Source organism: Spermophilus citellus (assembly GCF_964194105.1).
Source record: "Spermophilus citellus genome assembly, chromosome: 1".
Taxonomy (NCBI): domain Eukaryota; kingdom Metazoa; phylum Chordata; class Mammalia; order Rodentia; family Sciuridae; genus Spermophilus; species Spermophilus citellus.
The window spans coordinates 188,192,741-188,336,919 of record NC_138182.1 but is presented as its reverse complement, the minus strand read 5'-3'; the positions used below and the strand labels follow the sequence as shown (position 1 = coordinate 188,336,919).

General features: G+C 44.0%; 1 protein-coding gene across 7 annotated transcripts; it reads right to left on the bottom strand.

Moving 5' to 3' along the window:
• Positions 1–26,144: 26,144 nt before the first annotated feature.
• Positions 26,145–120,379, bottom strand: FGF1 (fibroblast growth factor 1). 7 transcript variants are annotated; one of them, XR_014022080.1, is made up of 6 exons: positions 119,994–120,379; positions 109,094–109,248; positions 46,387–46,589; positions 44,579–44,732; positions 34,516–34,619; positions 29,394–29,408 (listed from the first exon to the last, which is right to left on the bottom strand). XR_014022080.1 is itself a non-coding variant. In XM_081295101.1 (5 exons), exons 3-5 carry the CDS (start codon positions 46,553–46,555, stop codon positions 29,214–29,216), a joined length of 468 nt encoding a protein of 155 aa, XP_081151227.1. In that variant the 5' UTR covers positions 46,556–46,589; positions 109,094–109,248; positions 119,994–120,379; the 3' UTR covers positions 26,145–29,213. The 7 variants fall into 7 exon arrangements, 6 of the variants coding, with proteins under 6 accessions (XP_081151227.1, XP_081151231.1, XP_081151228.1 ...); XM_081295101.1 differs by lacking the exon at positions 44,579–44,732 and having other exon boundaries at positions 26,145–29,408; XM_081295105.1 differs by lacking the exon at positions 44,579–44,732 and having other exon boundaries at positions 26,145–29,405.
• Between the last annotated feature and the right edge of the window lie 23,800 nt (positions 120,380–144,179).

The following is a 144,179-nucleotide window of genomic DNA, read 5'->3' as shown; positions in this document are numbered from 1 at the left end:
TGTGTTTCACCCATGGTCCCTACTAAGGAGCAGGGGTAGGAATGTGTCAGCTTTTCCAATTCAGGAGTTGTCATGTGCCTAAGAGCTACTCCCCACAACCTAGAGTGCTCAGCCTGAGAAAATCATGGCACCCTGTTTCCTTTTCCAAATCTTTTCACAGATCTTTGCAGCTAGGGGACTGTATTAGTTTGCTAGGACTTCTATAACAAAATAACAGACTGGTGGCTTACCTGCTAGAAATTTGTTTTCTTATAGTTCTTGGAGGCTGCATCTCCAAGATCAAGATGTCAGTAGACTTGGTTTCTCATAAGATGTCTCTCCTTGGCTTTCAGACAACTGCTTTCTTGTTATGTCCTCACACAGTTTTCCTCTGTGTATAAATATCCCTGTTCTCTGTGTGTCCAAAAATTTTTTTTTTTTGGTACTGGGGATTGAACCCCCAGCATCACTCTACTACTGAGCTACATCCCCAGCCCTTTTTACTTACTTTTTGTTTTAGTTGAACATGGATAGCATGCCTTTATTTTATTTGCTTATTTTTATGCAATGATAAGGATCAAATCCAGTGCCTCACATGTACTAGGCAAACACTCTGCCACTGAGCTATAGCCCCAGTCCCTATTTACTTTCTTTGTTTGTTTACTATTTGAGTCTAACTTGCCAAAGCTGGCCTTGAGTTTGTGATTCTCCTGCCTCAACCTCCTGACTAGCTGGGATACATACATACATACACACACACACACACACACACACACACACACACACACACACACACAGTATATGCTATACTGCATATACTACATGGGGTGAATGTTGGGAATTGAACCCAAGGCTTCATGCATGCTAGACAAGCACTCTACCACTGAGATATACCCCCAGTCCCTTTACTAACTCACTCTTTCTCTTTCCCCAACCCCCTCCTGCCAGGATTGAACCCAGGGCCTCACACGTGCTGAGAGGGTGCTCTACCACTGAGCTACACCCTCAGCCCATGAACTGTCATTTTTATGGACCCTAAAATCCTTTCTTACTCTAAATATTAGAACTAGAGGCTGGGTCTATTGGGAAGATTTTGGTTTTCATTTTAGATCTTTCTCTAGTTTTACCATGTTCAATTATTACTTTTATTATTTAAATTATGAATGCAATTTTGAAAAAAATTATGAACAAAATTTTGATAATCTGGAGTGTGGCAGGCCAAATAGAACCTCTTTCTCAGCTTTCCTCTTTCTAAATGAGTGTTCTGGGTAAAAAGAATGTAGAATCAGAACTCATCAGAATGAAAAAACCAAGCGATATTAGTACATTATCATTAACTCAACTCCAGAATCCGGTTCAGGAAACCACATTGCTTTTAGCTATCAGGCCTCCGCAGGCGCCTCTGGCCTGCAAGTTGCTCAGTCTTTTCTTGTTTTTCCTGACCTTAGGAGTCTTAAGGAGTGAGTCCTGGACTCTGGGTGGAAGTGGAAAGTCTATGCTCCTTCCCCTCTAGCCTATGTCTCTTTTTTGTTGTTGTTCCAGAGACTTCCAAATTCACAGACAAGAGCAGCAAATTGATCAAAGGAGGTGAACTGCATCTCTAAACATTGAACTCTCTCACAGCTCTGTGGCCTGGTTGCCAGTTGCAGGCCCATGGCTTTGACAAGAGCACTGACCCATGGAGACTTTAGCTCACTTCCCCTCGGAGGGGCTGTTAGGGTTGGACTGTCCCCCAAACTCTCATGTGTTAAAAGCATGGTCCCAAGTACAGCGTTCAGAGGTTGGGCTGTTATGCAGTGATTGGATCATGAGGGCTCAATCCACTTGATGGATTGACCGCCGGTTGAACTAATGGGAAGTAGGACCTACTTGGAGGAAGTGAGTCACTATGGGGAGGAGAGTCCTGGGAGGGTTTATCTTCTTCCTAGCATCTTCCTTTCTCTTTCTCCCTTTTTGGTACCTGGATGCCATGAGCTGACAGCTTTTCTCTGCGACACACTCCTGCCACCATGATGTTCTGCATCACCTCAGGCCCACAACAATGGAGCTGAATGACCATGGACTGAAATCTCTGTAACCGTGAGCTAAAATAAATATTTCCTCCTCTAAGTTGTTTTTCTCGGGTGTTTTGTCACAGCAACAACAAGCTGACAGACACAGTGGCTCATCTGCCTTCAGAGGAGATTCTATTAGATGACCTTTTGCAAATGAAGTCTGTCATAGAGGATGGAATGGGATATGAGGACAGAGTGCCATACCATGGTGGAAACTTTGATGTATTTCAGGTAATCCTGGCAGCTGGGGCATCAGGAGTTCTCCTCATCAGCTTCATCCTGAACATTCCCCCTCCATTCCAGTTGGGTAGCTCTACGACTACTGCTTTGAGTTCCATATGCTGGGGGAAAAGAATTCATCTCTAAATGAAGAAAAATGTCTCCAGTTAGCAGATCTATAACCATGCACACTAATACCTTCTGGGACTTAGGACTTTTCAATGCATGGTCAAGTTCAGACAGCCCCCAAAGACATCTGAGGTCCATTAAGTTCAGATTTACATTCTTACCCAACAAATGGCAGTACTTCAGAAAGTTTGTTTATTTAACATAAAACACAATTTAAAAAAAGTTTTGGCCCCTAGAGTACAGAGTTTATGTGACTTCATGCCCCTCTTTCTGGGGTAGAATAAACAAAACAGGGAAATGGCAAAATCTATAGGGGTTTTCCTGCCTTCTCATAAATGCCTAGTCTTTGTTTGTAATATTGGAAGGTAACACTCACATGTAGGAAGGAAGAAAGATTGTTTTCTCTTAAACAGAGTTGTTTGTGTTCATATTTCTGGAAGCTGATTAGTTTGGGAAAAATCTTACTCCCATCTTATAATTTTTCAGTTAACTTTATTATTCTTCAGGTTGGGAAGAACCTTGGATTTGGTGAAACTGAAGAATCTGTTGCTGGTCCTTGGTGTGTGTGTGTGTGTGTGTGTGTGTGTGTGTGTGTGTAGCATGGGGGAGGAGGTGGGAGAGCAGAGGGTTGTTACTGAATTTTCTTCCTTAAGGCTTTGTCTCAACCTGCAGATTGAGTGGTTCCAGCCCCTCTTTGCTACTTTGCCACCTAGGGGTAGAGTAAGCATCCAGATAGAGGGATAAGGCAGGGAAGGGATGGAGGATGAGAGCTGGGGAGCAGAGAAATTATTATCCCAAATGATGATTAAGAATTTGCTTTAGGTTTTATTTTGGGTACTGGGGAGTGAAGCTAGGGGTGCTTTATTTACCATTTGAGCTTCATCTCAGCCCTTTTCTTTTGAGCATGGTCTTGCTAAATTGCCCAGGCTGACCTCAAACTTCTGATCCTCTTGCCTCAGCCTCCCTGGTAGCTGGGATTACAGGTGTGTGCAACCATACCTGACAAGATTTTTTTATTTTTTAATGTATGACTAGGTCAACTTCAATATAAAAATTTTTCAAGAGTTTATTGGACTTTTTTGATTGTACTGGAGTTAATGATATTAAATATTGCTAGAAATAAGTGGACCTTGCTAGGACTTTGAGATTATTATTTTTTTTGTCACAATTATATTCACTGTAATAGAATTTGGTTTTCCTGGAACTAAAAGTTCCTACCAAGAGCTTTATTAAAATCCACACATCTAGCAAAGATTTGAACTCCTGCTTCAAGTTATTCTTGGAACTAAGGTAAAGAATTGCCCAGTTCACATTTCAGAGGCGAGAGACACAAAAAGGTGAGAGGCTTGTCATGAAGTCCTACAGCCAGGAGTCCTGGAGGATGAGCAGTGATTGCTCTTGAAACAGTCTCAGAGCAGACAAGGTGTGCAGAGGTAATGCCAGGTCCTAGTGCAAAAGTGGTCAGCCTGGAGGCGGGGCTTGATGTTGACTGACCCCTCGCCACCCACATCTCCCGCCCCAGGATGCCAGGAAGGCACCTAAGAGAGGCCCTGTCCTCTGACTTCCCCCGACCCCAGACTGGCAGTCTTTCTTTCCTGCCGCTTTCTACAGTGTCTCTCATCCTGATTGTAACACCCATCATGTCAACACAGTATCTGTGAGAGCTGTTGAAAAGGTACCGCTTTTGGAGACTGCCAGTGGAGAACCAGGCTGGCTCCACATCCTACCCCACTCTCGGTGGCTCCTTTCCTTAAATGAGCCTATTTAATGAGTCTAGAATATTCCATTAACCAATTGAGTACAGCTGCCAACAGGAATGTTCCAAAGAAAATAAATGAAAACTTGTCTACTTTGCACTGTTTTGATGGGCAGCCTCCTTTTAAAATCATGGTGCCTGGTCTGTCTCCTCTCGGGGTGTAGTGCATTAGAACAAAGTGACCCTGAGAGGCCTAAGAAATGGTTTCATGCAATGATACTTCACAGCTTCCTTTTTCTCCTACTCTCTACTCCTCCCTCCTGGGTGCCTAAGGCTCTGTGTGGGAAGAAGCTCCACATTTAAAAGGTACATTAACTCTTTGGAGCCACTGGCTTGCAAATCTAAACACCGAACTTTATTATTTAAAGATCAAACCTATTGAGCCCAACCTCTGAAAAATGCTCTCGCACTGCTTCGGATAACAAGTCTGTGTCGGTGAGTTTGAAAAGTGAAGAAAACTCTAGCCACATGAAATAACCCATATCAATCTTTTTCTCCATGTTAACAAGTGTGGAGTTTTCTTAGTAGAAACTGAGCATGGTGGAGGTCAGAAACCTGACCTACAGCTGGCTCCCCTGTTCTGCCTTCCCAGGCCCGAATCAAGGGGCTGGCGGGCTGAGCTCTTTTCTGAGGGCTCAGGGGAAGAATCTACTTCCCAGCTCATTCAGGTTTTTGGCAGAATCCAGGTCCTTGTGGTTGCAGGACTGAGGTCCCATTTCCTTGCTGGCTGTCATCTGGGAGCTGTGCTCAGCTCTTAGAGGCTTCTCCTGACACACCCTTGCCAAAAAAAAAAAAAAAAGGTCAGGACTTGAAAAAGGGAATTTAACCCTTGTGAGCCCTGAAGACTAAACTCTGAGGGACGCTCAAGACATACCAGGCTCAAGCATTTTTCAATGCAGTGTCTCTTTTGGTTAGTTATTGAGTATTTAAGGGTTCTCCAACTTTGGTCTAATTATTTTTTGCTGTTCCCAAGACTCCTGTATGACCACATCAGAGAATACTTGGTGTTAGAAGTGAGTTTTCATCTGGGTGATCCTAGCCTTTGAGGTCTACTGTCCCACTGAATGTTTTACTTTTGTAAAGATTAGAGTTCACATTGAACAAGCCTAATTTCAGATGAAAAACAAACCAATTTTATTTAGCCATAGTTTGCATGAAATGACATTTACTCATTTTAAATTCGTTTGGACAAGTTTTTAAGAAGCAATACTTGCATGTAACCACCACCACCATTATCATCAAGATAGATATTTCTATCACCCTACAAAGTCTCCTTGGACTCTGTCCCAGATACCCTCGCCCCTCATTCCTTTTCCCTTCTACCCCAAGCAAACACTGAACCATTTTTTCTCTCTGTACATTTTATTTGTTTTTTTTTTTTTTCAGGAGTTTTATATAATTGGAATCATGCACACCTACATCTATTTTGACACACATGCGTGCACATGCACACACACACACACACACACACACAATAAACACTTTGGTTTCTTTTACATAGTATAATGTTTTAGAGTTTCATCCATCTTGGGCTTATTTTTTGAGGGGAGGGAAGGGTGTTGGGGATTGAACCCAGGGCCTTGTGCATGTGAGGCAAGCACTCTACCAACTGAACTATATCCCCAGCCATCCTTCTTGTTTTGAATCCCAGTAGTTTGTTCCCCTTAATTACTGAGTCATTTTTTACTATGTGAATGTAGCACAATCATCCCTTTTCTGTATTGCTAGAATAAATCTGCTAAGATTTTGTCTAGAATTTTTGCAAGTGTGTTCATGAAGGATATTTGGTCTGTAGTTTTCCTACAATGTCTTTGCCTGGTTATGGTATCAGAGTAATACTGGCCACATAAATGGAGTTGGGAAGTATTGGGGGGGGGAGATATTTATTGCTATTTGCAGGTGGTTTTTCTTGGCCATCTATTGGGCACTACTGCCCCAAGAGGCCCAGAGACATCCTTCAAAGAGCTTTTCTTACAGGCCTAGGGAGGGTGCAGAAGTCCCTGGCACTGCTGTCAGGGTTTTGTGGCTTAGCAGCTATTCTCCATTCCTGTTCGGTACATGGCATGCCAATAGGGCACAGATGTTCAAACACTCTACACAGAAACTCCTAAACCCTGACCTTGCAGAGAATTTCATCCACGCTCTTGAGTCTGGCTGCTTCTACTTCAGCACAAAGCAGTGACCTCCATCCTTTCCCTGGGATGATCTAGTAAAATCCTCCTCAACCCAAAGTGCATTTTGCTTCTAAGAGCAAGAGTGGGGGTAGTGGGGAGAGGCAGCAGTGAGAGAGGCGGGGTGCTCAGACCTTCAAAAAACAAATTCAGCTCTTGCCAGAGTATGGAATGGGGAAAGGAGACACTTTAATGTCCCCTAGTAAGTATCCAGAAGTAAAATAATCAAAAAAAGAAAAAAAAAAAGTTTTCTCCTCAAACACACTCTATAAGGCAAACCAAGGAAAATTTAGATTCATACGTAAACTTTCAGAAAAGGAATCTTACAGATCATATAATGTCCTCCCTCAAGCAGTTTTCTTTTACAAGTGTGGGGACTGTCCCTCAGCCCTATCCATCCCTGAGAGATAGTCAAGATGCTTGAAAACCACTGTTTTATGAGGTTCGGGAGGGCCTCAGGCAAATAAAATTCCTGCTGATTGAGGCTGATCCCCAGTTATCCTGAGTTGGCATGCAGATGAGGCTCTCAGAGTTCTGGCAAAATCAGAACAAAGAACACATTATGATGACTTCCAGCCCAGGACGGAGGCTGCTGCATGATGCTATATAAGCTCCCACGCTCTTCAGGTGCCCTTTTTGTTTGTGTTGAGCTAAATTTCAAACATCAAGAGATACCATTATCAATAGATACATTGTAATTCTCACTGTGTGTGTGCATGCACACGTGTGCATATACAGACATAACCTCGACATGATGAAGGCATTAGCATAATGAGAATGTAATGCACCTGCTTCTGTATGCAGCTTGAGACTCGCCTACAAAGAGAGTTACCTGAGCCGCAGCCATTCATGGAGAGCCAAGGATGTCAGTGCTCATGGCCAGCTAACTTCATTGTGAACCGGGCATATTGCTTTGGTGGGAAATAAGACTGAGTTCAGGGGACAGCAAAAAGGAGGTTCTGTCTTTGGGGTGTTGGACACAGCAAAATACTTTGATAGACTGTTTCCCAGGGCCAGGGAGCCAAGATGGTGCTGGGAGGCCGTATAATACAGAGCCACAGAGGAGCAAACCTCAGGGTGGAGGGAAGCCATCAAGACCTGGCTGTTGCTGTTTGCAGTGCTAGGCTTGAAACCCAGGCCACCCTCCATGCTGCACAAATGCTCCACCTCCAAGCTTCAGCCCAACCCAAGGCCATGCTTTTAAGAGTTGTAGCTGGAGAAAGCCAAAAGGACAGGAGAAGGCACTGAAGTCACCACATTCATAGTTTGGCTTCTGACACAAAATTGTTTTATGACCTTCACCTACTCTCTCTGGACCCCCCTCCACCCCCAACTATAAGAGGGTCTCATCATCTATAAGAGAAAAAGAGGCTAATGATTAAAGTATGTCTAGATTTCAAGTCCTAAAACTGAATGTGAGGAAATAGTTGTTCTTTATTTTTGTTTGCTGGTTTTATAATGTTCTCTATAAAATTGCCAGCTGGTCTGAGACATTATAAATGGGAGGAGAGAAAGGGGATTTTTGTCTATGCTTCAATTGGAGTTGGTAGTTAGATGTAGCTGAAGACCTTCCAAGAAGGGAGTAGAAAGTCAGGGAGAGACTCAGAGACGGCTGGACATTCAGTTCTTCCATAAGATTGTTCTATCATGCTCTAGAAGATTCTAAGTCTTATTTCACTACATAGTGATTTTGATATCCTGAATTATTATTATTATTTTTTTGTAACCGGGAATTGAACTCAGGGGCACTTAACCACTGAGCCACATCCCCAGTCCTTTTTTATATTTTATTTAGAGACAGGGTCTTGCTGAGTTGGTTAGAGCCTTGCTAAGTTGCTGAGGCTGGCTTTGAACTCGTGATCCTCCTGCCTCAGCCTTCCATGCCACTGGGATTACAAGTGTGCACCACCATACCTGGTGATATCCTGAATTCTTAAGCAAGCTGCATGTATGTTTTATAATGCCCAAAATCTTGTAAACAATAAGATAGCCCTTATAAACAGTCACAGTGAGCATAAATACTGAAAGCTTTTAGAGTCCACAGAAAGATTCTACCTTTTTGGAGAACCATTTTCTGTCTTCTGGAAGATATTCCTATACCCCACCCCCACACCTGTCCACCCAGCCCTGAAGCAAGCAGGCACTTTCATACAACATGGTTACCCTCTGGCCTCCTGGCTGGAGATCTGTTCATTTTGAGACAGAGAAAGCATCGGGAATTTAGGGGGAATAATATTTGCTTTGGAGTGATGCAGGAAGAGGAACAGATTAGGACTGAAGGGACAGCAGATGACTTTTAGAGTGTTTGTAGATCATCGACATTTCCACAGGGGAAAGTTGAACATACTGATCCACAGCTCCCCAAAACAGTTGCTGACACAGGTTTGGAGATAGCCTTAAAGTCTCCTTGAAGACATGAGAGCAGCTGTAGTTACCCCAAGAATATGGAAGAGGCCAAGGACAAACCCTGTGCAAAAGAACAGGGGAAAGACAAGCCAAAATGATTGTAAAAGAGGTGAGGCCGTGGTCAGGGCCTGTGTTGGCCCTCTGCTCTCTGAAGAGGCAGCCTCTGGTCCATCATGCATGTGTCTTCTGTCTGCTCCACAAATCACTGGTGTTCAGCCTTTTGTTGTCTAGGATGTCAATGTTTCCAGGATGCATCAGTGTTCCTGCTTGTTAGCAATCTGACCATACACACTGTCAGTTCCTAACTAGGTGAGTTAAAATATCTGGCTTTGTGTGTTTGCCATGTTTGGCATCCCTTCCATGCTCTTCAGACTGCATAGGGACCTGTTAGATCCTTCTGGAGAGATCCAAGTGAAGGGGCAGCAGGTTGTAGCCCTTCTACTTGTTGTAGGCCAAACCAAATAGGTAAGAGATGGAACCTACGTTTTGGCTTGTTGGTTTCTTATTTGGGCTTTTAAAAAACGGTTTTATGGGCTGGGGTTGTGGCTCAGGAGTAGAGTACTCACCTAGCATGTGTGAGGCCCTGGGTTCGATCCTCAGCACCACATAAAAATCAATCAATCAATCAATCAATAAAAATATTTTTTTAAAAAAAATGATTTTATAATTTCCTTCTTGTAGGGGACCAGCAAGGGAAGGGGCTCTGGTTCTTGTGGACAAATTAAAACATCACAGATTCAGGTAAAACCCAGTTTGGAATCTTGCCCCTGGGCTTTGCAAGGCTGCTTGGGCCCAACTCCTTTTCCAAGTCTCACCACATTCTCACCAGGAGTGAGATGGAGTTGGACCCCTTGCTCAGTAGAGCCTAATTTCTTTCTGTTATTTCCATGATACCAGAGACAGACTTAAAAAAATGGAATATAAGTTTAGTCGAGTGAATAGTGAATATTTTTTTGTGCTTCAGTTCACTAGTCATGGAAAATAAATGAATCTGGCTCAGTGTGAACTGTATTTCTAAAGTTTATTTATGTATTTAAAACATAAGTTTGGTTTTGCAGCTGAGTAAAAAAGAATACTTGGGCTCAGTTCAAAATTCACAAAATGTGCAGCTTTTGGTTCGCAGTCTAGCTCAAAACCCTAGCTATTTATTCTTAGCTGTCTTCTGCACAGAGAAGTTGGGAAATCATCTTCCCCCTTACTAAGGGCCTCTGAAAAATGGGTTACTTGTGATTCCTCCCTTCTCCTCTGAGTACGGGCAGATATGCCTAAATTCAGGAAAGGCTAAGAACATCTTTGCCCCTTGTCACGTCCTTCCCATTTGGTTTGTGACCTGATGCAACTCTCCCGGTCACATGGGGGGTCCTTGTTTAGGCAGAGTGGTGCTGTTTCTTTTTCTACTCCAGCATGAGGATGGATCCTACCAAGTAGTCCCTGAGCCTCAGCCCTCAACAGAAGACCAGTGATGAGGTTAATGAGGTGTCGGAAGATGGCAAAAGCAGCTCCAATGTTCGGCCTTCCAACTTTTTAATTAGGAGTCCTGATGAATGGCTTGCTTGTAAAATACTCTTTCACTGGTGACACCCCCGCCTAGCACCAAGAGGTGAGGAAGTACGGGGTGAGATAAAGCAGGGCACTTAGTCTCTGCTTTCTCCCAAGTCTGTCCAGCTCACATCCAGGGACTGTAGCTGCCATAAATAATGTCCCAGGGCTTCCAGAGGCTTCCAGAGGCCAGAGCTACCAATGCAGCATGAATTACCCCAGAAACAGGAGCTTGCTGGGAGATTTCTCTTACTATTTTTCTCCTGCAGGCCATTGGTGTGATCCAGAGTCTCTGGCAGCTTTGTGCATGGGTTTGCTCCATAGAGCCTGTTAGGGCTCTTGTGGGACCTGCTTCTTCCAGGTCCTCAGAGTCACACACCTGAAGGTTTCCAGAGGCCATTGTCATTAAACAACCCAGGAGGCTCACTCTGTGAGTCTATGCATTTCCCCGAGGTTGTACCTCAGGAGGACTCTGAGTGCTCCTTGTCACGGCATGACGGATGTGTGTTGTGGCGTTTCCCAGGGCTCTGTGGACGTCATCCCTGGGACCCAGCCACATTTCTCTTTCCCAAGTGAAAAAAGTTTGTTCCGGGAAAAGCATCAAGTGTAGAAAGCTAAAGAGCGTGGCTTTTGATGGATGGACAAGTGCAAAGAAAAGGACCCTTCCTAGAACAGCAGTGTGCACCCTTTGTTATAATTACAAGAGAAATGTTTCCAGATAGCGCTCTCTGAGCGATATTAAGAGAGAGAGGTTCCAGGGGAAATCAGGGTCTTGAGAGAGGAAGCAGTTATCAGTGGTGACAGGAGCAGTGACAGCGATTGTTGACATTTCTCCTACCCCTCCTTTTTTTTTTTTAAACAGCTTGACTTGTAAAATTTCAATAAATAGTTCTATGACTTTTAACATCTGCATAAATTCACGTAGCCACCGCCTCAATCAGGGTTCAGAACGGTTCCATCTCCTGCCCCCAAAACTCTCCTGTGCCGCCACTTTGACTCGACTCTTCCCCACCAGCGCCCCACTGATGTGCTTTCTATTCCATTGTGAGGATGTGGTAAACACAGAATCACACAGTAGGTGTCATTTTGAGACTAGCTTCTTTCACTCAGCATAATACCCTTGCAAGTAATCAAAGTTGTTGTATGTATCCATGGTTAGTTTCATTTTATTCTAACATATGAATGTACCACAATTTACGTACGGATTCGTTCGTCTATTGGAGGGCACTTGGATTGTTTCCAGTGGAGTCCCTCATTCAAAAAAAAAATTGTGGTTACATATTATATATTTATATATATGATATATAATACATTATATATAGAGATAAATTATTATATATATTACATGTAATATATAAATAATATATATAATACATTATATGTAATACATTATATCTCATATATAATATATATCATCAAATTTGCTCCTTTAACCATTTTTAAATGTACAATTCTATGGTATTGATTTCATTTGCTTTGTTGTACAACCATCACTATTTTATGTTTCCTGAACTTTTTCATCAGCCCAAACAGAAACTGTGTGTAACCACTAAGCAATAATTATCCTTTCCCTTTAGCTCCCGGCAACCTCTAATCTATTTCCTGTCTCTGTGAATTTATCCATTCAAGTAATCGCTTATAAATTGATTCATACAATATTTGATCTTTTATGTCTAGCTTATTTTACCTAACATACTGTTTTCAAAGCTCACCCAGGGTCGTAACATGTGTCAGCACCTTCATTTCTTTCTTTTCTTTTTTTTTTTTTTTGGTACTAGAGATTGAACCCAGGGGGTGCTTAACCACTGAGCCAAATCCTCAGACCTTTTTTTTAAAAAAAATATTTTATTAGAGACAGGGTCTTGCTGAGTTGCTAAGTGCCCTGCTAAGTTGCTGAGGCTGGTCTTGAACTCGCAAGCCTCCTGCCTCAGCCTCCTGAGCTGCTGGGATTATAAGTGTGCGCCACCAGGCCTGGCTCATTGACATGAATTTTTGTTTGGATTCCTGCTTCCAACACTTTTGCCACCTCTACTTTTTAATTTGAAATGACAGGGGATGGAAGAGTCTAGTTTCTAAGAATCCAGTATTTTTTCTGAATCTATTCATCGTTCTTTGTATTCTTAAAGGATCTGAGGAATTCCATCGTTTTTTTTGTTCACTAGCTACCTTAGTATCTTGACGGAGGCAGGCAGTCAGTGGATTATGGGGAAAGTAGACTTGTGGTAAAGGGCTGGAGACTGTCGGCCTCTCTGTGTGTACTTTCTCAGGCCCTGGTGTGGCGGTTTGTTTGGACCTGGAGATCTTTGATAAGTACCTCACAATTTTTCTTTTTTCTTTTTTGGTGTTTAAGGGAAAAAATATAGATAAAATCGTTTGAGACAGGGTCTTGCTACATTGCCCAGGCTGGCCTCAAACTTGTGATCCTCCTTCCTGAGCCTCAGGAGTAGCTGGGATTACAAATATGCACCATTCCTGGCTTGAGTGTCAATGATCATTTTTTTGCCGCCGCTAAAGTGTGACATATCTTTCCTTTTATCAACAGCTTGCCAGAGCCTTCCACCATCTGAGATTCTTACCCCAAGTGATTCTCTTGCCTTAAAATTCTTCATTTTCAGGATAAAAATGAGGTTGTTAAATATGCAAGCGGTGTGTGTGTGTGTGTGTGTGTGTGTGTGGACACACGTGCGTGCAGCTTTCATAAGGACTGTGAACTCATTCTGAATCTTTGTGTCAGTCTGGCCACCCTCCTTCAGTTCCTAGGTTTGTGTTCATATGGGGATCAGGGGAACAATAGGTGATGTCCCACTGCAACGTAGACTGAGAAGACCCCAAGGTGTGAGGATCAAGGGGTCCAGACTCATGCTAACCGGCTTTGCAGAGTCAGCCAAACCTGCTTCATGGTCCCCTCTTCATCAACAGGTTCCCTTGAATGGAAGCTTTTTGGTATTGTATTTTTAGGTTCCTCATGAAAATAATTCACCTTTTAAAATCGTGAAACAGGGCCAGGAATGCAGCTCAGTAGTAAAGCGCTGGCCTAGCAGGTCCTGGGTTTCATCCCAGCTTTGCAAAACAAAACAAAACAAACAGAAACAGAAGTTAAAATGAGCTTATCTTAAAAAGGACAAATTACAATCAGGACAACAATAACTCACAAAGCCTCTGATTTCAGGCTCATCATTCAGAGCGACTATGCTTAGCCTCTCACAGCAAAAAAGAAAATGCACAACTACATGATATGCTTCTGGTCTTTAAGAATTTAGCAATTATTCTGTGGCAACCACCCAAGTGTCCATCAACAGATGAATAGCACAGTCTGTCACATTTATGTCAATATTTTGGATTTCATTGACATTTTGTTTTTAATCTATGAATAAGTCCTATGCCTTTATCTATACATTTTGGGCTTAGTAATTGTGTGAGAATTATCAGCATATGAGCATTAGACCTAGTTTTATATATTTGTGCATAGTTTAGTAATATAATAAAAATGGCTTAGGTCAACACTGGCAGTCCACAGTCTTATGTCATTAACACCCTGAGCATATTAACACTGTTGACTTTAAATAAAATCCCTTCAAAGCCTAAGAGACTGGACATATTTGATGGACTGGAAGTGAAGAGGTAAAATGAAAGCTCAAAACAGAAGTTCAGAAATGACTTGATGTTGGTCACAGGGAACCAGCCGGTTAACGATTATTTTCTCTCAGCCCTTTGAAGACAGAGTCTCCTCTCTCCTGGCTGCTATTGTTGTGTTGCTGCTGCTATAAATGCCACTGTACAGGGAACCACCCTTTCCTTCAGTTCTTTTAAAGATATTCTCTATGATGTTTTTCTATTTGTATTCTCTTCAGTATTTACCAATATCAATTTTTTTTATCAATTCACGAATGTTCATTTCTCATACTATTACAAATGTGAAGTACACACAGAAAGCCAATTAGAAGATGCAGTCCAATATAACATTATTATAAAGCGAACACCCAAGTTGAGAAGTACTAACACTTAGTACTTCCTTCCTAATCAGAAATAATTTTCCCTTGCAACTAATAAGCTTTTGGTGGAGAGGTACTTTGCAACCCTGCCAATACTCTGTCTTTTCATCATGGTTTTGCTATTATGACTTTATTTTTATTATTTTTGCACATTTTTTTATTGGTGCATTATAGTTGTACATAATGATGAGATTTTGTTGTTACATATTTGTACATGTGCACAATATAATTTGGCCAATTATGACTTTTGTGATAGATTTTTTTTGCTTTCCTTTGTACTTTTACTACCCATTTATACATCTTTACACAATAGTTTCACACATTAGTAACTTTATATGATAAAGTCATACACCTGTATTTTCAAGTCTCTCAGTCTATGATAGTCTAAACTCAGACAGGCCTAGACAAAAACTATCTTCCAAACATTTTGTTGGAATTACCGTCGTGATTTCAGGAAACTTTTCCTACTATACTGTAGAGGACATTTTGCATTCCAGACTTTAGCTGTTCAGGACCAGGCCAACCCAAGTGTAGCATGTCAGTGATAAAATCTAGGTGGTTTTGGTATATGGGTTTTACTGTAAAATCCTTTCAGTTTTGCTTCGTGTTTGAAAATATCCATCATAGTGTTGGAAAAATTCTATATCTTGAGTTTGAGCCAAAATGGAGGAGCCCCAATCTTCCCAGGTTGTCTTTCTTGTAATTTAAAAACCCCTGACATGACACAATAAAGGAGCCTAAGAAGACTTGGAAATGTGGAAAGAAGTTGGCCAACTGGGGACTTTGGGACTGAGGAGAAGCTTAATGGAAATTTCCTTTATTTTCCTCATCATCTCCCAAATCTCCCAACTAAAGAGTATAGAAGCTGTAGAAAGGCAGTTTGTGTCACCCAAAATTCATGTATTGAATCCTAACACCTAAGAGATGGGGCCTTTGCAAGGGAATTAAGTCATGAGATTGGAATCCTTATGAATTGGATCATTGCCCTTGAATAAAAAGACATGAGGTCTTGCTTTTCCCTACCTCTCCACCAAGTAGGACACAGCAAGAAGTTGGCCATCTGCAAGTCAGCAAGTGGGTCACCAGATACTGGACCTTCAGATACCTTGTTCTTGAATTCCTTAGCCTCCAAAACTGTGAGAAATTGGTGTTGGTTGTTTAAGCCATTCAATCTATGATAGTCTAAGACAGGCACAGACAAAAATAAAATGTTCTAAGAAAAGCTGTTCCCTTAGCCAAAGGACCATTTGGTGGCCTCTACCCTACATAATCCAAACACCAGCAAAACAACAACATCAAAATCCCTCATACCTCCTCACTTCTCTGAACCCATGGAGGAAAGAAATAGCACATTTTTCTCAAATTAAAAAAGCAAAAAACAAAAAACTCAACCATGAATCCTATATCTGGTAAAAATATTTAGCAATGAATGGGAAATAAAAATATTTTCAAACAAAAGATAACCAAGAGTATTTATGGGAACAAGCCTACTCTTAACATGTAATTAAAGGAAATACTCTAAGCAAACAATAAATAAAAGATTGGGAAGTGCAAACATCACCAATATAATATTTAACTCATACATTAGGATGTTTTAATGGGGGAGATGAGCATATTTCATCATTTTTTAAAACAGAGTATTAGATACTGATTGATATACATCATTTATAGTATACAACTAAGTGAGTTTTGATGAATGTATACACCACCTCTGTGCTCAAAGCACCCACTACCATCCTTAAAAGTTTCCTTGTGCCCCTTTGGGAAATTTTTAATAAAGAGTTCTTCTGTTACCTTTTCTTCCTATTCTTTCTCCTATTCCTCTGGAATTCCAATGACATGTATACCAACATCTAGAACATCTGGATATCTATCCGCCAGGTCCTGAGGTCTTCTTCCTTTCTCTTCAGTTCTTATTCTTTCAGTTGTGTGAAATCTGGCATTACACTGTCTTCAGGTTCACTGATTCTTTGTTTTACCATCCCAAATTTTTGTTGAGCCTGTGTCATGATCTTTTTAAATTTAAATTAAATTTTGTATTTTTCAGACCTAGATCTTCCTGGCTCTGCTTATTTGTTGTTGTTGGTGGTGGTGGTTTTGTTTTTCAGTTCTCATTTCTCCACTGAGAGTTCCTAGCTGTTCATTGAATGTGCTATAATAATTTCCTTTAATTTTTTTGAACATTCTTATAATAACTGCTTCAAAGATTTTGCCCATGAAGTCCAACATCTGGGGTCACTCAGAGTCAGTTTCTATTGGCTGCCTTTTCCTGGGAGAATAGAGACCACTTTCATGTTTCTGTGCTTGTCTAGGAATTTCTGGTTGAAAGTTGGGCCTTGTAGATAACCCACTCTGGCAACTCCAGATTCTGTTGCATTCTTTTGAGTTTTGTTGGGTTTTGACCTGGCAAGCAGTTAACTTGTCTGGACTCCCCTGCAAACTTTGTCACCTTGTGAGGCTCAGTAGCTGATTTCTCTGTTCCTATGGCTTCCCATTGCTGTGCTTCTCTTCTGGCCCTTTGGGAGTTTCCCCTGTTTCTGTCATTTGGTGGTTAGCCAAGGATTTCAACAGAGATGGAATTGCTCTCTTTGTGATTTTCTTGCTTCTAGGGGTTCCCTCTCCCTGTTTTCTAGCTATTTGGCCGATTTTGAGCACTCTCTCTAACATTTCAGGCCTGTAAGATTCAATTTTCCACCACTTGACTTGGGCACAGTTGAGAAATTTACTCAGTTTAAAAGAAAATTTTTAAAAAGGCAGTGACTGCACACAGCTCTGTTCAAGAGCAGATTTCTTTCTGGTTTCTGTCCACTTTTTCACCACGTCCCTTAGGGTCTCCTACCACATCTGCGTAGTTTAGTTTCTGGCCAAGGGTTTGGGCAGAGTTTATACTCACAGTTTTATACTCCTTCTGTGGTTTTTCTACTGCCAGTACTTTTCCTGTAGATTTCTAGCTACTTTTCCAGCCTTGAACTCTGATCTCTGGCACCTTCAGCTGGTAAAACTGTGGTTTTCCACTGCTATTTTTCACAGTTGTAGCTGTGAAGGTTGGGTATCACCCTCAAGCCAGGAAGACAGAAACTCAAAATTCTTACTTCTTCCTGTGGCAGTTTTTGAGATTAAATTCTTCTGCTTCTGTCTTTCAGTAGTTGTGTGTGTGTGTGTGTGTTTTTAATTGTCTTTATCCTATTTTTTTTATCATTGTTATCATGACCACTTTAATCATCTGCCATTTCTAGGAGTTCCGCCCATTGGGTTTTAAATTCCAGTATCTTTTTCATTTGAAGTTCTGTTTGGCTCCTTTCTGAATTAAATTTGCCTCAGATTTGTGAGAACCTTTATATTTCTTCACGTCCCTTTGAAAAGCATATTTGATCATTTTACAGACACGTATTCTATGGTGAGGACACCCGTTCAGCACCGATGTTTCCACCCTCTGAAGTTCGCGGACATTTAGCATTGTTGTTCGGCATGTCTGCCGACTGTCTCATTCAACTTTTTGCAAGTAAGTTTTGAATTATGAACTAGGGATTAGAGATTCAATAAACATGGAAAAACCATGTGTCCTGATTTGGGAAGTTGAATCTGCAGAGAGAGTTCTGTTTCCTTTGACTTGGTGTCCCAGAAATACCATGGGCCATTTCTTATGTTTATTTCTAAGGCTGGGGTTCCTCAACCAGACAGGTAGTATAAATTTGTAGCCCAGATCTTCTTAAGGATAGATGATGATTATAAATCCTTGGAGAGTGACCTCTGTTCCTCAGGATACAGGGTCCATGGCAGCCATATCTCTGGGCCAATAAATAGACTACTTTTCTGACCACAGCTTGGCTGTTTGAACCTGTGTCATGTGTCTGCTCATGGTGGAAAAGATAAAGCAGTCTCTGGGGTCTATTTTTTTATTGTTATTATTTTTAAATAAGAGCACTGATCCCCTTCATGAGGATAGAGCCCACTTCACTTAGTCACCTCCCAACCCCATCACAATGGTGACTGGGTTTCAACATGTGCGTGCATTTCGGGGCCACACAGACATTCCAATCATAATATCTGCTCCTCTGTTCTGACTTAGCTCAAATGTTGCTTCTCTGGGAAGTTTTACTAACACCCCTAGGAAGATTTTATTTCCTCCTACCTGTGTTCCCAAAGCATCCTGTACATATTTCTTTTAGTGCTTTTCTTGTTGCTTTTAAATGATTTGTTTATGTCACATTCTCCCGCTAAGTTTTGAAGCCCCTCAATAGCATCCTTTTTTTTTTTTTTAAATTCATAATTCTCTGGTCTCTGTTACAGTCTCTCCCCCATAGGAGGGATTCAGGGACTCTCTTTTTTGCTTGGTTGTCAGGAAAGCAGATCTCTATCCTTTTAGAAAAACAAATGAGGTCAACTCATAGAGGTTATTGCGAAGAATCAGTCATTTCTTACAGAATCTAGAGTACCAAAATTTTTCTATCTCTACTCATTTCTACTCATTTTCTGTCTCTTTGATTTCTTTGTTCTTTCTGTAGGGTCACTATTTTACCTTAGGACCTTAGGAAGCTAGTTCCTGAAGGGTAATATGGGCGGTGGAGTTTTTCTCTTTAGATCTGTGTAAATAAGCTTCTTATGTTATTTATTTTCAAACCCAGATTAAGACATCCCCAGACAGCCAGTTCCTTCCTGAGCTCTGAAACTGGCACCATCTCTGAAGAGTTTTCCAGTTGCCTTTTCTCCCTTGTGAAGAATGTAAGGTTTGGCTGTGTGATTCTTTTTAAGCTAATCATTTGTTTTTGGACTGATTAATAACGTAGCTATCCAAACTTGGGCAGAAACACCAAATTCAGAATCTCCGGAAGCAAAACAGTAAGAAGCTAATTCCTTTGTGTTTTCAGATGAATGAGACGCCAATACATAATCACGGTTCCCTTGTGCTAACTCACACCCTTGACTATGCTGGCAAATCTTGCTTTTCCTTCTGGGTCCCAGGGAATTCATTGGGGCGGGGGGGGGGGGGGGTGGGGTGGGGGGGGCGGGGGGAAGCATTTTCCTGTACTCCACCTGCTGGATGGAATGAATAAAAGCCTCAGTGAAAGATCTAAATATTTAGCAAATGTAACCTCAGCCTCCAGAGTTTCAGGTCTGGAATACATTTCACAGGCTCTCAGATCTGAACCCAGGCCAGACACATGCATGCTGATACTGATTATTTGTGTTCTTTGGCAGAGGCACTAGAGAAGTGTTATAATTCAGCTGTGCGTGGAGAGAGAACGATTATGCATATGTAACTTCCACTTGGTTATCTACAGATGTTGGAGAATGCAGTCCACCCAACTTTTCTGTTTCTGGCATCCGCCTCTCTGGTGGGCCTCAGGTCCTACTCTGTTCCTGCCCCCCTTGCTTTCCACACTGAGCCTCCCTGGCATATGCTCTCTCCTGTCACAGGCATTTGGCACATGCTGCTACTTCTATCTGGAATGTTCTTCACAGGTCCTGCCCATACCTCTTGACCTAGTCAGCTTTGCTCTTCCTTCAGATGTCAGGTTACTTCTCAGGGAAGCTCTTGAGGGAGTTTAACCCCCTCCCACAGGATGCCTGCTACTTCTCCTTTGTAAGTACCTGTGACAGTTGCAATTATACGTTTCTCTGTGTGATCTTTTATAAAAATTGCTTCCTGAAGTGTGGTGTAGGTATGTGTGCCAGCTTATCGATATGTGGATATTTGTTTTATTATGAGTTATGTGTTTATTTTAATGTGAATTTTTTAAAAAAAGTCTACATAGTACTGGTAGTAATGAGCAACATTTTGTGAACATTTTAGGCCACCTTACGATGGGTCTAAAGTAGATAAAACTATGAATCCACCTATGCAAACCATGTGAATCAGGAGCACTATGGTCCGGAAACAGGCATATGTAGCAAACATTTTGGAAACAGAATGAAAATGACTGAAATTTGGGAAAGAATGCATTCGTCAGTATGTTTCCCCTCACAAAAATGTAAGCTCCAGAGGTGATTTTTGTTCTTGTGTGTGTGTGTGTGTGTGTGTGTGTGTGCCATTGTATCCACCAGGCTTGATGCATATTTGGGCCTTAGTAAATATTGTCCACAGAGGAGACAAGTTGTAACTTTGAAGACCAGTCACCTTCAGATGCCCAGAGACTCTGTAGAGTCACAGAGCTGTAGGGATCTTTACCATTACCTTACTCAAAGTAGTATCAATAGCATCCTAGAAGGGTGCTGTCACAGACTGGAGTCCCTGAGAAGCAGTCTCTGAGAGGGAGATCAGTGGCAGGGAGTTTATAGAGTGCTCTTAGAAGACCTGTGGAAAGGAAGGAAGCAGGAGAGGGCAGAGGGAGAAATTAAGGCCATCTCAGTGTGGGCTTCAGTTGGTTCCATGAGAAGTTCTAAACCTGGAATGACCTTTAGAGCTGCCCAAAGAATTATACACCCTTGTAGGCCACTTCAAGAAGAGGACTCCCTTGGGGACAGCAACTCTCTTCATCAGGGCCATCCCTGCAGGTGTTATAGGCTAGGGTCTGCCTGCAGGTAGGGCATATCAGAAGGGAGATAGGGTGACACATCACTGGATTTGCCATAGACTATGAAAATCTCCAGGAGTAGCAGGTGTCAGTCATTGGCTGTGGATGTACCTTCTTTGATGGGAATGGCTTTGCTATTTTAATTTTTTCCCTTTTATTAAACCCAAATCACTTTCTTGTTAAGTCCCAAATACTAAACTATACCTGAGTAAGAAAAGCAAAAGGTACTCAAACTATCTGAAGAGAGCTTTTATCTTTATCTCTTCTCTTAACTACTGTTATTCTCCACTTAACTTTTTTTTTTATTTATAAAACATCACTTACCATGCAGCATCTAGAATCAGATACAATGGCCTAGATGTGCACTGACCAGCTCAGACTACTGTAGAAAAATTACTGTAATCTGGACCTCATTAACTTGGGGTCAACTAAGATTCTTATATCTTCTTCATGTGGATTGTATGGAGTAAGATCTCTTTAAATATAGACTCATGAAATCATTCTTTCCTAAATGGGGAGTCTTAAAAGATCATTTTCAGCCCTTTCTTATTTTATAATATGTTTGATTATACATATTATAAAGACAATACCAAATGTTTACTGAATCCTTGTCATATGCCAGAGGTTGTGTTTCACAGTTCTTGCGTGTCTCCTTCTTATTAGATTCTCCTGATGACACTGTGAGGTTCATACTGTTTGTATTTACCCAAGAAGAGATGGAGGCACAGACAGAGTAAGTAGCTTGCCCAAAGTTCTGATGTCAGTAAATGGAGAACTGGGATTCCCACTCTCCAGTCTGGCTTCAAAACTGCCTTCTTCTGTACATGTATGTTATGTTGGTTTAAGTTGATTTAAACTAATCACATGTAAAGACAGTGCTATGAAATACAAGGTACTCATCCGAGTGGCTCAGAGGGCTTAGAGAGACTGTTATATTCTTTAAAAGGAACAAAGCCAAAAAAAAAAAAAAAAAAGAAAGAAAGAAATAAAGAAAGAAAGAAAGAAAGAAAAGAAAAGAAAAGAAAAGAAAAGAAAAGAAAAGAAAAGAAAAAACAGAACCCTAACACTTTCATTTCGGGATTTTTTTCCACTACTATGATAAACATTTTGTTTTTCTCTTGAGTGAGGGGATAGATTTTGAACCCAGGACCTCACGTGTGCTAGGCAAGTGCTCTACCACTGAGCTACATCCCCTGCCTTTTTTATTTTTTTGAGGGTCTTGGTAAGTTGCTCAGTCTGGACTTGAACTTGTGATTCTCCTGCTTCAGCCTACTGAATCATTGGATTACAAATGTGAGCTGTCATACCTGACTTATGATAAGATTTTTAAGAGAAAGGACCACAGCTGGATTCAATCCCCAGTACCAATAAATGAACAAACAAGTAAAAACCAAGAGAAAGGATCACAGTTTCTCATTTTAAAATACTGTGTGTAGTAAAGTATGTGAAGCATGGTTATGCCAGTTAACTGTCTATTGCTTTCTTTCCTCATCGACTCTTCTTTGTCTTGTTTTGAGATACTGGAACTGGACCCTTTAAACATTTCTTCTATACCAGCAGATGCAATGCAAGATTTGTCAATAGAGGGCGCTGGCGGGACGCTGTAAGAAGAAGGGGCTTTTCTTTGGGGTTCTTGTGATTTCCTCCTGTTCCTAGGGCACAGGGCCCAGTGGGTACCTTCCTGTGGGAGACCTAGTGGAGTACACCTCTGTTGATTTTGCTAGCACCCCAGGAAGTCACACCTAGAGACTTTCACCATCCCTCTGGGAGAGAACTCCCTGAAGCACCTTAGGGAAATTTGTTGCCATCCCGTGGGTCACAGCCTCAGCTTTACTAAATCTGCATCTCACCCTCTTTCAAGTTTGTCCCCTCCTGGAGTACTCTCTTCAGCCTTGCAGATGGTAGCTGCTTCTTGCATCTGCTTTTTTTTTTTTTTTTTTTTTGAGATCTCCTTATCCCTCTTAGTAGTGAATCCCCTTTTTAAAATTTTTAAAATTTCCCTGTTAAAATCATTGTTGTGGTTACTATCTCCTGCATGAATTTTGACTGATAGAATGGTAGACAATGAATGATGAATGAATAGATGAGTGAGTGAGGAATTGAAGCAAAATGCTTCATTTTTCAATTTATTGCTGCCCTTTGTTTTGAAGCACTGGACTAGGTGGCCTCTGTCCTATCAAATTCTTCCCAGATGTTCAAGATATTTGAGAGTTGCATGTTTTCAAGCGATCTTCAAACCCATCTCTTTTCTTCACCTCAGTTAAATAACAGGACACACTGTAGTAACACCAAAGAGATAGAAGCAAATTTCCCTCCATACACCCATCCACGATTGCAGCTTTGTACCAGAAATAACCTGGCCAGTCTTAGAGTCTGCACTGTGTCCTGGGGTCAGCAGCACCATGGCTAATGCAGGTGCTCTATTTTGAGAACGCCATAGATTTTTCTGTTCATTTCCACAGGAAATTACTAAACTCTTAACATAGTTGATATTCCCAGGCTCTGAAGGGTCCTTTTTTTCCAGCCCACACAAAAGATGTTAGTTTACAGTAACATTCCTATGACCTGTTCTGGAGGATAATGACTTCTGGCCAAGGTATATCAGCAAGACAATCTAACATCTTACTCTATGTATCTCCGGGTCAGACTAAAATACATCTTTTTTCCCCCTACGACAGGAAAACATGAAATGTGAAACTTTCAATGAGGTATATTTCTGTGATGATTTGCGCAAATTGCCCATCTACATCTACATCCCTAAACACTTCGGCCAAGGGAACCAAATCCTTAAATTGAATGCAGTTCCAAACAAGAGTGCCCAACCCTTCATTAAGGCCACAGAAAAGCACATCAAGGACAGGGTGAGGTTTTGCTTGTTTACGTAATAAAACAGACACCAATGTTTAGCTGCCAAATGTGTAAATTTAGCCTGTGTGATAGTGAGAGCTAAGAGGGAAGGAAGCAGTTTGGGAGATACCTCCTCCCCACATCACAAACCCTCTCAGACTCATCAGAAGACCCCAAAACTGGGCCTACAATATGTGCATTTTATACAGCAAACCTACCCTCTGGCTTCAAGCTGTGTGTGACCTCGTTTCTTCTCCTTTTAATTTTATAACTAGGGTGGAAAGCTAGCGGTGTAGGATGTCATGGTCAATATGTCAACTGCAAAGTAAGTCCAATGTTGCAGAAAGACTCCAAGAGTCATTTAGTACTTTTCCCCTGACACCAGAGATAATGTTGGAGAAATCTTGGGGTCTGGAGTACCTGATGTAAAATCCCCATGCCTCTGGTACTCTGACTGGGTTTGGGAGTAAATTTTATGCACAGTGACAAAGGGAGTTTCTTTCTGGTGGTGGAGAGCGTTTTAGGAGTGGATGAGGAAGGTGGGGGTGCCACTTCTACTAGCCATTATTTCATTTTAACAGTTGTTAGACACATCATCCTACTACTTCTGAAATAGGAAACCTACAGATCCCCCAGCTCTGTTGGGCTTAAATATCCCTACAGTATCACTATTACCCCTAAAAAATATATATTTTTTTATAATTTGTGAAACTACAGTTGAAGTCACGTTTTTGCTTCATGTGCCGCTGTTACCTTACTAGCAATATAACAACTACCTGCTAGGGCTTAGGACTTGAGATTGCCCGCCCTGCCTGCCCCATGATAAGCAAGCCCTCAAGCCCATAAACATGAAAAGTGATAACTTCATTCGTAGTTTTCTCTTTGGTGTCAAGTTCATCCCCATGAGGCCCCTTCTCAGCCACCCTACCCCCTCAAACATCCAGGGAACAGAAGTACTTTTTAAAAGTTGGTTCAGCAAAAAACAGGAATTTAAAAGCTTCCTTCCAACAGCAGTGGCGTTTATCTGAGGTCTTAGAGTGGTATTCCGTTTTTCCTAGAGGTAGGTGAGAGGCCAGAGGGTAATTTCCAGAAAGTGCTGGTGGCTGGGGAGGATACTCAGAGGTCCTAGGTTTATGGCCTTTTCCTGGCTCAGTCTTTTTATACCTTTCTTAGAAATGGTTATGATTCCTGCTTCATCTCTCCTGGGGTGGGGGCAGGAGGGGTGAATGAAGACCGTGGGAGTTAAGGAGGGGATGACCTCAAGACCCAAAGTGGTGAGCATTCATTCCAAAGGAAAAGGGAGTGGGCCAGAGTCTCCAGGGCTTCCAAGAGCAGAAATCTGCTAGACCAGCACTGGCGGCTGTGGGTGGGTACCGTGGAATCTGCATGGTCGCATTCATTTTGCCTGATTAGTGGCAAACCAGGCTAAGACAACCGCTGAGCTTCAGAACAGATGGTGCCTGGATGACAGGATGTCCCTTGTCTTATTTATTCAAGAACAAATCATGCCATTGAAAACAGTAAAGTCAGACTGGGGGTGTAAATCAGAGGTAAAGCTCTTGTCCAGCTAGTGCTGGCTTCCATTCCCGGTACTGGGGTGGGTGTGCAGTGAGAACACTGAAGTCAACACAGGATCCTAATTGGGTCTCTCCATCTTTGGGAAGGAGGACAATTGCTTTTTTAAAACTGTGGTTGTGACCCAATAATGTTGGGACCTAATTTAACTATTGGATCAGTATTTTTAGTGAAATATCATAGAAAGATTAAAAGTGTGTCTCATACTGTTTTATGAATTTTTCTTGTTTCAGCTGTGTATGTATAAGGATATGTATGTGGCTGGGTTAGAATGGAACATGTAATTCTTTTTGTGAGCAAGCTCCAAAAAATAGAAAAAAATTACTGCCCAAGGCAACTTTAAAAGAAAAAGAAAGATATGTAATTACTACAGTGGGCACACACGGCCCAGGTATTTTTGTACAGGTGTGCATGTGTGTGTGTGTGTGTGTGTGTATAATCTAATTAGCCATGTTGTGCTAGACCATGTTGTGTCTCCAAGAACAAGAGATCATGAGATTTGGAGGTTCAAATAAGGAAACATCCTTAATTACAATAATTTTGAAAAGCTGGTGGGCTTTTAGGATGAAAATATGCAGCTTTTTGACATTGCTATAAAGTTGTTCTCTTTTTTTTCTTTTTTCAGTTTACCATATCTTTGCCTAAGCAGAAGCCTATTAGCCCAGCGATAGTACCACAATTTCACAAGGTTTATATTACGAAGCAAAAGATTTAACTGAGTTATTAGTGGAGCCTGGCTCCTGAGGGGACACATTTCCTGAATATCTTTCCCTAGCAAAAGCCTTCTATTTCTAAACAAAACAAAACAAAAAATGCTTCTGCTACAGCTTTTCCTGTCAACCATTAAAGTCTCATATCTGGGAGCAAGATAAGTAGAAAACAGTGTCCACACCCTAGGCTTGCCAAGAGAAGTCTTTTGATAGAAAAGACACCATGACGTTCAGACACTCAGAGACACAATCACCAGTTAATGGAACATTTATTGTTACTTGTAAGGCATAACTGTAATAACAAAAGAGAGAGAGAGAGAGAGAGAGAGAGAGAGAGAGATGCGAAATGACAGGTGGTGTCCTCATTGACCTGCTCTGCAGCCGTGGGCCTGGCTGTTTTAGGCAGCACACTCTGCCAGGCTAAGGACCTGGGCTCTGTTGCCTCCAGCACAAAGTAAGGGCCTCCTCTGCAGTGGCAGCTGGTACACCCATCTGGTTCTTGTATATCCACCCTGTTGGCCACTGGAGGAGATGAGAGCCACCTCCACTCACACCTCACTGCCAACCTGCTGAAGCCTCTGTGGTCCTGACAATAGAGTGTTGGACCCTTTGTGACAGTCATTCTGAACATGGATGCACGGGAGAGGCACAGGATGGGCAGATGGCGGCAAGAATCACTGAAGGAAGAGAGGGCACAATGGGAGTGTTTGCCCGCTCAAAACCACACAGGGAACTGCTCACCACTCCCTTCTGCCAAGAGCTCATGGGCTCTCTTCCTAATTTGCAAGCAGTTCCCCTGAAGCAGACGCAGGTCTACAGTTAAAAATGTTAGATTCACTTTGCTATGCTGTCTGTCACTCTGTTAGGGATTTGTCTTATGTTGGGAGGAGCCAATTCTTCCAAATCCTGGGTTTCTGGGACTTGCTATTTACTCAGCAGTAACATGCAAAGTCTATGTTTTTCACTTGATTGAAAGAAATGAATCCACAGCATCTTTCATCATAAATATAATGCCCTGGGAGAGGATACAGCAGCAAACCAGACAGACAAAGTCCCCAGGGACCCCAGTTCCCAGTACAGTGCCTGGCACACAGGCACAGGGTCTCCATTGAGCAAACATGCAAATGATGCCTGGGCTGATTGTTAAGTCACAATCTACTTCAATGCTTTGGGTCTCTGGAATCGCCAACTTCCATTTCGTATGTTAGCAACGGTATTTCGTTTTTCTTGGCCAGTGTTATACTTGAATTTGATTCACACAATAAAAATTATGGACCATCATAAATATCTTAGATTTCCTCTCTGGATGCCTTTTACTGGCCAAATCTTCATACAAAAGAGATGTTAAGCCACAATGCATTATCCCCAACTTGCCTGCAAAGATTGACTAAAATAAAATAGAATCATCCAAGTTATAAAAACAAAAAGTTATGAAATCATTTTTCTGTACAAAAGCAGGTCACTATTATTAACCATAATGCCAACTTAGTTCCTCAGATGTGCTCTCACATTGAACTTTCAAATTGTTGTTCTTCTTTCATCCTAAGGATGACAGTTCAATGAGTGAGAAATTATGCTTCAGTTAAAAATTACTGCAATTCGTTGTAAAACGTGAGCTAACACTCTCATCCGTTTTTTATATACAACGATCATCTCATTGGTTAAGAGTCCCCATTTTCAAGAGAAAATGTGGGACAGCACAGTGGAAGACAAAGAAAAATCTTATGAGTAAACATGGTGAAGTGTTAGTTAACTGAGTACCTTATATATCGTATCCTATTATTACCATTCTCAAAGGCTGAATGCTAATCAGTTTAACTGCCTTCCAGCTATATATTTCAAAATGTGATTAAAACGTATAGTCTCACAGTAAATTTAAATGGCTTATTAAAGGCCTCAGCATTGGTATCATATGTCAGAGATGAATGGTGTTACTAATATGCTAGCCACTTGGGCCAAGTTCACTTTAAGCAGGAAGCATATTTATACAAGGAAGGGTAACAGAAATGGTCTCTTGGGGGAAGCTGTGTGTGAGGGTTTAACACTTTTTTGTATGCTTTTGTATATCTTCAAATGGGCATTTTGCCAACATTGGGTCTTTAAAATCCTTCCTTGATACAGGCCTAACTATCGTCAATGTTGCCTGAATGTTCAGGGAAGGGGGAGGGGTGCATGTTTCGAGGTGAGGCAGAGGTGGGTGAGGGTCAGGGCTTCCAGCCACCTTTATTTGAATGACATTTTTTTTTTTTTTTTTCTGATCTGCTCCTTCAAGTGCACTGGGGAAAGGCAGCAGCATCTGCAGGACCTGGGAGCCCCTTGGCAATGTAGAAGCTCCCAGCCCCACCCAACCAGAAACTACTTCAAAGCAGATCCCAGTTGACCCCTAAGCACGTCAGAGTGGGGAAGCACTGCATGTGGACTTCAAAGCCCTGCTTACTGGTGGCCAAGCACAAGTCCTGGTGTCACTTTCTCTTTCTTCCTGTCTTCTAAAATCGTCCTTCTCAGAGTGCAGCATCCCCTTAGCCAGTGACACCCTTCCTTTCTCCTCACTCCCAACACACTGCCAAGACCCAAATGAACTTCCCAGCATTGATGTCCTTGCTTTTATGAAGAAGCCACTTCCCATGCTCCTCCTGACCTCAGAGGCTTCTTGGGCACGTATTGATTCCTAAGGCTATGGGTTTGTTCTTTCCCGTGGCTGAGCCTCCTCTCCTTCATTTATCCTGCATTGAAATTCCATCCTTCTCTGATGTCCACCCAAGTGCACCCCCTCTTTCCAATTGAAATCCCTTCTGTGCTCAAGGGAGGACTTCTCTATCCCTGCTTCTATTATGGAACATGGCCCTCCTCTAAACCTCACAATCCGCTTCTCTGCTAATATTTGTGAGCTACCGAAAGGAAAAGAGGCAGGTTGGGCCAGATGTTTGGGGGACCGGCAGCTGGGGTTTACTCAGCAGCAGGAAATGCTCTGCAGTTACCTACGGCCACTTGGCAAACCCCGGGACACACTTCATTTGGCCCCACCTTGCACTGAGAGGCTCAGCCTACCACAGGTGCCCTGCGGCAACTGAACCTCCAAACCTGGACTCAGACTGGCCAGCCAGCCACCCCTGGAAGCAATTTGGTCCCTCTGTTCCAAACTGAGCTAGGGTAAAGGGCTCTGAAAAAAAGGGAACTGGCATATAGAAGCGCATTGCTTACAAATTCAGGCTCCGTGGGCTGGGGGTTAGTACAGCCATGATCAAGGGGACATTTGGGGGTCAATCAGGTGAGGACCCCTCAAGGCTCTTCTGGAGTGGTCAGCACCCAGAACAGATTTCTCTAATCAGAGGAGACAGGCAGTGGGAGAAACAAGATCGCTTTCTGGCCATAGTGAGTCCGGGGACCGCGCTTGCAGCTTCCATTCTTCTTGAGGCCAACAAACCAATTCTTCTCCGCATGCTTCTTGGATGTATACGTGTTGTAATGGTTTTCCTCCAGCCTTTCCAGGAATAAGCATTCCTCATTTGGGGTCTGCTACAAAGATAAAACCAACATAGGGTAGAACTGTTAGCGAGTGCTTTTAAAGGATCCCTCCTTTCACTACTAGCAGCTTAACCTTGGGTTAAGTGCTCGGTGCCTCAGGATCTTCTTCAGAATTGGGATAATGAGGGAGCCCATCTCAGAGGGTGCTCACGAGGACTTTGAAGGGTACCCAGCATGTGATGGGTCTTCAATATGCATCCACTATTACTCTAAGCTCCCCTCCTGCCTGCTGTCCTCAGGACCTAGGGTCTCTGCTGGGGAGACCTGCTAGACCAAGCACCTTGAAGGCAGGCTGGGACTTTTGTCTCTGTGGAGGTTGACAGATGTGATCGTGGAAGAACGTGAAGCCAGACCGTGAGGAAGTGGCGTTTTTCAAGTTTGGACTTGAAATAAATGAAAACCTACTAATATTTCTTTCTATCCTGGTGATTGTCACTAACAATATCTGAGAATTTCACTTCAGTATTATTACAGATGTGAATGCTTGTACAAAATTTGCCCTAACATATTAAAACATAAACTGGGACTTAATTTTTTTAAAAGTGAAAATAACTATTTTTGCTTCCCATAAAAGGAATAAAATGGTTTTTTAAATTTAATATGTTTATTTATTTTTATGTGATGCTGAGATTCAAACCCAGTGCCTCATGCACGCAAGGCAAGTGATCTACCACTGAGCTACAACCCCAGTCCCAAGAATAAAATGTTTAAAAAAAAACAAACTTTTTAAAATTTTGATTAAAATTTTAAAAAAGGTAAAGAATTTGTAAGAGATCTTTTCAAACAAAAGTTTGTTAAAACATCCTAGTCAAAATATGGAAGAAAAAAATTGCAACTTCTCTCAACAAACTAAATTTTGGAAATGCCTCATCTATATTTTGTTACACAATAACATTTCTGGTTGTTTTAAAATTTGAGTTGAAAAACTCAAATGATTTTTAAATTTTTATTTATTTTATTTTATTTATTGTTTATTTGTTCTGCTTAGTCATACATGACAGCAGAATGCGGAACCCAACTTTTCATTTCTCTGGTTGTACCCACAACTTTATTTTAAAAAGAAAAAACAACAAAGTACCCAAAGCCCACCACTAGATATGTTTTTTTTGTTTGTTTGTTCTTTTGTGTGTTCACTCATTTTATTTTTGTACAGTCCTGGGGATGGAACCGCAGGCATTACTTAGGCTAAGCAAGTGCTCTATGACTGAGCTACACTTCCAGCCCAAGGCAGCTGTTAACAGCTGATGAACACCCTCCCCTACATCTCTTTATGTACAATAGATAAGATTCTGTAAATATAGATTTATGATATTATCATAAATGCCATGTTTTATCTGCTGTTCTAATATTGGGCAATAAAACTATGAAAACACATTCAGTATCACTAGCAAGAAAAATGCAAGCTAAAAAATGATCATTTGTTGGCTATCCTATCTGTAAAGACCAAAGAGATTTACATATCAGTATTGGTGAGAGTTTTGAAAACCTGCACTTTCATTCACTGTTGGTGAGATGAGAGCAATTTGGCGGTATCAGAATTTAAGATATGCATTATCCTTGACTCAGAAATTCCCTTCTAGGAATTTACAGATAGTTGAACGAGTATAAGACCATATTTTCAAGAATGTTCTTTGAAGCATTGGATATAATAGCAACAAACTGGAAGCAATCTTTGTACCTATGGCAAGGTGTGAATGGGCAGGTACATCACTAGAGTGGGGTCCGGTGCAGAGGTAAGTGCATTAAGCTTAAGTAGCTACCACAACATTATTAAAAAGAGCAAAGTACTTAAAAAGTATCCACCATCTGATATTTTACTTATAATTTATCTGTTAAGAGAGTGGGGGAAGCCAGCCTTTGAACCTTCTATTAGTCTAGATTTTAGAACACATTTACTCTATTGAGATATAAAGCAGGGATAGCAAAGCCCTTCTGCTGGATGCTCTCTTTCCAATGACATCACACATCTGACTTGGCACCTTTTTCAAGCTGCATGGTGTATAAAGTCTCTCTGTGCCCATGTGGTTGGTGACTCCCTTTCTCATGGTTTCCAGTCGTCTTGCTCACTGTTCTCTATTTGTGGACTTGGTTGTTCCATTAGACTGTAAGCCCCACTGAGGGAAGATAAGATCTCGTTGGCCTTGTGTCTATCCCCAGTCTTGCAGATGGTAGGTGTTCACCAGCTAGGTAGCAAATTAATTTGGTATTTTGGTTTGTTTTTGCTGGAAATTAAACCCAGGGTGTGCTAGGCACATGCTCTACTGCTGAGCTACAGCCTCAGCCCTAAAGTTAGCTTCCATTAGTAAAAAGCTATGCAACAGGAAGCATGCTGCTTCGTATTCACCGAAGTATAGTGAGAGGAGAGCTGGGTGAGCCACTTTAGCCCTTCTGGAACAAGATGAAATATAAATATAGTAATTGGCTGGCCAGGCTGCCTCCGGAGGAACTTGGTCTGAACATTAGCAATGATGCACTGTGTCGGGATGGAAGGACGTAGGAGGTTCTGGACTGTGTGGGTTGTTGACCCTCTCAGGGACGTTAGTGCCATGACTCCCCCCGGTGGGTGTAAGGCCTGCTTTCTATGATACAGGTGAGGCTGGCCACGTTTCCCAACTGATGTCTCTACTACACCGGCTCAGTCAACACAGACCAAGTGGCTGAGTCACAAGCTGAGCTGCAGGACAACCCAGAGGTGCTCTGACCCCAGCTGGGACTTTTCAGCACTGGCCATGCATGAGGTACAGTGCCAATTTGTTGATACACACCTAGGATTGTGGTTGTTTCTTTTTTATATTTAGCATGCTTTTCTTCCAGTTACACAGGTGACATACTCCCCGTGGAAGATTTGGAAAATACAGGAAGGCACCCCCATATTATAAAAACATCCACTTCCCACGCCCAGAGAGAACTGTGTTAACATTTTGGTATACAGACATTCAAACTTAAAATAAACATGTCCTCTCTGTATACACACACACACGTGTGCACACACATATTTGAATTAGGATGATGGAATAAAATTTGTTCATGAGGCAGGGCTGTGAGGTACTTGAGAATTTTCTTTAAAATTTAAATGGGGAAAAATGTCAGAATTCAGGTGTAATGTCAAGCTTGGTGGTGCATACCTGTAATCCCAGCAGCTCAGGAGGCTGAGGCAGGAGGATCACAGGTTCAAAGCCAGCCTCAGCAAAAGTGAGGCACTAAGCAACTCAGTGAGACCCTGTCTCTAAATAAAATACAAAATAGGGCTGGGGATGTGGCTCAGTGGTTGAGTGCCCCTGAGTTCAATCTCCAGTACCTTCCACCCTCCCCATATTTCAGGTGAGTAGCAGTGACAACCAGGTGATAGTGGAACCTAAAGCAAACTGGATTCTTCCTTAATATTTTTATATAAGTAAAAGAAGTTTACAATAAATATCAAAACTGATCTAAAGGGGTCAGTGTAGTGGCACACACCTATAATCCCCAGCTACTCAGGAGGCTAAGGAAGGAAGATCACAAAATCATGTCTAGCTTCGACAACCTAGTGAGACCTTGACTCAATATAAAACGGGCTGGGGATGTGTGCTCATAGGGTAAAGCTGAGTGTAATGAAAGGAGACCACCAGTACTGCAAAAAAAAAAAAAAAAAAGATTTAAAGGAGAAAAGGCCATAAAACTGTAATGTATAACCTAAGACATAGAGAGGATAAGGTATTCACAAGCTGATTATTTGTCTTATAGCTACTGTTAATGTAGTGCCAATGTGCCCTTCACCCTGGTGGATGTGTTGTGTGTGTGGTCTCATTGACCCCTCTTGAGCCCATGTGAAGTTGTCACTATCCTACATTCCATTTTAGACAGGGCTCCGAGTGGGCAAGTAACTTAAAGTGACAGAGGCTTGAGATTCAGTTGTGGGTCTGAGACTGGGTGATTGATTGATTCTATTAGTAGTTGAAAAAACTACTTTCTATGTAGCAGCCAAGGTCTACTCTTCAAACCCCTTGAACTTGTCCAAGTTGCTCCATGTTTCAGCAAACTGCCTACGAGTCAACCTATTACTGTGATGATTCCTCCTCCTGACCTCTAGTGGGCGGTGTGATGAAACGAACACTGTTCACATCTAGCACTAGCAGCCAGGCTTCAAGAAAGGGTTTTCTTGCCCCTGCTCAGTCTTGGCAATTTTGTACAAGTCAAAGGAAGCCCCAGACTAAACTCTCACTATGGTGACCTTTTTGGAGACATCTTCATAAAAGGGAAGAAAGTGGTTTGAACTGGGTCATGAGTCACAGTCACACCCTGGTTATCAGATATTAGGGAACTAGAGGAATAGTTGAAATCTGGAAATAATTGCAAACTCTGCAATGATTCATTTCAACTCTCTGTCCAGTTTAATCTTTTAGTGGAGGAAAATGAGGGGCAAAATCAGGTTGCCTGTGTTTCTATTCTTTTCTCACAAAGACCAGAAGGATGCACTGGGTCAAACCTGAACACTGCATTTACTCAGAGGGAAGAAGTAGGTGTGCAGGGTTTTAGTTACCGAAGAAACTAAAGCCTACACCTCTTGATGTGGCTCATTCTTCTTTATGGACCTCTCAGTATCTAAGATGGCACTGAGACACAAGAGAAACCAATTTGATAGATGTTCAATTAGGTTATTAAAATGTTCATTCTTTTAGGTGATCTATCTAGAATAAAAGGGGCCTTTTTTCAAACCTCTATACATGACATTTAAACTGCTAACATCTGGGCTCACAATTTTTGTAAAAGTATTAAGAGACATGCCTATAGCACTTAGTAGGTGCTCAAGAAAACATTTTGGGACTGAATGAATAAATAAATGAATAGGTATTCTGAAATGACTGATGAGCTACCAAAACATCAATCAATGTTTCCTCTCTGTCTGTAGGATAATACACTTGAGTATTTTGAGACTACCACAAGAAACTCTTTTATGTTCATACCTAAAATAAGGCAAGGTAGAGGGTGGGAATCCTACTGGAAAAAATAACAAACAGAGACTAATTGATGCTTTTGAGTTTGCATCACTTGGTGTAACAAGATTTCTGGAAACCTCAAACCTGGGCCGTGTCTGGAGGCACGTCAGTTTCATACTTACTGAGCCATATAAAAGCCCGTTGGTGTCCATGGCCAAGTACTGGCCGGTCTCGGTACTCTTTATATACACCTCCCCCACGCTTTCCGCACTGAGCTGCAGCTGAACTGGAATAAAAATAACACAAGAAAAAGTAGATCAACGTGACACTTGTGCAGATAGGGCCCGGCGGCCAGGATAGTCGGTTCTGGAAAATTCTGCTCATTCGTTTTGTAGAACCCCAAGGATGAGCCTCCCATTAATCAGAACATAGAAATACAGTTCCTTTTTCTTTGCCATCCAGAGAAAGCTGTGCATGGGGAACTATGTTCTTAAGAGGAGGAGGGATGATGGCTAGCTCCTCTGGTTGTCCACCCTGTTTGTTACAATAACCCCATGGGGCCCTTCAGGGTGTCCTCCCCCCTCCTGCAGTCTCCTGGAAGAAAATAATCAGGAGGGAATGGCATTTGCTTCCCTGGCTCTGCCATCCCATCAATCTTGGGGTGCAGTGGAGCTGACCAGCCTGTGACTCTTGTGGACAGATTTTTGATGTTGTTGTTGTTTGAAAGACAAGGTCCTGCTAACTTGCCCAGACCAGCCTTGAACCTTCGATCCTCCTGCCTCAGTCTCCCGTGCAGCTGGGATTACAGGGGGCACCATCACACTTGGCTTTGTTCTATTATTTCTATTATTTATTCTATTATTCTATTATTTCTTAGTTGTAGACAGACACAATACCTTTTATTTTTTTTTTTTTTACTGTGGTGCTGAGGATCGTGCTAGGCCAATGCTCTACTGCTGAGCCACAACCCCAGTCCCTTGTTCTATTATTTAAAAAAAAAAAAAATCTGGAATTGTTATTTTTTCCAGACAGAAAAGTTTCCCAAGGAGTTAGGATGGCTTTCAGCTATGAAATGCAGGGGACCAACCACAGTGAAGTTCAGTCGACCTGTCCACCCCTGGGGCAACCCACCTGGGGTCCAGACCAAGGGGAAGTCACTAGCTTCCCATCTAGAGGGCAGCAGTTGCTCGGAAATACAGTGGTGAGAACAGGGGTTCTCAGCTGGGACCATTTTGTCCCACGGAGGACACTGGGCATTGTCTGGGGATGGGTTGGATTGTTACAATCAGAGGGGTTGGAGGGTGCTCCTGGTTTCTAGTAGGCAGGGACCAAGGGACCCTGCAAGACATCTTATAATGCACACAGCAGCTGTCCAACAAAGAACTGTTCAGCTGGAAGAGTCCGTGGTGCCCAGGTGGAGAAACCTGGAGGCTGAGGCCAGCAGCCGTGAGTTACACTGAGGTCCGCTCAACTGGTTTTGCACAGGGACACTTACAAGGTGCCCGCCCAGTGCTGGGTCCATAATCACAGTCCAGGACCCAAGTGATGAAGACATTCTTGCTTGTTCATCTCAGAGTGCCTCCGAAGGCAGGGGCTTTGAGGGTTCTCATTTGGGAATTGGGGTTAATTCTGGACTCTCCTGGACAATTTCTTTGGTCACCAGATGATCACAAAGCATCCACACAACTAGGAACAAAATCCAGACCAGGAACTGGCTCCTCTAGGGCTGGACTTAGGCTGAGGGGCAGCAGGGTTGGAGCATAGGGCTTTGGCTCATAGGTCTAGACTCTTTCTTTGTTTTTATTTTTTCATTTAATTTATTTGAATAGGAAAGAATCCATTCCCATGTTTCAAACTTGGAAACAGTCTCAGAAAAGACAGTGGAGAGTCCCCGGGTACCCCTCCCTCCGTCCTACCATCTAGCCAATGAAGAAGATCCTGCCCTTCCTCCCTGTGCAGTTCATCATCCTGGGGAGACAGAAACAGCAGGAAGCCATCCTTGTAGACAGATGATACGCGTGGATTTTGCCAAATATGCATCTTGTTTTATTGTACACAATCGATGACATTCGATTGGTTGGTTGGTTGGTTTCTTAACAACTATGGCAGTACTGAAAGGTTCAGCTCATTGTTTTTTCCGGTTGAATTATGTTCCACGATGTGACTGTACCATAGTTATTTAACCACCTCCCTATTGATAGGCCCTTATTTTCTCCTTTCCTGCCATTTTCCTCAGCTGATTCACCCCCAGGCCGATACACAGCTACATCACTCCCACCAAAGACCGGAAACGTACCAAGGATGCTTCTCTCATCCTTGGAAGCCTTTGCTCTAGACTTGGGACTCCTTCCAGCTGCCTGTGGTCAGTGAAGTTCATTGAATTCACTGGAAGGGAACTGGGAACCTCTGGTCTTTCCCACAAGTCCTCCTGTCTTCATTTAACTCTAAGAGTGTGGTAATGAAAGAAGAGGCCAAAGAGCTTCCATTGAGATCTGGGCCCGGCTCTCTCCAGCCTCATGTCACACCACCTGCTTGTTCAGTCACTCCAAGCTCTTTCTTTCCCCAGGATCTTTGCACATACTAAGCTTCTCTCTGGTAACTTCTTCTTCTAGATAGTCACAAGATTGCTTCTCTCCTCCTCCGGGCCTCAACCTAAATATCCCCTCCTTGGAGACACCTTCTCCAAGTGTCTGATGAAGTGCTGTGCGGCGCTGTGTATGGTGGGTCCTTTCATCCCACCCCTGCTGTGCCGGTACTTCCCTAGTCCCCACATGGCTCTTTCTTAGGCCCTTGCTTGCTTCTTTTGTGGACGTTAACATACAATTATTTGATTATTTAGGGGTTCATCCATTTGTTTCTGCCTTTCCAAGAGAAGGTACGTTCCGAGAGGAAGGGCAGGAGTCTTGGCTGATCTGTGCCTGCTTGCGTCCCTGGCCTCTCGCAGTGTCCTGCACATGGGGGGACAGACAGCATCCACTTGTTGAATGAATGGTGTCAGGCAAATGTTGGCAGAGATGCTGCTGGTGGTCCCCCATCAGTGACCTGTGAGTTTTGAACTGTGATTCCAACAATGCAAAGTGAGATAGAATAAAGGTGAGAGTCAAAAGGCTCGAGGCTGGCCTCTACCCCCAACCAGATGGCTATGCCATCCCCTCTCTGAGCCTCAGCCTCCTTATCTGTACAGTGGAAAGATTTTTCTTTCCCCTGAACTGGGAATTAAACCGTGGGGGCACTCTAGCACTGGAAAACATCCCTAGCCCTTTTTATTTTTTCATTTTGAGACAGCTCCTCATTAAATTGATGAGTCTGCTTTCAACTTGCAATCCTCCTGCCTCAGCCTCCCGAGTCTCTGGAATCACAGGTGCACACCACAGCAACCAGCAGAACCGCGTACTTTATGATTCCATTTACACGGAAGGCCCCAAAGAAACAAATCTATAAATATAGCAGCAGGTTAGTGGTAGCCAGGGCCTCCACAGGGGTGGGAGTGGAGATGGAGGAATTATAGTTAAGGGACATGCAGTTTCTTTTTGAAAATATTCTCAAATTGATGGTGGCGATGGCTGTCCAACTCTATTAAGAAAAAAATGTAAGGAAAAAAAAAACTCACTGGATGATATATTTTAAATGGGTGAATTATAATGGTATGTGAATTATATCTCAATAAAGTCATTTTTCAAAAAAAAGTCCTCTATTTTCAATGGACTTTATGGCCTTCAGAGAACCTTCACATATATTTTTCTCTGGATTGCTCAGCATAATCCTGCAGGTTTAACTGAGCCTGAAGGAAGGTGATAACCATAATGGATCACCTACATGGGTCAGGCCTCACGCTAGTTTCTGTCATAGTACAGTGGACAGTTAGAGAGCGTGGGCTCTGGAGTCCAGCACGTGGGCTCCAGTTTTGATTGGGCTGTGTGTTAGTTGTGTGGTCACTGGGTGGGTTGTTGGTCCCCGTGTCCTATTACCATTGCTGTCATGAGGATTGAATGAGCTCGTGCATGGAGAGAGGCCACTCCAACTGTGATCCTCTCCTCTGTGCTTATGTGACCTCATCTGCTCCTCACCCAGTTCCCCTGAAGGAGGTGGTCCCTACTTCAGGTGACAGATGACAAGCTGGAGCTTTGGCTAGAGCATCTGCTTGCACTCCAAGTTATAAGAAGAGGCAACACCATGGCCAGAACGAGGCTGGAGTCTCCCAAGGATCCTGTGATTTCCTCTCTTTCACACAACCTCTTGGGCTCCAATTATGGAATGGACTGATCCAAATCCAGCCATACTCTCCAGGTTGGACCCCTTTATAATCACGATGGTGGGTGGTCTCCAGGTCCCCATTGGTAACCATGGAATGGAGAGAGGCTAGTGCTGGGGACCTTTTTCTACCCACCACCCATCTATGCAAGTATTTCGACAAACACGCTAGGAGAGCTACAGAAATCCCAAGGGGGCAGGTCCTTTGGGATCTCAAGGAGGATTTTTAAAAGGATTTCCATTTCTGTGTTCTGTTCTGTTGCCCGTGTGTCTGGCCTTGGGGCCGAGTAGAGTTGACTTTGCCTTCTGTGGAGTTCCGTCATGGCCTCACAGACGTCAACAAGAGCCGAGTCCTGCCTAGCACGTGACTGGCCCTCAGCCATGCGCCCCAACACCAGGGTCGTTGTGAGAGTTCAATTCAAGAGTTTCCTCTGTAAATATTATTTCTCCAGGATGTCCAAGTTTCATAGCTCATTTTCACTGGATTGCTTTCTGGCTGAGTTTCCTCAACATATATCCTTCTGCAAGCAGAGCCGGCAGGAAGGAGCAACACCCAGCCGCGCTGCTCATGCAGCTGACTAGGTGTCCAGCTCTCTGGTGTGACCTCATCCCAGTTTTTCCAGACCTACATCCCTTGCAGCTGCTGCTAAAAAAGAGGCAAGAGCCTGAGAAAGGGGCCTCAGGGCGAGGGAGGGGCTGGCCACCAGCAGGGTGGGGTGGGGGCTGCTCAGGCCTGGCACGCTCCTGGGAACTGTGCTCAGTGCTAGGCACAGACCCTGCACCCAGGGCTTACGAGTGTCAACAACAGACACGTGAACCTACATGTGATAAGGCAACACAACAGACCCCGCTGGTTTTTGAGCAAAAGCAAACAAAAATTCACAAATTACAGTAAGAGTTCTCTCCCTCCTTCTCTCTCTCTCTCTCTCTCTCTCTCTCTCTCTCTCTCTCTCTCTCTCTGTCTCTCTCCCCATCCCCCCTTTTTTTCTCTTTCAAAGAAAAGCAGAAAAAACATATGGCAAAAACCCAAGCTGTGGGAGAATATAGTAACTTGAACCGATGGGCATAGCTCATATGAAGTGACACATAAAACTGCACTAGATACACACCAAATGCATCCAGTAGCTGCTCTGGGGAGGATGAGAAGAAGGACTAGGACTGCAGAGAGAATGGAGGAAATGTCTCTTCCATCCCTTTCTTTGAAAATAATCTAAGGCTACCTCTGAGAGATGGGGCACCAGTGTTTGGGGATCTTTGGTCTGTTTCTAACACACTTTTTTTTTCCTACATAAATATTCATGAGCTACACAGATTGGTTTGTGTTTATTAAAAAGTTTTCACCAAAGAGCTACCATCTCCCACAATTCTTTTTTGTTTTTTGGACCAGGAATTGAACCTAGGGGTGCTTTACCACTGAGCCATATCCCTAGTCCTTTTTTAAATTTTATTTTGAGATAAGTTCTCACTAAATTGCTTAGGTCCTCACTAAGGTTCTGAGGCTAGCTGGGAATTCGTGATCCTCCTGACTCAGTCTCCTCATCCTAATTCTTCTTCTCTCTTTCTTTCCTTCCTTCCTTCCTTCCTTCCTTCCTTCCTTCCTTTCTTTCTTTCTTCTTTCTTTTTTCTTTCTTTCTTTCTTTCTTTCTTTCTTTCTTTCTTTCTTTCTTTCTTTCTTTCTTTCTTTCTTTCTTCTTTCTTTTTTTTGGGTGCACGACCCAGGGTTTTGCTCATGCTAAGCATGTGTTCTACAGTTGAATTACACCCCCAGCCCATCTTATTCTTTTTTTTGGGAATACAGTAGTTGGTTTGGGGATGTTGTCGTCATCAAAAATAAATGTCAAATAATCTGAAATGTTCAAAATCACCTTTGTGGACCATGCTCATATCTTGTCCTGTGCTCATCGTGTAAATCCCATCACAGGTCTCTGAATAGTAAAGGCACCTGCCTGAAAGTGAACTCGGGGCTTTTGAGTGGATACCAGCCCTGCAGGACACTTGCCTTCTGTTTGAGAAACGGCGAGCTTGTCGCCCTGGTTTGTCCTCTTCCTCCCAGAGCCTTCCATCACGTCTTAGTGGTAGCTTGTTGGCAGTTAGGTGCTGATCTCTAACTCTCCAAGGATAGAAAGAAGGAGAAGGAGCCAGGAGCCTGCCATGTGAGGGGGAGCCTGGTCACTGCTCCCCATCTCTGAGCCCAGCCTCTCCCTACCCTGCCTTAGGAAGTTTTAAAGATAAGGTTACAACGGGTGCTGGAAAGCGTGGAGAGGAGGCCTGGCTTGTGCAGCCTGCCTGCCCTGTAAACCAAGGAGAGGCCTCAGGGATGACGCGCGGGCTTATTCTGGGCTGGAGACTTCCCGTCCTTTGCCGTGTTTACCCAAAGTGAAGTCAGCCTCATTCAGAACTCAGGGAGGTTGTTTTATGTCAGTGGCATTTATAATTAAAACGTAGCCACAAGTCGGGCCCCACAGAACATTAAAGAAAGACAGAAAAGGGGAAGAAAGTGGATTTGAGGGGAAAAAATTCCGATTCCAGTGGTTTGGAATACACATGTGCACACAGGCATGGACTATATGAGAAAGACATTTTTCTAAATTTATGTAAGTGTGTGCTCTTTTAATAACTGAAGATGATGGTTGGAAATTTTTATTTAGTCTAGAGGTTGATATCATATATATATGATAGCATATTTATATTTCAAAGTTTATCTGGAAAAATCCCTGCTTATAATCAGATAAGGACTATGCAGGTAGGGAGAAGGGGTAGGGAAGCCCTTATTTCCCTATGACCAAGCTTGGGGCACCCTGTTGGGGGTGGTGCACTGGAGATCCGCTCTTCTCTTTGACCTCTGGCAATGGGGCCAGCTCTGCCCACCGTGGCCACCTGGGAAGACATCTTGACTAAGGGCTCAAGTTAGTGGGGAACAAAGTGCCTTTGAGTCACATCAAACCAGGTGACCGAAGTCTGGATTTCCCCCAAACAATAGTCAGGGAGGGATTTCACTGAGGAGCCGTCTGCCTGGATTAAGGGCTACGAAGTAGAATTCTTCTGACCAGCAAACCCCCCTGGGGCCTCTAGGATGTGGCTGGATTTATAAATATTTGATAGGAATCCACTTCGCTCAAGAACATTTCCATTTGTGTGGTGAGTGGTGCCGGTAATCCCTCTTCCCATGCAGCCTCTTACGTGTTTGGGGAGGCCAGGGGCTGTGGGCTCCTGAGACTGCAGACTGGGGATGCTCAGGAGAATATCATTATTCTGCAGTTATTATTCCTATTGAGGAGGAAGTCACAACCCTCCACCCCTGTTGGCCAAGTGGCTAGTTGGACCAGAGAAGTTCAACAGGGCAGAGCTTACAGGGACAGGGCCCTGGGCATGTTCAGCCTCTGTGCCAGGCCTCCAGAGCTCCCACCTAGGTAGTCCCAGAAAAGCTGGCATGAAAAGTCACCTTCGGTTTTGTGAGCAAGCATGGAATTCACTTAATGTGGCAGACTCGAAAGATGGAATGTTGAGATGGGGGAGGCCCAGATAGCCCAGGAGTGATGAGGAAGAGGACTGTCAGTCTCAGCACTGGTCGCCTGGCACTGTACAAACATGGTCACATTTCAAATCCCCTCTTGCCTATGCGTTAGATAGTATTGCCCTTTTTTGGTGGGTGGGGAAGTACTAGGGATTGAACTCAGTCAGGGGCACTCAACCAATGAGCCACATCCCCAGCCCTATTTTATATTTTATTTAGAGACAGGGTCTCACTGAGTTGCTCAGCATCTCGATTTTGCTGAGGCTGGCTTTGAACTGGAGATCCTCCCGCCTCAGCCTCCTGAGCCGCTGGGATTACAGGCATGTGCCACCGGGCCTGGCTGCCTTTCTTATTTTTAAAATGAGGAAACTGAGGCACATAGAAGAGAAATAACTGCCCCAAAGTGACATAGAACTAGTAAATGGCAGTTTGGGGGCCTGTACTCCACCCACCTGATCCACATGACTCTGTGTACTTATTTAGTAGTGAAACCACTGTCATGGGGTTGGTGTGCAGGGAATGGTGGAATGTGGAAAGAACCTTAATACTGGAAGCAAAGTACTGGTTAGCCAACCTGCCCCTATTGGAAGCTGGTCACCCCTTGTCAGCTTCAGTGTTTTCAGAGTGACTATTATTAGGAAACTCATGGGGTTACAGTTAGGTAGAAATGAGTCTAGCACAATGCCTGGTGGAAATCAGTATTTGAGAGTAATTATTGGATCTATTGTTGAGCTCAAATTTATCTGCCACCAATACAATTCAGTTACTCATCAAATTAATGCATACCAAGGGACAGGCTATGGGCCAGACAAAAAATTGCAATGTTGAGCATTAAGAGACAAAGTCCTTGCTCTCAGGGAGTCCAGTGGGAAAGAAAACTGTCAAATGATCACACAAATGAGTGGAGAGTATAGGTGCAAGGAGGGAACACCCCAGGACATAACCCTCAAATGTGCTATATCCAAAACTGAACTGGCCATCTTACCCTGCCCCTTCGCCTCTTTCTGGATCTTCCTCCTCATGGTGACACATCTACCCTTCTCTCAGAGTTAAAACTCTGGCTCCAACGGGAATCTTCTCACAAACTGCTCTCCATGGGCCCCAGAGGCTGCAGCTCTCCCCGCCTGGTTGTACCTGGCATGGATGGTGTGCCAGGGTAATCAGTGTCCACAGCATAGATTGCCCACCACCTACAGAGGTGATCTTCTCCACATGCAGAAATTCCCACCAGTGGAGACGTTCTACTCAGTTCTCTGTTAGGATGGGAGGGATGGGAACCCAAGTACCACAATAAGGTACTTGGGAATTTACTCCCCGCTATGGGTAGTAGGAAGACAAATTTTGACAACTACCTTTGCCCAAGGCAGATCAACTAGTTGAGGACAAGGATAAGATGTGAAAGAAATTATTTATGTAGATTTATTTAAATATCTGATTGTCTGTTAGGAATGCTCTTTCTGAAGGAAGGCTTGGAGTGTGACTGCCTACCTGTCACAACAGTCTAGTCACACTCAGACTAATGGTCAAGGAATAGGAATCAATCCCCAGTCTATGCAGATCTCAGTTATCCAGGGATATCCACACCATGCCTGTCTAAGGCTGATTCTGTTTCGGAATAACCCTTGAGATGCAGAATGACCATGGCAGTACCACCACTGGGCAGAAGAGGGCGACAGATCCACACTCGGAGTCCATTGGTGCCCAGGAGGACTCCTCTCAGTTCTAGGATCTTATTAATTTTCAGCCTTGTGAAAGACACAGAGCAATGCTACTATTTTCCATTCTACCGGTAAGAAACTGAGTCTCTGACAGTAAACTATTTTCCTCAAAATAGAGAGCTGAGGACACTAGAGTTTGGAAGAGTCATACAGCTAAGGTGACTTTAAGTTTATTTTGCAGAACACTTCATACAAAACGGAGAGAATGTTTCTTGTCTAGTTTGGAAGTGGTAGAGCAGGAATACGGGTATTCCAACCCTAAATCTGGGCCCCTGACTCTACAGAGAGTATGTGGATTTTCCAGTTCTGTACTGACAGAACAGGGATGGATTTCTGCCCATACACCGTACTCACTCTGATTTTTGTCCCCTTGTTCTTAGTTCCAGAGAAAGAAAATAATAGGTCAACATTACCACTCTGAACATTGGCAGAGAGGCGCTGAATCAAAGCTTGAAACTAGACAGACCCTTGCCCTTCCTGGTCAGTGGCATTATAGAAAAGAGGACACTAGGAAAGTTCCTTAATATTGTGCTGGATTTCCATATGCTGCATTGAATATGTAGAAATTTTGATGATGATAACAGCAGTATTAATCAATATTTGCTGCACTTTTACTCTGGGTGGGACATTATGCAAGAGCTTTCAATATATCATTTCATTTAACTTCCCCCAAGAAACCTGTTAGGCAGGTAACATTAGTATTCTTATTTTATAGTTGGGAAATATAAGACCAGAAAGATTAAGTGACTTGCCCAAGTTCACCTGGCCAATAATGCAGCATCACTTGGATGCAGACACCTGACACACTCCTGTGCCTGCTGTGCTGAGTCCCAAGGGTCCTGATATCTTCAGTCAGGCAGCCAAATCCACAGCAGACCTCAGAAGCTGTCCTGATGTTATGCACCCAGAGTGCAGTCTATAATGTCAATGATAGAATGACAATAACGAAGACATATGATGTTTTTACAGCTTCTCATGACCCTGCAATTCAAGGTTTCCCAGAAGAGCTGGCTTTACCCCAAGGAGCATGTCACCAAGGCTGCCCTTCCTCTCCCATTCTGCATATCAGAGCCTCCCCCATTGATTCAGAAAACTGATAAGACTTACTAGAGACTTACTAGAGACATTTAAAGCCAGGGTTAATTAAAGCTTGTTTTCCTCTTGTGTGGGCCGATCACATGAATAAATTGTATATCATGCCCAACACAATGGACTACAATCTTAGTCCATTTACTTGCAGGAAATGCTGCTTGTATTTAATGTACTAGATTTTTTTTTTCCTTGTGGATTACTCTGGTACTTATTTTCCACTGAGAATAAAGCATGCAGGAAGTCCATTTGAAAAAAAAAAGTCACCAGAACAAAGCCCTGACCTTAGCCTTCCTGCTTCTCTTCTGCAGGTCTGGGTGGAGGGTGGGAAGGAAGGGACAATGCCAGCTGGCCCATAAATGCTGGCATCCATGCCAGTTACCTGTGCACCCGGGGGGTAGAGAGCGGGTAGCACTGAAGTGGTCCTTGCACACCAGGCTGCAACCTTTGAAGCATGGCCTGCTTACTACCTGATATGTAAACCAGAACCTCCAAGGCAGCGTTTTGCATTCCATTTTAAAGCCAGTCTCATGGAACCTGACTTCCTGCCTGGGCTCTGACATCTCTTCAATTCACCCACACTTCCCTTCTCTGGGTTTGCAGCGTGTTTGACTCTTGAGATTGCAGTTCCCAAAGCAGGATCCAGATCTGACTTTTAGCTTCTCTATGACATCTAATGCTTCAGTGATCCTCAGGGAATCTCCAGACACCACTGCAGGACCCAGAACCCTGAAGTCACACCTACACTCCAGCACCAGAAGTACGGAGGCATAAGGAAGAGCTCTTATGCTTAGTCAAGAAGATTATTTTCCCTGAAGTGATACCTCCATCTATCAACATCCTCGGAGAGTCGGGCTGCCGGGAAACCTGGAAGAGGCAGTAAGCCTTTGGCTGGACGGCGCTCCCTCTCCAGCTTCTATAGAATCTGGAGAATGACTTTACCCCTCCTGATTACCACAGCCACATCTGCATGATGTGCGGAGCTAGAGCTGCATAATTTATGATGTGTAAGGCTACAGTTATACACTAGGATTTCACAAATCAAGTCCAGCGGAAGCATAACCTGGAGAGTCCATTCACTTGAAACTGAGCCCAGGTCTTTGTGCAGGATTTACCGTCCCTGCCCATCTGGCTCTTCCCATGCTGGAGCAAGCCAGCCCCGGGCCAGCCTCAGGGGCCAGATCTTTCACTAGTTACAGAAACTCAGGAAACATCCAGCAATTGAACATTGGCAGCCAATTGTGTTAGGTCAGCAGAGAATCCCTTTAAAAACTTGCAATAGTTCACCTTTAGATATGCAGTAGCCCCCAACTCCCCTTTTTCCAAACCCGGGCTGTTTGCACAGGTACGGTACCCCCACCTCTGAATGTGTCCTGCCAGTAGAGCCTTGGAGAAGAGGGTACCAGTGCTCAGTTCCCCCCTTCCCATCCTTGACAGCAGAAGACCAGAAGCAAGAGGGTAAAATATGGATGGCTACTTACTGTGTTGGTCGCTCCTGTCTCTTGTCCCATCCACTGTGCCATCAGGAAGGATCCTCAAGAAGTGGCCTCCGTTGCTACAGTAGAGCAGTTTGGGCTTCTTGTAGTTCCCTGGAGGCAGATTGAACTTCTCGGTCAGGGCTGTGAAGGTTGTGATTTCCCCTTCAGCCATGGCTCAGTGGCAGCTGCTGGTGACACCTTCAGGACTGTAAGAAATTAAACAAATCTGTAGAATATTCTTCTAGTAAAGGCACGGCAGACACTCAAGAAGAGAAGGACTGCTTCAGAGCTCAGGGCGCCTGGTTAGCTTGTGACCACAGACTGGCCAGGTGATGGCCACAGAAGACGGGCCTGTGAGGTGGCCGCTGGCTAAGGCAGGGTGGTCCCTGGCCTGGGAGGGTGTTTCACAACCCTTCTGTCTTTGCAACTGGACGTAGCTTGGGACCAAGCTGTGCATTTTTTAGAACTTTAAATTTAATCATTTAGCCAAGGGGAAAAAATCATGTTTTGGTCCCTCCTTCTGGTCCACACACATCCTCAAATTAAACACTGAAGTTGCACTAAAATAACACCTGGGTCTGGCCGAAACCCACAAGAGCCGAGAGGCCAGGCCTGAGGTTCTGCCCTCCACCCTCACACTGTTTAGACTAGGTGCCTCCTGGCTTATGGCAGCAGTGAGCACAGACGGCAGGGACATTCGGGGCCTGTGAGCGAAAGACAGCAGAGACAGCAAAGGGTTAAAATGGGAAGGAATCATTCTGGGCTGTTGAGGAGGACAGAACCAGGACCAGGGAAGGAGGCAGGGAGGGGGTCAAGTGTGGCTTTTAAAGGGAAAGCCTTGTACCAAAGAAAATTTTATGAGCTAGATCACTACAAAGGCTGTGCCTGGTTACTGCTTGTTCCATAGTTTTCATATATCCTCATAGCACACAGAGAAGTCGGGTCTGTCCCTGTCCCAGGCCATCTTTATCCTGATTATTTTGTAATATGAGACATAACACAAAAACTAATGGGCTGGAGATATAGTTCAGTTGGTAGAGTGCCTGCCTCAAATGCCCAAGGCCCTGGGTTCAATCCCCAGCAACACACACACACACACACACACACACACACACACACACAACTTCCATATTGCACATTAAAATCTCCTAATGTTGTACATACCACTGCATACAAATTTACTTATTATTATAAATATGCATGGATTATTACCCCCACAGTATTAAAAAAAAAGCCAATTAATGTTATATTTAAAACATGAATTTCCCCCATGGAAGGGCTAGTGACTACACAGGCTGGAAAAGAAACAGGTCAAAGACATCAGGAGCTGCTGTAGGGGGTTTGCTTCTAAGTGGAGAAGGGCCAGCTATAAGGGTGAAGTGGTCTTATAATCATAGCAACCATCACCACCGACAACATATTCTGAGCCACAGGTTAACGCCTGTTAACATCACCATGATCCTCTGACATGGATGCTAATATCCTATCTTTTATAAAATGAAATCAAAGCTTAGAGAAGTTACCTGGCTTTCCCAAGGTCAACAGCTAGAAGTGATAGAGCTAAGACTCAAAATGAGTCTGAACACACAACCCTGATGTGTCCTTAATCACCGAGAACAGGTTAAATGTCTTTGCGGAGGCTGCAGTATTGGCAGAAGCAGGGTTTACCCATGCCTGGCAGGTACATTCGCCTCCTTAAATTTGTCATTAGGTTCTTTCCATTTTTGACCCAAAGGTTGTCTCTCTCCACCAACAGCCTCTGCTTTTGCCCCCTGATGACCTTGAATCAGGACTCAGGCAGTTCCTCATTCCCAGGAGGAGGCCAGATCACTGAGCACTTAAGCCCAGGGAAGACCTGCTGGCCTCCCTCCGTCCCAGCCTACCAGAACCTTCAGCAGCTCCTGCAGCAGCCTCCTGGAGTTGCTCTTACAGAAAGCAATTCCATCATAGATCAAGGCACCAATCTGAATAATTTGTCCTTGTGACATTTAAATTGGGACTGATGTTGGAAACCTTCATTTGTTTTCTCTGCTAGTTTGGGTATATTTCTCCTAAAGTGCAGCCACAATGGGTCATTCATTGAACCCTGTTTCAACTGTTGTTTGAGGTCTCTCCAAAGACCCCCAAAGCAAATTTTGCACATACCATAAGAACTATATTTAAAGTCAGACCATCCCAAATGGCCCCTCACATATGGTGAAACTCTGTCCAATCCTCTTCACACAACATGGTGACAGGGAGAAAATTAATTCTATTTGTGTCTGCTTCACAGGGCAGCAGCAGAGTTGACCTTGCATAGCACATTCTAATCTTCTCCTAAATTTCCACTCTCTCTTCCAAATCCCTCCCTGTCATCTGAAGCCTCTTAGTCTCTCTGTGTCCATCTCAGGCTCCCTTACTCTCTCTCTCTACCCAGTCTTTCAGTTTCAGTCTCTCTCTGCTCAATTTTAGATCCCCTTCTCTTCCCTCTCCCCAACCCCAAGGATGGAATCCAGGGCCTTACACATACTAAGCATGCTCTGCCACTGAGCCATGCCCCAGCCCTGGGGATCCCCTTCTGTCCCCTTCACCTATCACATTTCCATTACACAATGCCACCCCTTGTTAAAATACAACTTAGATAGATAGATTGATAGATAGATATTTTTTTTTCATTTTTTTCCCAAGCATTTCCTAAGTCATTTACTTAATTTGGTATACAGGAGATAATAATCATATTCTAGTGGTTGCCATTTAACTGTGAAAATAGTCAGGAGGGTGATTTTTGTTTCTTGTAGTCTCTGGGTCTTCTCCAGTGGGGATTTCTGTCTGCTTTTTTCCCTGATGGTGGGACAACGGCATGTTAAGGATCCAGCCCCAGTGAACAGTCTCCATGAAGTAGTTTTCTAAGTGTTGTGCACGGATTTGACTCCATTTGCCTTCTTGCCTCCACTCCATGGGGCGGGGCGGGGGCGGGGGGTGGGGAGAGGATGCAGCAGCAGGCTGGCTGGTGTTAGAGGACCGGCTCTAGCCAAAGATGACACTAAGGCTCACATTCACCTGTGTGGATAGGCCAGGCTTATCAGTGCAGAGATCTCACCAGCTAAATAACTTTGGCCAAAGCCCAGCAGGTCCTCAGGGTTCCCTTCCTCCTGACCATCGTGTAACATGCAGCTAAACAAGGCCACCCTCTGCTTTCTGCCTGTTCCCCACTATAAGATGCACAGCCATGGGGTGACTGTATTTTTCAGATGGCTCCTATAATCCTGGAAAACAGAACATAGTCCTGGAGCCTACACCGAACTGATAGGCCAGGGCAAGAGGATTTAGCCATCAGCCAAAAACCCCAGGGGGGCATGAAAAGCTCTTATTTTTAACTTTATTTACAATTCACCTATCTTTTGAGCTGTGGTTGATCTGAAGTTCTCTGCCAATCCACTATTTGTTTAGGATAGGAATAAAGGAAGTATATGACATGATAAAACCAGAAGGCAGCAACCTTAGCAGGCCCTTGGGGATTTACACAAATTGCTCTAATAAATGAATCCATTAACTAAGTGAAATCAGGCATTAAGCATAATGGGAATTTATGAGCTCTGCTTCTCATTACTATTTTCTTTTTATTGGCCGTCAGGGGAGGGGATTATCTGTGTTTGTGCTGGAAGATAGAGAAGATCAAGCCCAATGAACTCTATGTCATCATTATGCACTAAGTCCAGCCCTTGGAGATTTGGGACAGTGGTGAGATTTTAGGAAAGCCAGGTGATTTTTCTTGATTGATCAGTGATACCAAAGTGAGAGGAGCATGGAGTCTACTAGAACATCTGTGTGAGGCTGACACACTTGGTCAGCTGTGACCTCTGGAAGAGACCCTGAACTTGGACACTCAAACAGGACATGAGGTGGACACTCCTACCCAGGAATACAGCAGTCACATAACAGTGTGGGATGGTAAGCAACCATTGCACCACCCTACCTGCACCCAAAGTGGCTGGGAATAGGAGTGGATTCCTCCTTCTAAGGTGTTTCCTCTAATAACCCTCACCTTCCCTAATGCACGGAGGGGTCAGGTTAAATAGGAACAATATTCACAAAAGCCCTTGGGAAAGTTTAAAATTGTAATCTGACCTATAGGAGACAAGAGTAACTGGTTATGTTGAACTAGTTGAAGCCTGGTGTGGTCTAGGTCATTTGTGATCAAATGCTTCATTTAAGATAATTTTTCAATGGGCTTGAAAATAGAGGATTTTTCTGTTTTTCTTTTTGCAGTGCTAGACACCTGCTGTCCCACTGAGCTACATCCCCCATCCTGAAAGTTATTTTTCATTCCCTCCCAAATTTAAGCTAAGTCCCTCTTCCCATTATTTAGGCCACAAACTGCAGAGAGGAGCAGGAGACAAAGGTAAACTATGATTGTATAAGAGGGGATTCAGTTCCTCTTTCAGACTGGTTCTCAGCTTATCAGCAGCTATTGCAATGACATTTATTAAACTTGATATTTCTAGAAGACATTTGTACTCAGCTTGGCTCTGGTGACAAAGCTGGAAGGAAAGTCTTATGGTTCTAGAAATCAAGGAAAGGCAAACATTGACATTTATTTATTTATCCCCTTTACTACCTATGCAATACAGAATACCCTTAAAGCAGGGCATTTTGAAAAGTATATAAAGCCTCCAAAAGTAGATGTGTGTGTGTGGCAGTTAAGATGATCATGTCCTTAAACCCAGCATATAAAAAAACAGGATTAGCTTTGGTTCCAAATTGGTCCTAAGTTCTTATTTCTTCCTTTTCTCTGTGGATAGCATCACCCAAAGCCTTAACTATTCCTTAGAGATACTAATTAACTTCAGATTTTGTTAAGTCAAATATGCATATTAAACGTTAAGGGTAAAAGAAGCCAGGCATGGTGGCACACGCCTATAATCCCAGTGGCTTGGGAGGCTGAAGCAGGAGGATTGTGAGTTCAAAGCCAGCCTCAGCAACTTAGCGAGGCCCTGTGCAACTCAGTGAGACCATGTCTCTAAATAAAATACAAAAAAGGGCTGGTGAAGTGGCTCAGTGGTTAAGTGCCCCTGATTTCAATCCCCAGTATCAAAACAAAAACAAAATGTTAAGGGTAAAAAGAAAACAAATGGAATCTGTTAATTCCAACCAGTACTTGTAGGAAATAAATAAAACTTCATGGAAGTGTCAAGAAAAAAGAGGAAGAGAAGATAAACTTTTTAAAATGCTCAAAATTAGGTGGAAGAATTAACCCAAATAGATTTGTAATAACAATAAATGTAAATGGACTAAATTATCTAGTTTTTGGATTTAAAAGATAATCCATACACATTTTGATTACAAGAGATACATTTAAAAGATAAGAATGTAGAAAGTAAAATGATAAAAAACTAAACTGGGCATGATGGTTTACACTTGTATTCCCAGTTACTCAGGAGGCTGAGGCAAGAGGATCACTTGAGCTCAGGAGTTTGGGATCAACCTGGGCAACATAGCAAAGCCTTGTTTTAAAATAAATAAATGAATGACTAAATAAATAAATAAGATGACCTTCAAAGGTTAGCAAAAAAATTAAAATTGGCTCTATTAATATCATATAAAAATAATTCTAAGGCAAAAAGAATGATTAAGGGTAAAAGGAATTATTCCATAATGATAAGTGGAAACATTAAACAGAAAAATTTAAAAAATCCCAAGTTTGTGTATACCTAATGACACAGTCTCAAAATATATAAGGCAAAAAGTTGACAAGTATATAAAGAGAAATTAGCAAATCCACAATGGTGATGGAAGATTTTAATGTATTTCTATCATAAATGGTAGAGCAGACAGACATAGAATATCAATGAGAACATAGAAGACATCCTGAAATACACAACTAGGATGTTTAGTTGAAAAATATCTAAGGGAATCTGTACCCAACAGTGAATTGGACAGAGTTCTTCTCAAGGACATGTGGAACATTTACCAAAATTGCCTAAGGCAGGACGCAACCCAAAAAGAAGAGTGAGTTTCGTTCTAACAATTCTCTGAATAGAAAACACTTCCAACCATCCATTTGGTGACAAGGTCCTTTCACTTTTACGTTAAAAAAACATATTTATTTATTTATTTATTTTAATTAGGTACATATGATAGCAGAATGCATTTTGATTCTTTGAACACAATTGCAGCCCAACTTTTCATTCCTCTGGTTGTATGATGTAGTGTCACACCATATATGCAGTCATACACGCACCTAGGGTCATGATGTCCATCTCATTCCACCATCTTTCCTGCCCCCATGTCCCCTCCCACCCTCACTTTTACCTTTTTAATGTCTCCTAAAAACACTCTCTCTTCTCCCTCCTCACTGGGCTGCCTTAGAGCAGAGCCACACCTCCTGTCTCTGGGCTGCTGCGGCAAGCTGTAGTGGTCCCTCTTCTCCAGCACTGCTCCTTCCTGCTGCTGGTGACCCTCCTAACTAGGGATCTGGTCATCGCTCCCCAGTTGAAGATCTTTGACTGGATCAGTGGATCTCTACTGCCTTCAGAATAAAGCCCAGACTCCTACCTATGAGGCTTTCTCTTCTGCTCTCTGCCTACCCTGGTGACCTATCCTCTTACTGGTCTCTTCTCACAGTCCCCCCACACCTTCACACTTGCCCAGGCCTTGACCCATACGTCCTCCTGCTGCCAGCAGTAATCTCTCTCCTTACCCCCACCCTTCCAGGGGCCTGGCTAAGTCATCCTCGCCCTCCAAAAATTCAGCTAGATAGTTCCTCCTCCAAAAGGCCCTCTTTGGACACATCCCCCAACCTGACCTCTGCCCATTCCCTCCACACCACACACACACACACCACACACACACATCACACACACACACACACACACACACACACACACGCACAGAGTTCAGATGAGCTGATTGATTCTCTTGGGCTCCCAGCTCTTCTTTTGCTTCCTGGCAGCACTGGGTGTGATTGCCATCAGTATTTCCCACCTCAGCCCCTCTCCATGGCTTCCTGCTGCTCTGTAGTAAAGACCAAAGCCTTGAGCTGGCCTGTGGGGCTCCAGGAGGACCAGCCCAGGCTTCTTCCCCTTACATTACACTCCTTCTCCAAACTGCCTTCTATTTCCTGGAAAGCACTGGCTCCCTCTCACCCTAGGACACTTGCCCCCACTCTGCCCTCTGTCCGGAGCACTCTGCTCTCCTCCTCTCTGCTCCACCCACCTGGTTTACTACTCATTTTTCTTCAGATCTTAGTTCACTTGCCAATTCCCCAAGAAAGCCTTTCCTGGCTTCCCTTAACTGGGTCAGGTTCCTCCAGTTCTCACAGGACCATTTAATATTTCTTCGGAGGGTTTACATCAGTTTTTAAATATGGACTCATTCCTGTGATTAATTAATGTCTCCTTCATGACAGGACTGTCGGTTCCATAATAGTAGAAACCACTCTGCGTGGCTCACCATGGTTCCCAGTGCCTGGAAGAATGCCTGGCATCTGATGGTCACTAGACAAATATTTTTTGAGTGAGTGGATGAACGTAATTTAACTCTGCTTCTTGACTGTCTCCTTCATTAGTGTCTGAGATGCTGGGAAAGAAATTTTTCCTTTTATTTCTGTATCCAGCATTTGGCAAATGCCTGGATGTATCAGTATCCGGTGCAGCTTGTTGACTGAATATCAAGGCAGCCCCTTCTCAGGAGGCTCTAGCATAGTATCCTACAGACATCGACAGAGAAGCTAAACCAAGAGCCAGCATTTGATTTAATTGGGTTCAATTTACAGTGGAGTACCCTGCCTTGGTTTCTGCCAGGCCTAAATTCTATTCCTATTTGTAACAAATATTTCCTTACCTCTTCAAAGGAAATACTAGAGAAATCAAGAATTTCACAAGTTAAAGGATTAGATCCTTTGGTCCCAAATCTGACTTGTTCAACCAAAACCAAACCAAAACAAACAAACAAACAAAAACCAAATAAACAAAAATTGTAGGGCCTGAAAAAAATATTCCAGCTTTTGTTATTTCTGCCAAGGAACATTGTCAGGCTGGCAGGGACCCTTCTCAAACCCTCTGGTGAAGGAATATTTGTTTTCTTTGTTTTTTTGGTTGTTTTTTTTTTTTTTTTTTGGTACCAGAGATTGAACTCAGGGGTGCTTAACCACTGAGCCACATTTCTAGTCCGTTTTTGTATTTTATTTAGAGAAAGAGTCTTACTGAGTTGCTTAGAGACTTGCTAAGTTGCTGAGGCTGCCTTTGAACTCTTGATCCTCCTGTCTCAGCCTACCGAGCCGCTGGGATTACAGGGTTGCACCACCACGCCCGGCTGGGAATGTTTGAACTAAGAGAGACACTGTGTTCTTTGCTGTCTGTATTTGCCTTATTCTACCCTCAAGTGATATGTAAGGGGTCTGAGGCTAGGAGTGTGGCCTTGGTTGACTGGCCTGGACAGCATGCTATCCTCAAATCAATTCTGTTCCATGAACTATAATTCATTTTCCAAAATTAACTGTAAACCGTGAACTTCACTATGGAATGGACTTAACAGTGGTGTGCAGGAGATGGCTCCTACAAGTTTTTGCAAACCAATTATTACACATTCAGGAATCTTGCTGCTGGCTGTTAAACCATTAGTAGCTTCAAATCAGCTCCGATGAGGATATTTATATTACAGAAATTGGCAAATGCTAGAAATCGGGGCCTTCCCCCCCCCCCCTTTCTTTTTCTCTCCTTTGATAGCTGAATTACCAGCATACTACTAACCTTGGATTTAAATCCTGGCGGGGAACTCATTAGTAAATGACTTATTCTTACAGGGTCTCAGTTTCCTCATCTGTAAAATGAAGCTTCATAGTAGTAGGTACTGCACAGAGTCCTTCTAAGTATTAAATGGTGATGTTTACAAAATGCTGAACCCAGCACTTGAAAATCTATAAGGCTCAATAGACGTTAGCTTGACTGTCACCATTCACATATCACCATTCATGTATCCTCTTGTTAGTTTTGATCATCAACTGTGCTATTGATTTAGAACTGAACAAACTTGATCTGTAACATTTACTAATACTTAAGTAATATTTGAAAAATGTCCTTTTCTAAGTGATAAGCTAGGAGTTCTATCATCACTGTGTGCAATGACGCTCTCTCCTCAGTACTCAGTATATTTTTTTACAAGTGCATGTCTTTCTGTCCAGGATGACGGAGAACCTAGGGATTTAATGGTCCTTCTCTCTGGTTCTTTAGGATCATTCTAATCCTAAAAATCTCCAAGTCACTGAGCACAAACCGTTCCCCAGTCTTCCAGAATCAAATATTCAAGAGAGATCAAGATATCATACTTTAGATGTCAATAACTTCTACTCGGTGCTATCTAGGGGAGAAGGTTTCAGGTGTCATGGAAATTTAAACAAAAAAAGAAAAAGCAAAGAAAGAAAGAGGAAAAGGCTTAAAAATCTCTCTTCCCCAGTTCTGAAGTCTCAAAGGCTCTGAACACTCGAAGTTCTTTCATAACTCAGACACAAACTGTCCTGAAACTATGTCATCTTTGGTTATCTCACTTTGTCTTAATGTTTATATATCTGGTACAAAATTACAATTGAGTTTGATTCCAAGTTACTGTCCCAGATGCCACTGGAGTTATTTTGTAATATATGAGTAATACTAGCTTCTAAAATTCTCAGAATTCTAGTTTCTGAAACACATCTAGTCCAAGGTTTTTCAGATAAGGGATTGTAGTAGAAATGGGTTTCTGTCTTTAAGAAGGTCACAGTCTAGCCTATCTGACTCATCAAGCCATGCTTCAGAAGAGACAGACACAGATTCTTGGACCAAGTGTAAGTGGCAGAAAATGGGGGCTGTTAGTCTAATCTAGGTGCATGGCCAAACAGCCCACTCCCAGTGTTGGCTCCCACACTTCTTAATGAAGACTAGAAAAATGTAAGGTGTGCACCCACATGTGCACACATGCCCAAGGATTGCCTCCATCTGGAGTTTCTTCCCTGGATTCAAGATCTTTTATTCTCTGCAGTTTAGCGGATCCACCCCAAAACACATCCTTGTCAGGGAGCACCCTGCAACTGGAGGTCAGGGATTCTTTTAAGTGCTTGCAGAAAACAGCTTCCAATCTGAGAGGAAAACCAGATTGCTTCCTGGTGCAGCGGCATGCTCTGCTGGCCCCAGTTCTGTCTGAGCTTTAATGGTACACACTGGGCCAGAGCATCCCGCCGGCTCGGGGCCATCCTGAGGACCTGCACACTTCTTAAATGGAAATCCTTCCTGCAAACTGAAGCATTAAAGCCCAGGGATTTGAGCCAAAAGCAAAGTGATTCTGCAGGGGTTCTTGCAGCTTCACGCCCCTTCCTTTAACCTTCTCTTATTGATGTGTCTCCAAAAACCTTTTTAATGTGTTGTATGAGTTCCAGTCTCCAGAAGCAGCCCAGCAAGGACATTCCTTCTCTAAGTCAGTCCTCTTTCTAGCTCATAGGAAGATAGTCTGTTCACTGGTTTGTTTTTTATCCCCCTTCCCTCCTCACCTAGACAATGTAATCTCTCCAAATTCAGTGTTTTGAAGTATGTATTTGATGTCTGTTTGGAACTGCTGAAGACTTGCTCTTATCACATATTACCCAATAGCCCACTTTAGACATACACATAAATAATCAAGCACATCCACAAATAATGCAATAGCAACCACTTCTTGAACATGTACTATGTACCAGATACGGTCCTAAGCACATTATGTACTTTCCCCCCCCCCCCCCTACTGGGGTTTGAACTCAGGAATGATTTTCCACTGAGCTACATACCCAGATTTTCTTTATTTTGAAACAGGGTCTCATTAAGTTGTTTAGGGCCTCACTAAGCTGCATTCAACATATTAATCATCGTGGACAAGCTTGTGATCCTCCTGCCTCAGCCTCCTGAGTCATTGGGATTACAGGTGTGCACCATTCAACCTAGCAGGAAGGCTTTGCTTTTGGGCAGGGTTGGCTGGGAGGTAAATGAATAGAGTAACACTTTCTATGCAATCACTTACCCTAGCCTATTTTAATGTCTGAAAGTTAAAGTAAGAGGAAAGAGAGCTACCCTAAAAAGAACTCAAGGCATTGCTTGTGTGTGTGTGTGTGTGTGTGTGTGTGTGTGTGTGTTGCTAGGAATTGAACCCAGAGCCTTATGCCTGCCAGTAAGTGCTCTGCCTCTGAGCCACATTCCCAAAGCTTTTTAAAATTTTTATTTTGAACCCAGGCTGGCCTCCAACTTGCTATCCTCCTCAGCCTCTGAGGAGCTGGGATCATAGGGGAGCCCCATCGTGCCTGGCAAGGATTCTCCTTCTCACCTCCATTTTACAGCTGAAGAGGCTGAGGCTTAGAGAGTTGAAATCTCAGTCACTTTTCTAGGATCATACAGCTGAACAACTGTCACAGCTCAGACCTGAAGGGAGGTTTTCTGATTCCGGACTCCCTGATTTTAATCCCTGTATCATTGTGGACAAGAGAATAAATGTCGTTGAGCTGAGAGATCCTTCACCCTCTCTGTTCTTTTTACCTCACCAGCATCTGTAACTCATGTAGCCTTTGAGATGTTCCGAAAGAGGTATCTGCCTTCACTGAAGTGGGGTCTTTGAAGTGCCTCCTCTGACAGACTCTCCCCTTCTGCAGTGGTACAGTGGCCACCTTGGGTGCTTTCCTGGTTGTCACTCTGGTACCTCCTGAAGGTGACCCAGCATCATGGGATACCAGCTGGGCCCTCATCAGAGCAGCCGTTTGCCATTGCTGATAAAGGATCCAGGGTGGCCTGAAAACACAGGGTAGTGGATGAAAGGTCCAATTTCAAGAGGCTCCAAGGGCTCTGAACTTGAGAAGCCTCATTAGCTCAGAGTCACAGACTTGGATTTTGGTTTTTGCTATGTTATGAACTCCTTGCATGACTGGCAAATCTTCAACCTTCATGTTCCTCAATTGCCTTATCTGTAAAATGAAGCTGTTCGGGGTGGAGCCCCAGGCTGGGGATGTGGCTCAGTGGTAGAGTATGTGCTTAGCATGTGATGCCCTAGGTTCCATCCCCAGCACCATCATAAAAAAGGAAGAAAAGAGTACTGGAATGTCAGGGTGCCACGAGGAAAGAAGAGAACAAAGCGAAAATGCCAGGTATTATAACTGTTAATTAGAGCCTGTGTCTTATTAGGTTGACTATTTGAATTTTTAAGGCATTGGAGGTTTCACAAGCATTTTAGAAGCAAAAAAGCCTCTCTGGGTGACTATTGTGTGGACAGAACATTAGGTACTTTATTCTCACTTTGTATTTGCTATTCCTCCTCCTACAGCTACATGAACACCCCCCATTTGGGCCCCCCAGCCAAGACAACTGTGATGGAGGCCGAACAGCTTATCAAAGCAAATCTGCAGCTTAGTCAAGAACAAAACCCTCAGTCCCAAGACATCAGTTTATGATGTCACCCCTCTGTTGGTCTGCCTCATTTCCAAAGGACTCTTGCTCACTGAAAAAGTAAAAAAAAAAAAATTGAAAAGGACAAACTCACATTTTTGTCAGACAGATGATAGATACCCAGGCGGCTCAGGAAGAATGGTTGGCAATCCCGGAATGCAGCTTTGTGTTTAAGGTGCTTGGATACGAGGGAGGAATGTAAACCCCATAGAGCTCTTTCCCATGTCATGGTCTATTCTGGATCTCTAAGGGGGGCATGGAGGCCACAGCTGGGCCCCCAAGAGCTACATCCTGCAGAGGCATCCAGCACCATGCAGGAAGCCGGCAGCAGAGCAGAGCCCCGGATTTGCAAAGGGACTCAGTGGGTGTCACAGCCAAAGGGCAGGAAGAAAATAGTCACTGCCCCCGGTGCCAGGCTTCCAGGGCTCAGCTTTTGCAGAGCCTGTTTTAGGACAGTATAAAACTTGTTCCCTTTTTGCATTCTTTCTTTTTAAGGACTTTGGCTATTTTTAGAGTTTCCTTGTTCTTGCCAACTCTCCTTGATCCCCTATGAATAATACAAAGGGGACCATTTTCCCGTATGCACTCTTTTCCCTGTTTCAATGTCACCAAAGGCATTCAAGGTCTCTGGACTGTGTCATTGCTTTCCACACAGGGGTCTGCATGCAGCCTAGCCATTGGCAGGAGCCAGGTGGGTTTTATGGAAAGGAGATGGAGCAAAACATCCCCACAGGGCCTGGGAAATGACTGGTGTTTGATAAGGAATGAATGCATTTGGAAGTGAGTTGAAATCTGGTGTCCAAGAAGCTGGCCCAAGAGATAAGTCTAGCCCTAGCCTCCCGTGTCTCCAGGAAGGCATGCATTACAGTTAAGACACCATTTCTCAAAAAAATGGCGAGGGTAGGTAGGTACCGACAACCGCCACAGCGTACTCATCGTTAGATGAGGCCTCTTAGGAGAGATTACTTCAGGTCTTGGCAGGTAGCTCAAAGCATGGTTTGCTTCCAGCCCTTCAGCTCTCCATGATCTCCCTCCTTGTTTATTTCTTTTTGGGATCTGACCTTTCAAAGCCATTTATCTCCTTCAATGTCCACTGGCCCCTATCATGTTTTAGAGATCAAAGAAGACCCACTGGGTTGGGTGGGGCGGTTTGAAAAGTGGAGAAACTTGAAGTTATGGGCCTTTGAAAACAGGTTAGGCAACAAGAAGCAAGGAGAGACCTGAGAGGGGCTTCTCTTCCCTTCTCTGAGCTGTGCCATCTTTTGCACATAATTCCTCTGGTCAGCCAGAGATCCTGCATTCCTTGGCTCCTCCTGGCTTGGTCAGGTGCAAGGGGATCTTCTTGGAATTTGATAAATCTAAAACTTGAGATAGTCCCATGGGGTGAGGAGGACAGAAGGAGAACATTCTCCAGTGTTTCATGATAGTGTACTCTTGAACTCTTAATGGCATAAATTTCCTATAGATCTGTTATTATAGAAAATAAACACATAGATGGGTATTGCTTTTCAAAACTGTCCTTCATAGGCTATGTAGAAGTTTGATGGATTTGATTTGCAAAAAAAAAAAAAAAAAAAATCTTTATGAATGCATAGCATTTACAGGCAGGGTATCTGCCTCCCTGAGTCTGTGTGGGGCCCACTCTGTCTAAAGAAGCCCCCCTCACTTCCGTGTTTTCTATCCCTTCCCTAAATGTGTTTCTTTCATATCATTCATGATAATTCATAGTTATTGTTCTTTCTCAAGCTACATAGCTGTATAACACACAAAAATGTAATCTAAGGGCCCATATCAGGCTTGGTTTGCTCACATTGTATTGTCAGCACTCAGCACTGTTACTCATCCTGTCTTTTAGAAATTGTTATTATAATTCAAATTATTATAATTATATTATTGTTCTTATTTTATTCACCATGGATATTTTTGCATTACAGTGGAATTTCAGAAAATATCACATGAAGCTATTACTCAGCGTGATGACGGAGTGAAGTTTTTGCTTGAAGCAAGTGCTTGCCTCCCATCACCCTCATCCACCCCTGTTAGCTGGTTGACTTCTCCAAGGTCTATTAATCAAGCCCTTTGACTCTAGTCAAGGCTCAGCAAATGTCCACGCTTATTACCAGCCCTCCAGTAGCCCCACTCCAGTCCACCAGCACCTCCAGCCTTACCTCTAAAAGAGCATGCTCCCCGCCACCTCTTTATGCTGTTTTTCCCTCCTGACATTTTTATACACTGAGCCTGAGAGATCTCTTTAAATTTATATCAGATTGGTCACTGCCTGGCTTGAAACCTTCCATGGCTTTCCTTTTTGTGTGTGTGTGTGTGTGTGTGTGCTGGGGATCAAACTCAGGGCCTTGTGCATGCAAGGCAAGCAACTGAGCCATATCCCCAGCCCACAGCTTTTCATTTCTATAAAGTAAAATCCAAATTCTTATCACAGTCTCCAAGACCTTCATGACTGCCTGCTACATGTCAGTCACCCCATTCACTCCTGGATCCTTGAGCTCACTGCATCTTCTCCAGCTGACTTCCTACAGTGTGTTCCCTTTCCTGCAGCTTCCTTCCCAGAGGGTGGCCTCTGGCTGACACCTTTCAGATGGTGGCTGACACGCCTCCACATTGGAGGGCTTCCTGACCTCCCCCCCATTCTCTTTTGGAGCCTCCTGTGTCTTTCCTTCCCAAGGCTAACCACTGTTCGCTAATTAATTGATTAATTGCATATCCACCCACATGAGTGGCTGTTTGGTCTCTTCTCCTCTAGATGGTCAGCCTCTGGAGGGCTACAAAAGACATGTTTATTCAGCTCCTTCCCAGTCTTCACACAAGGGCCAGCACAGAGGACTGAATCAAATATGTGTTAAGTGAACGAGGGAGGGAAAGAATAAGTGAATAAATGAATTTTTCAGATTGCAAATTTGTGACCTAAGGATGCTGCCACACACTAAGGCATGTTCACGTCCCATTCTGATCTCTGTTGTCATGACCTTTGCTCTTCTAAAGCAAGCCTTTTTCCCCTAGATTATTTTTATAGAAAAAAGTGAAGCAAATATAGAGATAATTATTGATTCTCACTCATCAAGTCCCTGTTCCCTATCACCAACATCCTCCTGAGAGCCTGTTGCAAAATTCCTAGGAACCACAGGAAGTAAGTCCACTAACCACTTGAAATGCTCTTACAAAAATAGATGGGTTTCTTCCTGCGGAAGGGCCTCTTTCCTTAGAGCAAACATTGCAAAGAAATTTTATCTGTTTTTAGGCTCCTCCGCCTCCAATCAGATAAATCCCAGCAGGATTTATCTGGACAGACTCGGAATCCTGTTCTGAAATTGTCTCCCTTTGGCTGAGTTATCACTTGAACCAACTGCTCATTTTTTATTTCCATGCTATTGTTTTTACATTAAAATGATAAGATGGACTCAAATCAGGGCCTCGGGAACTACTGGGATATTCTAATGCACATTGATATTCCAGAAGGGTTTTCCTGTCCCCTAGAGGCCATAGCGTCCCTCAGACTGAAGTCTCAGGTGTGCTGTCTTCATCCTTTTGATCACTCCCTTCTTAAAAAATTTCTAACTTCTAACTTTTATTTAAATTACCAATGAGCAATTTTATTTACTTTTAATTTCCCCTTTTAAAGGAAGCTTCACCTCTCTAGGGCAATTGCAAAAACTTCCCGTAAGTAGAAGGCAGTCAGAAAGATAAACTTCATGAAAAGATGACCCTGTCACTGGCTTCTGGTCAGATGCCTCCCACCTCCTCCCGCCGGCTGAGCCCTTTGGCCTACAGAGAGGGCAGCAGTTCCTTTGGCTGAAAACATAATTGTCCTCACACAAAAGCTGTCTCCCTGAATAACCATAAAGATTTAAGGAGCCCTGACAGGGTTTCTCTGGACTTATCTTAGTGCTGTTCACAATCTCTCCTGTATCTTGGGGTGCCTGCCCCTTACTAGAGAAGCAAAGGACTGGTATTTAGGTCTGTTGCTTTACTGTTGTTATTATTTCAACAAGTAAGCAGTATGGATGCCAGTCTACTTAGGAACTCTTAAATATGAGGGAGTGTTAGAAAAATTAGGAATATAGATAAATCACCATAAAGTTTCTAAAGACTGTGTATGATCATTCTTTTTTCTTGTGATGGGAATTGAACCTAAGACCCTGTGCCAGGCAAATGCTGTACCACTGAGCTACACCTCACCTGCGTGACTGTGTATGATCATACATGCCAGCATTAACTTCTCTTTTTTGTTAATATGTAAGCAGTTTAGAAAATGAAAGAAATGTATACATTATATGTTTATATTATAAATGTACATTATATATTTGTTATAAAACAATTATAGAGAATCTAATTATTATTGATGCTCTTTTTTTTTTTTTTTTGATACCAGGGATTGAACTCAGCAGCACTCAACCACTAAGCCATATTCTCAGCCCTTTTTTGTATTCTATTTATAGACAGGGTCTCACTGAGTTGCTTGGGCTGAGGCTGGCTTTGAATTCATGATCCTCCTGCCTCAGCTTCCAGGGCCACTGGGATTATAGGGATGCGACACCACACCTAGTAATTGATGCTCTTTTATGGTCTGAATTTCTCAAAATGTTAGGAATGTTTTCCTCATGAAGCACGTGCACATCTTCATTTGTAAGGGGCTGCGTGGGATTTCATTATACCAACACGCTACACTGAGTTAACTAATCCTTGATTGTTGGACGTTTGGTTTGTTCATCATTTGTTCCCATTATCAACAAAATTGCTGGAGTCATCTTTGTGCATTATGTTATTATTTCCTAAGGGAGAATTTGTGGAAATGAAATTCCTGGGGAAAATCATGTCCATTTGATAAGGTTTTTAACTCAAACATTTCAGGAAGTTTCTACCTGTTATGGGCTTAATTTGTGCCCCTGGAAGTCAGGTGTGCCCAGGCCACTGGGGGCAGAATGCCTGATACAGTGTTGGTTGATGCAGGTTTGAAGGCGTCTTTTGCCCCAGACTCCCTGACCCTCCTCTGCAGTGCCCTCCTTTTCCCTCTCTGACATCTGTTGGAAGCTCATATCCTTACCTCTTTTTCCTTATCTTATTTTTTTCTTTCCAATTGACACATTATCTTACAAGGGGTACAGTGTGATAATTCAATACATGTACACAGCTCCTGCTCTCCTCCATGTGATGCTGGGGAATGGGACCGCTGGGCTTTTTCTAAAAACAGGCTGACTCTCCCCTTCTATGGAGGAGGGCAGACAGCCACTTTGGTTAGAGCCTTTCCTTTTAAGACTCTGCAACAGAGAGTGCTCAGTAATGAACCAGAACTGGATATCACTCACCAGATGTGCCCAGACTGATTGCTCATTGCCGCATAAAACTGTATAATTTATACTTTCCCTTTTGATTTTCTTATGCCTTTTCCATTTAATTATAAGCATCAGAAAGGCAGGGAGACAGACCATAATGGTTTAGACCAGAGATTTCAGAATGGGGAGACCTGGCTTCCAGTCTGGTTCTGCAGTAAGTTAGTGAGTGGCTTTGGCCAAGTTCCTTCATTTCCCTGGGTCTCATTTTTCTTGTCCAAGGAATTAAAATTATAATAATACCTTGCAGGGTGATTAGGAGGATTAAATGAGATAATGCATGCAAAACACCTAGCATATACTAAGGTCTCAGTACACTTGCGTTACCGTCACTGTCTTGCCCAATGCCATCTTTCTGTTGTACTTAACACAGGTAGAGTTCAGTGTCAACTGAAGTGAACAAAATAAACAAGACATGCCCCTTTGCTTCCTCCAGAGGTGATATATCAGCATTCATTTTCCTGCACATCCCAAGTCTGGTTTATTTGAAAAGGATTTCAGCACTGTGGTTAGAATCTCCAGGAGTAGACTGAAGCTTTCTACTGGAGCTACTTCTCGTGTCCTTGGCACAGGACAATCTGTGGCACTGGCACCCTGAGTTCACGCCCCCTGCATGCAAGAATCATGTCAGAGTCCCTGTCCCTGGGATTCCGACCTGCTGGGCTGAGCTGGGGCACCTGTGTGTCCAACAGGACTCCATAGGGAACCCTGAGGCACACCTGAGTGTGTCACCCCCAGGTCTGGGGGAACTTTTTCTGTCCCAAGTTAGAGGAAAGCACTTCAGCCCAGAAGGGAGGGACGAGCTTGATTATTTTCCTCCTTTTAGGGAGGTCACTGAAATATCTCCAAATCTACTCTCCTTGTTTTCTTTAAAAGCAACAGCTGGGGAACACTGCCCATTTTGATATGTTTATTTTTTCTCTTTCTTTCCATTACTCATATTTCCTTTACTGAATTATTGTTTGTTGCTACTAGGGGGAAGCAAGTAAAAACAGAGGGTGAGGCAAAATGAGGGAAGCTGCTTCTCAGTCTGCTCTGCAGCCATAGGTGAGGGAGGTGGGAGCAGCAGCCAATGCATCTGGGTTGCCTTTGGCTTGCTGGGGCTTTGCTTTGCTGATTATGGCAGTACCTGGTGGAGAGGCCCAGATTTCTCTGAGCTGAGCAAGAAACAGTTCTGAAGAATCAACTGGGACCTAATCACAGCACATAAACAGGAAATAAGTCGAACTCATGCCTCCAGGGTGAGGAAGGTCACAAGGCTGGGAATTGCTAGGGGGTAAGGTCCTATGAAGTTTTGTTTTCTCTCAGCCTCTTATTTGGTTTGATAAAGTTGCTCCCAACTGTTTACCCATCTGAATATTCATTCATTCACTTGACACATTTAATGAGAACTTAGTATGGGCCAGATAGGAGGAATGGATTAAAGAAGAAAGCAGAGGCAAAGAGGCCCTCTTGGAGTTTGAATTCTAGTGAGGAAGAAAGAGCCCCAAGAGGTGTTTCAAGATGGTGGAATAGAGAAGGTCGCTTTCCTGGCATGAAAGCAAGAAAGCAGACAGGCAGCTTCTCAGCAAGGTGGGTGAACAGAAAGCCCTATGCAAGGGATTCGGCGTGAACTCAGTGTTACAGTGGCAAAGTCCAGGGCACCATGGGGGGCAGGTAATAAGTGACCTACAGATGCCTGGGAGAGGGGAGGACATCCTGGAGGAAGGGGTGGTCATGTTGCTAGTGAGTAGAGAGAGAAAGGTAGCAGATAAAGGTGTACACAAAATTCCTGATTCCAAAAAGTGCATGTTTCACTTGGGGAACTGAAAAGTGCATCCTGGTTGAGGAGAGAAGGCTGTGGCTGGGGAAGCTGACAGCCGGATCACCCTAAGCCTGGCAGGCATTGAGCTGAAGGACTGTGGGAAACCACTGAACAATGCAGGCTATGGAGTGACATCCCTGGATTTGCATCTTAAGAATGTCACTCTGGCTGCTGAGTGGAATACAGGAGGCAGAAAAAGGGAAAGTACTTGCGATTGCCCAAGTCGGAGGCTGCAGACCTCAATGGAGTGGTATGTGTGGGTACGAGCCAGAGGTGGTGTCACTGTTCAGAGTGATGGCTCAGATATCCTGGAAGTATTGGCCTGGGAGCCTGCTCCAAGAGAGACTGCAGTATGTAGTCAGTGCATTGAATCAGGAGATGAGCTAAACTTGGATTTAAATAGTGTACCACCGAATACCAAGACATAGAATTCCCACACTGGGTAGTGCTACTTTGGGACTGTGGACTCATTGGTCTTCAGTAGCCAATTTGGAAATGAGGCACCATGACAAATCAGTAGATGACACATGTTGCTGGGGAGCCAGGGTTCCTCCACTGCCTTTCATGCCAGGTTGGGCACTCAGGGCTGCTCTCCATGCTTTGGCATCCTGTCCTCGACTCACCACCGGTGACTGGACAAACTGTCTCTCCATCAGCAGCAAGAGCATGTCCTCAAGAACTGAATCTCCTAGTCATGCTACTATAATTTACAAAGCCTAGAAGACAGTGTCATTTCTGAGTGGCTTAACCTGGGGGTGGGGCAGGGAGGAGGAATGGGACAGCTGGCTTTCCAGATGCCTCTGGACTTAGGCTTGTGTACGTTTTGCTGATGCCAGGGGAGATAGCTGAGACTGCCTGGTGGGCTTCATTCATTCATTCACTTTATAAATGGTCATTAGGAATCTTCCTTGTGCAGGGTGCCATGTGCACACCTGTAATACCAGCATCTCAGGAGGCTGAGGCAGGAGGATTGCAAGATCAAAGCTAGCCTCAGCAACTTTCAAAAAATGAGGGGGGCGGGTGCTGGGATGTTGCTCAGTGGTTAACCCCTGGCTTCAATCACTGGTACCAAAAAAAAAAAAAAAAAATCTACTTTGTTCTGATTCCATTCTCAAATGGTGAGCAAAGCCACAGAGCTTTTATTCTCTGTAATCTTACACTCTGGTGGCCCACCCTTCCTCCAAGCTCTTCTCAAATGGCCCAGGGGTTCCCTGGTATTGAATCCAGGGTTTGAGGACTAGTGACTTCAAATAAGAGGACTTCTAGATCTCAAATGTCCCAAGCTTGTTCTCACCTCTGGGTCTTTGAACTTGGTTTTCTCTTGGGCTGGCATCTACCAATGCTGTCATCTCTCCCATTGCCTCAGAGAGACAGGAAATTTCTCCCTCAGAGCAGGCCTCACGCTGTTTGCTCACCCATTTCCAGGCTCTACTCCCCCAGGACAAAGCCCCCGTGTATCTTATCCCAGTGTTCAGCACAGGCTGGGCGCCTGAGACGTGTTCAATAAATATGCTGACTCACACCATTGACTAAGAGCAACTCAAAATGAATTGACAACTTACATATAAGGCCTGAGGCTATAAAATAACTAGACGAAAACACAGGAGAAAGGCTTCTTGACATTGGTGCAGGCAATGATTTTTTTTGGATATAATCCCAAAAGTATAGGCAACAAAAACAAAAATAGACAAATGAGATTGTATCAAACTAAAAAGGCTTCTGTACAGGGGAAAAAAAAAAACAAGAAATAAAGAAAACAGAAAACAAAAACAAAAACAGCCAAAGAGTGAAGACACAACTCACAGAATGGGGGAAAATATTCGCAAACTATATACTGATAAGAGGTTAATATCCAAAATGTATAAGGAACTCAAACAAATCAGTGGTAAGAAAACAAATAAGTTAATAAAAATGGGCAAAAAAAAAACCCTGAAGAGACAATTCTAAAAAGAAGATATACAGAGAACCAACAGGTCTATGAAATAATGTTCAACATCACTAGTCACCAGGGAAATGCAAACTCAAACCACAATGAGATACCACCTCCACTTGTTAGAATAGATGTTTTTAAAAAAGACAAAAAAAATAATGAGTGCTGGGCTGGGGCTGTAGCTCTGTGGCCGAGCACTTGCCTCACATATGTGAAGCACTGGGCTTGATCCTCAGCACCACATAAAAATAAATACATAAAAAGATACTGTATCCATTTACAACTAAAATAAAAAATAAAAAAATATTAAGTGCTGATAAAGGTCTGGAGAAAAGGGAGCCTTTGTACACTGTTGCTCAGAAGGTAACCAAGTTCAATCATTTTGGAAAATAAAATGGAGTTTTTACAAACAAGAAGAGAACTACTATACAATCCAGCTATCCTACTACTGGATATATATCCAAGGGAATTGAAGTCGGTATCTTGAATGGATATCTGGCTCTCATGTTTACTACAGCATTATTCACAATAGCCCAGATAAGGAATCAACCTAGGTATTCACTGATGGAGGAATCAGTGAAGAAAATGTATCGGTCAAGAAAACTGTAGAACACTACGCAGCCTTAAAAAGAAGGAAATCCTGTCCTTTGCGACAGCACGGATGAATATAGAGGACATTATACTAAGTGGAAAAGCCAGAGATGGAAAGGCAAATACCACATGAGCTCACATATGGAATCTAAAAGAGCCAAACTTAATAGAATTGTGTAGAATGGTAGTTGCCAGGGCCTGGGGCTGGGGAGTAGAAATGGAAAGATGTTAATCAAGGGTATAATTTCAGTTAGAAAGAATCAATTCTGCAGGTCTATTGTATAGCATGGTTGTCATAGTTGATAATAATGTATTATATATTTGAAAATTGCTAACAAAGTAGATCTTCAATGTCCTCACCACATACACACATAATAACCATGTGAGATTAGGGGTATATTAATTAGGTTGACTGAGAAAGTCATTTCATGATGTATACCATGAATACATTTAATATTTTTGTCAATTATACTTTAATAAAGCTAAGAAAAAAAACATATTCACTGAAAGAAAAGATTATGGCAGAGAGGAATGATATTCTGCCCCATCCCATGTAGCACGTCAATTTTGCTGAAAAGACGTATGCTGGCTCAGGTCCCCTCCTGAACCAAGGCCCCATCAAATATACTAATTTTCCAATTATCCCACTGAACCAAAGTGTGAATATTTTTGACTAATTGAATCAATATGCAATTAATTCTATTTATTTTTTGAAGTCACTGACACCCTCCCAGTTCCCACAAAACCAAACTGGCCTAACAGAGAGATGAAAAGGTTGGGGGAAGAGACAAGATTTAACTAGACAATAATAATAATCACTAATTAATTAACTCAAAAAAATTTATTAAATGCTATCATTGAACAGGCTCTGAGAGCACAGGGGCAAATAATAAAAGCCAGCTTCCTGCTTTTGCTGTCTTTTTATTCCTATTACTCTTTTTTTTTCTTTTTCTTCCTTTTCATTTTCTCTCTCTTTTTTTTTCCAGTACTGAGGATTGATTCCATTGTTGCTCTACCACTGAGCTATATCCCCAGCCCTTTTTATTTTTAATTTTGAATCAGAGTAGCTAGGATTATAGGTATGCATCACTTCACCCAATGAGATATTACATTTTAGAAAGCAAACAGTTGAGTATGAAAATCTGGAATGGCCAGGTAAGGTGGCAAGAATCCTAACTTCTTGGGAAACTGAGGCAGGAGGATCCAAGTTTGGGGTCAACCTCAGTTAATTTAGGGACACCCTGTTGAAAGAAAGAAAGAAAGAGAAAGAAAGAAAAAAAGAAAAAAAGAGAAAGAAAGAAAGAAAGAAAGAAAGAAAGAAAGAAAGAAAGAAAGAAAGAAAGAAAGAAAGAAAGAAAAACTGAAATGGTTCAAAATGACCCTATCTCCTTTGAAATGAGGGGTGGCTGGAGGAGGACACTGCACCAGTAGCTGGAAGTGGTCAAAAAGAAGGGTGGGGCTCTCCAAGGGCATTTGAGCTGGGGCCTTTGAGGGTGAACAGGAGTTTGCCAAGGTGGGATCAGGGGCTGGTGCAGGCCATATGCATCTAAGCCTGTGTCAGTCAGGGGAGGAGGTTTTGTGATCCTCATGGGGAAGGAGCTGGAAGAAACAACAGCTGTTACCCTAGAGTGGGCAAGGCATTCAGGATGACCCACGGGTTGCGGGGGGCTGCAAGAGTTAACACAATCTTTTTATAGGACAAATGCTTCTCAGGGACCATTGCTGCCTCCATCCTGAACCTGTCCTGATCCCTACGAAGCCAAAATCCATTTCCTCCATGGCATCCTGTGCATGTTGGCTGTAGCTGTTTGTGGCAGCCTCTACATTCTACCCTGCAATTAGAGTTATTTGCATCCTCTGCTTGGGCTCCCTGATGACCCTTCAAGTCCTCAAGGGCAGGGATTAGGTCTGGGCACAGCTGTCCCGCTGTAGATATGCCCTCTGGCCATACACTTTTAGGTGCTCAGTGAATATTAATTGATGCTCATATCCTCAAAAAATGAGGATATCTGGCTATTACTTTGGAGACAAACCTTTTACAAAAAGAGAGAGTTTTGACGTGAGGGAAGGAAAAGATAATTTTGAACCACACTAGGTGGTTCATCCAACCAAGAACGTGGAATGCTTCAAAATTTGCCACTAGGGGTTGGCCAGGATAATAAAAGGAAGTTGTAGGAAGCAAAAAAAAAAAAGTTGGGGGGCAATGGGGATTAATTGCCTATATTTCTATGGGTCTTGATGGTGGTAAAATGCCATTGTGACTTATCTTGCTTTGTCCCTGCTACTCAAGGCTGTGAATGTCCAGGTCTGCTCTGAGATTTTTGCTATTTGGTTAGTTGGGTGATTTGGGGTTTGTTTGGATTTTCTTATCTTCTTATGTTTTCTATGGTATTTCTTTCTTTGTTTTTAAGAGAGTTTATTTTCTCCATATGCAGAATGTTTTGTCCTGAATAATCTAGACAGAGGCATCTAGAATGTATTTTCTCATTATTTAATGGATATTTTGAAGGTTTAATTAGTATTTAAACTGAAATTCATTTCAGATGGAAATATGAATCACTACTGAAGTTATAAAACTGGTTCTCACTGTGACAAGACGGTTGCTGTAAAAGTAAATGTAATTTTAAACCAAAACATATATAGCTAATGAAATCTAATTTATTTGCACTCTGTTAAGTACTTCACTTGTCTCTTGCTTAATCTATTGTAAAAGTGACCACAGTGTATATGCTGTTACTCCCGTTCTCATTCCTCAGGTACAAAACTGAGATCCTGAGAAATTAAGTGACTTCCAGGTTTAGGAGGTATTTTCGACATGCAAACTACTATCCGGCTTTTGTTTGCCCATGGAATATGTAACGAGAACCTTGTTAATTTCATGGAGCTAAAAAGTAGAACAAAAGGTGGCATTGGAGATGATTGACTTTTAAAATAGATATTTGTTTAAATGTTTATTCTCTTAAGTAAAAAGAAAATCCAGTGAAATGTGAACAACAAAACAGAAAAGCCAGAGGAAAGCAGACGTTGTTTTCTAGGAAGAACAAGTTCATGCACCTACCACAGTCAGAGGAGCCAGTCAGCCCTTGGCTTCCTGGGTCCCCTAGTAGATGCCCTGGACTGTGACATCTCACTTCAGGACAAGGAATGGTCTGGTGAGAGAAGGGTTACCAGCGGGCAGAGAAGGAAAGAAAGAGCCAGGTGCTCTGGTCCCTTGTTGGCTGTACCTAATTAACTGAAATCAAGTTCATTTTCTGGTTCCCTTGGACTGGAGGCAAAGTCCTTGTGGAGGCCTGCCTGAGGGGATAGTTTGTGGGGCCATTTCAAGGTCAGGAAACTCAGAGCCCAGCAGCTTTGTTTGCATCAGCAAATCCAGCTGCATCTTGCAAGCACCGGATGGGCCTCAACTCCCAACATAAAACAGATGTCTGGGCTACAAAGAAGGAACACACAGGACTTCTGATCTGGAGGACTTTGTCTTAATGGTTTGGAAAAAGGACAGAAGGTAGGTGGCACACAGTTATGCCAAGTTATGCAGCAGCAGCAGCAGCAGAGGGGGGAACAGACCTGGCTTTGTGTTGGCCTGGGCACGTGGGCTCCACGAGGAGGTGCTTGGAATGACTTAGGGAAGGCCACGTGGAATCCCTGCCTGCACTGCCTTTGGCTGGGCTGTGGGAAGAGGTGGGGTCCCCTAAGCCAGTGAAGGGGAAAAGGGATCACAATGGACATTCCATTTGGAGCTTAGCCCTAGACACCGGTCTTCTGCTTTTTGTCAGCTAATATTACTGAATGTGATGCATATCATAGGTTGTGTTGTAAATCTCTCCTAATAAGTAAATGGTTGCTTGATTAGGTTAATCATGCTACACATCTTTCAAGCAATGCTTACCAGCTAGAAGTATTCATAAATAATGAAAAACCAAATCCTGCCAAGTGCAGTTGCTGTAATCCCAGCAATTTAAGAGGTTGAAGCAGGAGAATCATGAGTTCAAAGCCAGCCTCAGCAATTTAGCAAGGCCCTAGGCAATTTAGCAAGACCCTATCTCAAAATAATAAATAAAAAGGGCTGGGGATGTGGCTCAGTGGTTGAGCATTCCTGAGTTCAATCCCTGGTATCAAAATAAAACAAAACAAAAACAAACTCCCAAATCCTAATTAAACGACATGCACCTTCCCACGCACAGTATCCAGGGCACCCAGAAAGCCCCCATGGCTTCTGTCCACTCATTCAAATGGATCAGTTTGTTTCTATATCACGATGTATTCTACTAATTGAGATTCATTTAGTAGATTTGCAAACTAAAATATTGTAGGACAATTCTTAAAGAAAAGAACTCAACAGTTACAATAACAATTTAAGATACTAAGAACTGTGATTTTGAAAGGCGATATCAACATATATGCATCAGGAAAAGAGACTAAAAATTACACACACACGCACATGCACACACACACCATAAGGACTACCATACACCCTCCAAGATATGACAGCTACCATCGTTGGATGGTAAACTTAAATTTGTTTTTTGTTTTCTTCTTTTTATTTCCTAATATTTTATGAAGAACATGTATTTTTATATAATCAGAGAAGTTTTATTTAAATAATAAATTTTAAAATACTATATATACTCCTTGCTGTAGTCTGGGAGTTAATACTTTAATTTACTGCTTTTACAAGGCTTTCTTAAGGAAAACAAGGCTTTTCCCCTCAGATAAGATTTGGAATTTCTCAGTAGAGAACAAAAACTGTCCTTAAGATTCCAATGGTACCCATGAGAGAGGGGACAGCTAAGGATAAGGCTTCTGATCCCCTTTTATGAACTCAGTGTAGAAAAGAGTGTTTTCGCCCTCTCAGTGACCATTTTTCTTCATCTGACCCTCGCCCTGTCCTGTCTGTCGATAGGCTCCTCATTACAATAAAGCAGATTTACATTGCTAACCAAGGTTTGCTAACCACAGGACTGCAGCCAAGTCACTTAACATCTTTGTGCCTCAGTCTGCTCATCTGTAAACTGACAGGCTTATGATGAGGAAGAGATGAAATGCCCCATGTGAGCTCATGGTAGTAGCAAAGCCTGAAAGGCTAGCTCTTATCATCATCCTGCTGACATGTCCCCAGCAGTCATTGTTTCTAATCAGCACGTGAAGGACATTTCTCTGATTTACCTGGGCCCTGTAATCTCCAGATGTGTGGTGAGACTCTCCTTTGGCCCCAGGAGAAAAAAAGGAAGAAGCTCCTGCTTACCTGGCTGGTCTCCTGCAGAGGTGGCAAAGCCTTTGGTGGAGTAGTGAATTTCACTCCCAAGAAGCCCCAGGAGACTGCTGCACCAGGGCTGGCTGGCCTCAGTAATCCCGAGCTCTCTATAAGCTGTTCCTCTTGGCTACTCTGACTCAGAATGTCTTACGTCATCCTGAGACAGGGTTCTCCTCCCCACCTTCCCAATTTCTACCTGCTGTTCTGGACATTTGTCATCCTCTTTGCGCAGCATCTGAAGCCACACCCCACATATTTGAGAGTTACCCACTCCGCCTATCTCCCCCTCACTCCCCACACAGACAGACACACACACACGCACACACACACACACACACACACACACACACATCATTCATGCTGAGTGATTTGTGGCCACCAGACCTTCCCAGTGACTCTGCGAGCCACATGGCATTCTCTAACTTTCAGGAGTCCGTTTCAGTTGCTTACAGTGAAGAAACCCAGCCAGCTCCTCCTTGGCCTTCCTACCTGTGTGGCCTAAGTCCTCTGGCTGGTGGTTCCTAACACTCCCTGGGTTTCCATTTCATATCGTTTATTTATTGTTTGTGACATGTTATTATTAGTGTCTGCTTGTTCCCCTAGACTGTTAGCTTCGTGAGGACAAGAACTCAGGCTGTGTCGTCCTGGGCAGGATCTCCACCGCAGAGCAGACTGCCTGGCACACAGCAAGCCCTCAACAAGTGCCAAATGAACAAACAAGTCAAGACCTTAGCACACACCAGGGGACCAGAGCAAGACAGTAGTTTCCTGTGGAAAACCAGCGAACTAGCCAGCTTTCTGATATCCTGGCTCAGCTCCTACTGGGATCCCGGGGGGGGGGGGGGGGGGGGGGACCAGATTTCCTTTAAGATCGGGCCGGGGAGAAGCTCTTTTAGCAGCATTCCGTGCTGTTGGCCACAAGTGGGTGAGTGATCCCCCAGGCAGAGGTTAGTGTTAAATCCTGGCTTCTCATGCAGTCATCTCCTGGAGCTCCCGCTTAAAATGGAAAGTGGCATTACTCATGGCAAAGGGCAGACAATATAAAAACATTTAGGTGGGGCCCGACACAATGGGGTGAGTATTCCCTGGTGATGGAAGAGTGCCTCTGCCCTGAGCACTCACAGCCCTGGCAAGCAGCTCACTCAGAGCTGGGCTTCTGAGCTGCACTTCCAACTTAGCTCATCACCCTGGATCTTTGAGGTGTCCTGAGACATTTCATTCTTCGGCCTGCAGCAGGCCTGGTGGAAGGACTGACCCTGAATCCATTGATATCCGAAGACGCAGAACCTGGTCTCTGGCATTCAACAGAACTGGGTCAAAATCCCAAATTCTTAGAGTTATCAGTTCTGTGACGCTGAGAAATTTGCTTAATCTCTCTGATCCCCAAGTTCCTCGTTGTAAAATGAGTAAAATAATAATACCTACTGCATGGTCATCAGGATAAGTAAACAAGACAATTTGCACAAAGCCCTTATCCCAGTGCCTGGCACATTTCCAACACTCAATAAGCAACACTGCAGTTATGGACTCTGCTCTTTTCTCTCTGCCTTCAGTAACCCCCATTATAACCCACCCTTTATGTTTTCCTTTCTTTGTTCGTTTCACTTAGCCTCCAACCCTTACTTGGTCCAGGAATCTTCTTTTGCCTCTCCCGCTCTCCTGAGCTCAGGTCACACCCCAGCTCTCTGGATGGTCACTATTCATTTCTAATTGTCTCCATTCACTTTGTCTGTCAGCTTGCTTACCAAGACTCCCCCACTTGATATCTGACCCTGTCATCGTTTTTATTTTTAATTTCTTTTTTTAGATGTAGGTGGACACAATACCTTTATTTATTTATATGTGGTGCTGAGGATCAAACCCAGTGCCTCACATGTGCTAGGCAAGCACTCCACCACTGAGCCACCACCCCAGCCCTGACCCTGTCATTATTTCTTCCGCTCTTCCGCATCCGTGATCTGATACCCCATGAAGCAAAATGTGTGTTAGAATAAATCAATCCAATCTTAATGAAGCCTTATAGGTTGGGCATCGATCTAAAACAAATGGGGCTCAACACCAGGATCCAGTGCTCTAGCACAAATGCCTGAATCCACAGAAAGCAAAGGGCCCAAAGTCCAGGCTTATAAAACCTGATGGTGGGGTGACAGAGTGACAATGAAAACCCTGCATATGAAGTTTTTTTCCCCCCCTTAGGAAAGAACATACACTACCGACTTTCTAAAGACAGGCTTCTGTAGTGAGCACATGAATTATGCAGGGAGAAGTAGGTGAGTCGAGACTGAGCACTGTGCTCGGTGGTTCTACACCAAAGAACCACACACAGCCACTACCAGTTCCTCTAGGGTTTAGAAAACCTTCCACCTTTGACTACCTGGGACTAGATTAGCCTTTCAGTCATCACAGATCATATCCCAATCCTTCCCTTATCCAACATTTAATGTGTAGCTTTCTCTGTGCCTAGCACACTTCTGCATACCATGCAAGATATTGTAAAAATAAAATACATAAATAGGCAGGTGGTTGTGAGCCCTGCACTCCAGGAATTGAGCAGCCAGCACAGGAGTTAATGCATGAAAATAGCTCTCCTGGGGTGAAGAAAATATGACAAGCATCACAAACAAGACAAGCCCCCCGACACAAGGAACAAATCACTTAGGATGGAGATTTGGGAAGAAGGGGTCATGATTAGGGTCTCAAAAGGCCAAGACTGGCAAGTGCCCTGGGCAGAGGACACACCTAGGCAACGTACAGAGTTGGGGAAACTTAGAGCCAGAATTGGAAGATTCCACTGGGAATCCAGCATATCTCAATCCATGGGCGAGAGGGGTAAACCTGGGAAAATCATATGTAGTCAGGTCTTACATCGCACCCCTGCTGAACATTTCCATTGGATGTCCACTGCTCATCTTAAAATTATTATGGCCCAAACAGACCTGTTGATTCCCCTCTTTCCAACTCCCCAGATGTTCCTTCCTAAATATTTCAAATCTTATAAATATTCCCAGTGCCTTAGCCCCCCAAATAAAATCAGTTTTCTCTCTCCCTCTCCTTCACCTACCCTAATCCATTTCTCAGCGAATTCATTAGTTCTAGCTTCAAAATAGATCCCCAACCTGGCCTGTTCTTCCCTCTGCATCACTACAGCCATGTTCCCAGTCACTGTCATTTCTTACCTGCCTCCTGGCTTCAGTCCCTGCCCCTCTCCCTGCTGGGTGGGAGTGTGAAGGCCATTTAAATGGAAAGGTCACAGTTCTCTTATCATGAGAAATATGAGACACGAAGATGTTCAGAAATAACTTCCAGCGTGGAAGGGCTGTAGAAATAGAAATACTAGCCGTGGGTATGGCGGTTCTGAGCTGCTCTGGAGAGTGCTGATTGGAGGCTGGGGTTGTGGCTCAGTGGTTGAGCACTGGCCTAGCATGTGTGAGGCACTAGGTCTGATCCTCAGCACCACATAAAAATAAATAAACAAAATAAAGGTATCCTGTCTATTTGTAATTCAAAATATTAAAAATGAAGAGTGCTGATTGGTTATTTATGGCACTTCCTGGCTGGGTTGTCCCAGTCTATGCTATGATGGCCCTGTGAGACCATGACACTGATGGCCCCATTGGAGGGAACAGAAGTGCCCCAGGGTTCCTCATGCATCTTCCCACATTTCCTGTACCTCTTTAGGGCCCTGCCTGCCCTCAGCCAGCCGGTCAGCACATGCTGCCCAGGCATGTGTCACAGCACAGACACCCCAGGAGTGCCCGGGTCCAGAGGAGTGGCCACCTTGGCAGCCGGCTGTGGCCCTTTGTCATGGCCCCGTCACAGCACACACACACGTGTCTGCGACAGCCCCGTCAGGCAGCCTCATCCTGGGCACCTCGGCTCACTCCCTGTCCCCTCCACTTCCTTCAGCCCTGCATTTCCAGACAGAGTCAAAAATGGGTTCACATCAAATACGATTTGTTTTGCTTCAGTGTAATTTTCCATTTATAGATGGCCTTCTCTCCGGAGGCTCAGGCCTCCTTCCTCCGTCTTGTTTTTTTTTTTTTTTTTCTGGGTATTCGGGATAAACTCTTGGTGGTTGTTTTTGAGTCCTGTGGTCAGCAGCCCCGCCGGTCATTCATTCAGAATGTCTCCAGAAAGCCAGTGGTTGCCTTGACAGGAGTTTATGCTAATTTCTGTGGTTTCTGAGATCTCTATAGGACTGTGCCCACAGAGCCAGTGTGAATTGTTAAAAAGTAACATTCAACCTGGCTGGGCAGGTCCTTGTCCCCAGGTGAGAATGACAAGGATCTTAATGACAACAGCAGCAGCCGACACCAGCAGCATAGTCCCGTGTGCTTTGCAGACAGGGACTATGAGGCAGGTTTTGTTCAGACCCCCCATTATACAGAGGAGGAAATGAGCACACAGGAGTGCAGGCCAAGGTCAACCAGACTCCCACGGGGGGTCTGACCCTGCTGACCTCATGGCCTGGCCACTTGCTCTCCTTTGCCAGCCTTGTGATCTAGCCATACCAGTGTTGCTTTGGTCCCTTGGATACACTATGGCCCTCCTGCTCCAGTTCCTCTGCATGTACCTTCCAGTGCCTGGACCTTGGTTCCACCAATTTACAGTGAATTCACCCTGAACCATCTTTCAGATCTTCTTTGAAGATGCTCTTCTGACCCCTCTCTCCCCACATACCCAGGCCAGATGCCACATTAACCCATGGTACCACCTTCCTTGTCTCCAGAGCATGGTTGGAGTTTAAATTCTATTTTGATTTGTGCAATTTTCTGATCAGCATCTGGTTCTCCCTCCAAACCATAACTCCAGGAGGGCAGAGGCTTGGAAGTGCTGTGGTGTGTGTAACCTTCTCGTTTGCGATCACCACTCTGGACTGAAGTGAGCTGTTTATCATCTGTCTCATCCTGTGAATTTCCCAAGGGTGGTGTCGAGGTCTTCTTCAAACAGAGTGCTCAGCTCAACAAATATTTGGTGAGTTGGACTAAATGAACTGGATTTAATTGAATAGTGTAACTTGGGAAAAGGGATTGGAAATTTTGGAATTTTTCATGGAGCAAACCCATAAAATACAACCCACTGGGCACAGGGGCCCACACAAGTAATCCCAGTGACTGGGGAGACTGAGGCAGGAGGAGCACAAGTTCAAGTCCAGCCTGGGCAACTTATTGAGACCCTGTCTCCAAATAAACCATAAAAAGGACTCAGGATGTAGTTCAGTGATAGAGCACCTCTGGGCTCAATCCCCAGTGCAACTACAACAACAAAAACAAACCCATTAATACCAGGATCTTGGAAATCAGGAATGATTTTAAAGAGAACAGCCTTTTAAAAATCCAACTTCACGGGGCTGGGGATGTGGCTCAAGTGGTAGCGCGCTCGCCTGGCATGCGTGCGGCCCAGGTTCGATCCTCAGCACCACATGCAAACAAAGATGTTGTGTCCGCCGATAACTAAAAAATAAACATTAAAAAAATTCTCTCTCTCTCTCTCTCTCTCTCTCTCTCTCTCTCCTCTCACTCTATCTTTAAAAAAAAAAATCCAACTTCACTTACAATGAATTAGCGGTCGTTCACTGGACTTTGGACAATAAATTAGAAGGATGCATGATTTTCCCAAAGAAGTATAATATGTGCTTGTAAATCCAGGAGAAATGAAGAAGAAATAATGTCTGTCCCCCCAAGTTCATCTGAAGTTTAGTAAAAGTTAGGGCATAAATAACCAGTGCAATCTCACTGGATGCTGCATGGAATTTGGTTCCTTCCAGCCTTTGGCCTTGCGTCATTTCCTTATCTCTTGGATGACATTGCCTGGCTCATCTGCCAGAGCTTTCGTCTGCTGTCTTCTACTCCATAAATATTGTGGCCTGGTTGAAAGGAAGCACCCGCTCTTTGGGGCTGGCCTTTCCAGGGTTTGATCCCTCTGTCTGGCAGATGAGCCCTGAATGGAGAGAGAAAGCAAAAGGGGGGGTTCTCTTCTGCACAGAGGAGCAGCAGGGTGAGGGACGAGCAGGGGGTCACGGGCCTGCTGCTCACCCAGCAGGGTTTATGAAGATAGCGCCAGGTAACCACAGGTTCCCATATCCAAACAGGGCCTGGCCTCAGCTCTGCCCACCCAAGCTCCAAGGAAAACAGTTATTTGGAAAAATGGTTTTCTTTCATGCTGCTTCCTCCTCCCTATCATAACAGATCATGAGCATGTTCCTTGGAGGATTGAATGGTTCCTTTTAAGATGTCAGAAGCCATTTCTGAGCAAGAGGATGAGCCTAGTTAAATTTAGTAGTCCTGCTGCACAGAAGAGATTAACAGGTAATTTTAAAGAACATCATTGAGGCTCCAGTAGACCATTACGATGCTCCTAAGTTTCCAAGCATTTTGCAATAAAAATACTACCTAGTTATCACACATAATGATGAAAGCGTAACTGTTCTCATCTTGTCCACCACTAAGACCTGCTCCTGGTACACTCCCTGGCACATAGTAGTACTTGGCAAATATTGCTAAACGAATACAGGAAAGACGTGGCTGCCCTAAGGTTCTGACAGCTTTCCAGAGTGGACAGAAGACCTCAATCTTGGCCATGCTTAGCTCAGACACAGTGGGTGATGACACTGAATTGTTTGCTTCTAGATCTAGTTCCTGCTTATCCAAAATTATGAATCTTATTTCCAATAGTTAATGCATGTAGGTGATATCCCAGTAGCTTGACTCATATCTAAGAAAGGGCATTAAGAAAAAAACCACTGTGGTCACCAAGGAATTATTCCTAAAGGGAAAGCAGAGCCATGAATAACATGAAAATATAGCACGACTATTGAAAGAGGACATCTTGGGGTTACAGTGGCTACAGCAAAAGATAGTCAAAGATTTCATTTATGTCAGCGTTAGAGAGCTAGCGTTGCTTTCCAAACTTTGGAAATTACGCCAGATACAGGCTGGTGCAGTGGTGCCTGAGGCCAGTAGAGGGCACTCTGAGCCAAGCGTGCTTTCCCCAAATCAGAGGGACCCCACCAAGAAGTGGTTTATGCTTCATCTTTGTTTTTCCTGAATGTTTTTATGGTTTCTACCCGAAGAAGATAGGGTTTTACCTACTCTGCACCAAAAAACTATCTGATAATTTCACATACTAAATACTGAGTCCCAGGAATATAATCATGTCTTTAAAAATGTTAATGGACATCAACCTTTGATCTCCTTGAAATCTGTAGACAAATTTCCCTCGGGTTAAATCTTAACAGTGTAAATGTGCCCTCAGGAATGAGAATCTTCTTCAAATATTGACTCTAGGTATAGAAGGTCATAAAAATCAAACCAAGAAGGGCAGACTGTAATGTCATCTCTTTGAAAGTGATTTATATTTGGTCTATATTCATCAGGTGAATAGGAGTTACTTATGCATCAGTACAATTACCTGTAGCATTGTGATTAAAAAGAAAGCTGTATATTCATCAAGTTGGAATATGCTAAAGTCTTGTTTTCAATTTACAAGCTCCGTTGGAAATGTCTTCTTCCCTGTGCTTGTAATTCCTAGCCCTGAGAGAACAAATAAATCAAGAGGCCATTCCAGGAACCAGCACACTTATGTGCCAACCCTGCAACTGGCAAGTCCAGTACAAAGAATTTGTCCTACAAAAGAACTCACACAAATGCCCAAAGATCTATGTGTGAGATTCACTGCAGTGCTGTTTGCAATAGCAAAAAATTGGAAATATTGTCATATCAATAATAGAGCAATAAAATAAATCATACGGCCAAGTCATATCAAGCAACTATAAAAAAAGGAGAGATAGACATTTATGTGCATTTTTGAGTGGAGAAAAAGAAAGCCATAGAACAATAGACATAGAATCATTTCACAACTTTTTTTAAAAAATATTTTTAGTTGTTGATGGACCTTTATTTTTTAAAAATTTATTTATATGCAGTGCTGAGAATCAAACCCAGTGCCCCACATGTGCTAGGTGACGGCTTTACCACTGAGCTTCAACGCCAGCCCTGAGTACCCCATAATTTTTTAAAATCACATATGTATGGGTACACATAGATAGGAACCTGAGGAATTGATTACTTCTGGGAAAGGATTGGGGTGGATGAGAAATCACATTCTATTCTGTTACTGTAGGAATTTTTCTAATTAAAAAAAAACTTTAAAACTCCCTAAAAAGAGGGAAAGAATGCTGTTCACTGAACCTTTCCCTTTGCCCCCCAAATTGAATCAGTTCCTTCCACCTGAAAGTCCTTCTGTTTGGTGTGGATATGAGATGTCCCACAAAAGCCCATGTTAGGAAACTCAGTAATGTTCAGAGGTGAAACAATTAGATTACACAAGCTGAAACCTAATCCATGGATGAGTTCATCTGATGTATTAATAATTTGAAAGAACTACCATGCTGGGTAGAAAGTGTAGGCAGGGCACGGTTGGAGGAAGGAGGTCACTGGGGGTGCCTCTGGGCTTATATTTTGTTCCTGACTCTTCCGGATCTCTCATTTTCTGTTTCTGGCTGCCAGGAGCTGAACAGCTTTGCTCTCTTCCAGGTGTTCTCTTCCACCATGATGTTCCGCCATGGCCCTGGGCCCAGAGTAATGGAGGCAGCTGTGGACTACATCTCTGAAACTGTGAGCTCCAAATAAGCTTTTGCAACTCGAAGTTGTTCCTGTCAGGTATTTTGGTCAGAGCCATGAAGAGCAGATGAATGCACCTTCCTATCCACCCGGTGGCCCTCTCGCCCCTCAGCTTCTTTGCACAGCTGAGCTTACTAAAGGAAGATGGCACCCCCAGCCCTCTGGGGCTCTCTTCCAGCCTATTCCTCCCTTGAAACCCACTTTAGAAAAGCAGATGAATGATCTCCTCCTGTACCTGGGTTGCAATGTCCTGAGAATATGTGGTCAATTGTGGATGTTGTTGTTTTCGTCTTTCTGCAGTGCTGGGGATTGAACACCGGGCCTCACACTAGAAAGCATCAACACTATACTATTACATCTCTAGCCCTTGAATATTGTCCTTAATTGACTTGATTTTACCAATTGGAAGATATCATCTAAAACTCCTGCTCTCTGGTTTCTCTTTAACCCTCACAATCCCTGGCCCTTTTCACCCATTATCCTTCCCAGCTGGAGCGAGGGTCAACCTGAGACTGGATCTCTACCACTCTCTTATAGACTCTCCAACCCCAAAGGGCACTAGGACTTTTCATCCTACTCTAGATAATGCTCCCCTCTCTAGTTTCTGGGTCTTCTTTCTCTGTATCTGAACTTGCTTAGTGCCAAGTACTGATTTCTCCTCCTTTAGCCACTGTTTTAGTCAGCTTTTCAAATTGTAACAAGTACCTGGGAAAAAACAACTTAGAGAAAGAAAGATTTATTTTGGTTCACATTTTCATAGGTTTCAGCACAGAGTTGGCTGTCTCCATTGCTTTTGGCCTGAGATGAGACAGGGCATAAGGGTGTGGCAGAGGAAGACTGTTCAGTTCATGGTGGCCAGAAAGAAGGGAGAGAGAAGGAAAGGGACTCCGGACAAGAAATACCTTTCAGGGCATACTCCCAGGATCTACTTCCTCAACTGTGCCCAATAACCTACAGTTTCTACCATCTCCCCATGGTCCATATAGCTATCAATGGGTTAATACACTCAGGAGGTCAGAGCCCTCAGGACCCAATCACTTCCCCAAAGCCACACCTCTGAACATTGCTGCAGTGGGGACCAAGACTACCACACATGAATCTTTGGAGGACATCCAGATCTAAACAATAGTAGTCACCCTTTGAAGTATGGCATCCTTCAGGGGCCTGTCCTAGGTGGTCTCTTTTAATGGTGTTCTCTCTAGGTGTCCTGGTCTGCTTGAGAGTCCACCACGTCTCCCAAATCCTGTCCTATACCTCTGCTCTGATCTGCTGATTTGTAGCTCCCACCATCTGAAAGAAACCTTCCTGAACATTCTGCAGATGCATCCCAAGGTAGAATCCATGCATTCCTACTTCCATTGCCCCTGAGAAGACAGTATAATGTTTGCAAGTAAACCAAGCTGAAAGACTTGGTCATATTCTGTTTCCCTCACTACTTACATGCATCTTCTCATGATTGGACCTAAATATCAAATTTTCCTTCCCTTTCATCAATGTCTTAACTCTAATAAAAAAATTCTCAATCTTTATCCATGGGGAAATTGCTTCTACTTTTTCTCTCTGCAGTTTATTCTTCTTACCCTCTCCACAGCATCTTCTGCCTTATCCTCCCAAACCTCAGATCTGACCACGTCTTGCCCTTGATCGAATTTCCTCCATTATTTCTCATAGCCCACATACCAAGCTCAATTTCTTAGCTTGGCATCGAGTTCTGTATTATCTGATTACGAACTTTATTCACTAGAGAGGCAACAAACAGCTTATACGATGAGTCACGCCTCATAAATATCTTTGTGAATGATAGTCATGGTCCCTGCCCTAGTGGGACCACACTGTAGTGTGGTCTTCTAGAGGTAGCACCTCTGGGTGTAGATGCAGGCCCTTCCATGTGTGTACAAGATCCTGGGAGACCTCCACAAGCCCCCAGTTTTTTCATGAAACATGAATGACAACAGTTTCTATTTTCAGAGAGCTGTTGGAGGATTCAAGGACACATGTCAAGAGTCAGCACAACACCTGGGACAAAGTAAAGGTTCAAAAGCCGGGGGTGCAACTGTTAGAGGAGTGCCATTTCTTTAGCTTGGCCCATCTGAATGCTTCCAAATGTTTCTGAAAGGATTGCAGCCAAAGATGACAAAGGACTTGCTCTTTGGACTATTTTTTATTGACTCTCTGCCTTCATACTTCTTGATTCCAGAGAAGTCCCTGAAAATAGCTATAGACAGCAATGCTGATGGGACCTCGTCCCTGTGTCACCAGCCCTGTATGGGGCTGCCATAGGACCGGACCCTGGGAAGTGCCACAATCTTCCTCACACAACATGGCCATGGTTTCCCCTAGTTTTTCTGTAGTGGGGGCTTTCCCACAAGACCTCATCTGCTAGGTAGCTGGAAACATCTTTGTTCTTATCCCATGGGAGATTTAAATGGTCCTGTTAGGAAATGCTCCAGCCTCAGTGGCCCCCTGACCTTGGCTGCAGGAGGAGTTGGGGGTAGGCACCCAACCTCTTCCTGGAAGAGAAGAACCAAGATGCTCCTGCACAGGGTCCTCTAGGGGCCCACGCTCTCTGGCATGAGTGCTTTGCCTGCTGTGTTCTGCCCACCCCTTTGTCCTTTATGACTCAACTTGGGACTGCTGGTCTGCCTGGCCCAGGGCCGTTCCCAGGCTGACCAGCTCTTGCTGGCCATGAGCCTTGGCTTCCCCACCCAGAAGGTTTGCCTGGACCCCACTGTAGGGTCACCCTACAGCAGCCTCTGGCTCATATCTCAGCGTCTCATTATGTGGGAACTGCATCAAAGCACACCCACTCGCCATCCATCGCGCCCGTCACCCTCCCAACCCTCGAGTTGCTGCCCCGCGTTGAGAGCCGCCTCGTCTCCACGTTCTCCCCTCAGTGCATCAGGATGTTTCTAAAGCCAAAGGCCCCTCACCCCCCACCACACACACACACACACACACACACACACACACACACTTATCATACCTTCTTTTCTAAACTGATCTTTAAGACTGAACCTCACACCCCACCCCCACAGTAGTGGGAGCTCCGTAAACTCTCTGCCGAGCCGCGCCCTCACTATGTGAATTGGGAGCACAAGCCATTTTGCAAGTCTCTCCACAGATCTTGGCACTTGAGTCCAACTCTTCTTTATTCTGTGCTCCCCTTTTCCTTCTCTGGCTACAGGAGACGGGCCTCCTGGCCCAGCCTCTGAGAGGGAAAGCCCAAATGGTACATGGTGTATAAGCAGTGGGATGGGATGAGAGGAGTGAAAATGCATTGTTTCATGTTTGCAAAACATTTCCCTCATGCGACTGTCCCCTTACAGGTTGAGGCTGTCAGAGCTGACATCCTCCAAGGCATATTTCTTCGCTCATTCTTAGTTGTGTTCCTTTCCGCTGAGCACCTACAGCAGCAGGCAGGCGCTGTGCTGTGGACCCAGTAGCTGCCTCACAAATGGTACAGATGTTCTCATCTCCACATGGGAAGATGCTCAACGTCTTTAGCCACCAAGGAAATGCAAGGCAAAAGCACAAAGTCATGTTGTATTCATCATGATGGCTTTAATTGAAAAGGTAGACAATAATAAATATTGTCAAGAATATGAAGAAATTGTTCACATGTTGCTGGCAAAATGCAAAATGGTGATCACTTTTGGAAAACACTTCAAATGGTGAAGCAGAGTTAACCAAATGACCCAACAATCTCATACCTAAGTATATACCCAGGAGAAATGAAAGCATATAAAAGTAGTCTACTCATGTTCATTCAATTACTCATAGTAGCCAAAAAGTAGAAAAGACCCAAATGCCCATTGAATGATGAATGGATAAAGAAATGGGGTACATTCATACAGTGGAATATTAGCCATAAAAAGAATGAACATAACATGATGAATCCTGAAAATTTCATGTGAAATGAAAGAAGCCAGTCACAAAAGACCATATTTTATATGACTCCATGTTTTCATATACATTCCACGTATATGAAATGTCCAGAATAGGCAAATCCATAGAGACGGGGAAGAAGAGAAATAGAATATAACTTTTTAAAAGGTTGTTTTGCGTTACTTTTTGTGGCTCTGGGGATGGAGCCCAGGGCCTCACGCACAGTAGACAAGCACTCACCACTGAGCTACATCCTGACCTTGTAAAAAAAAAAAACAAGTAGTTTTTTAGTAAAACACTAAAAACATCCTGAAATTAAATAGCACAATAGTTGTAGAACCCTGTGGACATACCAAAAGCTATTGGATTGTATACTTCAGTTGGGTGAGTTGATATATGAATTATATGAGTTGATATATATGAATTATATCTCAATAAATCCCCCATAAATTCCCTCATTCTCTCTGTCCCAGTTTCTTAGCTTTCCTAGAACAAACATGAATTCAACTTTCTGTCATTTTGAGACTTATTCTAGCACATTTATTAGAGTCCCATATTATGTAGGCACTAACATAAAAATTTTTAAACATTTTTTAAAAAAATTTTTTAGTTGTAGTTGAACACCTTTATTTTATTATTTATTTTTATGTGGTGCTGAGAATTGAACCCAGCACCTCACACATACTAGGCGAGCACTCTACTGCTGAACCACAACCCCAGTACCCCAATATAATAATTTTAAGTGGTCATTTTCTGTTATAAGGTGGACTCCAAGAACATGTGTCTGTTTGATTCTGTCATGTCCATCACGCTTAACCCAGGACCTGACGTAGCAGGGTCTCCACTAGTCTCTGTGGAGTGGATGGCTTCACAGAGCTCACATCTTAAATGGACACAGTCCCAGTGACAACTGCACGTCATTCATTCATTCAGCACATATCTTCTGTAGCCTCCTTGGTGTGTGGAGTGCAGGAAAGAGGCAGACATAACTGAGCCCTCAGAGAACCTGGAACTAGGAAACCCACACAAGTAGGTTTCACAATTCAATCAAACACTGAAAGCAAATAATATTTAATATTTAATAAAGGTTTGCATATATTGGAATTGGGTGGTTTTCATTGTTTTTTATTTTTGAGGTCGGGTCTCTGTGTTACCCAGACTAGCTTCAAACTCATGATCCTCCCGCCTCAGCCTCCAGAGGAGCTGGGGTTATAGGCCTGTGCCACCCAGCTTGCAAGTTGTTTTAACGTCCCACTTAAAAAAAAATAAATAAAAATAAAAAAATAAAGTTCCTCTTGGTAGGGTTTTGTGGGAAAGTTAGGCTGAATTGAGACAGTCATGTGAAGACAAAGCAGTTTCTAAGGGGCCAAGGATGGGTAAGAGGAAGGTCATTCTGAAAAAAGAAAATCACCCCATAGAATGATCTCGATGGTTAGGAGGCTAAATTGTGATTTTAATTTCTCGTTGACATGGAGAGTAAAAGCAGAAGAAGGTTAAGTGCCAAGTCCCATCCTTCATCTCCAGTCAGGGAAGGCTTTGAGAAGAGGTGTGATGGGAAAGGGTGACTCAGCGGCTGGGAGGGGAGAGAAGGAGGGAGTCTTAAAGAGCCGGGGAAGACTTAATGAATATAATTGTCCTCTTCACTGTGGAAAACTGGGGGAGCTGGGGGGGGGGTTGCTAAGAGGGCAAGACAGAGGCGAGAAGACTACGATGATGACACAGGTTGGAAACCCAGAGGCCCGCCTGGCCCTGCTCAGCCCACAGAGGTGGTGGAGGCCCCGGGGATCACAAGGAGAGCAAGGGAACTTGTCCAGTGGACTTCTCTCCCCACCCACAGCCTCTTCGCGGCGCCTCTCTCTTGCCCTTTATTTCCATGTGAACATGTAGGGATTCTAGAAGGCCTTTCACGAGAAGGAGGCGTGAACAGGGCTGGGAAGTGGTTAAGGCATGAACCAGCTCCTGAGGAAAGCAGGGCGCGGCTGACAGTGAAGATGCTCGGAGAGAAGGGAGGAGGCAAGGAAGATGGGGGAGGAATAAATTCAAGGTCAGACAAGAGGCCACAAAATCTGGCACAGATCACAAGTGGAGTTTGGGGAAAGCGCGAGATGGGTGGGAGACAGACTGTGGACACAGGAGGCTGATGAAGCAGGGGAGGACTGGACAGAGCTCTTGGGTGTCCTGCAGGGCTCGCCTGACTTCGCTGTAGATGGCTTGCAGCCCAAAGTCCAGCAGGAGCCCGAGAGGCCACGAGGCCCAGGCACAGAGGAGCCTGTGCCGGTCAGTGAGGCAAGTGCTCCTTCTCCCTGCAGCATGGTGTCCTCCATGTGTTTTTTGTTTGCCATCAGAAGGAACAAATGGCAAAAGACGGCCCATCTTGTTCAGAGGCAGCGTGGCCTCCTCGTCAAGGAATAGGAGTTTGGGCTTTGGAAGTTGCTGAAGACAGATACAGGCTCTGGGGCTCCAAAGCTCTGTGACCTCCCATGGGCACCGAGTCCTGTGTCCTGCCTTGCAGAAGCAGGGGCAATGGGAAGGGCCACTGTGATGAAATGACACATGGAGGCAGAGCCCCTAGCCCAGTGTGGCCACTGCAATATTCCATCAAACTTGGATGCACATATAGCTGGTATTTTAACATCTCTAAAATCTAGCCCAGTTTTCTCTTAGTGCTACCCAAAATGATGGCATGTCTTACAATGGAGAGTTCTTTAGACAAAATATGGAAGTGGTCAGATAGTTAGTGGTAGTTGGGGTGTGCTGTGGTCATTCTACCTGTATTTGAGTCTTGGCTTATTGACTTCTGGAGGTTTCCTTCTTTCTCCAGGCTGGGCAGAAGGTGGCGCCCTGGAGGAACCCAGCTGAGGACAAGTCTCTACTTCACTGCTTCTTTTCTGTGAGAACTGGGCTAGAGACTGTCACTTCTCTGAACCTCAGTTTCCTCTTCTTTACAACAAGGGATAACAATATCATCTGAACCCATCGTAGGGTTATTGTGAGGATAAAACGAGATAAGGTTATATAAAGTGCTCAGTGCACCGCTGCACTGTTAAGAATGAGGCAGAGGACACAAATTATTAAATAATCCTACACATTATAAAAGTTATTATAAGAACCTGGTGGCCCCACCACAAAGCACCCATCTCAGGCTCTTAACAGGAAGGGGACTCGAAACCCCAATCAGTCTCATGGTCTGCCCTGGTAGCCAGGACACAGACGCCCATTGCATCCCTCAGCCCACTGCCCACCTGCCCACCTGCCTGCCCTCCTCTTTTGTGAGCCAGGCTTCCCATATGCAAGTGCCCCCCCTCCTTAGGACTTTGAACCATTCTTGGCACGTTAGTTGGGGAACTGCTTTACCTCACTGTTAGTAAAGCTATGTGTTTATAACAATGGTAACTCTCACTCCCAGAGCCTCCAGAACTCTCAGATGCCCACAGGTTTCCCACTCTCAGTCCTCCAGGGGCCGGGGAGCACCGCACACTCAATGTGCCCTTCGTGCCTGGCCTGCTTCACTGTGCCAGGAGGCTCAGGAATCCACACTTGTACCTGCAACTTAGATGACCCTGTGGAGTTCTGCTGTAATTTGAGCTACTCTATTTATGACATCTGATAAAAATCTCAGACTTTGTTGAATTAAATTTAGCTGGAGATTCAACCTAGAGTCCTGATAGCATGAGATTGATCTGTAGCAGCATCATAGGCCTGTGGATGATCCTGCGGGAGCAGAAGAATAAAATAAGACTAATGGTCTAAAGAACAAGTCAAATAAGTCCCAGCTCCTCAAAATTTGTTTCTGCTCCTTTAAAAATAGTTATGTCCATAGTGCAATGCAGTGACCAGGGTGGGGTGTAAGATGTCTTGAGATCCAGCAGCAGCGAGGCATTGTTGAATCAGAGAGTAGCAAGCACAGTGTGTTTGACGAGACTCTGAACATTAATCCCTCATGGGTCTGTCCCTCCGCCTGTCTGTATATCTTCTAACATGTCCCCCCAAATGCAGCATGTGAGCCAGGATATGGAGGACAAAGTGGTACGTAAAGATGTCTGTGCTGTAGACAAGCCAAGCCAAACTCGAGGCAAATCAAGAAATAAAGGAAGGAAAGGCCACTGTCTTAGTCCACATTGTGTTGCTATAACTGAGCACCTCTAATTGGTAGTTTAAAAAGAATAAAGGCTTATTCAGCTCATGGTTCTACAGATTGGGAGACCCAAGGTCAGGGGCCACATCTAGTGAACACCTTCTGGTGGGGACTTTCTGCAGAGTCTGGAGGCACTGCAGGGCATCACATGGCAAGAGAGGAGAGGTGTGTGCCAGAGACGGAGCCAGAGTAGCATTTGTAACTGATCCACTCTGGAAATAACATATTAATCCATTGTTCCATGACAATCCATGGGGCCCTCATGACTCAGGCACCTCCTAAGTGTCCCATCTGGTCCCACCTCTGAAGACCTTAAAATGAGGATTAAATTTCAACATGAGATTTTGGGGGGACACTCAGACCATAGCAGCCACCAACCTCTTAGTCCCTCCTGGTTGATGGGGAAAGGAAAAGAGAAAAGAGGAGAAGATGGTCCTCCTTCTACCAACGACATCCTGCATGTCAGATGTCACGGGCTCTGGGGAGCACTGAGGTCCTCCAGGCTTTCTGGGGCTGTGTCCCCCCTCATCCACAGGCTCTCCTCCTGTTCATGCCCCAGAGAGGAGAGGAGGAAGCATCCCGGCCTGTTGGTTCCTGCGCACAGGTCTCTCAGCAACCAACCCTTTCCCTTTCCTGACCTTCCCATCCCAACCGTCCCTTCTGGCCCTGCTCCTGCTGACTGGCGAGGCCACAGGGTTCCTGTGCTCATTGAGAGCCCCCCACCCCAGCTTCCCCGCCTGCCCCTGCTCACAAAGGCAGGCCTCTCTGAGAAGAACAGGGCCCACATGGACGCCTGGAGAACACAACCCTTCTGCCCTAAGGAAGCAGACAGGTCCAGTCCAACGGAGGGAGGGAGAGGATGTCCCTTGTTAAATATCCCTCTCAGCTTGGGCAGAGGCAGCCATGGCTGTGTGAAGGGCAAGTCTTTTGCTTTGGGCACCTGCATCCACCCGGGCCATGTGATGGGGTATGTCACCACCCAAAGCAGATCAGGTTCAATCAATTTGGACTCAACAAACTGCCATCTGATCCTTTGTCACAAAACCCGTTAAACATGTTTAGTTTTCCTTTGGAAACTGTCACCTCCATTTCCTAGTTGATGTGTAAAGGAATGTGTGACCTCTGAAGAGCATGACTTTTACATGACCTCTGAGAGACTGTCCTAGGCTTCCCTGTCCCTCTTCCCTTCATGGAGCCAACCCGTTAAGGACACTATGAACAAAGAAACTGACCCCACAATAGGAATGAAGGGCAAGTCATGGCTAAGGTCGTGGGCTTTAAAGTGAGGCTTCCACATTAAAATTCAGAGAGTCAGTTCACCTTTCTAAGCCTCGGCTACTTCTTTTATAAAAGCAGGCTAGTGACAGCACCTACCCTGCATCGTTGTTATGCAGATAATACAAATGAAGCACTCTGCTGCCTGACAGATAAATAAAAAGTTCATTCTAATGCATCTCATAATTTGAGCTATTATTTTTGTTGTTATGATGATTCAAGAGGAATAAGATAAGCTCTCTGTCCTTGACAGAGGGTGAGAGGCTAAATCATAAACACCATATAGGCCTTGCTAAGTGCTCAGGAGACTAAGGAGAGAAAAAGGAGCACAGGGATTCTGTAGAAGATGGGACATCTCAGCTAACAGCACAGAATCAAGGCACTGCTTGAACAAAGGCCAGTTCAAACCCCAGTGAGTAGCTGATGCCACTGAGCAGGAGCGGGGGTTGTGGAATGTGCAGGGTTAGTGCAAGCTAGTTTGGAATCAACCTATGGAGGACCCCAAAGGATGCCATTCCAAGGAGTTCAGACTTATCTGCAAGCAAATAAAAGTGGAACCAGAGGAGCATTTTTTGAGATGGGAATTTGGTAAAATGCTTCTGGAAACATTTTATAGGGAAATTTTGGTTATTGGTGGGGGTGGGCAGAGCAGAGGCCAAGGAGCACAGAATTTCCATCTCTGAAAAGTGAATCTGTCTTCAAGTCCTTACTTAGTGTCTGTCTTCTTTACAAGGCTGCAAGCTAGGACAGGGCCAAGTGCTTCCTCACCCTCGTTCCCCAGTACAGCCCCTGATGCTCAACAGTGGTTGAACTAAAATAGAGAAAAGAGCCAAAACTTGAACCCCAAGAGTTGAGGGAGAGAATGGCTCTATAGTCACCTGAAGAGGAGGATGGAGAGGATTTGGCGAAGGGATAGTCAGACATGCTTGGGTGGGGTGGGCTGGAGGAATGAATGGAGATCTGTTGGCTGAACGAAGGGAGAAGCCCCTTCAGTAGACCAAACACACCAGGCTGTGGGGCGTGTGGCAAGCGGAGTAAGAGCCAGCATCTGCAGATGGCTGCCTGGCAGGCAGTGAATGGGGGTCTGGAGAGAAGCCACATGTGTGGCAGATGCAGGAAAGCCAGAGCAGAGAAGAAAGAAGAGTTTTTTAGGGAGAACAGCCTGAAGCCTGGATAGAGGTGGACAGAGGCGGCCACCCCGGAGTCACTCAGTTAGGTAGTAGTGATGAACAGTGGAATGTGAACCCAAAACTTAACAGGGTCACCGAGTTTCTAGCAGGGTCACCGAGTTTCTTTGATTGCCTTTAAAGAATCATCAAGTAACTTGTAGAATAACAGGTGTACTAACCCTGTGAATAAACACGTGGAAACAAAAGGAACCAATTAGGAAATACATCAAGAAGAAAAGATCATTGGCTAGCTCCTGACAGGGTCCACTAAGATTACTGTCAAGTTAGGATTTATGGTCATAGGTTTCTCAACATATTTCAGAAGGGAAATGTCATCAGGAGCACAGGTACACCAAGATGAAGTTTTCCTGGTTATTGACCCCAGCACCTATTTTAACACAGAATTGACTTGTGGATGAAGACACCCCCTGAATGGGGTGGTGGCCATGACAGTTCCAGAGAAAACCAACAAGAGTCAAAAACTTTCTGCCTGTCATGAAGGAGGAGCTAGACAACTGATTGGTGAGGATGGCAGAGGCGGACCCCAGGTCTCCTGGTAAATATCAAGCAGTAATAAATCTGGAAGTAGCCTTGTTTCCTTTGCCATTCTGTAGTTGGAGATGACTCCCTCTCCCTCTGGACTGTTCTTTCTTTGCTTGAGCCTTACTTTCACGTCTAATAAAATTCTCTTGCTTGACTTTTTGTGTCTGACTCCTGGATTAAAATTCAGAAAGTCAGTTCACCTTTCTGAGCTTTATAAAACAAGACAGGTTTTCTTTCGTTAGGACACAAGAACTGAGGTTCGTACCTTGGATTCCCCATTTGCCTGTGACAACCCCACATTCCCAGATACTCCCAGCGCAGCCAGTTATCTCAGAGAAGCCACAGAAGCCTGTCAAGTAGAGGCAGAGCCAGGAGGGGAGTCATAGAGCACAGGATTCCAGCATCCGAGGGGGTACTGGGGCTGGGCCACACTGTTCAAAACTGCAAAGAGGTTAAAAATAGAGAATGAAGCCTCAGATTGGTCTCCTGTCTCCTAGAGGTGCTATTCCAGTGTGTTTTGTACACTGTCACTGAAGTCTTTCTTGGTGTGTGGCAGGGAGGAGCCCAGAGAGCTGGGAGGTAGATGGCTACAGTGGGAAGTGAGGCCTTTCAGACTGGGTTTGGGTCCACTTAAATGTTTAGGCAAGGATCTGGGGTCTTAAAATGTGGAAAGTGGGAAGCAAGGGAAGGTCTCTGAACCAAGAAACAATCTATTGCTCATAAGGAAACATATAGTCAAGATATACACCCAACATAGTCCGAGGAGCACCTACTATGTGTCTCTAGTGTGCCTGCATTAACAAATGATGTACAGCATATGAATTGGATCAGTTCTTTCTGTGGTCTGCCTTTTAGAGGTTAGACATTTTCTGAATTGTTTTATAAAATGGAGAGCAATTTAGGGTTGATCTAGAGAGTCCTTTTTTGAGTTGTTACTTTGCTGCTTTGTTTTTACTTGAGGATTGACAGTTATAAAATGCAGCTGGCCCAATGAAAAGAAAGGCTACATTCCTTTTGCAGCTGTGAACAACAGAATTATTTCAATCTATCTCTAATCCAGTCAACATGGTTCTTGGTAGGGAAGCAAAAAGAGAGTTAATTGTCTTTAATGTTTTAGACTTTGACATGCACCCCATCCCCTACCCCCATCCCCCCCCCAAAAAAAATGAAGGAAAAAGAATAATAGAGTCAGAGAGTATTTTGAGTGATTTAACAATTCATTTTCCTGGGCTCTTGCAGAGTAGGATGGGAAGAAGTTTTCCAAAGTGTTAAACTGGTGAGAAAATGCTTCCTCCATCTTCACAATAAACATTTTCTGAGCCTCTGTCCCCTGCTAGGCACAGTGCTCAGGAGAACCTTGCCCGTTTTACCTCATTGTGTCCTCTGAGGCCTGCACCATGTATACAAGGGGAAACTGAGGCTCAGGAAAATGAACATGCCTGTGGGCACATGCTGATGAGGGCTGGGATTGGCATTTAGACCTGGTTGTCTAACTTCAGGACCCACATTTTAGTCACAACTGGGATTTTTCCTGAATTATTCCTATTGTGGTGAAATTACAACAAAGTCATACTTGAGGGGTGAGTAATGACCAGCACTGAGAAAATGGGGAGAGTTTTAAATGACATCTCAACTTGAAGTGATTCTGAAGGTCAGAAGCAAGAAACATGCCAGTTGGTCTACCCCAAAGGGCCCTAAAAAGAAGCATCTTCTCCCTTTTGTATTTGAATGTATGATTCCCCCCAACCACCGCCCTTTTTAATAGCACTGTAACTGCTATGATCTGATAGCCTAGAAAATTCATATGTTGAAACTCTAACCCCCAAGAGGATGGTATTAACGGGTGGGGGGCTTTGAGGAGAGATTAGGTAACTTGAGTGGAGTTAGTAACCTTACAAAAGAGGCCTCAGAGAGATTCTTCCCCACTTCCACTATGTAGGGTCACAAGGAAAAAATGGCTTCCAGGAAACGCCCACACCAGACTCTGAGTCTACTGGGTCCTCCATCAGGACTTCCCAACCCAGAACCTTGAGAAGTACATTTGTTAGAGGGAGGGAGGGAGGATGGGAAAGGGGAGGAAATATGGAATGAATTCAATAAAATCATGTGATATGTTTTTTTTATATAAATGTACCAAAGGGAATTTCAGCTTTATATATATTCCCAATCAAAAATAAATAAATAAACAAAAGGAAGATCAATAGAGTAGAGGAAGGAGGAGAGGAGGAAATGGGGGATGGGGACTGTAATCAAATTCCTTGCATGTATAATTTTGTCAAAATGAGCCCAACTACTATGCATGAGTATAATGCTCTAATGAAAAAATATATATTTGTTATTTATAACACTGTAAGTTTATAGTATTTTGTTATAGCAGCCCAAACATACTAAGATGGTTGCTATGCATAAGTGTTTTGTAGAAGGATGTTTAATATGATGTTATGAATAATTATGACCACAAATTGAATATCTAATAATATGGACTCATTAAATAAATTTTAGAGACATGCTCTGCTACCATTAAAAAATTCTATTTTAAAAGAATATTAAATGAGGGTAGGAAGGATAGTGGAATTAATCGGATATTATTACCCTATGCGCATATAGTGTGATTCTATATTCTGTACACCCAGGTTGTACTCCATTTATGTATGATGTGTCAAAGTGCATTCTACTGTCAGGTATAACTAATTAGAATGAATAAAAAACAAGCAAAAAAAACCAACAAAGAATATTAAATAGAATGGGAAATGATTGTGATACATTGTTAAGTGAAAAAAGTATGTTGAAGTACAATATGGTGTACAATATTTTAGAATATACACACATATATACATACAAATCACTAGGAAGATAGATAGGTAGGTAGATGGATAATGAGAGACAGGCAGACACAGACAGAAATAAAAGGAAAAACCTGGAAATGTCTGAATCATTATTCTCAATATTTTAATAGTGATTATCTCTGGATGATGGATAAATTTTTCCTTTCTTAAAATTTACTTTCCACTTACTTTAACTACCCCAAAATAATTTTAAATAACTTGTACTCATTAGCTCAGAGGTTTCATTAAACAAGAGGATCCCTAGCGTCCACTCTGTACCAGGCACTGTGTATTCAAAACAATAAAAAAAGGAAAAAAGACAACAAAGTTGCTCATATCCCTACTCTGCCAGCATTTGGACGCCCTCCTCCAGATCTTTTTCCACAGTAGTGACCAAACCAGGCAGCGTAGAGCCTGTTTTGTAGTTAGGAATCCATCAGCTTCCAGACCCTGATTCTACCACTTCTACCAAGTGACATCTCCCTGCCTCCCTTCCATCAATCAGCTCCATCATCCTTGAAATGATTAAGAGTGGTACCTATGTCCTTGATCTTCTTGAAGATTAAATGAGTTAATATAAGCAGAGGCCTACAAAGCACAGCAAATAACAACTACTATTATTTTCTTCCAATTTTTCATGTAGTATTTCTCTTTTATATTCCATTTACTTCCTTCTGAAGACAATAACACAGTGTGTTTTCCCTGGAGAGCAGGGACCACTGCTCATGGCATTTGGGCATCCATATCACCCATGAGTTGTAGACTAAGTGAGATCACTCCGACAAAGCAACGATTGCTCAAAAATAATTGGTTTGACCCATTTGGTCTCAAATCTGAGCCAAAGATGTCAAGGACAGAGAGAGAGCTACCATGGTGTAAAGAGAGAAGAGTAGTTACCCACCTTTCAGGACAATCAGAGGGGCAGGTGTTGGACAAAGAGCTTCTTCACTGTGTTTGGAATCTACTAAACACGGCCCGTTATAGGCAATAGGCTGTGTAACCCCGACAGCTCATCCTGGCCAGCCCTGCAACAGGGGGCCTGGGGGTCTCAGGCTGGGTGACGACTGTGGAACAGAGTTCTCTGAGCTCTCTGGAAGGAGCTAATTCCCAGAGAGCCAGCCCACGTGCAGTGGCCCTGTCCCGGCTGCCATCACTTCTTTCCTGCCTGCCTCGGTAGCCACCTAACTCACGCCCCTGCCTCCCCTCCACCCGCCTCCAAGTTAGTTCTCCTTTCAGGAACCTAGTGAGGATCTTAAAATGTCCACCACTACCTGTCCCCACTTTGCCCTGTGGCTTTCCACTGCACTCAGAACGAAGCCCCAAACTCTTCTTGAGACTTCAGGGTCCGGCACCACCTGGCTGCTGAGCCCTCCCCAGCTTATCTTCACCACTGTCCCTTTGGCCCCTGGGCTTCCAATTCCGGCACTCTGTTGCATTCTAGAACATGCCATGCTCTTGCTCATGTCAGGGCCTTACCACACGTTCTTCCCTCCCTGAGGAAGTCTCCACCCTGCTCCCCACATGCTCGGTGCCCCCCCATTCTTCTGGCCTCTGCTTTTATGGCACCTCCTCAGAGAGGCTTCCCCTCTCCACCCCCTGGCTAGAGCCTCTGCTGTACCAGGCCTTGCTTGTTCTCTTCATCCAGTTGACCTTTTTGACTTCCACAATTTCTACTTCCATTTATTTCTTTGTTGCCCCGCTACATTTGTGTGAGGATGCTCTGTGTCCTAACCCTGCCCCCTCAGAAGGTGACCTCCTCAAAAGCAGGGACCAAATCTGTCCTTTGATTCTTGTATCCCCAGTGCAGGACTCTCATGGAGTTGCTCAATAAATGTGAAAGTAAAAGAGGTAGAGGGAGAGAGGGAGGAGCCCCCCCAAATGGGGCCAGCATTCCAAGTGGCCCTGTTTCCTGTGGACGTAGGCAGTATGTCCTGCTCAGCCCTAGCATTATGGTGCAAGTTAAAAATAAAACCCCCAGATGGAATGAGAAGCCTTTAAAGAGGATCGGGGAGAGATAATGAGAAACATGAGCTGACCAACGCAGGTCCAGCAGGATGTGGGACTGGCCAGGAAGAAAAGGATCTTAACTCCAGGAAAATACTGACTTTGGGCTGCCGTATAGTCTGATGAATGTATAGCTCCCAGTTAGTCATCAGAAGTCTCTCTCTTGAGCTGCCATGTATGAGAAGATGTTAAAGTAGCCAACTCAGGTCATACTTCCATCCTTGAGCAAGATGCGGTTAGAGTTTTTCAGAGACAACTCCTAGATCGGGGGGCCTCCCCAGCCCCCACTGGACTCTGTGCAGGGAAAAGAGGGAGAGGCCTGGAGGTAACCCAGAGGCGAGGAGGCCTTTCTTGACTCATCCTCCAGCTGACCTCCCCCAGGGCCCATCCAGCGTGGGATCCGAACCTCCCACCATACTAAGGTTCCAGCCAGCTATCCCAAGGTGAAGCCACCCCCCAAAGGCTTGGCTCAGTCCTGGGGGCAGCGCAAGGCAGGGAGGGAAGGGTCAATGGGTCTCCAGAAACAACTCGACGTTGCCTTGGAAACGCTTCTCCCCCTTGCACAGCAAGCATCTGGATCCACCCTGAACCAGCTGCGTATTAAACCCTTCAAGCCTTGGTGGGAGGTGGGGAAGCATTAGGAAGGGTCAGAGTGGGAGAGGCAGGGTCCACTTCCTTTAGAGGAGAATATCAATCTTTAGGCCTTGGGGAGGTGTCTCACATCCCAGAAGAGCAGTAGGTTACAAATTCATATTCCAGGCTTGGCTCGCTGGAGCAAAAAGATGGGCTAAGCGGGCTGTGGGGGCTGCCAGCACCCCCTCCTCCAGACCGCAACCTGGACCCCATCCCAGAATCCATCTGTCTGTGCTGCTTCCACAAGCCAAGTGATGTGCTCATGGTCACCTGGTGCGAGGGAATATTCACAACCCTCTACAACATTGATCACCACTGGGTTTTTCCCTTCGCAGATCTGAGACAGGGGGCCCACAAAGAGCGAGAAGGGAATTAGTAAGAGGGACAGCCATGCCGTGGGCTTTACACATTACCCCTAACTCAACCTCCAGGACCATCCCCAGAGGAGCTCTGTGGAGAAGGAATCTGAAACTGAAAGAGGACCAGTTCCCTAGCCCAGGTCACTTGGCCAGGGAGGTCAGCGCATCAGGCGCAGCTGGACGCAGAGTGGCTGTGTAATTGGCCACGTGTAACAGGCCATCTTTCCAATCCCTGCGGTCAGCTTTCAGATGATTTCAACTCAAAGTCCAGCATCAGGGGCTTCTGAGCCAAATTTTCAAGCAGTCCATGTACTGAGGGTAGGAATCCCAAAGTCTTCATGTGTGCTAAGCAAAAGGGGTAAAAGCTGACTCCTCTTTAATGGTTTGTTGGAAGCATATCCGGTTTGAAACTGCCAGAAAAGCAGCCTGCCATGTGTGGGGGACTTCAACCTTTTAAGGGACTGTTGCTCTCTTGGTGGGTTCTAGGTTCCCATCATAAGGGTTTTAAGTGCTGAAAATCACAGGATGATAATCCTCCCCTGAGACAAAATAAAGGCTCCTGGGGAACAGCAGGGTAGTAGGTGACCTTCACACCCTCAACCAGGACCATATATTTATAGGAAGACTTCCAAAAACCTTAGCCAGATGGTAAAGTTTGTCAAAAACAATAACAATTCAAATTTTACTGAGCAAATACTAAACACTCCGCATTGTGTACTAAAACATTTGGGCACTTAATGTGTTAATTCTCTACATTCTTTTTTTTAAATATGTTTTTAGTTGTAGATGGACATAATATCTTTACTTATTTATTTATTTTTTTGTGGTGCTGAGGATCAAACCCAGGGCTCACATCTGCTAGGCAAGCACTCTACCACTGACAGCCCAATTCTACAGCCCCAGCCCAATTCTCTATATTCTTATACCAACCCTATGATATAGAAACAACTAACATTGACATAGCACTGAAAGGTACTCTGGACTTTACCTGGGTTAATTCACATATTCCTATCAACAAGTGCTAGGATATAGGTATTATTATTATGTCTATTTTATAGAAACAGAGAAGCTGGGTAACTTTTCCACGGTCACACTGTTCTTCAATGTCAGATCCAGAATTTGAACCCAAACAAGTCCTACCCAAGAGTCCCTAATCTTGACCACTATACTGTGCTACCAAAACTCCACAGGCTGTTTCTGAACTAATGGAAAGGCAAGGAGAGAGATGGGTCAGAAGTGAAACTGTCAGAAGAATTATTGTTCTCTCAAGCCAGCAACTTAGGGTCTGCCCAGCCAGCCCTCAGCAAAGATCCCGGGACCAGCCTGGGAGAATGGCCATGAGTTTTGTGTGACCAACTGCATGGAAGTGTCACCCTTGGGAAGAAAACTTCCTTTGAAAGATGCCATTCTGAAGCTGACCTGCATCTCTGTCATTTAGAAATGTCCCCATTATTACTTCAAACACTGAAAAAAGATCACACTTAAGGAAGACTATTTGGCTTCTATAACACCACCTGTCACTAAGGTGATGCAGCCAACTCCAAGAAGCCTGGGCCACCCACCTGCACTCCTGAGCAGGGAATGCGCCCTCCTCTGGGTCCTGGGCTTGCTGTGTGACCGCAGGTCACATTTCTGCAGCCCTCCCTCTCTCCACAGTGGTGTCAGAAGCTGACATAGATTCAAAGGAAGGACAGAAAGAAGTGCACTTGCTAGACATCCTTTCGGTCGTGGGCAGGACTTGGCAGACCCTGGTTAACCAGGGGCAGGCAGAGGCGAGCTGGTCCCTCCCGCTGCCCCCGGGGCACAAAGGCCAGAATGTGCTGGATCAATGCCTTCCTTCTGGGGGCCTGGCATCCCTTGCTTGCCTCTGATGCACATCAGCCAAAGAAGTTATTCATTTCTGAGTATGAATAATACCACGAGGGTAGATTTTTTTCCAGAGATAGCACCAAGTCAGCTAAGCCAGGGCAGGAACACAGAGCATGGGGCTTGGAGAACTGTGAGGGGCCCCTGGTGCAAACTTCCTGACTTCACTCTCAGAAGGGCCAGGGTCCTCAGAAGGACCAACAGAGGCCAGGAGGTCCCATTGCTGCCCCGGGTCTTGGCTTTCTCATCCCAAGATGTAACGATTCTCTCATTCACTGGACTGATATTTACTGAGCCTTTACTATGTGGCTTGGCTCATAGTAATATCTATAGCAAGGAACAAGACAGGCAAGGTCTAGTTCCAGTCCTTCTGAGGCTTACATAAGGGAGAAAAGGCAATAGCAACTCTTAAAAAAACTGGTGAGAACAATTTCCTGAAAAGAACTTCAGTAGCTCAGGAAATAAAAGCAAGAATTGACAGATGGGATTAGATTACATTAAAAGGCTTCTGCACAGCAAAGGAAACAATCAATAGAGGGAAGAGACAGACAGACTACAGAATGGACAAAGACTTCACCAGTATTCATCTGACGGAGAATTGATATCCAGAATATAAAAAGAACGTGGAAAAAAACTCAACAACAAAAGAAACTAATCCAATCAAAAATAGGTGAATGATCTGAACAGACACTCCTCAAAAGAAGAAATACAATGGCTCATAAATATATTTAAAAATACTCAATATCTTTAGCTATCAAGTGCCAATCCAAACTACAATAAGATTCCATCTCACCCCAGTCAGAATGGCTATCATAAAAAAAATAATAACAACAAATGCTGGAGAGGATGTGGAGAAAAAAACACCCTTATACACTATGGGTGGGAATGTAAATTAGCATAGTGGCTATGGAGGACAGTATGAAGGGTCTTCAAAAATAGATAAATAAATAAATAAAAACCATATGATCCAGCTATAGCACCCCTAGGTACATGCCTGAAGGAATCAAAGACAGCATGCAATAGAGATAACTGCATACCTCGTTTATCATGACACTTTTCCCATAGCTAGGTATGGATACGAAAATGTGACATATATATATATATTGGATTATGATTTAGCCATAAAGCAGAACAAAATCATGCTTGCCATTTGCAGGAAAACAGATGAAACTGAAGAGCATCATGTCAAGAGAAATAAGCTAGACACAGAAAGCAAGTATAGCATGTTCTCTCTCATATGTGGGAAATAGAAAGAAAAAAAAAGATGACTTGAAAGGACCTGGGGCAAGGGGGAGATGGGGGGAGGATAAGAAAGGAAACAGGGAAGGGTGGGCTTGATGGGGCATGATATATGTGTGTATGGAAGCGTCACAGTGAAACCCGTTAGCCTGGGTAATTAATATGTGTTTATAAAAGAAATCAACAAAATAGAAAAAAGAAGAAGAACTGAAGAGTAACTATCAACTGGGATTAAGTACCATGAAGGAAAGAGACAGAATGGGGAGTAACGGGGAAGTGTCTTGGAGGAGTTGACAAGCACCGTGAGCACTGAGAATGGAAAAGAGGTCTGCTGTGACGAGACCTGGGGGCGTCTTCCAGGCAGGTGGAACCGCCAGGGCGAAGTCTCAGAGGCAGGAAAGGGCATGGAACAGCAGAGAACAAAGGGAAGCTACGGGGATGGAGTGGGCACTCTTGAGTGTATACCAAAGTGTGCTCCAGGGATTCTTCTTGCTTAGCCAAATCCAGTCCCTCTGCTCAAATCCAAATGAAGGGAATATTTTTTTGAGCCAGGCAAAGCCTATGGTAAAGGCTGGTGTGAGTTTCCACAGCAGGACTTTTGTTACATAGGGACTTACATATGGGGTACTTGAGAGATTTCCCAAGGATGGGAACGGTGGTCAAGGTGGGCAAGGAGCTCAGGCACCTGGCTGGGCTGGGATCTCCCTGCTCCCAGCACAGGCCTCAATGGCTGCATTTTGTGTGAAATTATAAATGAGGCAGAATTTGGCTTTGGAACTTCTCTTTTCAGCACCCTCAGCCCCTTTCAGATCCTTTCTAGAACCACTTCTCCCCCAATGTCCTCGGGGGCTCTGCCTGGGCTTCCTGGCCTCACCGCCGCCGTCCCCCATAGTCTGCTGCATACCTGGCTTCCTGCAGGCAAAGCACAGGCAGGCAGAGCAGAGCCTGCGTTCATCAGACCTCTGTGTCCTGCCAATGATTCTGAAGAAAGGTTCCCAGCTGCATGCACAGTAGTATGAGCCTGGTCCAGCTGTCACACTCAATAATTAGCCTCCCCAATAGGAAAAAAAAACTGTCCCTTTTAGAGCCTTCTCAATAGGGCCATGTAAACACCTAGAACATACACTGTTAGGCGACAACCATGGCTGGACACTATGTAGGAAGTGGCCTAGAACTCTACTCTCTAATGCCCATGCAGTCAACCCCGGGTCTGTGAAACCAAGGAGCCTGATGTCTTGCTTCAGGGCTGGCCCACCGCCAACCGGGGTCATCAGCATCTCTAGCCCAAGATGTTTTTATTTAATGAAATTTTTGCCCTGTGTAAGATCACTTCCTCCTCAGACTTTCTATAGCTGACAATTAAAGGGCCTAAATCCTCCACAGGGTCACGTGGTCTGACCCTGCCTGGCCCCCGGGCTCCCGTCTACCCACATTGACCTCTCCTCCAGGTACTAGGCAATGCCATGCTTCCTCATACCATGTGAACTTCCCACATGCTCTTCCCCAACCAGAAACATTCTGCTTTCCCTAACTGACACCTGCCAGTCCCTCAGATCTCAACCTCAGCATCCTTCCTCCTCATAACCTTCTCAGATCCCTTGCTTCCTCGATTGGGTCAGGACCTCTGCCATATGCTTTGCAGACCACCTTGGAGTCACTGCTTGATTGATGTCTGTACCTCCATCTATTCTCTAATATTCATGGTGGTGGGGACTGTGTTGCAGCCCGGGCACTCTCCCTGACACCCAGGAGGTTCCCTTTGAGTGAGCTGGATGAATCTGCAGTGGTCATCATTGGCCTTCATGTGCTCATCCTGTCCCCACTCCATCTCTTTCTCCTCCTGCCTCCCTTTTTCTTTACTTCCCGTTGGTTCCTCCCTCTTCTTTCTTTCTAATCCAGTCTTTCTTTCCTGATCCTTGAGCCAACTGTAGCTCCCCAAAACACCATGAAAGTCATCTGAAAGCTACTCTTGAGGTTTTTTTTAATTGCTATAACTTGACATAATATATTGACCTTCAACTAGATTGCTGGAGTCCAGAGTCAAGGTTTCTGCTGGTTTGGTTCCTTCCAAAGGCTGTGGGGGAATGTTCCAGGACTCTCCTTGGCTCATAGGTGGCCGTCTTCTTCCTAGTTCTCGTCATCTTCCCTCTATACATGTGTCCAAAGTTTCCCTTTTCATAAGGACACCAGACATTGTAGATTAGGGGCACCCTCTAATGATCTCATTTTTAATTTGATTATCTGTGAAAAGAACCTATCTCTAAATAAGGTCACAGTCTTGGGTACTGAGGGCTAAGGGGTACATTTGAGCATATTAATTTAACCCATAACATCTACCTCCACCTGCCCATTTCCCTAAACCACTTTGACTCATTGAATGAAATAAAAATAGGGAAGCAAAGGAACAGAATATCTTTTGAAGAGATTGCATGTGAGTTTGGGAATGTGGTGGAGACTCCATCAATGTGACCTGGAGAAAGACACCCCACCTAACAATGAGAAAGGAGGGCTGGACCGCTGGGCTAGAACCACTCTCATAGAATAGCCTAAGGGGTACATGTCTGGGCTCTGGTAACTGCTAGTCCTGAATTCAAATCCCAGCTGAGCCACTTTGGGGCAATGAGGGCTTTCCCTCTACTTGCAAAATGTGACTAATAATAGTGTCTAATATATGGGATTGCTGTGGAGAATTAATGAGAGATTAGCATAGTGGAGGGCCTAGCAGTGTGCCTAGGACAGAATAACTCAATATACAGAAAGTGTGTGCTTGTCATTTCTAGAATAGGTAGAGGTCCAGTCAGGTAATTCAAGAAGTAATGACAAAGAAGAAGTTAAGTGCCACTGATTCTGGCCCCCAAACCCTGTGTTCCCTTACCAGTAATACTGAAGGGAGTCAGAGCAACAGCCAGACCTTCTCTAATTGTGAGTTTCTTCTATTGTGATCTATGGACCAAGGAGACAGCAAGATAATGCCACCATATTCCCTGTGGCACAGAATCACCTGGGCCCCATCCAGGAAATTCAGAATCTGGGTCCCCTCATGGACCCACTGAATCACTACTGCCCCAACAACTCAGCAACCTGAATTTTTAACAAGTTCCTCTGTGATTCTTATGCTCGTTAAAGTTTGAAAACCCCTGGACCAGACTATGGTTCCTGGAGGAACAGGGATGAGTCACGCCCATGAGTAATCCTGCACATCCACACCACCCTGGTGCCAGGTGCACGCCCCTCACACCTGTTTGCATCACCGGCATTCCTCGGACAAAGCCAGAGAGCTAACCTTGAGCAATTAGGCATAAACCAAATCTCTGTAAGTTACACTTTAAATGTACCTTTTAGAGGGATCACATCTTTTATATAATTAAACGTTACTGTGGTCAGACATTTAGTTTTTGATTATCCATTTCTCCTCTTCCCACAACTAGGGTCATCCAATGCTAACCTCAGACTTAACTCAAGATGACCTCTGACCTTAAGTTTGAGTGGGGGAGGGAGACCTGGCCCAGTTTTGCTGGCTGTGCCTGTGTCTCTGTCATCAGACTGCATTTCTTTTGTTCTTGGGCACCATCCTCTGCCTGCTTCAGCAAAACCAGAGACCCACCTCGTCCCTCCATGCCAGCATTCATATCTTGTTCCCAAAGAGTGTAGGTCTTCAATAATGAGATTCTGCCTGTGGCCCAAGAAAGGGTCCTGCCACCTCTCAGCAGTTAATGATTCCTGGCCTATTTTCTAGGGTCTTCCAATATCACCTCTTGCTGAATTCCTGTTACCAAATTCCACCTGCCTCTCAAGACACTTCCCATACCCCCCAAAACAAATGAAGCACCCCCACCCCTCCACCCTGTAAGGAGTATAGCAATCTGGAAAAACCTGATGTGAAGCTCGGCTCTGCTACCTGGTAGCTGTGGGACCACAAGCAAACGACCCACCCACTGAACTTCAATTCCTGTGTCTGTAACAGCCCCTATTCCACAGGGTTGTTTCAAGAATCCAGTGAGTGGGTACACTAAAGTCTAGCCCAGCACCCGGACATAGGGAGGACAAGCAATGCTGGAACCAGGACAGAAGCTCTTCTGTTTCTGACGCTCATAGAGGCAAACAAAACCCCATGCCAAGGCCAAAGTGCCTCAGTGCTGCCAAAAGGCGGCACTCACGGTCAATTGTAGGGTATCGCGCTTGGGCCTCTGGAACAAATGGACTTGTGGGCAGCCTCTTCAGAGCTCATCTTTTAATAATGTTAACAGTAAACACTCACATGGCACTCACTGTAATCCAGGCACAATACTAAGGTTGTTACTCCTTTCATCCTTTCAAGGTTGGGGCTGGGAAGGTAGCTCAGTGATGTATGCTTGTCTAGCACTACAGGGCCCTGGGTTCCATTCCCAGCACCAAAAAAAAAAAAAAAAAAAAAAAAAAAAAAATTAAAATTAAAAATATTAAGATTGGAACTTCATCATTCCTCTTCACAAGGCACAGAACTCATAAGAGGCAGAGTAAGAATTTGGACCCAAGGCAGCCTGGCTGCAGAATCCAGGTACTCAGCCACCATTGTTATACAGCTTCTCTATCATAGTATGATTCAGGTGTTAAAACAATGGCTATTCCCTCCCTCTCCTTTCTCTTTCTCTAGGCCATTGACCCAGAAGCCTGCTCTTGCCCTGTACCTTGGGTTCCTTTACTTACCTTCCAACTGAGTTGAACAACTATCAGCCCAACTCACCTCTGTACCTGCCCAGCCAGTAGGTTCCCTCCCTATTCTGTGGTTGATTGGGGCTGAATCCAATCACATCTGAAATGAAACACCCTGTGGGTACTTAATGAACAATTGTTGCTTAGTGAATCCTTCCATAAGGAAAAATACCCACTGTTTGTCTGTTTATATAATGTGTAGACATTAGCTTTACATAAAGCAGGGTATGTCATGTCTATGGCATGAGTGGCTACAGAATATTTTCCCTGCAGCCCAAACCAATGGGTACTGCATCAGCCAAGCAAAGCCTGTTTAATGAGGTGGAAGCGGGTGTGCCTCCACTCTGCACAATACCTAGCTCCTGGCAGCTGGCACAGTGACAGTTCATGATCCATTTATAGCTTATTCAGGGTCCACAGATTGCATTCCTGCAGAGAGACTGCCACACTGTCTCTCCCAGAACTGGACATCCCTACACAAGTATAGATGGAGTTTGTGGACGTCCACTCACCATCTCCCTGAAAGTGCCTTCATCCTGGTCAGTGCTACACACCCCTAAGACACATCACTGGACCAGATCCTGCTTTCTTATTTTTGAAACCAGGTCAGGTATATATAAACACCAGATTTAGGAGAAGGTTTACTTATTGTTTTCCTGCTTCACTTTTTGATAATACCTTTGCTTTTGATTAAGTACTTCATTTGCAAACTAATTTAGTCATACTAAAAAAAAAAAGTCTCCCTGCATCTTCAGCCAGCTGCCCTTAGCAGTGAACTGGTGATCTTGCCCTCAGAGACACATTCTTAAGAGGGGACTTTCCTAGGAAGTCCTCAGTGACCAACACAAAGAAAACAAAGGGAAAAGAGATTTGTGGCTGTGAATCAGAGGCTCCACCAAAATCCACACTTATTCACACAGACAAAGCAGCTGGTCAACCCTTCCCCAGATACCACCTCCCAAAGCAAGACCCATTCTTTTAAAGCCTTTGCCACTGTCGGGCTGGCTCTTCCTCAGGTAGAGTCACCAGGAGGCAGCCTGGCTTGCCTTCCTCTGGATGCTCATGTCCTCCCCCTAGAGCCCGGGGAGAATTAAAGGGAGGTGCTGGAAGGAGGAGATGGGGAGGTGGATGAAGAGAAAGCACAGAGTGCCTGAGTTCTGCTGAGACACAGTGAGCTCTCGGACCTGAGATGGGAGGTGAGGTCTCTGAAAAATGGTACTTGATAAAATACCTGAAATTCCCATCCCAGCACTGGAGTCTGAATTCCTCAAGAGCTCCTGTCTAGAAGCCCTGCATACTTTTGGCCATATAAATGCCAGGTGGGTGGAGATTGCCCGGGTGACAGAGAATGTGCCCAGGGATCAGCCATTCTGGCCTCTTTGCTACTGGTGCCTATGGGAGGGGTTCTGAGATAAGGATGGTGATAGCCGAAGATGACCAGAAGGTAGAGTAAGAAATAACCCAGAATACTGCCCTTCAAAGTATCAAGCTCACACCCTCAGAGAATCCTACATTTCAGCCTGATTTTTATAGCAGGAGGATGATAAAATCTAAGCTGCTCACCGTGTTGACAGGTCGCCCCTTGCGGCTGAATTTCCAGGCTATCCAGGAGAGTGTGACACAGCAATATAATGTCAGCCAGACGCCCTGCAGTACCACTCTCGGCTTCCGCTGAACCGCAGGACTGCAAATAGCACTTAGTAAATGAGAACATTCCTGGCCCCTCTGGTGCTGGGGCTGGCACTGGGGGCGGCGTGAAGATAATGGGGCAGCATGGTGCATGATTACTTTTGCAGTCTCTAAATTGTCAGTGCTATTTTTACATATCTGTGGCATCAGCGAGACCTTCCCCCTGAGCAGTCTGCACCATGATTCCTGCCCAGCCGGAGCGGAGCTTCTTGAGGTTCACTTGCAGGAGTGCTGGCTCCAGCACTATCTGCTCTGAACACTTTTCTGCCTGACTTTTCTCTTTTTATCTTCTTCTCCAAGTGTCCTTAGACTTACACCAAGGGACACACACACACACACACACACACACACACACACACACACACACCATATACAACCTCCACACATACAACCTCAGCTCTGGATAGAACCTAGTCTCCCCAGAGGAAACTCCCTGATTCTTACCCAAAGAGCTCGTAGGCTGAAGGCTGTCCTCGCTCCTGGCGGGGAAACAGAATCCACTTGGTGTCCTCTGCTCTATGTCTGTCACTGTCACCTTGCTGCGGCTGCTTCTCCAGCAGTCCCAAGCCGGCTCTCTGAACCTCTGGGCTACTGTAGCTCTGTGTGGGGAGAGGGACGGGCCATGGCATGCACATCAGGTTGCTGGCCTGCCTCCAGACGCCATGCCGCAGAGCGGGCCACCAGTCCCAGAGGGCTGTGTGGGAAGGGGAGGGTGGGGGGAAGGCAAGGGGTAGGGGGCTGGGAATGTCAGTCTCTAAGTCTGTCTCTGGCCCTTGTTTATCAGCAGAGGGGACCTGCCTGTCGACCACCACCCAGACCCAGTCCGCCTACAGCAATGCACACATAGCTCTCGGCACCCCCAACTCCGGGCAGCTGGCAGCAGGCCCAGGAACACACAGGCTCTGGCCCACAGAGAGAGGCAGAGATGGCAGACAGTGGCAGCAACTACACCGGCTGTTATTTTAACATGGTTTGTCTTGGGGCAAATGCCTGAGATGAATGGACTACTGGCCCGTCTGACCAGAATCCTGTTTATTTTGAAGCCTCAGTCACCAGGGAAACAGCAGGTCGTGGCTCAGAGACACTCCTCTGGAACCAGAGGCCTGAAGGATGAAAGGGAGCCCTTTTCTGTTCTGTCATCTGGCATCCTCGCACAGGGTGTAGGTGTGTCTCTGTGTGGCAGTGTCTGTCTGTCTGTGCCCTTCCCAGAGCTAAGCCCTAGAAAAGGTACCCTGCAAAGCCCGTCAAGGCGATGGCTGTCCAGGTTAGGACTGGGGAGGGGCTGCAGAGGGGATATTTCTATCATTCCTCACCACCGTGCAAGCCTATCCCTATTGGACTAGGTGAAGCCCCAGGTGAGCCCAGTGTCAGGTGAGGATTCCTTCTATGGGCCTTGAACATCGTCTCTATATTGATGCCAGGATAGGAAGGAAGGAAGGAAGGTAGGTAGGTGTCTATACAAATACTATTTGGCCAGAAGGTGGGAATGAAGGTGGACAGGAAGGGTATGGATGAAGGGGTGTCTTTGAAGAAACCAAATGGAAACATGATTAATAGTTCTCTATAATTGGTGAAGAATCCCTTTTCCTTACACAGATGCTTGAGCCTGGGAGACTTGAGTGGGGTGTGAGTGTGTGCGTGTGTGTGTGCGCGCGTGACCATGGATAATTCAGATAGAGACAGGTTGACCTGCTGCAGCTGAAAATGAGCTCTCTAATCTCTCCATCCTAGGACAGCTGCTTGGGTGCAGGGAAGGCGGAGGTGGAGAGTATTTTCTGCACAGAGTATCTGGGGGCCCACTCAGGTGCCTTCAGAAGGGAGGGGCCCCGGGGAGCTCCGGGGTCAGAGGCTCAGATATTACACGACTCTGATCATGGATCTCCAAAACTGGACTGAAAAAAAATTGATTTTTCCAAACCCTATTAGCTGGAACCTTTGTGAACTGTCATTTCCACATACTCAAAGGAAACTGATAATTTGCTTTAAAACATAATAATCTTCCTGAGAATTTGCAAGATTCCAAAGAACCTTCTCAAGTATAGATAAAAATGCTTTGGACAGTTGTCTTCTAAATTTTGGAGAATGATTATGCTACATCGAGTATGTGTTAACTCCTTTTAGCTACATGAAATAGCAGTGTTGGAAGTGAGAGAATGCCCTAACAATCTGGAGTTCAGAGAGGCATTCTTTCTTTGCCACATCTGCTGGGAGAATGAAGACCATTCTGGCAATCAGACTGTGGATATTCCAAAAAATGTTGACATCACTCTGAATGGAACTTCAGGAACCCTACTTCATCACATCAGCATAGAAACTAGTCTCCTTCAAAGAAGAGGCCCTGTGCTCAGGGGTGGTGGAGAAGGCCCTGGCTCCCATTCCCACCCTCTGCAGTCATCTACAGGACCTGACCAGGAGTTCACATCACTTTCTACAAGATGAGGTCTATGTGTGTGTGCACTGCCCCGTCAACGTCCTCACTCAGGACCATGGGTCTTTTGTTGAAATCCAAAATGTCTTGGGTGAAAAATACCTCCACAGAGTTCAAGTGAAGCCCAGGTGCTGCTTCTTTAGTCTCTAAAGCCCAGAAGATTGAGAATCCTTGAAGGAAATGACAGTGAACTTGTATCAAATTCAGCTGTCCTGATTCAACAAGCCACAAAATAAGACAAGGATATCAGAAGATGTTTGGGTGGCATCTGTCTTTGAAAAAGGAACAGTACAGCAGCCTGATGAGTAAGATACAAGTGCTGTCCAGCTTTGGAAACAAGATCCCAGATTATAACACCAATTTGTGGAATTTTGATGAGGCGACAAAAGACCTCTCTGTTGAGCTTGGGGCCACACCTCTACTCCCAGCTACTCAGAAGGCTCAAGAGGACTCCAAGCTGGAGGCCAGCCTCAAGAGAGACCCTCTCTCAAATTTTAAAAAGAGATGGAGATACAGCTCAGTGGTAGAGGGCTTGCCTACCATGTACAAGACCCTGGGTCCAACCCCCAATACCACAAAGGGAAAAAAGAGACTTCTATTTTAAAAAAAGATGCAGACCCAAAAGATTGGGTTGCAATCCCAATTAAAGTCCCCACTGTGACCAAAACCAGGTCTCCCTACTTCAGATGTCATTGGTCCTTCCTAGGCAACTTAGCCCAGGGCTCCAAATTCACCCTTTCCTAGGGGATATCAGTAAGACTTGTATCATTTCTGCCAACTCACAGGATCATTTTGACAATTTCATGTGTCCAGGTGTTTGAGGATACAAAGCAAAATCATTATTTTAGTTTATTTCTCTATTATATGCAGTTGTGAAACACTATTTAGCGCGTGTGCGCGCACGCGCGCGCGCACACACACACACACACACACACACACAGTTTTTAGGCAAATGTAATCCTGGCTATTAACACACATATCAGTCTCTACTATTTGTTGGGTATTCAGCAATGTCATGATCCAAATAGTGGTAAATAAGGATTCCTCAGTTTCTTAACATATTTACTGTAATATAATTTCTCTCAATGTTGAAATTTCTTAAAATTTCATTTTAACATCCCTCAATTTCAATATTTATTTCAACTTCTGTGTCAAGGATCTAGATTTATCTCTTAAATAATATACATTGAAGTTTTTTTTTTTTTCTTAAGTCCTAAGACATGATAATGTGGATGCTTTTAGCCCCACTGTTATTTAGAGTAGGGAGGGACTCTGAGATTACCTAGTAGAAAAGTCTGGTGTCGGAATAACCCTTCATCTCTGAGCCAGGAAATAGTTTGTGGAAATAATAGCTGTGAAAGCCACTAATTAAGTAGCCACAGTATACTAGATCCTATACAGCATAAGTTACAGAGAGTATATCTTTCCTCAAAGCTCTTATACTACTTTAAAGGCTATTTCTGCTATGATAAAACCAAATATAAGAACCAAACTACCACTGCAGAGAGACGAAGAAAATAATGGATTCAGGAACAAACAAAAATCCCAGGATGTTTATACGTAGAGAGGTGGGTTTGCCAGGGTCACGCCATCTGAACCAGGGGGACTGGTACTGGAGCACCTAGGCAGTAACTATTACACAAAGTAGCTCCAAACCTTTCGTGAGAGCTTTAGAAGGGTGACAAAGGAAGAAAGGGACATTGCAGAGCCTCTGAAAAATCAGACCTAAAACCCTCGCTTTTTAACTTCACCAACATGAAAGCAGGAATAGAGCATGATGGGTAGACAAAGCAGGGTTCAGAATGGCCCTGATGTTTTCTTCCTCTCCTGGCACAACATAGCCAAGTCTTTTTATTGTTGTTGTGCTTTTCAGTCATGCATGATAACAGAGTTGTCCTTGAATCTTCAGACTGACATTGGATATTTGCTTTACAATTTCCCCCTTCATTCCTCCTGTTTACAGAAATGATGCCATTCTGTGAAATGCACACCAGGCCCAGTGTGTTTTCTTCCTAATCTCATTCAACCTTGTTCAGGCACAACAAATCCTAATCAGCTGACAGGAGAAATCAGATGCTGCATGCCACTCTCTTTCCCCAACAGAGCATTTCCTTATGTTTATGTCCAATCAGGCAGTTAAATGAAGGGCATCCTGGCATCCTGGTGCGCCAGCTGCCAAGAGGATGGAGGGCCCTGGGAAATGCTGCAGACATGGATGGGAAATGGCAGTCATTGTCCAAGGAGACCTGACCCAACACCAGAGCCGCAGGACAGAAACTGGGTCCAGTGGCTCTCAAGAACAGAGACGCCTTGTCCCAGTCCTACAGTAACCCAAGAATGGGACTTTGCCCCAGTTTGTCAGCCAGATCTCCATCAACATCCAGGCGAGTTGCTCGGAAAGGGGCCTACCCATGGGACGTGGGCTGCTTCTCCCTGATGTTGAACACATTGCGTATTCTATTTTAAAATATTTTATTCTTAAATAAAAGGAAAACTTCATGTACATGATAAAAATGCTTAATGTACAGAGAAGTATAACATGATCCTCAGTAACCCTCTTCTTCCCCCAAAATAACCACTATTAATTTTGTGTGAGGGTGGGGGTGTCTTTTCAGGGGAAATGGGTGTGTGTGTGTGTGTGTGTGTGTGTGTGTGTGTGTGTCTGTGTGTGTTTAAAAATAGTTTATTTACTGTGTACAATGCCCTGCATCATTTTTTTCACTTAATAATAGATCTTTGCAAATCAGTCCATTCAAGCGTCAGTATTTCTTGCCTGAATTACTTCAACAGCCCCCTAACTTGCCTCCTGCTTCTGCCCTTAGCTTTTATAGTTCATTCTAGAAGTTCACTGGGAAAAGGTAAATTACATTACATCCTTCTTTGTTCAAAACTGTCCAATGCCTTTCCCTTGCACTGACAGCAAGAACTAAGCTTGAACACTAAGTTCAAGCCTCTCCAAGTTTACTCCCTATGCATTATCCTTTGCTCACTGTGCTCTAGTGACATTGCTCCTTCTATGAGCCAAGCTTGGTCATACCCCAGGGCCTTTGCATTTGCTGTTTCCTCTACCTGAAATGTACACATTTATTTTCTGCTGCTAGATTCCTTGCATGACTGGCTTTTTCTTGTCCTTCTGGTCTCAGCTCAGACCATCTCTTGCCTGACCACCTGTTCTAAACTCACCCCTCCTCACTGTCCTCCACATCCACCTGCTTTCTTTTTTTTTTTCACAGAACTTATAAATATCTGAAAATTGTAACATTCATAAAATGTTTGTTTTTAATCACCCCTGCCATGCATACTGAAACTCCATGAGAGCGGGGACTTTATCTCTTTGCTGTTGTACACCAAGTGTTTCACAAACCTGGATGTGCACTAGACTCACCTTAACGGTTGTTAAAATAGAGATTGTTTAGCATGAAGTAAGCCAATCCCCCAAAACCAAAGGCCGAATGTTCTCTCTGATAAGTGGATGCTGATCCATAATGGGGGGGGGGTCATGGGGAAAATGGAGAAACTTTGATTGGGCAAAGGGGTGGAAGGGGTGGGGAGGGGCCATGCGGGCAGGAAAGATGGTGGAATGAAATGGACATCATTACCCAAGTACATGTATGACTGTACATATGGTGCGATGCTACATCGTGTACAATCAGAAAAATGAAAAGTTGTGCTGCAATTGTGTTCAAAAGGCATTCTGCTGTCATGTATACCTAATTAAAATTAATTAACTAATTATAAAAAATAGAGATTGCTGGGTTTCTAATTCGGTAGGTCTGGGATGGACCCATCACATTAGAATTTGCCTTTCTAACAAGTTCTCCAGTTGCTGGTGCGGTGACAGTGCTTGGAGAGCCACCAGTCTGGACAATGCCCGGCACACTGTGGGCATTGCCTGTACCTCTTTGTGCAAGGCCTGCACATGAGGCTGTGCCACTTCTTTGTAGCAACATTTTCTGTGACAGGAAAGTCCTGAGTTTTGTCAGATAATATGGTTAATCTGCTCCTTGGATTTGTCAGCTGGATATTAAAACTCTAAAGCTTTATAGGCCCAAGAGGAGCCAGTGACAGTCACTCTTTGTCCCCTGCCTCAGCAGGTGGTCAAGCCAAAAGATGGTGCTGCTCCTGTGGAATGTGACAGAGGACCTCCCCAGGAGTAGTCAGACAGGCCTCCCCTGCCACGGCTCAGCATTATAAATCTGGTTTCAGATTCAGCCTCCATGCACTGGAACATTCTAACCACGTACAGTACCTGGACCCCACCAGGTTGTGAAATGGATAAAACCCAGTGGTCTTTCCAAGTCACAAAATCCCTCGAACATCTGACAAGATCTACAACCCTATTCCCCAGGAAAATAAATGTGGGTACACATGCCGCACACACACACGTCCACACATCCACACACTCTCACACACGTTTTTATGTTTAATTTCAGGAAGTTAGAAGATGCCCCAACTCCTGATCCCACTGGTTATTTAAATCCCTGATTTAATCGGAGGATTAACTATAAGAAGAATGATCTTAGAGGAAAACATTAATGAGATTTATCACCTTAGAATGGGGAATACTTTTTGCAGCATGATTTGAAACCCAGAAGTGAAAATAGAATGAGATTGATTCCATAAAATTTATAATGACCTTTACAAAAGGGAGTGGGGATCTTCTTGGTTCAGCCTCCAGGGAGAAATCTATGGCGCCATCTGTTCCATCTATTGTCTTTCCACTGGAATTATGTGAGTGGTCTGTGGCCAGGCTCTATGGAGCAAGAGGTGAGCTTATCAGAGCAGACAGGGTAGGACTACATCCTTCAGCAAAATTGTCACTAAGTTCATGATTCCACTAGCAGTGGTTTGGGATTTTTTTTTTTTTTTTTTTTTTTTTTTTTGGTACTGGGGATTGAACCCAGGGGTACTTACCACTGAGCTACATCTGTAGCCCTTCCTAAATTGCTGAGGCTGGCCTCGGACTTACAATCCCCTTGACTCAGCCTCCCAAATCACTGAGATTACAGGCATGCACCACCAAGCCCACCCAGCCCAGCTTGGATTGAGATGTTTTTTAAACAACTATATTGAGTTATAAATCACATATCATATTTCTCATCCATTTAAAGTGGACAAACTGGGTTTTCACAAAGCTGGGTAACCCTCATCACTATCATTTCAGAATATTTTTGTCACCCAAAAAGAACCCCTAAACCCGTGAATAGTCATTCCCCATTCCTGCTTCCTTTCAGATTCATGCAACCACTAAGCTACTTTTTATAGATTTTCCTGTTCTGACCATTTCCTATAAACAGAACCATACAATATGAACTTTCCCCCTTAGCATAATGTCTTCAAGTTTTACCTATGTTGTAGCATATCAAAATTTGTTTCCTTTTTATTGCTAAATATTTCATTGTATGAATGCAATACATTTTATTGATCCATTCATCAGCTAGTGTATATTTGCACTGTTCCCTCCGTCTGGTTATTTCAATAATGCTGCTATTCCCGGGTACAATAATCCACAACTGTAATTCCAGCTATTCTGAAAGCTGAGGCAGGAGAATCCAAATTCAAGGTCAACCTGGCAACATGGGGAGATTCTGTCTCAAAATAAAAGATGAGAAAAAGGGCTGGTAGAGTGCCCCTGAGTTCAATCCCTAGTAACACACACACATGCACACACACACAAATCTGTTGTGAATGTTCATGGCAAGTCTTTGTATGAACATAGACTTTGTATAAACAAGTTTTCATTTCTCTTGTGTTTTTTTATCTTAAGGATTATATGTATATATTTTATATAGATATAATTTATATACATATATGTAGGTATAACATATATATACATATACACATAATGTATGATATATAATATATAAGTGTGTATATTGCATATATGATATATGTAACACATGACATGATGTTATGTAATACATATACACATATATGTGTGTTTATTTATTTACTTATCACCTATCTTAACTTCATGGAGAAGCCAGCAGACCTGGATCCTAAAGACCTCGGAAAACTTCCATTTCCAGTCTGGGACCTGGAGTACAGTCTCAAGACGTGCTCAGTCTCACTGCCTCAGATGTGCCATCAATAGAGGCAAGGCAGGTGAGAACACCAGTTCTTTAGCCCTCTCACAGGATGTTGTGAAGATAAATAAAATGACGTAAATCAAATAGGATCTGCTCTTTTGAAGACACTAACTCATATGAACAGGCTCGTGCATGTCCAATTCACAGCATGCGCTCAGACCAGGGTTTTGCCAACACAGCCAGAGGCCTGTGGCTTGTAATGTAAGGGCATAGTGGGTATAATAAACATGTTTTCTCAATATTTTGGTTTCCTTTGAGATCAGAATTTTGTTGCCATTCAAATCCTGTCAGCTGCCTTTGAGGCAAAGTCCCCAGCTTGGTCACCCTAGTCAGGGGCAGGGGAAAGTGCAGGTTCATGCCTTGTGACTGGTGGCCAGAGGAGCAAGTTCACATTCTAAAGCCTGCTCCAGCCAACGTTTTCCCACTAATTAAAAAGCACCTGGCTCTCTACAGAGCTCCAGAGGCACCTCCTTTTGTGAAATCCCTGACCCCTTGACCCTTTGATGGCTCTGGAGCAGGGGCCTGTACTCGCACCCCTGGGTAGAATCTAATAAGAACCTCCCCCCATAGAGGCACTGAAAGGCCAGGTGGCAGAAGGGTGGGAGAAATAGCTGAGCTTCCTCAGGCCATCTGAACAATCACTGCAGCCCACCCCTCTGCAGCAGGAAATCTGACTAATTAGCATGTAAATGATGACTGGAATAGGAAATGAGATGATAGGCTTGTCTGTGTTCTAGCCCCAGCGTCCCCACTTCCTAGCTATATGTTTTAGGACAGTGACTTCCTTATTTGAGACTCAGTTTCCCTATTTGCTAAATGGGACAATAACAGTACCTGCCTGGTAGGGTTGCCAGAAGGAGTGCTGAGATGACACCTCTAGGGGCTCCGCATGCATTCTGAACTCAATCAATGTCTGCCACAGTCAGGAAACTACTTTTAAAGCCAGAATTTAGGGCCTAAGCAATCTAGCCATCCTTCCTATTTAGGGAGGTTCATTCTCTATTGGCCAATTGAATTAGACTCGCTTACTTGGGCACCTACTCTTTGTTAACTAGCACAGACAAGACTAGAGACAAAACTTAATTTTCTCCCATGAATGTGAAATTCAAGTTGGGAGAGAAACGGAGAATATGAAGTTCTTAAAGAACATGCAAACAGTAATCAATAATCCTGACACTTGGTTCAGGTTCAAAGAGGAGAGACAGCAGAAAATTCTGGAAGAGCCAGACAAGGGCCCAAAGGGAAGCAGCACTGAGGCTGGTCCTTGAGAGGCAAGATGATTTCACATCAGTACAGGGGAAACAGACCTGAGCAGGGATGGGTAAGGGTAAAGGAAACCCAGGAGAGCAGGGGCAGTGTGGGGCCCAGGCAGGTTGGGGTATGGTGCATGGCTAGAGACTGAGCTAGGCAAACCTGGCATCTGTGGCTTCCCTGGTATTTAGGGTCTTTAGGAATGACATGCATGGGGTCTTTTCATCCCCTGTCCTAGTAATAATTATCCTTCCTATGAAACCTTCTGTTACAAATGCATTTTTGTGGAGTGAAAGAGGGAGGAGGAGTTACATTGGAGGAGCTTTGACTCTCAGTCTAGATCATTGCAAAAAGAGCAACACAGTGACCACCACTGACCTTGACCACCCTACATCTACCCCCAGCCCTCCTCCTGGGACTGCATGTGGTTTTGGATGGGGGTGACAACACCCAGTGGTGCAGTCCTCACACCGGATCTATGAGAAGCAATCCTGAAACTCTGGGTAGGAACCTTGGGAATGAGAAGCACCTGTTTTTGCAGGATGGCCCTCCAAGGAGGGTGTGAGCCTGAGCCGCAGGCAGTCATGTTACCACCACAAAGCAAGTCCTCCTGGAAACAGAATGACATAGTGGTCACAAGGCCAAGAGATGAGAAAGGCAGATTCAGGAGGCCACTGTCTGCATACCTGACCTACTATACCAAAACCTTGGCTTTTCAGTTACATAAGAGAAAACAAAATTTTTCTCTTTTTGCCCAAGACCCTTCCAAATGAATTTCAGTCTATGGTCACTAAAAGAATACAGGCTGCCCTTAGACTTCTCAGCATGGATATTTGTAGTCCACAGCCCAGGCACAGCCTGTGTCCAGGATAACAGTACGCAGGTACAAAAGATAGTGGCCTCAGTACACATCCCTAAATAGGCACACATCCATGTGACATGCTTGGGTGTACAGAAACATAGGAAGGGGAGACCGAGCTGCAAAACTGGTTCCACCTCTTTGTGCCTTGATTCTGCTTACAGAGAAGTTCTCCCCAGACCCTTGATTTTATTCCCGTTGTTCTCAACCAGGGTAATGAGTTCTCGGATCTGTTAGGCATGTTTTGCTGGGCTCCAAGGAGTCAGGAAGAGATGGGGAGAGGAAGCTCTGCAGATCCCATTTTCGTTTTTCCTTTTTGCCTAATAACAAAGAATCGGCTGGCATCCTTTTATTTCCTATTTCATGCAGTGCTTTTTAAAATGAAGCATTAACTCTACTGTCATGGGATTTGTCTAATGATTTCCTGGTACACATCTTCTTGGATCTCAGCAAAGATAATTCTCTTGGTAGGAATCACTTCCTGCTTTCCCGCTAAGAACTAGACCTGCCTAGTTCTTTCTGGGAGTCAATTGGCCTCTGCAGGAGAGAATCTTTTATACCAGCATCATCACAGAGCCTCAAGCCTGCCACAGGCCCAGACCCAGGAAGGGAGGAGGAAGGCGTGGGGGATGGGGAAGAGCATTCGTGCTGAACACAAGCCTGAAGCCAGGTGACAGTCTGTAGCAATCCCAGCCCTACAGAAACAGATGCACTCACCTCTTTGCCTGGGCTCTGGGGCGCTGTCTTTCTGGGGCCCTGGTCGCTGCTGCAGCATTCACACTGTACTGCAGGCAGGCCGCTGTAGGAGGAAGGGAGTTCCCATCACCATCAGAAGGGAGTGTCCTTCAAGAAAGGAGGCGATGCCCTTATCCCCTTGGAAGTTATTGGATTCGCTGGTCCTCACTCTCCTTGCTCCCTTTTTGGTGTGAGTAGAGCTCCAAGAAGCCCCGAGAGAAGGGCTCAGTGACACACACCACGCACCCTCCCTGATAGCAGGTTGGCCTCCTGGCTTTGGGGGCTTGGGAAGGGAGTGTGTCCTGAGCACTATCATGCAGCTGAGCTGGTGTGCCCATAGGAAGCCCAAGGACAAGCACTCGTGAACTTCTCTCTCTCCCGCTCATGTGATCTTATTTTTGGACTGGACACACGAGCTATTTGGGGGCTGGACAGCTGCCAGGTGAAAGGACAAGTATCTCATCCAAATCGTCTCCATGCCCCTCTCTGGGCATGATCTAGTCCCTGATCCTTTTCCCCATTCGAAGCAGAGGAAGGAGTGAGGGTCTTGCTACAAGCAATTTGTGCAACTTAACCAATTTTTTCTCCAACTAGTTGACTGCTACCCTTTGAGGTTTCACAGGGGATAAAAATCATTACCCGAGGCAGGCGGGTGTTTCTGAGCTGGTGACCATGTCAAGCAATCATACACCCTATTTTAGTCTCAGAGACCCTCTCATCAACATTGGGGCAACCCTGGAAGGCATGTGTAAGCTATGTTGAGGGAGATGGTGGACTCTAAGTTTCTGCTTTCCTCCCCTGGTTGTTCCTGCTTCTAACTCCTAGGCTTATAAAACTTACAACATCAAAATTGCTTGATTTTTCACCTCTGATTCTTCCTCTTTGGACACGAATGGAGAACTGAAACAGGCATGCCCGACCAAATGCCAATTCCATATTATCATCTTTACCACCATCACTGTAATTACTGAGCTCATGCTAAATGCCATTCACATGCTGAGCACCTTTCATGTCTGGTCTCTAATTCTCACAGCAGCTTACCAGGAAAGTGGCATTGTTGCTATCTGACAGCCAGGAAAGCTGAGGTTAGGAATGGCCCTGAATTTAACCTTTGGAAAGCCTATAGTGAGATCAGAGCTCTGGACCCTCTGACTACAGAGTTGGGGCTCTTGATCACTTTGCTCTGCTGCTTCCTATAAGTGTTGAAATTTCTCTGTTGCTTTCATTTAATAAGATCAAAACCAAAAACTTTATGGTTGACTCAGACCCATAACTATAATCCTTGATTTCTTTTCTAAATTCAGTTCTTACAGGGAAAAGAGATTAAGGTTTTTACAGCCCCCGGCCCTGATTTTAGGTGAATGGAGGATTTCTAGCCTCCGTTCTTATTGGAGGAATTTCCTATGAATAATTCACTGTGCAAACACACACACTAGAGAGGCCAGGGCAAGGCCCCCACTGAATACAAGCCAAATTGCCTTTTCTGCTGCCTGAGGGATAGCCAGCCATGAGCCCAACAGCTTGTCCAACACTGCCCTCTGCAGGCTGTTGGGCTGCATTACCCCAGGATAATGGTCTTCAGCCTTACCAAGAATGATTTTTTAGAGGATCAATTTTTAGGTTCTCTGTTTCTGTGAATACTCCTTCCTAAAACTGGTTTACCTTAGAACATGGTTGTGTTAATAATAATAATTTTTCTCCTAGGATATAAAAGTAAAGACATCCTGGTTGTTCTGCAAATCTTCATAAGGTACCTTTTTCTCAGGTGAAAAATTCTCCAGGTTCCCAAACTGAAAGCTTCCTTTGATGGTTTAATTCAACTTTCTTTAATGACTCATTAGGCATTTTTTTCATTTGACAACTTTTTCTTCCATACCTTTAATGTCAAAGGATATAATTGTGGAGCAAATCAAAGAGAATCTTGGAATAAAAATAACAGAATAATAGGTGTACTTAAAGAATGATGTCATAATTTAATTTTAAAATTCTGATATTTAAAATATGGTGGAAGTAATAACCTTCAAAGCACATAAACTTAATCTGAAAATTAACATATCAAGTTTGAAAGGTGTATACCAGTAACATTGTTTTTCACAATTGTTTTAGAAGGCACAAGAGCAAAACTTCATGAAGGTTAGCCAGGGTGGTGGCAAATACCTATAATACCAGCAGCTCTGGAGGTTGAGGCAGGAGGATTGCAAGTTCAGAGCAAGCCTTGGCAATTTAGTGAAGCCCTAAGCAAGTTAGAGAAACCCTTCCAAAATAAAAAAAAAAAAAAAAAAAAAAAAAAAAAAAACAGGGCTGGGGTTGTGGCTCAGTGGTTAAGCACCCCTGGGTTCAATCCCTAGTATCAAAAGAAAAAAAAAATCCTGAAGGTTGTTGTGCCCTAGGGTTGAGTATTGCTGACTGATAATGGTTGTCATCCATCCATGCACTCAATACACATTGAGGACCTACTATGTGTTAAGCCTTGTTTGGGACACTAGAGATAATAATTATGAGCAAAACCTAACAAGCTATATGCCAAATTCTTTGATAGTTAGAAATAGATTCATTCAATAATTACTCAAATAAATATAAGAATGCACCTTTTTTTTTTTTTCAGTACCGGGAATTGAACCCAGAAGTGTTGTACCACTTAGCTACATCTCCAGTTCCCTTCCCCCACCTTTTTTTTCTGTTTTGAAACAGGATCTCTCTAAGATGACCAGACCAGCCTCAAATTTGTGATCTTTCTGCCTCCGCTTCTCATGCATCTGTGTGTACCATTACAACTGGCCAAAAATTGGTCTTTGATAAGCACCACCAAAGAAGCATATTTGTTGACTGGGAAATGCATAATGGGCATTAACGATGTGTAATGGTGATCTACTGGATGCAAGGTAAAGTCAGGTAAGGTGGCCCTAGAGAAATGAAATCTAGACCAAAAGTAAGGTATCCAAGAATCTTTACAAATAGACAGAAAACCTAGGAAGAAAGGCCATTTTAACATAGGGAGATTCAGGGGAAGAAGGATAAATGTTTCTAGAATTAGTTGCTTTCAAAAAGGTACTTTGACCTTACACAAAGTCAATCCATATTATAAATCAGTGGTCCTTGTTATGTTAGATATGAGGTGACCCCCAAATCTCCTGTCAATGCAAGAATAGTCAGAGGTGAAATTATCAGATTATGATAACTGTAACCTAATCATCCCATCCTAGTTTGAGTGGATTAACCGGATGGTCACTGTAGGCAGGTGAGGCATGGTTGGAGAAGGCGGGTCACTGGAACATGCCCTAGAAGGATTGTTCTTCCCTGTGGTCCATCACCCCCGCATCCTGCTTCCTGACCCTGCCATGAGCTGAGCAGTGTCCCTCTGCTGGGCCCTTCCCCCATGATGTGCTGTCTCCCGTGGGTCCCGAGCAATGGAGTCAGCCATCTGTGGACTGAGACCTCTGAAACGTTGAGCCCCAAATACACTTTCCCTCCTCAAAATTGTTCTTGTTGGGTATTTTGGTCACAGTTACCAAAAGTTGACTAAAACAGTTCTCATCCAGTAGTGATTTTCTCCCAGGAGATCTTTGACAGTTTCCGGAGACATTTTTAGTTATGTAACTAGAATTGTGCCAGTAGCATTTAGTAAGTGAGGCCAGAGAGGCTACTTAACATTCTACAATGCACAGGACAGCCTCCCCTGTCCCCCCTCAAAGAATTCTTTGGCTCTATAAGTCAATAATGCCAAGGGTAAGAAATCCTGTTACAGATGAGGGCAGGACAAGCCTGATTAGTACCTACAGTGGTGAGAATTCACTCATTTGTTGGTTCATTCACTCATTCATTGAACAAATACTTACCCGGTGCCTTCTATGTTCGAGGCACCATTCTGAGCATAATTGAGACATACCAGGCAGCCTCTAAACAAAATTGTGACCTCAAATAGCATTCCTAGTTGTGTTTCTCTATTACCTTGCCTGGAATTCTCACCACTGGAATGATGGCAAAAGTTGTCTAGCTGCCTGAGGAAGGAAGATAGTAAAATATATAGATATTACTCACAAGGAAGGTGCCAAAGCATGTTTGTAATTGTGTAAACAACTTAAATATCAACAGATGAATAGTTATATATTTATGGTACAATGGCAAGCCATTGGTAATAGCTCTTTACCTAATTCCTTCCTCCACACTGATTAGATTCTACCCCAATTCATCCTCTCCATTACTGCCCCCAAATAGTCACCAACTTCTTGAGTTTTCAACTTCTACAGTAACATCTATTGTTTATTATTAAACCCAAGGATCTTCAAAACATACCCGTAGCCAGTCTTCATGAGCTCTTCCAGGATAGCTTTCTACATTTCACCCCTATTCCCATTCTCACTTCACCAGAATTTCAGCATGTGATACTCTTTCACAACAAGCTCACTTCTCTGCCTGGGAAACAGTCCTTCTCTTTGTCTACCTGTATTAGTCAAGATAAACTCGGTCATACTGTGGTTATAAACAATCCCCAAATCTGAGTGACTTAAAATAGCAAAGATTTATTTCTCTGTAACCAACATCGACATGTCTATTTGCAAATTGGCTGGGAAACTTGGGTCCAAATCATCCTCACTCAAGGACCTGGATCCAAGGAATTCCAGATCTCTGCTTTCAAGAAGGAAAATGGGAGAACTATTTACCAATACACTGGAAGTTGCTCTGCTCACATTTCATTGATCAAAACAAATCACGTGGCTATACCTAACATAAAATGAAGTGGGGAATTTTAAGTAGTGTATCATAAATATTTGGGGAACATGACTTACGTAATTGTTAGGTGTAATGGTATGTCCACTAAGTCAAGTTTGCCAATCTTGTTCAAATAATCAATATCCTTACTCATTTCTTCTTAAGATTTTGTCAATGTTAGTTTTATATTTTTGGAACTACTTTATAAAATGAGTACAAGTTTTATAGTTGTTGTTATTTTCCTTGTGAATTAAACTTTTTAATCTTCATGCATTCTTTTTAAAATTTTTAAATTTGTTTTAATTAGTTACAGTTACACAAGACAATAGACTGTTTATGCACTTTGATATACGATACATAGATGGGATATAATTTCTCATTTTTCTGAGTGTACATGTTGTAGAATTATATTGGTCATATTACACACACACACACACACACACACACACACACACACACATAAAGAATTAATGTCTGTTTCATTCTACTATCTTTCCTATCCCCACATTCCCTCCCCTCCCCTCCTTTCACTAGCCTCTACCTAATCTAAGGTAACGCTATTCTTCTCTAATGCCCCCCCACCCCCGCCTTATTGTGAATTACCATTCACATATTAGAGGAAACATTCGGACTTTGTTTTTTTGGGATTGGCTTATTTTGCTTAGCAGGATATTCTCCTGCTCCATCCATTTTCCAGCAAATGCCATAATTTCATTCTTCTTTAAAGCTGAGTAATATTCCATTGAGTATATATACCACATTTTCTTTATCCATTCATCTTTTGAGGGACAACTAGGCTGCTTCCATAGTTTAGCTATTATGAATTGAACTGGTATAAACACTGATGTGGCTGCATTATTGTAGTATGCTGATTTTAAGTACTTTGGGTATAAACCAAGGAGTGGGATAGCTGGGTCAAATGGTGGTTCCATTCCCAGTTTTCTGAGGAGTTTCCATACTGCTTTCCATAGTGGTTGCACCAATTTGCAGTCCCACCAGCAATGTATGAGTGTACCTTCTACCCCACATCCTTGCCAACATTTATTATTGCCTGTATTCTTGATGATTGCCATTCTGACAGGAGTGAGAGGAAATCTTAAGAGTAGTTTTGATTTACATTTCTCTAATTGCTAGAGATGTTGAACACCTTTTCATATATTTGTTGATCAATTGTATTTCTTCTTCTGTTCAGTTCCTTAGCCCATTTATTGTATTATTTGTGGGTTTTTTTTTTTTTGGTGCCAAGTTTTTTTTAGTTCTTTATATATCCTAGAGATTAATGCTTTATCAGAGGTGTATGTGGTAAAGATTTTTTCCCAATCTGTAGGCTCTCTCCTCACGTAATTGATTGTTTTCTTTGCTGAGAAGAAGCTTTTTAATTTGAATCCATCCCATTTATTGATTCTTGATTTACTTGTTGCGTTTTAGGGGTCTTGTTAAGGAAGTCAGATCCTAGGCAGACATAGTGAAGATTTGGACTTGTTTTTTTCTTCTATTAGGCTCAAGGTCTCTGTTCTAGTGCCTAAGTCTTTGATCCACTTTGGGTTGATTTTTGTGCAGCCTGAGAGATAGAGGTTTAATTTTGCTACATTTGGATTTCCAGTTTTGCCAGCACCATTTGTTCAATAAGCTATCTTTTCTCCAGTGAATTTTTTGTCACCTTTGTCTAGTATGACATAACCATATTCATATGGATATGTCTCTGTGTCCTCTATTCTGTACCATTGGTCTACAAGTCTATGTCGGTGCCAATTGCTTAAATATTGCCTTTTATCTCATTACCCAGAGCCAACATAATTATTTTAAAGTCGTATCTGTGTACTCCAGAACTGAAGTTCTCTGGGATTGTTTCTATTGTAGTTGCTTCAACTAAATCTCTTTCATGTCTTATTTCCATATGTGCCTGGTTATTTTCATGTGTGCTAAAATTGTATGTGAAAAATTGTTGGTAGAAGTATTGTGAAGGATGTAATAGGATTTTGTTATGTTCCTCCAGAAAGTGTTTAAATTTGCTTCTGTGAGGTACCTAGGGATACTAACAATATGGGATCACCTTAATCTAATTTGAAGAAAACTCAATTCATTGCATCTTGGCTGAAGCTCTGCAAAATTCCAACTACTTCCAATTTATCCAGTCCTGAGGCATAGTCCTTCATCAGCCTTTGCCTAAAATTGGGGGTTACAGGTACCCCCTCCTTTGGTGGGCATTGGAATTTTTTCCCCATAGGCATGCTATACTGCCCTCATGCTGCTTAGCCTCTCTGCTTCTTCAACAAGGGAAAAGAGGCCCAGTTATTGGGCTTGCCTGAGTAAATACCTATCTTTCTCCAAAACCCGAATTTGTGATTCTTCATTACCTTTTTAACTTTGATGCTTTCCAACAGATTTTTTCCCTGCTTTTATAATTGTCCTCACCAGGAGAACAGGACTGGATGATCTAGTCTGCCATTATCAGATGGTGGAAAATATAAATGCAGGACATGGGCCAGGTGTACATGCATATGCACACCTTATGGGAGTGGAAGGTGCTGGGGTTAAACTAGAGAGCATGAGCCAGCATTTGTTTTGTGGAAATGAGGGTCTCACATTGCCAGGTTTTCCAAGGAAATGTAGACATGGACTTTTGAAATGTGAAATCCCAATTTTCAGTAAGTGTTAAATCAAATTAACTCTCAACTAGCCAAACAAAATGCACCCACACCCAGGGATCCACACTTAGCCCAGGATACCAGTTTAAAATTCTGGACCATAGTCTGCTGATAGAAGTGGGGTGAAGGCAGAACTCCCTTCTATTAGACTCTAGCCTCCTGGAAGCCTGAACTGCCTTGAATAAACAGCAGCTCTGCACATAAAATATAGTTTTAAAGCCAATTCATGTCTTTACTGAAATCTCTTAAAAATGCCAAAGGGAAGGGGGTGGATTCCATTCACAACACCGACACATTTCTGAAAAGTCCTCTTTTGTCTCTTTCCCAACTCCTTCCCGTGACAGCCCAGTAGCTACTCCAACTTCCCTTAATTTAGTTCTTGAATTCCCCCCAAGTCAGTACATCCTGGCTCTGGCCTCTCTCACCCACCCTCTCACCTTCTGATCTATTCTGCTGGCTTGAGGAGGTAACTCCCTGCCTTTTCTTAGGTGGGCCCTCAAGCCCTCCCACCCGCAAACTGCAGGATTCAGAATCCCTTCCCACGTGTTCCCATATTCTGCACAAGAAATACTCCAAAATGTAGCTGGCCAAGACTAAATCCTCCTTCACAGGAAATGGGGGTGGGGAGACAATGCTGTAAACACTCCAAAATACATATTCTTCCCTGTCCCACAGCTATGCCATCTGGGTGGGTGAAGCCAGGCTGGATGCCATTTCAAAGGAGACAGAGCTCCTTTCCGGGAGGTTTTGGCAACAAGGTGAGTTGTCAGGTGGCTGTCATTTCCCTATCATTCGCTCCTTCTATTGATAGGACCATGTCTCTTCCCAAACCACCACCCTTCCTGCCAAATTGGGAGGGAGAGCCATCAAACTCAGACTCTCCCTGATTTGTCTAATAATAGAAAGTTGGCAAAGCATGTCACAGAATAGAAAGTATTTGATAAAAATAGCATCTGTTCAGCTTGGGACTCAAGCTGGAGAGCATGAAAATATAATTTATGCCTTCCTGAGTTTTCCCATACTAGTATAACAATTCTGTCTTTTCCATTAATGAGACATGTTTAAAAACGCTGTTTGCTGCCACCAAAATGGTTTCCTTCCCTAAGGGCTGGAGGAAGCGGAGGTGCCAGCAGAATTAAGGAAAGCACAGGCCACTTTGGCCAGCCCAGGGCGGCCCTCACACCTGCCCTCCACAACAGAAGCACAGTGTCCGGACCTCCCTCACCAGCAGGTGAGCAGGGAGGTCCTGGAGGAGGCATCCAGCAGGCCCAGGGGCTGACTGATAGGGGCATGCTCGCCCAGGTGTCTCAGTGTTCGTGGTCTCCTCTGTAGCAAGGCACCTGCCTTTCCCAAGGGGTGCACTCAGAGCTCTACGAGGTAGGTACTAGCCTGAGGACCCTCTGGTCTCCAGCCCCATAGGTCCCAGCTCTTTAAAGTCCTGCTCTGGGTGGAGCACCCTTGCCTGAAAAGCAAAACTGGGCAGATTAGAAAAGGGGGAGAAGGAGTGATCAAGGGGCCCCTTTAAATGACTCAATTTTTTTTGGTGGTTGGTTAGGGGGACATATCCATAACAAAAGCTACAGTTTTTTTAAATTAATTTTAACTTTGTATATGTGACAGCAGAATGCATTTTGATTCATTGTACACAATTGCAGCACAACTTTACATTTCTATGGTTGTACACCATGTAGCGTCATACCATTTGTGCAGCCATACCAGTCCCCAGGGTAATGATATCCATCTCATTCCATCATCTTTCCTGCCCCCATGTCCCCTCTCTACCCTCCCTCCCCTTTGCCCGGTCAAAGTTCCTCCATTTTCCCCATGCCTCCTGGCTTGCCATTATGGATCAGCATCTACTTATCAGAGAGAACATTTGGCCTTTCGTTTTTTGGGATTAGCTTAAATTTGCTCACCATGATATTCTCCAACTCCATCCATTTACCTGCAAATGCCATAATTTTATTCTCTTTTAATTCATTGTGTATATATACCACAGTTTCTTTATCCATTCATCTATTGAAGGGCAACTAGGTTGTTTTCATAGTTTAGCTATGGTGAATTGAGCTAAAAATGTACAACTCAATGGCATGAAGTGCATTCACGTGATTGTGCAACCACCCCTATCCTCCATCTCTGGGACTCTTTCATTAGCCCAAACTGAAGTTCACTCCTCAGTCCAGAGTCCCCTCTGTCCCTGGCAACCACCAGTTATAAATTTGATTCCTCTAGGGGCTTCTGATAAGGGGATCAGGCAGTATCTGTCCTTCTGTATCTGGATTATTTTGCTTAGCTTAGTGTCTTCAAGATTCAAGAGTCATCCATGTTGTAGCATGGGCCAGAATGTCCTTCCTTTTTAAGCCCCCAAATAACTTGTCCGCTGTGTGGCTATACCACCTGTGTTTGTCCACTCATCTGGTGGACTTGGGCTGCTTCCACCTTGCAGCCATTGTGAATAATGTTGCACTGAACACGAGTGTTCATTTCAAGACTGTTCTGACCTTTTTGTCAGGACTCTTTAGGAAGGTCTACCAAGTGGTGGAATGGTCGGAGGCAGGCAGCTGTCGATGGAGGTAGACTTAGTGTCCCTTGTATCAAACCATGTCACTTACATATGGTGCTGCCGTAGGATATATGTTCTGATATCATGGATTTTATATTTCTTCACTAAAAAGCACAGAAAGTTATGCCCAGTGGTGGAGAAACGTTGCTGACCATAAATAATTTCCCTAGCCACTTGACTCTAGGGATTTTATAATCCAACATGGCTTCAAATATTCCTCTGCCCTGACTCTTCAGGCCCCGGCTGGTTCATCAGCATCAACCCTCTCCCCATACTCTTCTCTATCTTCAGCTCCTAATTTTCTGCACATCCGCATTACCACATGCTCAAGTCTTTAACAAAACAAAATTACCAGGTAAAGAACCACCCCCGTGGGTGCAGCGGTAGAGCGCGTGCCTCGCATGTGAGAGGCACTGCATTTGTCCTCAGCACCTCATAAAAATAAATAAGCAAATAAAATAAAAGGATTGTGTCCATCTACAACTAAAATTAAAACAATAATAATAATAATAAAAAGAACAACCCTCCTTGGATCCCTGCCTCCCACCCTCTCTCCTGCTCTGAGGCCTGTCTTCCTGAAGGAATCACCTTCACACTCAGCTTGCATGTCCCCTTCTACTCCTCCATCCACTTCTGCTCCTTGCTCTCAGCACTGGGCTCTGCTGGGTTCTGAGGTGACCCCTTGGTCTGAGCCTCTGATGGGAGTTCAGCCTCCTGTTCAAGGCAAGAGCCCCAGCACTTTGCGTCAGAGGCAGTTCCTAGGATATGAAGGGTACAAAGGCCTATTTTCTTTTCTTTCCAATCAAGATCAGGTGTCCTGGCTATGGAAACATGTCCTAACAAGCCCAGAAACAAGAACAACCCTTCCAAATCATGCTTCCTAAAAATCAAGGGTAGAAGTTAGGGAACCAACTCAGTCACCAAACAGATCTCCACAGGGCTCCCAGCTCTACCAGTTGCTGGTTGGTGGGGTGGCCTTGGGCAAGTTACACAAACTCTGTGCCTCCTTAGCCCCACTCTAACGTGGCAGTTGTCACAACACCTACCTAATTAGAAGAAATCAACAAGATAATTCATGTCCAGTGCTAAGCATGGTATATGGCTCATTGGAACCCTTTCATAAGCATTAGTTCTCATTATGACTTTTTCCTAGTATAAGTTGACCTTAGTATTTAAGTGTACCTTGGTTTTTATGCTTGTAAAATTTGAATGAAGAAACATGGTTCCTATGTGACCAGAGACATTCCTAAGGGACAGCATGAGGAACTACACAGAGAAATGTCAACAGAGGTTGATGAAAAGGCAGAATCCCAAGCACGAGTGAACACTGCTGGATGTTGTGAGGCAGATCACAGAGCCCGAGAGTGGGACTGATGCACGCATCAGCAATTAGCATCTGATAGGATGAGAGATCTCTGTTGTGCATGTACAAACACAGGCTGTGTTGGAAAACAGCCTCTGGAAAAGCTCTCGGAACTAAACGATGATAACAGTCAACACAGTCTGGCCCCCAGATGAGGTGTTCTGCTGTTTGACAAATTCTATAAAACTGTAGACCTCATTTTAAAATAAGTTGAGCTGTTCCAAGGACAGACTGCAGGGTACAGGAATAGGTGTGTATGTCTGATACAGTAGCTGAAGTGGAGCCAGAAACTGAAGGAGGCTGAAGTAAAACTGCCCCATGTTGTTTGACACATGAAGGCCAGAAAGCATCTGGGGCACAGCGGAGCCTCCAGTTAGGGTCTAGACCTGTGCTACTCAACGTGGAAGCCAGAAGCGCCCGTGACTCTACAGCACTTGAAATGCATCTACTGAGAATCAAGTACTGCTGCAAAGGTAAAACCCACATCAAGCACAAAAACAAGAATGAAAAATCAATAATTTTTAAAATATCAATTATGTAGTGGGGTGTGGCAGTGCACACCTGTTATCTCAGCAATTCAGGAGGCTAATGCAAGAGGATTGCAAAGTTGAGGCCAGCCTCAGCATTTAGCAAGATTCTACTTCAAAATAAAAATAAAAAGGGCTGGGGATGTAGTTCAGTAGATCCAATCACCAATATAAAAAATTTTTAAAAATCAATTACATATTTTAAAATGTTAGCAAACATTGGTGGTGCATGTCTGTAGTTCTAGCTATTCAGGAGGCTGAGGCAGGAGGTTCACTTAAACCCAGAGGTTCAAGGACAACTAGGACAACATAATAAGTCCCTGTCTCAAAAAAAAAAAAAAAATCAGAGTAATTTGCACATGGTAGGTACTCAAGAAACATAAACTACTTTTTCTGTTGCTATTAAAACTCAAAAGAGCTGACAATTTATTATATGTCGGTGCTATGGCTTGAATATGGTCTGTGTCTATCAAAACTCATGTAAGGCTTGATCTCCAAAGTGGTGGGGGGTTGGGAGGTAGGCTTTTAAGAAGTGGGGCCTATTCAAAGGTGATTAGATCATAGGAGTGCCACTCTCAGAAGATTTTCATGCTTGTATTGCAGGACCGGGTTGGTTACCATAAGATTGGGTTGTTACAAGGTAAGTTCAGCTTTCGCAGCTCACTCTTGACTCCTTCTTTTGCTGGATGATCTCTTTTGCATGTACTCCCACTGTGAGACCATCCCCATGTAGTGAGGCAGTCAGAAAGCCCTCACCAGCAGCAGACCAGATGAGACCACCTAATCTTGGACTTTCAACCTCTGAAACCGTGAGCTAAAGAAATCTCTTTTCTTTGTAACATACCCAATATTGGGTATCTTGTTATAGCAACACAACATAGACTAAGATAGACTGTATGATCTAAGACTTGTAGATGCATTCACAGTCTACCAAATGGGAAAGGGAAACATTCCTACCTTTTAGAGCAATGCTTGTCAACTGGGGGCAGTTTGCCTCCCAGGACATCTTATGCTGAGACATGTTTGATTATCAAAACCTGGGGAGAGGAGGCTGCTACTGGCTTCTAGTAGGTCCAGGCCAGGAATGCTGCTAAACAAGCCCAACCACCGCTCCCCCCCCCCCCACGCACAAAAAGATTACCAGGTCTAAATATCGATAGTGACAAAGTTGAGACAGCCTGAATTAAAGGCATAGCTTACAGATTTTGGCTGATGAGTAATCAAGCCCTGTACATGGATGGTACAAGAGACATCCCTACCCAGCAGCAGCCAGGAAGTTAATAGAAGAGCAAATCCTCCAACCCCACCCAGTCCTGTTGAGTCAGAATCTCTGCGGGTAGAGCTCAGAAATCTGTTTTAACAAAGCTTCCAGGTGATTCTAGTGCTCTCTGCAATCTGAGAAAGCTGCTTAGCTGATCCTGTTTCCTAGTTACCAACTCCTGGCCTGAGTGGTGGGTGGCAGCAAATCCTACAATATTATAAAAACTGCTGAAAGCTGAGAGCCTGGTTGTTTGCACCATATCAATCAATGACACTTGCTCTAGAGTGATTTTGCACAATATCCAATTAATAATGCAGCTTTCTAATTACAGGACAGTTGGGGCCGTGTGGGAGTGGTGGGGGGCAGCAGAGGAGCAAACATAGTTCAGTCATTCTGAAGTCCCTGCTTAGTCACATAGTGCTTCAAGGGCTTTGAAATTATTTACTTCTAACATATTAAAAGTGCATATTCTCTAGAAGAATTCAGTGAGCATCTGGCTTGGACTATTCTCCTAGACACCTTCTTTCTTACCTGGTAAAATCCTAAGCCATGAATGAGAATGAATCATTTCTGCTGTATTTGAAAATCTGTGGGCCAAGAATTTGACCCATCACATATTGAATGGTCTTTTGGTTCCTCCTCTACACATGTACCAGATATAACGAGTGATGAAGGTCTCAAGTTTTCCTGGATATTTTGACAGGTAGGTAAAAATCGAATATTTGGCAAAGCTTGTTAAGGGTCAAGGCATTACAGTTCCGGTAATTTTTCATTTAGGCCACGAGGGGGCACCCTACACTCAGCCATGGACCCTTACAAAAGCTCTGAGTGGCACAGTTGAGAGACTTGCCGGAGTGAAGTGGGTGGGAGTGGCTGCCGCTTTTCTTCTGCAGAGTAGGAAAGTGATATGACTTTAGGGTTAGAACTCTAGAGCCAGGTTTATTAAAATGAAGACACCCATCAGTAGCATCAGCATCACCTGGGGAAGTTGTTAGAAAAGTGAATTCTCACATACTACACTATGCATGGAGTTGGAGCTCCAGGTGGGCCCTGTAATCTCGTTTTAATAACCTCCCACCCCTACCCAAGCTGAGTGCGATGCAGGCTTCTGCTCCAGAACCGCTGCTCTCTAGCCTAGAGTGCCTTCCTGATGATTGGCTGGCTGCAAACCCACGTTGGTATCTGATCTCCTCACACTTATGCCAGGAGGTGAAATGGAAGAGCTCTCATTTGGATGCCCATTGTCTTCTTCGGGTCCTTTACCTGAGAACACCCAAGAACACTGAGGTAAGGCATTCTGCAGGAACCTGTGCAGTCTCTGGGCTCAGCCCTGGGCCAGGGCTCCTGAGTAAGATAAAGGAGCATGAAGTGAGGTGTCATGTTCATGGGCTTCCAAGGCATCCATGATGACAGAGGGAGGGTCGGGTAGTGTAGGAGCTGGGTGACAGTAGGGGAAGACCTCATAGCCGGAATAAGGTTCAGTGTTCACAGAATGGTGCATGAGGCAGATGCACTGAGTGGCAGGAAAGGGCATTTCAGCTCAGCCCAGCCCTAAAATGGGTGGTCAGCCAGCAGGCTGCTCTATCTCCTGGCTATGGGACCTCAGACAGGCTATTTTGCCTCAGGGATCCTTTTCTGTGTCTGTAAAGTGGACTTTCTAACCTGTACTGTTTGGTGACTATCAAAGAAAAAGTTGCCAGTGCCAAGTCTAGTATGGCGCCTGACCTGCCACAACCAATCAATAACATTAGTTATTATGATCTATATTATGAACTAATGACTGTAGTTATTATGGTCATGTCTGGCATTTGGTTAATTTTTGTCGAAAGAGTCAAAGGGAGCCAGGGTGTGTGCACCCAGTGTGCCCAGCGGAGTTGGAAGATCAGATCAGTAGTTTCAGCTGGAGCCTGGCCCATGATTTCCACTTGTTTTTTTGAGGACTGGGAAATATGGGTTAAATTAGTTTGAATGAAACTTCAGTTGTAACATAAACTCAGAACGAAGCCATCTGGCCCCCCTGAGAAGCAGCCGGTTCCAACAAGCAAGTCTGACCACAGATCCCACAGTGGAGTCAGCCATCTCTCAGCACCAAAGCTGCTGATTTCCACAGAGGACTTAACAGCACTCCAGCGAGTCGAGGATTCCTGTGGGTGACACCATTGCGTCCAGGTGCAGACAGCTCCGCCAACAGAGCACTCTCTCCTGGGCAGCTGCAGCAACCCAGTACCTGGCACAGACCAGTCCATCTGGTGGCAGTGTGCAGTCATTCAGGATGCACGCCAGCCACACTGGCTCCTGGGTGAGTGGCAAATACAGCTGTTGCCACTGACATCCAAATAATTCAGAGCAGGACTGTCATCCAACCATGTGGGACGCTCCAGACAGCCACTTTCACCTTGGGGATTCCTATCAGACCCAGGGAACAAGATGAAAGCTGTGTAAAATCACGATGATCATGCTTTCCATCTCTGTAGACCTGTTTAAGGATCTTGGCTGCTAGGGCACATGCAAGTTTTTCCCAAGGTCTCGATGCCAGCCCCGTGTGTCTTTGATTTTCAGGCAGTGATGAGAGCCCATGCAGAACTCAGAGGCAGACATTTTGGTTTATTTTTTCTGGATGAAATAATTTCTGCAGCAGTGATTCCCAAATTTAGCTGTGTGCCAGGTTCCTCTGTGGACTGTAGCTCACATGGGGCTGCAAATTCTGAATTACTGAGTGTATGGCCAGACCTAAACACCTGTCCAGATGTTTCCTTCACCTATGAGGGGGCTACGTCCTGATAAACCCAGTACAAGTAGAAAATATCCTACATCAAAATGCACTGAATACAACTTAAAAAAATGCATTGAATGCACCTAGTCTACCAATGACTGAGAAACAGGCCACTGTAGAGCCAGTTGTTTACCTTTGCGACTGCATGGCTGACTAAAAACTGTGGCTCACTGCTGCTGCTCAGGGCCAAGAGAATATTGTAGCACTTATCAATGGCCTTGAAAAAGATCAGAATTTGAAGTAGTTTCTACTGAATGCACCTTGCTTTTGTGCCATCCTAAAAAGTCAAAAAAAATTGTAAAACCATAGTAAGTTGGGGACTGTCTGTATTGTTAACCAGCACCAAAGGACTTACTGTGTACATTGTGATCTGCAGACAGGCTGCATCGAATCACCTTCGGCAGTTCTTAAGATGTAGGTTCCTTGGCCCCACTCCAGGCCCACAAAACTGATAGCTCTAGAGTGTGGATGACTACCTTTCAACAGGTGACCTTCACCACAGGTCCAGCTTCAGAACTGCTGCATTTATGACTCCGATGCATCATGAGCCTTGGAAAGCCATGACACGGGAACAATTGAGCCTGGATTTCGGACTTGTGGACCCTTGATCTTTTATTCCTGATTTAACTAGAATTCTCTCAGCAAAGGAGAGAAGTGTCATTCAACAAAAAACAAAGTAACAAATAAAGTAGAAGAGTGATGTAATCTGAATCCACGTGGAGTCTGAGGCCAAGAAATTGTGATGGAAAAACACAGGGCTCCTCACCTTGACTCTGACCCAGCCTTGGGGTTGAAATGGAGTGTGTGAGCAAACATGACACAATTCTTTGGCAAAGGGACTGGTTATAGTTAGCAACCTCCTCCTGGAGAAGATGCTTCTGCAGCTGCTTCTGGACTTGTGTGGCTTTTGCATTCTCCCTAGAAGTCCTGGGGCAGTAAATGTGTGAGTAAAGAGACCAGAAACTTGGATCCCAAAGGTCGGGTGCTGGACCCCAGCCTCAGCCTGCAGGGTCTGACCTCTGAGGGAGCAGAGAGGCACCGCCTGCTTGTCTGTGAAGTGGTTTAAGGCAGGCTTTGCTGCCAGCCCCACAGAGCCTTCCTCCCCCGTGGAGAGCAGGGGCAGAGACATTCTCTAGGGACCCAACCAGCCACACAATGGCCACTCTGTTCCAGTTGTTGCTGGCATCCAGGCAGTTAACCCAGAAACTGCCCTTGTGCCCTTCAGGGCAGGCAAATTTTAAAGCTCTCCCTTCAACTTTGGCCCAATATATTATAGCTGAGAAGATGCATTGGCCGCCCCCAGAGCTCTGTTTTTCCATACCCTTGGACAATGAAGTCTTCTAGAGAGAATCTTTTCTTCCTCTGCAGCTGATGATCCCTGGGAGAATTTGTAGACCTTCAGAAGAATTCTCCCAGAAACTCCTGAGACAAGAAAAACCTATGTCCACTCAGTAAGACGGGCTGGGAACATGCACAGTTTCTTTCTCCCACCCCCATGGCAAGGGATCCAACTGCCATCGAAAAGGCCAGAAACTGGACACACTTTAAAAAATTGTATTTGTTTATTTATTTTAAATTAATTAATCATTATTAATTAATTAATTAATTTGCAGTACTGGGGATTAAACCCAGGTATGTACTACCACTGAGCTACATCTCTAACCCTTTTTATTTTGAGACAGTCTTGCTAAGTTTTCCAGGCTGGCCTTGAACTTTCGATCCTCCCGCCTCAGCCTCCCAAGTCACTGGGATTACAGGTATGCACCATCATACCTGGCTTTAATATTTGTTTTGATAACATTTCAAACATTAAGGTAGCTAACAAAAATGCATACGCTATACCTGAATAAAAGGTATAGAAACAAAGGAAAAATAAAGAGAAAACAATGGAACCAGGTAGAGGGTGATGCATTAATTCCCTGGTGTACCAAGACAGTACATAAATTTGGTCCTGAGCTTTTTAGCAAGAAAATAAGTACTCAGTCTTAAAGGTGGCCCCAAATACCTGCAATTGCTTTATCTTTTACTTTATTTTTAAAAATCGCCAGGTATTGAGCTTCTGTCATAGGCCAGGCATTGCCCTAGGCAAAAGGATCCAGCTGTGAACAAAGTTCAGTCTCTGTCCTTCTGGAGCTGACTTTCCAGTTGGAGAAGATAAACAACATGCAAGAAATAATGAAATATATGACGATATGTCAAGTGAGGATTAATGTCAAAAGAAAAATGGAACAGTATCCCCTGGCATGGAAAGTGACCAGGGGAGAGGTAGGGCCATTAGGGAAGTCCCCTTAGGGAGTGACACTCAGAAGTAAGCTGTAGAGTGAGGAGTGAGCCTTCTGATATTTGGGAGACTGGTCCTTTCAGTATGGAGGACAGTGCGTGCCAAAGCCAGGAAGCATGGGGAAACTGGCATCTCTAGAACTTCCAAAAGATCAAGGTGGATTGAGCACAAGGAAGGAGGTAGAGGAGGGGGTGAGCAGCTCCTGATGTCCTCAGAGTTGTGCAGATGCAACATGGGAGGAGGTCAGGCCAGGAGAACGGGAGCCAGGGTGGCTAAGCACAGACACATGATTTCAAAAGACCACTCAGGCTGCTTTGTTTAAAACAGGCCGGGGGCGGGTGTTAGTTTACCAGGTTTCCACAATCAAATGCCACAGACTGGGTGGCTTAAATAGAAATTTATATTTTCACAGTTCTGGAGGCTAGAATTCCAAGATCAAGGTGTTGACTGGTTTGGTTTCTTCTAAAGCCTCTCTCCTTGATTTCTGTTGTTTGTTTTGGGGTTTTCTTTCTGCAGTGCTGGGGATCAAACCTGGGGCCTTGGGCATGCTAGGCAAGAGCTCCAGCCCTGAGCTACACCCCAGCCGCTCTCTATTGCGACACATGACTAATTTGTCAGGGTTACTCTAGGTGAACTGGGCTGGCTTGAAATAATCACAGACAGAGAAAATACCTTTTTCTTGGGTTCTGTGATGGCTCCTCTTACCCAGCTCCCAGACAGGGGACAAGGCAGGCAAGAAAGAGAGGGAGCAGGCCAAGATACCCAGGCTTTATTGGGGGAGGCTGCTCAAAAGAACATTCTATCCATATAAGGCAGAGGGGTAATGTTACACGGAGCAGCCCACTCCCATTGGGTAATGCCCACTCCCAAACCTGTGCTCCTCTGCCTCCTGCAGAAATGGGGGTCCATTTAGGGGAAGCCAGTCTCCACATTTCCATCACTCAAAGCTAGGGGGTACTCAGCTCCTAGATGGCAGCTCCCGACACCTCTCCTTATTTTTTGATGACCACCTTCTCACTGTGTCCTGGCATGGTCTTTCCTCTGTGTTTCTCTTTGTGTACAAGTTCCTCTTCTTGTAAGGAAACCAATCAGATGGCTTTAGGGTTCACCCTAAAGGGCTCATTTTAGCTTAATCACCTCTTTAAAGATCCTCTCTCCAAATATAGTCATACTGTGAGGGACTGTGGGTTAGAGCTCCAACACATGCATTAGGGAACACAATTCAATCCATAGCAAGACAATGGTAGTCGCAGGGAGAACAGTTAAGAGGCTAATTCCAGGATCCAGGCAGAAGATGATGGTGGATTAGACTAGAGTGTTAGAGTGAAAGGCTGAGAAGTAGAAAGATTCTGCAAATATCTCATAGGAAAAGCAGGTCTCACTGGGTTTGGATGTAGGGTGTTAAGAGAGAAGAGTCAAGGATGGTTCCAATTTTTTTTTTTTTTTGGCCTGAACAACTGGAAGCATAAAGTTGACATTTATTGAAATGGGAAAACTACAGGAGGAACAAATTTGGGCGGGGGATGCTGAGATCAAGGAGTTCAGTTTGGGACATGTTTAGTTTTAAATGCCTATTAAGCATCCGAGTGAAAATTTCAAGTAGCCAGTTGGATGTGCCCATCTGGAGTTTGGGAGATAGGGCAGGGTTTACTGACATAGAAATGCTTTTTCTCATTCCTATGATTTCTTTCTTTTTAATAAAAGTTTTATTGAGACAAAATCTACATACCATAGATTTTTACCCTTTTAAAATATACAACTCGGGAGATTTTTGTATGTTCATAGGATTGTACAATGTTACCACTGTCTAATATAAGGACACTTTCATCACCCTAAAAAGGAATCCCATACCCATTAGGCAGTCCTTGCAAAGTCCTCTCATTCTTAAGCCCCTGGAAACCAATAACCTATTTTCTCTCTGTTGATTGTCCCTTTATGGACATTTCATAAAAATGGAATCTGTTATATGTGGTCTTTTGTTTCTGACTTCTTTCACTGAGTATAATATTCTCAAGGTTCACCCACAAATATCAGTGCTTCCTTCTTTTCTATGGCTGAATAATATTCCTAAGTATGGTTGCATCATATTTTGTTCTACTCATTAGTCAATGGACTTTTGGGTCATTTTCACTCTGGGCTGTTACGAATAATGCTGCTATGAATATTCATGCATAAGTTTTTATATGAACGTGTGTTTTCCGTTCTCTTGGGTCCACTTAGGAGTGGAATGCTGGGTCATAAGGGTAACTCTATGTTTAACATTTTCAGGAACTGCCAAACTGTTTTCTAAAACAGCTGCATCGTTTTATATTCTCACCAGCAATTCATGAGAGTTCCAATTTCTCCAGATAGTCAACAAACCTTGCTGTTGTCTTTTTTATTCCAGCCTTCCCAGTGAGTGTGTGGTGGTGTCTCACTGTGGTTTTGATTTGCATTTCTCTGATGACTAATGATGTTGAACATTTTTCATGTGTTTATTGATTATTTGTGTCTCTGAAAAAATAGCTTTTTGATTTTTTCTAGCCACCTTTTATTTGGATTATTTGTGTTTGTATTGCTGAATTGTAGAGTTCATATCTAATATATGAGCCACAAAGATTTTTCTCCTATTCCATAGATTCTTTTCCCTCTTTTGATTGAGTTCTTTGAAGCAGGAGAGTTTTTCATCTTGATGATCTAGCATATAAATTTGAGAGTCATCAGCATATTGATGCTATTTGAAGTTACAAGACTCCATATGAGCCACCAAGAAGTTAAAGAAGGAATGGAAGTGTCCAAGCACTGAACCCATGGATGCTCCTCATTTAGAGGTCCAGAATGGCCTCATTTAGAGGTCCAGAATGTGGGATGACAATAAAATGGAAGTTGAGAAGGTCTGTATACACCTCTTCTCTTTGGTGTTGGAGTGCTCTGTCCCTTCCAGAGTAGCAGCAGAAAATTCAATGTTCTCATTTGGTTTTCAGGCAGTGAAATCTCTGACCCAATGTCTCAATACTTTCCTTCAAGGTTGTGCAAAGTTCAGGGGCCTTGTCCATTTTAATGAGGACAGCTCCATGTCAATTCATATCCTCCAGGAAGTAATGTCAAGATGGCATTAGAAGCACCAGGGACTTATTGGGTATAACCTCCATGAAAAATAGAGGAGAAAGGAAGCAGGAGAAGGCAGGGAAGGCCTTCAGAATGCAGGGAAGTTATGACATCTGTGAAGGGAGAGAGAGAAAGAATGATAGAGTTAGGTAGCAAGAGCTCCAGACTGCAGCACAGTTCCAGGAACCTATTGGCTAGACCGACAGCGAGCTCCAGCATTAAGCTTGCCCATAGGAGGTCCATGCTGACCTGGAATAGCCTGTTTCTGTTACATCTGCCATGCCCAGTCTTTGGGAGCAGTTTGGGGAAAGTGTGGCCTTAGCATGAACATTGAGTGGATTGTGAAGATGCAGCAACTGGCCAGGTGTGGTGGCACACACCTGTAATTCCAGCTAATCAGGAGACCAAGGCAGGAGGATTGCAAGTGTGAGGCCAATTTAGTGAAACTGTGTGTGTGTGTGTGTGTTTGTGTGTGTGTGTGTGTGTGTGTGTGTGTGTGTGTGTGTGTGTGTAAACCCAATGGTAGAGCACTTGCCTAGCATGTGCAAGGTCCTGGTTTCAATTCCCAGTGCTGCAAAAATAAATAAATAAAATAAAAATGCTGCAGAGAGAAAGAGAGAGAGAGAGAGAATTTTTAATATTTATTTTTTTTAGTTCTCAGTGGACACAACATCTTTGTTTGTATGTGGTGCTGAGGATCGAACCTGGGCCGCACGCATGCCAGGTGAGTGTGCTACCGCTTGAGCCACATCCCCAGCCCAGCAGGTTCTTTCTTGAAGAGACTCCTGAGTGGTGTATCCACATGGCTTAAACAATCCATCCCTCACGCCCACAGGTCTACTTCTCCTTCTCCATAATGCTCAGACAGCAGCTCCTCCATGGTTTCCATGAGTTTCTCTTCCTTTCCCTCCTCACTATGCATTTGAAATTCTCCTCACCTTCCCTTCTCACCTCTGAAGATCTCAGTGGCTTAGCTGGTGATGTGACTCAAACCCTCATTCTTGAGAGGGCTGAGCCTTAGCCGTCTCAGCGGGGATTACTATACCTGTATACACTTCACCTGGGTTCCACTCGCATGACTTCACATCTTTATTATGTACCAGCAGCCAATGTTAGTCGCTTTTTATCACTGTGATCAAAATGCCTGACAAGAACAACTTAGAAGAGGGAAAGTTTGTTTTGGCTCACTGTTCCAGAGGTTTAGTCCATGGTCATTGGAATCCATCGCTCTGGGCCCAAGGTGAGGCAAAACATCAGGGCAGAAGGACATGGTAGAAGACCATTGCTCCTTTTATGGCAGACAGGAAGCAGAGAGAGAAAGAAGGGGCTTCAGGGCATATGCACACCCCCAGTGTCCACCTCCTCTGGCCACATTCTACCTGCCTACAGTTACCAGTCAGTCTATTCAAACAGGTTGGACCGACGAGGTTATAGCTCTCATAACCCAGTCATTTCACCTCTGAACATTTCTACATCAACACAGGAGCTTTGGGGGGACACTTCATATACAAACCAAAACACAGACCTACCTTCTCTTGCTAATTGGAATTCACTAACTCTGTGAAGATGGTCACTTCTTGCTTACTGGCTCTTAGACATAAAAAATCCAAAGTTCCCTGCAGCATCCACAGCTGTATTTCAGTGGAAACTTTGCAATGCCATTTGGATTTGGCAAAAGTATCCCTTTGTGAGAACCATTGACCTCCAACCTCACAGAGCCCAGAATTGTGGGGACAAGAAATACAGAATTCACCAGTGGGTCATGGGTAATGGTAAATGGGGTCACTCTTACTTCCACACCTTGGTTTTCTGACCAATGTATTTATTTGACTGAGGACAGTTTCATATTGAGATCTTGGATTTAACTCCTATAATGGATCCTGATGCATGGCGCCCATCCTTCAGCTATGTTTACAGAAGACTATTCCAACACTCTGTAAGTCTCACTGCATTGGGAGGGGATACTTTTGTATGAATGTGAACAGCTGATCCCATGTTAAAAAATCTACACCTGCACTTCCATTGCTATGAAGGTTTCCCAAGTCAGAAATGTTGAATAGAATAACAACAATGGACTAGTTGTTCTAAAAGACCCTGGATAGTGGTGTTGGCTAAGACTCTGTCAGCAGCAAAGACAAATCCATACTCTAAATTAAACGATCTCTCTATATAAGGATGAACCAATGGCCCTTCCCAGAAAGAAAGAGCGCAATGTAGTTAATTTGCCACCAAGTAGTCAAGTTATTCTCCTTAAGGAACAATGCCATGTCAGGTGTTAAATTACCTTCTTAGGGCTGCAGTATTTGGAAAATACCACAGACTGGCTGACTTTAACAATAGAAATTTATTGTCTCATGGTTTTTATAGTTAAAAGTCCAAGAGCAAAGTTGTCAACAGGGTTGGTTCCTGCTGAGAGCCGTGAAGGAATCTGTGGAAGGCCTCCCTCCTTGGCTTGTAGTTGGCCGTTTTCTCTCTGTGTCTTCACATTGTCTTTCCTCTGTACATGTCTGTGTCCAAATATCCTCATAAGGGTGCCAGTCACAATGGATTACAGGTCATCCTCATAGAGTCTTTTAAACTTAATTGCCTCTTTAAAGACCCTATCAACAAACGTGGTCTAAGGCTCTGTGGTAATGGATTTCAACATATAAATTTGATGGTGATGGGGACACAGGACAGCCCATTATATGGGCTCAGAGCTGATCTTTGTTGCTTCCATTGAACATTCAAAGGTAGCAGTAATAGCCATGCTAAGTGGTGATCTGTGTTGTTTGGCCCACAGATCTAGGGGCCTCTTTCTTTGCTACCAAGGTGACTTGTTGCATGTGCCCATCACCCACATGATATGAGCCAGCTGAGTTACTTAGTTATTCAGTCTTCTTAGTTATTCAGTGCCTCTTCCATGGTGGATACTTTCTGGTGGGAATTAAAATGTGATACAAATATTTTCACTTT

Bases quoted from the DNA above. Each gene is read 5' to 3' on its own strand.
- FGF1 (XM_081295101.1), bottom strand. From the start codon at position 46,555: ATGGCTGAAGGGGAAATCACAACCTTCACAGCCCTGACCGAGAAGTTC. The intron at 34,620-46,386 runs GTAAGTAGCCAT...TTTTTATTCCAG, and splicing joins AGACAGGAGCGACCAACACA to TTCAGCTGCAGCTCAGTGCG. The intron at 29,409-34,515 runs GTAAGTATGAAA...TTATCTTTGTAG, and splicing joins ACGGGCTTTTATATGGCTCA to CAGACCCCAAATGAGGAATG.